The following is a 144179-nucleotide window of genomic DNA, read 5'->3' as shown; positions in this document are numbered from 1 at the left end:
TTAATTACATTCTGTGTTTTCTGGTTGTAATGATTTTACCACAAGGGAATTTTTGTTTTACTGAGCCAGGGTAACCAAATAGATGACATCGGCAGTTTCTGGGTTCCAAAAAATACTGCAACATGAAAGAATTCCACATTAGGCAGGAAATGGTTTTGGGTAGACTGATGGGACTGAAGGCTGATAAATCCCCAGGGCCTGATGGTCTGCATCCCAGGGTACTTAAGGAGGTGGCTCTAGAAATAGTGGAAGCATTGGAGATCATTTTTCAATGTTCTATAGATTCAGGATCAGTTCCTGTGGATTGGAGGATAGCAAATGTTATCCCACTTTTTAAGAAAGGAGGGAGAGAGAAAACGGGTAATTATAGACCAGTTAGTCTGACATCAGTGGTGGGAAAGATGCTGGAGTCAATTATAAAAGACGAAATTGCTGAGCATTTGGATAGCAGTAACAGGATCATTCCGAGTCAGCATGGATTTACGAAGGGGAAATCATGCTTGACAAATCTACTGGAATTTTTTGAGGATGTAACTAGGAAAATTGACAGGGGAGAGTCAGTGGATGTGGTGTACCTCGACTTTCAGAAAGCCTTCGACAAGGTCCCACATAGGAGATTAGTGGGCAAAATTAGAGCACATGGTATTGGGGGTAGGGTACTGACATGGATAGAAAATTGGTTGACAGACAGAAAGAAAAGAGTGGGGATAAATGGGTCCCTTTCGGAATGGCAGGCAGTGACCAGTGGGGTACCGCATGGTTCGGTGCTGGGACCCCAGCTATTTACGATATACATTAATGACTTAGATGAAGAGATTAAAAGTACCATTAGCAAATTTGCAGATGATACTAAGCTGGGGGGTAGTGTGAATTGTGAGGAAGATGCAATAAGGCGGCAGGGTGACTTGGACAGGTTGTGTGAATGGGCGGATACATGGCAGATGCAGTTTAATGTAGATAAGTGTGAGGTTATTCACTTTGGAAGTAAGAATAGAAAGGCAGATTATTATCTGAATGGTGTCAAGTTAGGAAGAGGGGATGTTCAACGAGATCTGGGTGTCCTAGTGCATCAGTCACTGAAAGGAAGCATGCAAGTACAGCAGGCAGTGAAGAAAGCCAATGGAATGTTGGCCTTCATAACAAGAGGAGTTGAGTATAGGAGCAAAGAGGTCCTTCTACAGTTGTACCAGGCCCTGGTGAGACCGCACCTGGAGTACTGTGTGCAGTTTTGGTCTCCAAATTTGAGGAAGGATATTCTTGCTATTGAGGGCGTGCAGCGTAGGTTCACTAGGTTAATTCCCGGAATGGCGGGACTGTCGTATGTTGAAAGGCTGGAGCAATTAGTCTTGTATACACTGGAATTTAGAAGGATGAGGGGGGATCTTATTGAAACATATAAGATAATTAGGGGATTGGACACATTAGAGGCAGGAAACATGTTCCCAATGTTGGGGGAGTCCAGAACAAGGGGCCACAGTTTAAGAATAAGGGGTAGGCCATTTAGAACGGAGATGAGGAAGAACTATTTCAGTCAGAGAGTGGTGAAGGTGTGGAATTCTCTGCCTCAGAAGGCAGTGGAGGCCAGTTCGTTGGATGCTTTCAAGAGAGAGCTGGATAGAGCTCTTAAGGATAGCGGAGTGAGGGGGTATGGGGAGAAGGCAGGAACGGGGTACTGATTGAGAGGGATCAGCCATGATCGCATTGAATGGCGGTGCTGGCTCGAAGGGCTGAATGGCCTACTCCTGCACCTATTGTCTATTGTCTATTGTCTATTGTCTAATTACAATGTTCTTACACCCAGCTGTTATTTCATTTTCAGGAGACAGAGGAAGTTGCATGCTTGCCTTGGTGAACGAGGCATCGATTGCCTGACTGAGATATATTTATGCATTGTATGCATGTCCTGGTAATATGCTGGAAGAAATTGGAATATGGATTGGAGCTGCAACCTACATGTAACCGTCAGTGCAGTGTTTAACATAGATTGCAGATAAGTAAATCATCATTTACATCAGGGTGCAATGAAATTCCTTGTTCACATGAATCTCAGAGTAAACAGTATACATAAAGATAAATACATCAATAAATACAATGACAATGGCTAAACAGCAGATTGGTGTATATTGCTGTGCAAAATCTGAGTAAGACTGAAAGAAAGATACAGCATGGAAACAAACCCTTTGGCCCACCAAATCCATGCCGACCGTTGATCACCCAGTGAAAAATGCAAAAGAATATTAAAGTACAATAATGAAATATCCAAAAAAAGTAGGATTAAGAGTAAGCCTATGTGGCAGCACCTCCGGGCAAGAGAGGTAGTTGGTTCAGGAGTCAAATGGCTGTGGGAAAGATGTTCTTAAGTCTAGATGTCCGAACTTTCAAGTTCCCGTATCTTCTCCCAGAAGGTAGAAGAGAGAAAAGGGGAAGGCCAGGGTGGTGGGCATCCTTGATGATATTTCCAGATGTGCCGATGCAACGCAAGGCACTGAGAAGATGGCAGAACGCACCATGGGAACTACACTCGCCCCCCTGCAGGACCTATGCATCAGGAGGTGTAGATCGAGAGCAAGCAAGATTATGAGGGACCCCTGCCACCCCAGCAACGGACTGTTCCAGATGCCACGGTCAGGCACACGCCTCCGCTGTCACGCTGTGAAAACGGAGAGGATGAGACGGTTCTTCCCACAGGCCATCAGGACTTAACTTTTATAACTCCAGGAACTAAATTTTGTCTTCTCTGTATTAATTTTAATTTATATACTGTAATTCTTTTTTTTTTGTTGCACAATCCGCAGGCATTGCCACTTTTATTTCACTGCACATCGTGTATGTGTATGTGACAAATAAACTTGACTTGGCTTGACTTGACTTGACTTGCCTGTGATGGACTGGCCTGTGATGGACTGGCCTGTGATGGACTGGGCTGTGATGGACTGGCCTATGATGGATTGGCCTGTGATGGACTGGGCTGTGATGGACTGGCCTGTGATGGACTGGGCTGTGATGGACTGGCCTGTGATGGACTGGGCTGCGATGGGCTGGCCTGTGATGGACTGGGCTGTGATGGACTGGGCTGTGATGGACTGGGCTGTGATGGCATTGCCTGTGATGGACTGGGCTGTGATGGACTTGCCTGTGATGGACTGGGCTGTGATGGACTGGGCTGTGATGGACTGGGCTGTGTTCACCACTCTCTGCAGCTTCAGGTGACCAAGAGCAGAGCAGTTGTCGCACCAGGCTGCGATGCATCCCGCCAGAATTCTGTCTGTAGGACAACTAGAAATTTAATAGAACTCTCATGGACCTGCCAAATCTTCTCCGACTCTGAAGAAAGCTGATGCGTTTTCTTGATCAAAACTTCAGTGTGAAGGGACCAGGTTGGGCTGCTGGTGACACGGATACCCAAACTTACAGTTGTTAACCATCCCTACAGCAGCTCAGTTAATGAGGTTAGGGTTGGGTTCATCCTTTCACTTTCTCAGATCAACAACAAACTCTTTTGTTTTGCTGACAACAGGACTGGGCTATTGTCCAGACACCATGTCACTAGGTTCTTGATCTCTTTCTCTACGTCATTATTGCAGATGCAGCCAACAAAAGTGGTATTATCAGCGAACTTAAAAATCGTGTTAGCGTCTACTTTGCCACACAGTCATGTGTGTGCAGAGAGTCGAGTAAGGAACTAAACACACAAACCTGAGGGGCACCAGTGTTGGGGATTAGTGAAGGAAATGTTACGACCAATTTAACCAATTCTAACTGATTGAGGTCGGCTGGTCAAGATGTCCAGAAGCTAATTGCAGAAGGGAATCCCCAAGGCCGAAGTTTAAGGATGAGCTTTTCCAGAATGATGGCGTTAAAGACATAGCTATAGTCAATAAATAACATCCTGACTTAGGTGTTCTTATTGTCAAGGTGATCCAGGACTGAATGTAGTGCAAGACAGATGGTGTCCTCCATAGAACCTATTTTTCCTGTATGCATATTACAGGAGGTCTCATTTTTCCAGAAGATAGGTGCAAAGCTGGGCCTTTACCAGTTTTTCAAAGCACTTAATTCTGGTCAATGTTGAAACTACTGGAACAGTCATTGATACAGTACATTTTATTTTTTCTTAGGAACTGAAATGATGCAGATCTCCTTGAAGCAGATGGAAGTCAACTGTTGAAGTGAGAGGTTGAAGATGTCGGTGAAGACTGTGGCCAGAGCCCATTCAGGACTCTAACCGAGTTGGTTGCTTTCCCACAGTTTACCCTCATGAAAGCAGGTCTGACCTCTGCCACATATGGTAGATGCATGGGATAGAATCAGCAGGAAATGGGGGGAATGTACCTACGTGGAAATATGTTTGCCTGTATGGGCGTAAAAGACATTGAGCTCATCAGGTAGAGATGTGCCATTGCCAGAGATTCTCCCCAACTTCAGCATTGATGGTATTTAGGCCCTGCCATCATTGTCTGACATTCACTTGATTATATTGAGCCTCAGCTTGGAGTAACTCAGTGGGTCAGGGGGACATGGAGAGGAAATGTTTTGGGTTGGGACCCAATCCATGTCCTCTGGAAATGTTGCCTGACCCACTGAGTTACTCCAGCATTTTGTATTCTGTGCAAGAATCCAGCATCTGCAGTTCCTGAGTCTCTGAACATCAAACTAGTTTTGGAATTCTGCCTTGGTATTCCTGAAAGCCGTGCGGAGGTCATTCTCAGCCTTTGTCTGCAGTGTCGGATCATCCTTCTTGAAAGTCTTAGATCTAGGCCTTAGCAGAGAGTAGGCAATGGAGAAGGGACACGAAACGTCGCCCATTCCTTTTCTCCAGAGATGCTGCCTGTCCCGCTGAGTTACTCCAGTTTCCAGGGTCTATCTTTAGCAGAAAGTAGATTTCCACCTTCATCAAAGATTTCTTGATAGTGTGGTGTAATCCCCGTTGTCTTGATGAAATCGATGTAATCGGTGTACTCATTCAGGCCGGTTGGTGATCTCAAACATGTTCCAGTCCACCGACTCAGGCAGTCTTGGCATAGGCACTCAGCCACTGCAAAACACTACTGTGTTACTCTTCTTGTGGTGCATTGCTTTTCAGTCTCCGTCTGTAAGCTGGAAGGAGGATGATCAGATTGGCCAAAATAAGGTCAAGGAATGGATCGATAGGCGCATTTGATGGGTGTGTAGCAGTGGCCAAGAGTGTTAACGGTCTGCTAAGGCAGGATACATGTTGACGTAGATGGAGAATATGTTCCTGAAGTTAGCTTGATTGAAGCTCATCAATCAGGTATCAGGTTCCGCTGTCTTGAGACAGAGAGAGTTGACAACAAGTTTAGCTTGTCCAGTGACACTTTGGTGTAGGCTTGGGGTGATATGTAGACCCCGGAAAAATGGAAGAGGCGAATTATCTTGGTAAATCAAAGAAATAGCATTTTATAAATAGGTACTCTCGGTCAGAGGAGGAGAATTGAGCTAAAAACAACACATCAGTGCACTACAAAGCTTTGAGTAAAATACAGATACCACTGCCTTTTCCCTTGCCTGAGGATTCTGCACGTCCGTACAATAAATGGAGAAACTCTCAGCTTGTACAGCAGGATCAGGTGTGTCAGAGGTGAACCATACTACAGTAAAACAAAGACCACAGCAGCTTCTGATATTCCCATGAAACAGCATCCTTGCCCTAAGCTACCCATGCTTGTTCGAATGATTGAACGTTAGTTAGATGTATGCGGGGGGAGATAGGAGATCGGGGAGGATCCAACATTCCCTCCATTGCCCTTATCCGAATTATAGTCTCAGCAGTCAAAAATGGATCCAGTTCTTCTTTAAGGAAAGGCCATAACAGAACTGAGTAAATTTTCAGTATATATATCAGGCCAAGAGCTGCATAGTGACTCTGCATATAATAGGATGTTGCTCGGGGATCTATTAACATGCCAGATAATATAATTACAGTAAATAGAGTGTTATAGATGTGGAGAACCTTCTAAAAGGTAATACATGGACCAAACTCTTCCCTGCAAATTAAGAGATGCTGGTCTTTAATGAGGATGATAATGAAGTCAGTTTCAAAGCTTCCACTCAGTACGCGTTTGATTTCCTAGTACTAAGAGAATACTAGTTTATTGGAGGTGCGTGCTGGTGAGTAATTTGATGCTAATCTATTTTTTTGATGAAGGAAGCAGTATTTTAGATTTACCTTTTTGCCTTTTGACACAAGTTGCCCAAATTTCACTCTTAACAATCATCCATATGTGTTTACCGAACACAAACCTCTCAGTTATCCGCATTTAAACTGCTCAAAAGGAAAAGTATTTAAATTGGTCTCAGTTTGATAAGGAAGATTTTTATTATGCTAAACATGTTTTTTTCTATGTATTGCAAATTCATTGCCCTTTCCTTCCTGGTTTCTCATTTAAAGTTACCAATCTAAATACATTTTAAATTCTAACTGTACAAGATTCAACGATGAAATTAGAAAATATTTCAAATTAAGTATCTCTTGGTAACATAATTCACAAGTGGCACAGAAAAAAAACAGCACAAATTCCATTTCCTCTTTTGCTAGTAATCACATATATCCAATTATTGCATTGGAAACAACTGCATTAGTGTGAACACCAAGCGCCATTAGAACACATTCCATTGTTGTGTAAAAACAGAAAATCATTGAAATGTTCATCAAATCCCTCATGACAAATAGAGGAAGCTGTATTTTGTACAAAGAATCAGGTGGGCTGGGATGGGATTAGTAATAAATTTCTGAAACCCAATTCTGATTTATGGTGAAAAAGATGCAAAGTGCTGGAGTAACTCAGCGGGTCAGGCAGCATCTCTGGAGAACATAGATAGCTTGAGGAAGGGTCCCAACCTGGAACGTCACCTATCCTTGTTCTCCAGAGATGTTGCCTGACCTGCTGAATTACTTTAGCATTTTGTGTCTTTTTTTTGGTAAACCAACATCTGCAGTTCTTTGTTTCTACATTTTCTTATACTGTATAACCAAACTGATCTCCCGGTGGCTGAGCACTTCAACTCCCCCTCCCATTCCCAGTCTGACCTTTCTGTCATGGGCCTCCTCCAGTGCCATAGTGAGGCCCACCGGAAATTGGAGGAACAGCACCTCATATTTCGCCTGGGCAGTTTGCAGCCCAGTGGTATGAACATCGACTTCTCCAACTTTAGATAGTTCCTCTGTCCCTCCCTTCCCCTCCTCCTTCCCAGATCTCCCTCAATCTTCCTGTCTCCACCTATATCCTTCCTTTGTCCCGTCCCCCTGACATCAGTCTGAAGAAGGGTCTCGACCCAAAACGTCACCCATTCCTTCTCTCCTGAGATGCTGCCTGACCTGCTGAGTTACTCCAGCATTTTGTGAATAAATCGATTTGTACCAGCATCTGCAGTTATTTTCTTATATATATTCTTACACTGTATTGTGCACTTGACAACCTTTTATTTGCTTCTCCACCCTATAGTATGTTATAGTATACATAGGCCACCATGAGTTTTTTAAACAAATAGATCTAGTTTATTACAAAATTGATTCATAACCGAATTGCGACATACAAGATGGAATCCATTAACTGAGGAATGTTAGCTCCATGTAGTAGGTGTGTTCTACATACTATACATATAATTTATCATTATAACGTACTGCATCCGTTACAGTCAGTCATAGCCCTCGATATATTGCACAATCAGGGAGGTATACAGAGCTACACCAAACCACTCCTCTCCAACTGCCCGTGCTTGGATTTATGGAGGCAGGACAAGCTACAGGAAGCCATATAATTTCCAGAAAATGCTTTATAGAACAGTGCAACCCAGGGAAAGGCCTTTCCATTCATGATGTCTGTACTGAACATGATGCCAAATTAAACCAATCCCTTCTGCCTGCAGGTGATCCATACCCCATCCATTCCCTGCATACTCGTGTGCCTATCTAAAAGCCTCTTTAATGCCACTATCAAATCTGTTTCCACCTCCACCCTGCCAACAGATTTTCAGCACACAACACTCTCTATAAAAAATCACATCTCCTTTAAAGTTTCCCCTTTTTCCAAGTCCATAGCTCCTTGACAGTGGCAACATAAGGGGGATGGTTAAAAAATAAAAGGCATATGATAGACTTGCTTTCATCAGTCGTGCCATTTAATACTCTGAGTCAGGAAGTCATGTTGAAGTTTGATAAGACTTTTGTTAGGATGCATGTGGAGTACAGTGTGCAGTTCTGGTCGCCCCATTACAGAAAAGTTGTCAAGGGTTTGCAGAGGTTGCAGAGGAGGCTTACCAGGATGCTGCTTGGAATGGAGAGTATTAGCTCAAAGGAGATGTTGGACAAACTTGCATTGTTTCTCCGGAGTGTCAGAGCTTGAGGGGAAACCTGACAACATTTTATTAAATTGTGAGAGACATAGATAGGGTAGGCACTCAAAACCCTTTTCCCAGGGGTGGAAATGTCAAAGGCTAGAGGGCAAAGTTTAAGGGGTAAAGTTTAAAGGAGATGTGCGGGGCAAGTTTTTACACAGAGGGTGGTGGGTGCCTGGAATGCGCTGCCAAGGGTGGTGATCAAAACAAATATGACAGTGGCATAAGAGGCTTCAGATAGGCACATGGGTATTCTGGGGTGGGGATCCTGAGCAGGCAGAAATTAGTTTAACTCGGTATCACGTTTGGCACAGACACTGTGAGCAGAAAGGCATGTTCCTATGCTGTACTAATCTCTAATCTGTGAAAACGCCATGAAAAATTAGAAAAGTAAAGTGAAAACTACAGGAATTAAATATCCACCATTTGCATAGGAAATGCAATGCAAATCTGGGAATACATTGGGTGTAAATGAAGAAGGACCACAGTGTTTTGGACAAACGGTTCATGTTTGTCAATCATCAGTGTTTTTATATTTGCATTTTGATATTTAGAACTGATGTCCTGCCTCGTGACCATATATCTTCTGAGATGCAATCTTAAAGACTTTTCTTTGGAAGTGGACCAGGCAAGTGAAATAGCTTGGGATTTGTTCTACAACTTTCAGAGTATAAATGGCTGCTGAGAAAGCGGGACCTGCTATTGCAGGATCCTTCAGGTTTATCCATGCTTGAAATACTGATTTTAGAAGATCTGATATTATTCCATTTGCAACACCTAAGCAATGCATTATAAGATAAACACAGCGCTTTTTCAAATCTGCACTTCACTCAGAATGTATTCGAGAGGCTGGCCTAGCCCGCTGTACTTTTTGAGAAGGCTCCGCTCCTTCAATGTCTGGAGTAAGATGCTGCAGATGGTCTATCAGTCGGTGGTAGCCAGTGCCATCTTCTTCGCTGCTGTGTGCTGGGGCAGCAAGGCAAAGACCGTGGACGCCAACAGGATTAACAAACTCATCAGGAAAAATTGCTCCGGCCTTGGGAGTGGAGTTGGATTCATGGAAGGAGGTCTTGGAGTGGAGGATGCTCCTCAAACTGCAGGGTATCTTGGACAATTCAGCTCGCCCCCTCCATGACACACTGGTCAACCTGAGGAGTACCTTCAGCAACAGACTGGTTTCACCAAGATGCAGTACAGACGCCGCAGGAGATCCTTCTTCCCTGTGGCTATCAAACCATACAACTCTTCCCCCTCTGTTGTGGGGTAGACTGACTTCCCTCTCCCCTCCCTCCCCATCTTTACACATCCTCAATCCTTTCCACTCATCACTTTAATTTCATGTTTCATGTGTCTTGTGTTTTATGACTGTTGGCAGATCAATTTCCCTCCCGGCATTTTCTATCACATCATATACTGAGGACTGAATTTATTTATCTATAAATTGCAATGCCTCTGAAATCTGCTCGTGACATTTTCCACTTTGAAGTTGTTGGTTGTATATATTATGGGGAGCAGGTGATCTCACACACTGCATCTACAGAATGGGATGGGATCTACAGAAATATCTGCACTTGTCATGCTCATTTGTTTTCAGTGTAGTTGTGAGACATTTAAAGATAGATTTTCTTTTCAAACGTACACTCATTTCACTGATTACTGTCCCTATATGGCCTCGTGACCATATATCTTCTGAGATGCAATCTTAAAGACTTTTCTTTGGAAGTGGACCAGGCAAGTGAAATAGCTTGGGATTTGTTCTACAACTTTCAGAGTATAAATGGCTGCTGAGAAAGCGGGACCTGCTATTGCAGGATCCTTCAGGTTTATCCATGCTTGAAATACTGATTTTAGAAGATCTGATATTATTCCATTTGCAACACCTAAGCAATGCATTATAAGATAAACACAGCGCTTTTTCAAATCTGCACTTCACTCAGAATGTATTCGAGAGGCTGGCCTAGCCCGCTGTACTTTTTGAGAAGGCTCCGCTCCTTCAATGTCTGGAGTAAGATGCTGCAGATGGTCTATCAGTCGGTGGTAGCCAGTGCCATCTTCTTCGCTGCTGTGTGCTGGGGCAGCAAGGCAAAGACCGTGGACGCCAACAGGATTAACAAACTCATCAGGAAAAATTGCTCCGGCCTTGGGAGTGGAGTTGGATTCATGGAAGGAGGTCTTGGAGTGGAGGATGCTCCTCAAACTGCAGGGTATCTTGGACAATTCAGCTCGCCCCCTCCATGACACACTGGTCAACCTGAGGAGTACCTTCAGCAACAGACTGGTTTCACCAAGATGCAGTACAGACGCCGCAGGAGATCCTTCTTCCCTGTGGCTATCAAACCATACAACTCTTCCCCCTCTGTTGTGGGGTAGACTGACTTCCCTCTCCCCTCCCTCCCCATCTTTACACATCCTCAATCCTTTCCACTCATCACTTTAATTTCATGTTTCATGTGTCTTGTGTTTTATGACTGTTGGCAGATCAATTTCCCTCCCGGCATTTTCTATCACATCATATACTGAGGACTGAATTTATTTATCTATAAATTGCAATGCCTCTGAAATCTGCTCGTGACATTTTCCACTTTGAAGTTGTTGGTTGTATATATTATGGGGAGCAGGTGATCTCACACACTGCATCTACAGAATGGGATGGGATCTACAGAAATATCTGCACTTGTCATGCTCATTTGTTTTCAGTGTAGTTGTGAGACATTTAAAGATAGATTTTCTTTTCAAACGTACACTCATTTCACTGATTACTGTCCCCATAATGAAAATGACATTTGTGGAATTATAAAAGAGAGCATGAAGCAAGAACATTGATTAGACGCAAGCAGATGCTGGAATCTTGAGCAAAATCACAAAGTGCTGGAGGAACTCAGCGGTTCAGGCAGCATCTGCGGAGGGAGGAGACGGGTTATGTTTTGGGTTGGGACCCTCCTTCTGGCATTCAATCATTGTTTAGGCTCTCTTGTCAGCTTGTTTTCTTTCAGAAAGTTATTGCATTCAAATTTGGCATCAGTTTATGGGTAACGATAAGTAAATATAATACAATAAACAGATGCTTCCCCAAATGTTGCCTGACCCATTGAGTTCCTCTAACACCTCGAACACTTTGTGTTGTGCTCAAAATTCCACATCTGCAGTTGCTTGTGTCTCGGTTCTAAAGATCAAAAATGGGCACTCTTTGTGGTGGAAATAATAAAAAATAAATATTGTACTGATAAAAAAAGTCAGCGATACCATTTCATTTTTTTAATTAAAAAGTTCTTAAGAATTTGTATCTTTATCAGTACATAAGGATCCTCCAGCTTTTCATCTCTTCAGACGGTGACTAAGTTAAAAAAAATTAAAACTTCTTGCTGGCTGTGAGGAATTATAGTATTTAGTGGTTGATGGAGGCAAAGAAATGCTCGAAGGTCCCATGTTAACCGATTTCAGCCACAGTGACAAACACAGCTTCTATTTGACCTTGTCACTCCCGAATTACAGAGGGATAAAGACTAGGTTCCCAATTCTGAATGCTGCCTGGATTAGAGGATATTAGCTAGGAAGGGTTGGACTAGGTCGGATTGGTTTCTCTGGGTCGCCGGAGGTTGAGGGGAGGCACGATAGAAATATATAAAATTATGACAGGCACAGATAGTCAGAACCTTTTCCCAGGGTGCAAATGTCAAAGACTTGATGGCATAAGTTTAAGGTGAGGGGCCAAAGCTTAAATAGATGTAAGGGGGAAGTTTTTTTATTACACAGAAGATGGTGAGTGCCTGGAACGCGCTGGTCAAGGATAGTGGTGGAGGCAGATACAATAGTGGCTTTTAAGAGACTTTCAGATAGGCACATGGATATGCAGGGAATGGAGGGATATGGATCAGACTCATAGGATAGAGTCAGCATCTGCACCCTTTCCAATCTTGGTAGAAATGAATTACACAAGCGTCAGAACTCCCTGACTGAGCAGGGTTCCACAATATCAATTGTAATGAAGTGATAAATAAAAGGAACAGAGAAATCCTTACTTAAACTATATCTTATTAAAAGAGTTGGAGACGTTTTGTGGCCTGGTAATCATCAGTTTATGTTTTTTAAAGGAAATTCTACATTTGAAATATTACCTCTGCATACTTGTAATTATGTACAAACATACAAATTATGAGCAGGAATAAGACATTTCACCCCTCATGCCTGCTCTGCCATTTAATAAGATCATAATTCTTTGGACTGCAGCTTCAACTCCTCAATCGTGCCTACCCGCAGTAACCTGTCATGTGTTTGTTTATCCAGAATCTGTCTACCACTGCCTTAAAAATATTAGACTTTGACAACCCTCTGAGGGTTAAATGGGCAACTCTTTATTTTTAAACAGTAGCCCCCAATTCTAGATACCTACATGAGGAGACATTCTTGGGACAAGTAAGTCAATCGGAAAGGTTTAGAGGAATTATGGGCCAAACCCAGGCAAATGGAAAGATTTGCAAAGATGCCATCCCCTGCTGTCAATTTCTCTGTCTCCCCCACATTTGCTCACAAGATGAGTCTTTCCATTCTAGGACATCCAATATGTCCTCTTTCTTTAGTAAAAGTGATTACCCCCCCTGCTGTCATAGATGGATCCCCCACCCTCATCTCCACTGTGTCCTATAGTTCTGTCTTTGTTGCCCCTTACACCAGACAGAACAAGGATCGAGCATTGGCTGCAAGCATAATTTTCCACTCATAGTGGTTATTATCTGTTTCTAAGTTTGATCCTGTTTAAATGTCACTGCCACATTGTAACCCTGGTCATTATTCCTTATGTGGTGAATTATTTAGTAAAGCTAATCGCACATTTTTCAGACAAAACTTTATGTGACAGTGTCCAAAAATAATGTTTCATGGTCCCATCATAGAGCACTTCCAAATGCCCCTTGAGACTAGTCCCTGAATCTAGGTCATGAACAATAAGCAACTAAATGACCTTTAGTACCAAAGGCTTCATACACTCAAGACATTTTTATTTGGAAATTCATCTTTATTTGCAACAAAAACCCTCTTGGATGATGTTGATGCATCCTAAACAGTTTTATAATGATCATGGTGAGAGAGATGAGCTGCAGGTGGCACTGTGAATCAGTGAAGATGTACAGCATATTAATAGATCAGCAGTTTCCTATCCCATTATCACAACACATCAATAACAGACTGTTAGAAACTACTATAATCCCCAGCAAAAATGCACTTTTGTTATCTCTTCACAGTCTTCATTTTATTTCAATTTTCATGCCTGCATGTTTTTTCATAGGACTCCTAACCATGTTGCCATAATACCTAAAGCACGTTAAAAACCGATTCTAAAGCAAAGGGACAAATGTCTGTCAGATTAATCCTCGAAAAATTGAGAAATTAAAAAAAGCAATGTGGTTCTCTGTCCATCACATTCACATGTCCTTATACTTCCTCTTCAATTGTCACTGAGCCCAAGACGTGGAGAGAGCATGAACTGATCATATGCTTTGTGTCTATGCCAGAAAGATTAGTGCCAGTGAGAAATGAGGTTGAAATCTGAGCTGAGTTTGAACTCATTCCTTTCAGACATCATCAAACATCAGTCATCACAGAATGTGCAGAGGGATCTTGGTGTCCAAGTCCACAGCTCCCTAAAATGGGCAATATACTGTATGTAGAGTGAGTGGTAAAGAAGGCATATGATTTGCTTGCCTTTATCCATCGGGGTATTGTGTATAAGATTCAGGAAGATCATAAGTTCCAGGAGCTGAATTAGGCCATCAAGTCTACTCTGTCATACAAGCATGGCTGATCTATCATATCATGATGCAGCTCTCCAGGACTTTGGAATATTTTGTTCAGTTCTGGTCACTCCTTCATAGGATGGATGTGAAGGCTTTGAAGAGGGTGCAGATAGGTTTTACCAGAATGCTGAGCGAAATAAAAACATAAAATGCTGGAGTAACTCAGCATGTCATGCAGCATCTCTGAACAACATAGATAGGTGATGTTTCAGATTGGGACTCTTCTTCAAACACCTCCCAACCCAAAACTTCACCTATTCATGTTCTCCAGTGATGATACCTAACCCACTGAGTTACTCCAGCCTTTTGTGTTTTTTGCTCCACGTTCCAACATCTGCAGTTGCTTATGTGTAATTTACCAATGTTGCCTGGATTTAAAGGTATCAGCTTTAAGGACAGGTTGGACAAACTTGAATTCTTTTCTCTGGAGCGTTTGAAGCTGAGGGGAAATCTGATAAAAGTATATGGGCAACACAGATAAGATAGACAATCAGAACATTTCGCCAGGGTGTAAATATCAAAGACTAGAGGACATAGCTTTAGGGTGAGAGGGGCAAAGTTTGAAGGAGATGTGCAAGGCAGGTTTTTTAACAGAAAGGGTAGTGGGTGCCTGGAACACACTGTCATGGGTGGTGGTGGAGGGAGATACGAAAGAGATATTTAAGAGGCATGGATATAGAGGGAATGAATGGATCATGTGTAGGCAGAGGAGAATTAGGAGATCCAAAATGGCGGCGCTGCCATAGCAGCTGCGGCTTACCTGCGGTCCATTTGTCTTTGTGTTTTTGTTGTTTTATTGTCTTAATTGTAGTTGTGATGTCGTGTTTTTGTGTTTGTGTACTATGTGTGTATGTGGGGGGAGGGGGGAACTGTAAAATTGTAAATAGGTGTCCCTTCCGAACGGAGACCCGACCTTTGTTTTCTGGGCCGTGTCTCCGTTCCTGCTGCGGCCTACCATCGGCCCAACTCCTGGAGCTGTCGGCCTCCAGGGCTTTGGTTCGCAGAGCCCGCGGATCGGACTTACCATCAGCGGAGCCGGCCGTCTTCGGAGGCTGCGGGAGCGGCTGCGACTCGCCTTAGGCTCGGGCCGCATGGATACCGACATCGGGAGCTCCGGCAGCGGCAGCGTGTTCGCCCGCCCCGGATCGCGGGGCTTGGGTCGCGGACATTTCACCGTCCGGCGCGGCCTAAAATATGCCGCGGGATGTTTCTCTGCTGGGCGGGGGCTTCAATGTCGGGAGCCACGACCGCCCCGACGTGCAGCAACAGCGGCAGCGTGTTCGCCCGCCCCGGATCGGACTTATCATCGGCGGAGCCGGCCGTCTTCGGAGGCTGCGGGAGCGGCTGGGACTCGCCTTAGGCTCGGGCCGCTGCGGACCGTCCGGCGCGGCCTCCAACCACAACAACCTGGCCGCGGGAGAAGACGGCAGGAGTAGGGAAAGACATTGTGGCCTTCCATCACAGTGAGGAGAGGACTGGAGGAGACTGACTGTGATGGATGTTTTTTTGATGGATGTTTCTTTTTTTGTGTGTTTTGGGGTTGTGTAATTTTAATGCCTATTTAATGCTTTTATGGTTGGACTGTGATTGACTGAATTTCGTCCAATATTGGATGACAAATAAAGCTATCTTGAATCTTGAATCTTGAATCTTGAATCTAACCTGGCATAATATTCAACACGGACAGTGTGGGGCAAACGGCGTGTTCGGTGTGTTTTAATGTTCTATGTTCTATTGGATTCAGATCAGAAGCAGAAATCTTGTTCAGTTTGTTTTCCTGTGCACGTTTCCCCCCACCCCTCAATATTACCCTCACCCCCACCCTCTGCCTTCATATACTGAGACTCACTGAGACTTACTTCTACATGAGCCATCAGAGCAGGACCAAATCCAGATCATTGATTCAGCACGACACAATCAAGTTAAACCATCAGCAGGCCACAATCTATAATCTGGAAAACACTTGTAAACCAACACTTGAATAATGCAAATGAAAGTAAATGACAGAACTACAGACCAGAGCTACAGAGCAATTAAACAAAAAAAACAAAATTGGCCCATTCAGCACAAAGTGCTCCTGGGGTGTTAATGACCAGTATTTTCTATTTCGATGCTCCCGGATTCTCTGCTAATTGAAAGACAGGGCGGGGAAATTGTTCTGTGGAGATCACAGAAGCAGCGGTGACTGGCAAAGTGGCAAAGATACATTAAAGCCCAGAAGGAGATAATAGGAGCTGCTTATGGAGAAGGTGATTAAACATGTACGTCCTGCATACAAGCTTAGGTGGCAAGATCAAAAATTACTCGGGGAACAATCCAGGCCTTCAGAAGAAGTAAAATGTAACCAAGGCAAACCTTCAACTAAAGTGAAAGACACAATTGGTTAAAGGCAAAGCAAAATTTAGAAAAATGATTGAAGTATAATATATTTGACATTATATATTGAAAGTCAACATCAGTAGGCACAAATCCACAATAACAATCCGATCAGACAAATGTTTAATGACAATATGAATTAGAATTATATTATAATAGGATAGGAACAATTCTCTTTAAAATACGTGTTCAGAATACTGAGTTTCAGCAATTCCTAATCTATACATCAGTCAATTCTGAATCTTAATGAAAGTAAAGTGTATTTGGAAATCAACCATTTTCTGCATCTTTCATAAGTAGCTGCTATAAATGTATTTTCAAAGATCATTGCTTGGGATGTGCATGACTGGGTTAAAATTGGGTCATGATTCAACAAGGGATAAATATGGAATTATAATGGATGCATAAAGTGTCAATGAAATCTATTAAGTGTACACCTGAAAGGTAGATGTTATATTCATCAACAAACATGTGCAGCTTAATTTCCAGTAATTACACAGGTTCAAGTTCACCTTTTGCACAGATGCATTTCTCAATTTTTTTAATAGCTGAAATTTCTCCTGATTTAGATCTGACATTAGCTTGAATCACATCCAAGGTCTTTGCTTGATACGAGCATTCTTCCATGTGACAATCTCTTCACTGAAGCAGTTTTTGGTAGGGAGTAAAGATACAATTGAACTCTCACAAGTAGTCCTCAGCCTTTGGAAAAGACATACAAATATAAGTATAATTATTGATTTGCTGCAAGAGTTGTTTGTGCCCTGTGGTAATCCATTTTGTCCAATGTAACATCTTATTATCTATCCATGTGATCTCCCTGGCCCCCTACTCCGATAAGTCTGAAGAAGGGTCCCGACCAGAAACATTGTTTGTCCATTCCCTTCACTAATGCTGCCTGCACTGCTCAATTTCTCCAGCACTTAGCATTGTATTCAAAATTCCAGTGCCTGTAGTTTCTTTTGTTTCCAAGGTATACCAACTTGCCACTGAGTCATTTAAAAAGGGGCAAATTTAGTTACCCCTTAGATGTTGTACTTGCTACCAAAACATACAACTTTCATGAAAAGATCCAAATAATCCAGCTCCTGTCTACAAATGGCACGGGTCCAATCCGCAATCTACTGCAACAGACTATGAACTACATGGGGATTGCTGATTCAAAACCTATCTCATCTCCTCTTCAGGGAAGTGTAGTTTATTTAATTTATGCTCCATCTGCATTAAACTAGTTAGTATTGTTTACAGGGTCGTCCTCAAAAGTTAATTACGGTTTAATTTGTGTTGAATGACAATTGTAAATCAGCCCATAAATAAGCTGCAACAACAGATTTTCCAGGAGTTTACCTTTCATAGCTGAATGGAGAATCAGTCACATTAGTACCAGAAGTCTGAGCATTCATTACAGCTCCAAGAGCTTAATCTCACAGTATGTGGCTTTAATTTACAACCCATGCTCATTTTATTTTTTAAATTGATTATTGCAATTTGTGGAGTTTCCTGGCATTGATACTTCTAATTGCTCTGATGAAAATAAACTAATATGAATCTGCTGCATCAAGCTAAATGAATGCAAATATTTTGGATGATGTACATCAATTTAAAAATAAAACAAGCATTAGTTGTAAATTAAAGCCATCATAATGTGAGATGAAGCTACCTCTATGTATTTTTTTAAATTACCTAATTTAGTGAGTTTCACTGGAACAAGGTAATTAAAGCACCTCCCTCTGGAAGGCGACTCCGGACTGTCAAAACATAAAAACAGCTTTTTTTCCACGAGCAGTAGCTCTACTCAACAACCAAAAGTCTGTAGCCTCCTTTTGCTCTGATATTTTATTTCATTCTTCACATGTTTAAATTATAATGTTTTATTCTTAATGTTTTAATGTTTTATGTTGTATTCTTAATTGTTTACTGTATGTCGTGTTGTTACTTGCGAGCAAAGCACCAAGGCAAATTCCTTGTACGTATACATACTTGGCTAATAAATTTATTCAATTCAATTCATTCTTCCGGATGGCGCCAATGATGGCTGCCATGGGGTACTGCTCCTTGCTGTTTTGTCTGTGTTTGTTCATTTGTGTCGTCTGTGAAAATCCCACAAAGATCTCTTTCATGAGAGAGGTACTCCTTAACATCAGATATACGGTACCTTCAAACATCGTTCTGGATTTCTCTCACTTGCTAGATTATTTGGACATACTCGTCGACAGGGCTGTGGTGGCTGTGTTCAAGGTCTTGAAATGGAGGAGGACCCGTGGGAAGTGCTCTGGAACACTCACCCGACTCCGGCGATGAGGATTACGCACACCGCTCCCGAGTATATTCCTTGCAAATCCACGTTCTATCAACAACAAAGTGGACGAACTGCAACTCCTGCGTCACACTAACAAGGACTTCTCTCGAGCCGCTGCCCTGTGCTTCACCAAGACCTGGCTGTGTGAGGCGACCCCCAAGCCTGCGTACGTGTGGCGCAAACGCAACTCGCTGACCAGGTATTGAGGGTAGAGAGTAACTTCCCGGACTCCAAGGTCATTCCTTTTGGGGGACTTTAACAAGGCTAACCTCAGTCGTGAGTCCCAAAGTACAGTCTTCATGTTACCTGCCCCACCAGAGGGGAGAGGACACTTGATCACTGCTACTCTTCAATCAAGAAAGCATATCGCTCTTTTCCCCGGGCGGCTCTGGGTCTCTCTGATCATTGTTTAGTTCACCTTATTCTGACCTACAGGCAGAAACTGAAATCTGCTACGTCTGTGGTCAGAACAACGAAAAGGTGGACAAGCGAGGGCATTGAAAAACTACCGTCCTGCTTTGACTGCACTGATTGGAATGTGTTCAGGGAAGCAACCACAAGCCTCGATGAGTATACAGACACGATGACATCCAAAGTCAGCTTTTGCGAGGACAGTTGCATTCCCACTAAGACCCCGATCAGGTTCAACAACAACAAGCCTTGGTTCACAGCAGAACTCAGACAGCTCCACTAGTCTAAAGATGAGGCCTACAGGAATGGGGATGCAGACATTTACAGGCAGGCCAAGTACAAGCTGAGAAGAGGAATCAGAGCTGCCAAGGAAAGGTACTCTGAGAAGTTGAGGAGCAAGTTCTCAGCTAATGACTCATCTTCAGTTTGGAAGGGCTTGCAAGAAATCATCAGCTACAAGAGGAAAACTCCTTGGACAATCGCTCTGCATTTAATACCATTGTGCTAGAGCTACTACACTCCAAACTCTCCCAGTTGACCGTGCCTGAACCCCTCTGTCAGTGGATCACCAACTTCCTGACAGACAGGAAGCAGCATGTGAGGCTGGGAAAGCACATCTCGGACCCGCAGACCCTCAGCGTAGGAGCACCGCAAGGCTGCGTACTCTCCCCTCTCCTTTACTCTCTCTACACCAACGACTGCACCTCCAGACTCCTCTATCAAGCTCCTCAAGTTAGCGGATGACACAACACTGATTGGACTGATCCAGGATGGGGAGGAATCTGGGGATGGGGAGAAAGACAGGAAGTGACACAGCTGGCTCCTGGTGCCATCGCAACAACCTGGTGCTCAATGCTCTTAAGTCAGTAGAACTGATTGTAGACTTTAGGAGAGCTCCCCCTCCCCTCCCCTCCACTCACCATCAACAACACCATAGTCACATCTCCAAGGACCTTAAATGGGGGGCCACCATCGACTCCGCAGTTAAAAAGGTCCAACAGAGGATGTACTTCCTGTGGCAGTTTAGGAAACACAATCTGCCACAGGCAATGATGGTCCAATTCTATATTGCTATCATTGAGTCCGTCATCACCTTCTCCATCATGGTCTGGTTTGGCTCAGCCACCAAGCACAACATCCGGGGGCTGCAACGGATTGTTCGCACAGCTGAGAAGGTTGTTGGCTACAACCTTCCCCCCATTGACGAACTGTACACTGCAATGGCCAGGGAGCGAGCGGGCAAGATCATCTCTGACCCCTCTCACCCTGGCCACAAACTCTTTGAAACACTTCCCTCTGGAAGGCGACTCCGGACTGCCAAAGCAGCCACAGCCAGACATAAAAACAGCTTTTTTCCGCGATTAGTATCTCTACTCAAAAACCAAAAGTCTGTAGTCTCTTTTTGCTCTGGTTTATTTCACTCACATGTTTAGACCGTATTGTTGTATTCTTAACGTTTTAATGTTTTGTGCTTTATTCTTAATTGGTTACTGTATGATCGTGTTGTTACTTATGAGCGGATCACCGAGGCACATTCCTTGTATGTGTACATACTTGGCCTTTAAACTTATCCATTCATTCATTCAATTCAATTCAATTCAATTAGGTGTGAATTGCAACAAATTTAACACCCTGATGATCCCACAAAGCTGTTGCAGGAAGGTGCTGCAAAAGCCCTACTCCATCTGACTGGAAGGTCCTCTTTCACACGGACATGCCGAGGTGTGTACAGATTCATTCTTGTACCGTGCACTGGTGTTTAATCAACCACAACTCCTTCAAAAATGAATGCCCTATTTATAGCTCGTATTATCAAAAGAGACCCCACTTCCAACCTATCCCAATAACAAGTAGCCATGACATTCCACCCGAGTCCCACTTGTTAAAAAGAAAAGATCTGGAACAAGCACTTGAATCACCATGAAGGCTACGGACGATGAGCTGGTAAATGAGATTAGTGTAAATGTGTACTTGTTTGCTGGCATGGATATGGTGGATGGAAGTGCTTATTTTTGTGCTGAATGACCATTAAAATGTCCTTTGGGCAGTAGAGAAACATTAAGTGTACCATTTACTTTCAATCCTGTTCTATCTGGAGTCAAGGATTGAGTTTGTTTTCCCTTCTTCAGTTTTTTTTATCAAGTCAACCATCCTCATCACCGATCGGCCACCCGCCCAAAATGCCCGGGCCTTCATCGGTCGGGGCATTAAGTATAAGAGTCAGGAAGTCATGTTGCAGCTTTTTAGGACTATGTTTAGGATGCATTTGTAGTATTGTACACAGCTCTAGTTGCCCCATTACAAGAATGATTTGGAGTCTTTTAAGAAGGGGCACAAGAGATTGACCAGGATGCTGCCTGGATTAGAGGGTATTAGCGAGAGGTTGCACAAACTTAGATTGTTTCTCTGGACTGTCAGAGCCTGAGCCTTTCATTATTAGAATAATGAAAGGCATTGATAGAGTGGATGTGGAAAGGATGTTTCCACTGGTGGGAGAGTCTAGGACCAGAGGTCATAGCTTCAGAATTAAAGGGCACTCTTTTAGAAAGGAGGTGAGGAGGAACTTCTTTAGTCAGAGAACTCATTGCTACAGAGGCCTGTGGAGGACAAGTCAGTGGATATTTTTAAAGCAGATATAGACAAATTCTTGATTAGAATGGGTGTCCAGGGTTATGGGGAGAAGGCAGAAAAATTAGATTAGGAGGCAGAGATCAGCCATGATTGAATGGCGGAGTGGACTCGATGGGCCGAATAGCCTAATTCTACTCCTATAACTTGTGGACTTGTGAACTTGGAAGACCTGCTAAATTTAAATAAAATTATGAGAGGCATTGATAGGGTACACAGTGAAAAACATTTTCCAAGGGTGAAAATATCAAAGACTAGAGGGCTAAGCCTTAAGGTAAGAGGGGCAAAGTTTAAAGGAAACGTGTGGAGCAAATTTCGACAGAGTGTGGTGAGTGCCTTGGACATGCTGTCAGGGGTGGTGTTGGAGGCAGATACAATAGTGGCATTTAAGAGGATTATAACTAGGCATATCGATATTCAGGGAATGGAGGGATATGGATCATGTACAGGCAGAGAAGATTCATTTAACTTGACATCTTATTCAGCAAGGACTGAGGAGTCTGATGCTGCGTTGTAGCATTTCACAGTGGAACTGCCGCAGTGCAAGAAGATGTCTTTCCACATATGCTGTAAATAGTTTAAAGGTAAGGGCTAGTAAAAAAGTTAGGATTTCACCGCATTGGGGTCGTTTCAAAATTATAATATAGTTTCTGATCCAAAATGCAATTCTGGCCTCATTTGAACAAGGTGGTAGCTGGTGTCAGAGTAATGATTAAGAACCTATCCATCTTAATAATGCATCCACTATCAAGCACTGATCATCAATTCTGTTTTGAAAATTTGAGATGCACAGCTCAACCACACACACACACACCAAGACATGTTTTTTCTATGAAATACCTCATCAATCAGCTCTGCGGCACAAATCACAGCCACAATAAACCGAAGATGGTCAAAATGTTCAGCCTCAAAGCTTGTCCAGCACAATTACTATCAATCAAACAAGAGGCCAAGCTGCTTCAAAGAATATATTAATAATCCATATATCACAGATATACCATTCATATTTTTATGCACATCGTATATTTTTTCTTCACTCTCCTTTATTGACCAGAGAAAATATTACATTTATATTGCAATGAAAATAGGACTATTAATCATTTAAAAATCTCGTGAAAATAGGACTAATGAAAATAGGACTAATAATCTTAGCAAAATAATGAACTAGAGCTATCACCACCAAACCTTTTAGTCTTTCTGATGAGAACTATGTTCTAAAAAAAAGAACACATGTCATTCTGTGGAATAGTCCTTTTTTTTCAATGCTGGTCTCGAGTGTCTTTGACGAAATAAGGGTGAACCCCATTAGGTAAGTGGTAGCACGAGAAAAAATGCTGTGTGCATTTAAAGTGGTCAATAGTGCTAAGGTGAATCCATTGTCTAGAGTATGTGTTGCAGGTGAAGCTATTCAAGTAATACTTCCACGGTAGAAATAAACATGCAAAAGACATGCTATCAATCATTTTACACCATGACATGGTCATCATCTGACCCCCTAGACCTTATGTCTGGTCTTGAATATGCTGTGGTTCATTTGTAATTCAGCATGAATCTGAGGAGATATGTGGAACCTTTCGAGAGGGTGCGGAAGAGGTTTACCAAAAACGCTGTCTGAATTAAAGGGTATTAGCCAGAAGGAGAGGTTTGTCAAACTTCAAACAACACTCTGGATTGTTTTCTCCAGAGTATCAGATGCTGAGGGGAGACCTGATAGAAATATATAAAATTATGACAGGCATAGATAGGGTGGGCAGTTGGGACCTTTTTCTTAGGATGGAAAAGTCAAAAATTAGATGGCGTAGCTTTAAGGTGGGAAGGATATAGTTTAATAGAGATGAGCAGGGCAAGTTTTTTCGCAGTGAGTGGAAACATGCTGCCACAGATAGTGGTGGAGGCAGATATGATTACAGGATAGGCACATGGACATGCAGGGAATTGCAGGATATGGATTGGATCAAGTGCAGGCAGAGGAGATTAGTTTAACCTGGCATCATGTACAGTGAGTACATTGTGGGCTGAAGGGTGTGTTCCTGCACTGCACTGTTCTGTCTTGCATGCAAGGTGCAATAATGCTCCATTTTGCAGCACTGGAATTCTTTACTTCATGAACACAAAATAAAACATGGATCTCTCTGACTGCATTCAGTCGAACAAAATTAGAAACTAGTGTGTGAGCACACCGATCCAATTAGTACTCAAAGGTGAAGGAAGTACAATTTTTCAAATCAACAAAAAAAATCATGCACTTATGTTTGCTCTGAACACAACACTAGAGAAACTCTTAAAGCAATATATTGGAGCTATCATTGCATCTCCCAGTTATCATGAAAATGTCACAAGTCAAATATTATCTTGCAGCTCAGATGATTAGCAATATCATTACAACCCAGCGGTGTGAAAATCGACTTCTCTAACTTCAAGTAACCCTTACATTCCCTCTCTCTCCATCCTTCCCACATCCTAGTTCTCCAACTAGTTTGTTTGTCCTTCTGATTAAATTTGTCCTTCCCTGAGCTAACAATGATCTATTCTACATTTTCCTTCCCTTTTATGTCTCATTTTCGCACCTTACCCTTCCATATCTCTCGTTTTCCTCTCCCCTGACTCTCAGTCTAAGGAAGGTCTCGACCCGAAACATCACCCATTCCTTCTATGCAGAGATGCTGCCTGTCCCGTTGAGTTACTCCAGCATTTTGTGTCCCTCTTCTGCAGTTCCTTCCTGCTCATTCAATCGACTCTTACAATTAACCATTTTCTACTTCCATCATGCCATTAGTTTAACTATTAACTTCAATATATATAGACTTTAACTATTATTCAGGTCAATTGGCCAGCATTAGTTTCAATTTATGTACAATATGAGTCTCCCCTAAACTACTTTGATTTCACCCTCTGAGCATGGTGTCCTGTTCCGTTCTCTATCATTTGCTGCTTCAGCTGGAGCTTAAATGGATCTACGTCCCATCTACTCCTCACAATGGTCCACTTCACATTTGGGCTGCGGTGGCCCAATTGGGGACAGTGATGTCGAGCAGAGCCTACGAGGACCGCAGCCTTGCCTCAAGTTGGCATCTTTATCAAGCACCACCTGCCTCAATGTCTGGACTTGGTGTCCTTGAGGCCAATGAGCCATGAGCAGCATTATGAGACCAGCTTGACAAATCAAATGGAAAATCTAAATCATTTTAATCATTTCACAGTAAATTTGAGTTAAGTAGCTTTTTAGACAATGGAACAGCCTGAAACTGACTTCAAAAAGTAATAATATGCTGACTGAGCAATTTGCCTTGGGAGAGACATGATCTGCATTGGAACGGACAAAGAAGGCACCCTTACATTAACCTGATAATATCAGAAAAACATATAGCTCAGACTGCAAAGCAAGTGAAAATTTACCCACTCCATTTCTCCAAGACAGTAGACATGAGGAACAGAAGGTTCTGGAAGTCTTGAGCAAAATATAGAAAGTGCTGGAGGCACTCAGCAGTTCAGGCAGCATATGTGGAGGACACGGATAGGCAACACTTCGGGTCGGGACCCTTCTTCAGTCATTTCATCTGGAAAGGATTTGTATTGATCTTAATATACCTGTTAGTTTAGTTTAAAGACCAAGCATTGAAACAGGCCCTTCGGCCCACCAAGTCCATGCCAACACTTCTCCGACCTTATCTCCAAAAACAATCTCCTTATCTCCAGAGCACAATACTTCTCCGACCTTATCTCCAAAAACTCTCATAACTCCAAGGTCCTATTTAGCACTATTACCTCTGCCATATGTCCCGCCCCCAGTACCAGCTTAGTTGGGTCCCCTGCTAAGTGCGAAGAATTCGCTAAATTTTTCACCAGCAAAGTTGAAAACATTAACTCCCACCCGTGACCTAGCTGTCTCACTAGTCTGTTCATCTAAATTGGACTGTTTCCAACCCGTCACTCTATCCTCCCTTGCAAAGCTTGTATCCGCTATGAAACCTGCAACCTGCCCCCTTGATCCTGCCCCCACTGCCCTTCTGAAGGATGTCATTGCAATCGCCGGTCCCAGCATCCTCTCTATTATCAACAGTTCTCTGGCCACTGGCACTGTTCCAACCTGTTTCAAGCACGCGGTGGTCCAGCCCCTACTGAAAAAACCTAACCTAAACCCCACCTTGCCTAGCAACTACAGACCCATTTCAAAACTGCCATTACTGTCAAAAGTCCTTGAAAAGGCAATTCTAAACCAATTAGTCCCCTACCTACACCAAAACACCATCCTGGAAAGTTTCCAGTCAGGTTTCAGAGCCCACCACAGCACAGAGTCTGCCTTGTTGAAGGACACAACGACTTGCTTCTCGCCATCGACACCGGCGACTGTGCAATCCTGCTCCTTCTCGACCTCAGCGCAGCGTTCGATACAGTGGACCACACCATCCTTATTGACCGTCTCCGGTACGCGGTTGGCATTGATGGCACTGCCCTGAGCTGGTTCGTTTCCTACCTCAAAGATAGGAGTTTCGCCATCAACATAGGCAGTTATTCCTCTTCTCCAGCTAGCCTCTCCTGCGGAGTTCCACAAGGCTCCATCCTAGGCCCCATTCTCTTCTCTCTATACATGCTCCAACTTGGCCAAATCATTCAAAGGCACGGCATTTCTTTCCACTGCTATGCCGATGACACTCAGCTTTACCTCCCCCTGAAACCCAACAACCAGTCAAATTTAAACAGCCTCTTACACTGCCTTGAGGACATAAAATGTTGGATGGCACAGAACTTCCTCCAATTAAACGAGAGCAAGTCTGAGGTCATCCTATTCGGCCCCCCCGACTCCATCAAATCGATAACAGGCAGTCTTGGAAGCCTATCCTCACTAGTCAAACCGCATGTCAAAAACCTTGGCGTGATATTTGACTCTGCATTAAAATTTGACAAGCAAGTCAACGCTGTGATAAAAGCCAGCTTCTTCCAACTTCGTACCATAGCTAAAATCAAACCTTTCCTCCAATTTGGCGACACTGAAAAAATCATTCACGCTTTCATTTCCTCCCGCCTAGACTACTGCAACTCCCTATACACTGGGATCAGCCAATCTTCCCTGTCCCGCCTGCAACTGGTCCAAAACGCCGCAGCGAGATTCCTGACGGGTACGCATAAAAGGGACCACATCACGCCGATTCTGGCCTCTCTCCACTGGCTCCCTGTACGGTACAGAATCAACTTCAAGCTACTCATTTTCACATATAAAGCCCTAAATGGACATTCCCCCCCTATATCAAAAATCTTCTAACCCACCTCTCTAACTCCAGGTCCCTCAGGTCGGCCGACTTGGGGCTACTCACTATCCCGCGGTCTAGGCTTAAGCTCAGGGGTGACCGCGCTTTTGGGGTTGCAGCTCCTAGACTGTGGAACAGCATCCCTCTCCCCATCAGAACTGCCCCCTCCATCGACTCCTTTAAGTCCAGGCTCAAAACCTATTTCTACTCCCTAGCGTTTGAGGCCCATTGAGGAGGCGCTGTGAACTGTTTTTTATATGCTGTTATGTTTGTGTGCTACTGTATGTTTCATTTTTTTTTCCTTAGTACCTAATCAGATGTACAGCACTTTGGTCAACGTGGGTTGTTTTTAAATGTGCTATACAAATAAAATTGATTTGATTTGATTTGAACTGTTGATCACTCGCTCAAATTAGTTCTATGCTTTCTCATCCACTAACTCCACACCAGGGGCAACTTTTCACAGGCCAATTAACCCACCGACCGGCACATCTTTGTGATGTCACAATTGAACCCGGGATTCTGGCACTGTGAGGCAGCAGCTCTACCAGCTGCGCCATTGTGCCATCTTTTAAATCATAGTGATCATTATGATACAAGGATTAAGCTTAAGGTTTTTCAAAAAACTTCAAAGACATTGTTAGCAGTAACAGACATTGCGGCCGGAGCTTTTGGAAACATAAATAGAGAAAATTCTTAATATTGGCCCATACCGTCTTCACACACGGCAACAGAATACTTTAAACACAGAAAAGACAGATGACCAAGACATACTATCCTCTCTCTGCTCATGTACTTGTCATTTGGTTCAGTGCGTGGCTCGATTGGATCAAATTTGGAACTACTTGAGCAGCAAGCTCTTCATTTTAATTTGCACCAATAAACGAATCTTCTTAATCTAGTTTTAAATTATTACTCGCAAAACCTATACAATGGATATGGCATTCTAAAATTAGCTCCAACCTTAGAATGAGATATGGACAATCAAACCAGGTAAGCAGGACAAATTTGACAATTGTTCCAGAATATTCTTATAGCATATGCTGATATATCAACATAGCTCAAAGCAAGTAATTAAATAGAATGAATTGTTTCATACATTTCCCAAATCTGTTGGGATCCACGTTTAAAGCAATTGTCATTTAAATACATTTCAATTTATGTCCAAACTTGAATGAAATCCAGGTAATCTCCTTTGCCTGCACATGATCCATCTCCCTTCATTCCCTGCATATCCATGTGCCTATCTAAAAGCCTCTTAAATGCTACTATTGTATCTGCCTCCCCCACAACCCCTGGCAGCACATTCCAGGCATTCACCACCCTGTGTGCAAAAATTTCCCCGTACATCTACTTTCAACTTTGTCCCTCTCACCTTAAAGCTACGACCTCTCGTCTGACATTTCCACCCTGGGAAGAATGTTGTGACTGTCTACCTATCTATGCTTCTTATAATTTTATATACATCTATCAAATCTTCCCTCAACCTCTGCTGTTCCATTCTTCTTTGTCCAATTTTCTCTGTTTCAGTCATCATTGTATTACTTTACTCTAAGGAGGAATTGGGGATGCAATATGAAGGAATTCTACTGACTGCAGCTCTCTTCAGCTCCATCTGACCCACAAAAACAACATTAAATGCATTTACCGGGCACAATAGTTGAGATAACTAATATTGGCGATCCATTTTCCCTTGCAGCCACAAAAACATAATTTTTGAATGTTTCCCCTTTTATTGTTTGCTTCTCAGATTTTTTTAATTGCCATTTGCAATGCAGTCTAAGGTGGATCTTGGATACTACTGAAGTTGTAATAACTTTCTGATACGTGTTAGCACCCAGGAGTAAATCATCCCTCGTGTGTGAACAGTGTGGATGAGAAAGTGGGATAACATAGAACTAGTGTGAATGGGTGATCAATGGTCGGCCTGGACTCGGTGGGCTGAAGGGCCTGTTTTCAGCTCTATCTCTAAAAGAATCTATCATTCTCATTCACAACATATGGTGCTTATATCATACATACATGTCTCTACAGCTTCTGACCAAATGACACTTGCATTAATATGTACAAAAGCTCACATAACTGCTGCTGTCGTTGACCCACCCATTCACAGCCATCCTCCTCTCACTTTGATGACTGTGCTCAAGGCCTCTCTCAGATCTGCCCTGACTGCTCACTCCCTGCCGACTTCCTATGCACAGCGAAGGGTTGGTTGGCAATGCAACGAGGTCTGGCTGATAAAAATTCTCTGAGTTCTCAAACCTTCTGCGTTTCTCAGCCTCAAGCTTTCCATTTCAGAAGAAGAACTGCTGCCTTACAGCACCAAAGCCAGAGTCATAGAGTCTTACAGTGTGGAAAAAGGCCCTTCAGCCCAACTTACCCACATCGGCCAACATGTCCTATCTAGACTAGTTTCACCTGCCTGCATTTGGCCCATAATTCTATAAAAATGTCCTATCCACGTACCTGTTTCTTAAATGTTGCGATAGTTCCATCCTGACCTTGGGTGCTGTCTGTGTGGAGATTGCATATAATGCAGAGAATTATATTTTCAACTCTGTATCTTCCCTATCGCTCTATCGAGTTTGATGATTGTATTTGTGTATAGTCTTAACTGATCTGATTGGATAGCATGCAAAGCAAAGCTTTTCGCTCTACCTCGGTGCAAGTGACAATAATAAACCTAAACCTAAAGCTAAATCCCTGCGACCATGGGGGTTTTCACCAGGTGCTCCGGGTTCTTCCCACATCGCAAAGATGTGCGGGTTTATAGGTTAATTGGCCTCTGTAAATTGGCCCTTGTGTGTAGGGAGTGGATGCGAAAGTGGGATAGCATAGAACTATCAGGAACGGGTGATCAATGATCACGTGGATTCAGTGGGTCGAATGGCCTGCTTCCATGCTGTATCTTTCAATCAATCAATCAATCAATCAATCAATCAATCAATCAATCAATCAATCAATGTACTGCCGAATTTGTGGCCCCACGTTCCACAATGTTTGTACAAGAGCAGCAAAAGAACGATTAAAGATGAGCAGGTAGTGTAAGCTATGGGCATGTGTGATCATGCGCCAGCAAATGCAAACTTCAATTCCTTAGCACCAAACTGACACGGTTTGTCTCGTACTGTACCCGCTCACATGGGCTGTTTATGTGTCAGTTGGAGCTTCTGCATTTACAATAATAAAACTGCAGGAGACACTAGGAACTGCAAAGGCTGGAATCCTGCGTCAAACTCCAATCTGAATAAGGGCCTGACACAAAACGTTGCCTGGCCATTCCCTGATCCGCTGAGTTCCTCCGACGCTTTAAGTTTTGTATAACAAAGCTACAGATCGGAGAACAAAGCTGAGAAAGTGGGATAAAATAGAACTGGTGTGAGGGTATGAATGGTCGGCATGGACTCGCTGGGTTGAAGGGGCAGTTTCCATGCTGTGCACTATCTCTAAACTAAACTCTAAACTGATCTACAATAGGCAGCAAACTCCTTCCATCTAGCCAGCAATTGGGGCCCAAGGTATGATTCAAGCTAGAGACCTGGTAAACTTATTTAACTTATCTATAATATACGTGAACATGCTGTATTTTCTTCTGCTCTGGAGAGATTTATAAGTCACAGTTGCCTGCGAGGCAAAATAGATAAACTAAAATATGTTGCATGCGTAAAATATTGGACTGTACATTTCCCTATTACAAATACTTATATAGTAAAAGTAATTTCTGGCTAACATTGAGTATTAAAATTTTATAACATAACAGTCCTGTCAGTACCAATATATCATTACATTACTTTGAAACAGTATTTTCAACAGTGCGCGTGCAAATGTATCTTTAATATCATTGTTATGTATTATAATACAATCCAAATGATGTGCATCATGAACATGTATGTGTCTCGTGTTCATGTTAGGCTGTTAAGATGAAAGGGAGCACAATTTGTGAGGGTGTGCAGCTCTCCTGTGATGGATACATCTGTGATACGGATCCTCTGTGCCAAACCTCTGTCTGGATCCATTCATGCTCGACCCTGATTCAGTCCAAAATACCTGCGCCTCATCAGTCACCAAGTCCTCCGCAGCCTATAACAGCTGGAAATGCTGATCATTATCACTGCTAATGGACTCTGCCATTGTAGATAGGAGGAGCCTCACTTTAATATTAAAACATTGAAAATAGAGTAACGCAGCACAGGAACAGACCCTCCAGCCCATGATGTCCGTGGCGAACATGATATCAGGTCAAACCAATTCCACAGCCTGCATGTGATCCACTTCCCTCCATTGCCTGCATATCCATGTGCCTATCTAAAAACCTCTTTATTTCTTGATTCGTAAGGGTGTTAAGGGTTATGGGGAGAACGCAGGAGAATGGGGTTGAGAGGGAAAGATAGATCAGCCATGATTGAATGGCAGAGCAGATTCGATGGGCTGAATGGCCTAATTCCTATAACACATGCTTTCACCACCACCCCTGGCAGTGTGTTGCAGGTGTCTATCACTCTCTGGGTAAAATACTTGCTCTGCACATCTCCTGCAAATGTTGCTCCTCTCTCCTTAAACCTATACCCTCTAGTCTTTGATATTTTCACCCTGGGAATAAAAGTTCTGACCTTCGTATTGAAATATATACATAGACATAGAAACATAGAAAATAGGTTCAGGAGTAGGCCATTCGGCCCTTCGAGCCTGCACCGCCATTCAATATGATCATGGCTGATCATTCAGCTCAGTAGCCTGTACCTGCCTTCTCTCCATACCCCCTGATCCCTTTAGCAAAAAGGGCCACATCTAACTCCCTCTTAAATATAGCCAATGAACTGGCCTCAACTACCTTCTGTGTACCTTGATTTACAATGAATTTCTAATGAATTTACAATAGTAGATCTCCCACTGATTCACATGAGGTTTGCACTTTTCACTGAGCTAACCTATAAAAATCAGGTGGTGGGTTTGAGCACAGATGGACCTATTGGGAGCTGAGGCAGGTGGGCAAGGGGAGACAGGAACTAGGATACAAAGATTGAGGGGTGATTGTCTGGGATTGATCAATGGATCAGTTTGTTTGTTGGATTGTGACTTAGATTGGTCATTCTTTTGATGAGAACAACAATCAGTACATTGAGGAATCGACACTGGGAGTGATAGGTGGAGGAATGAGGTTGGGATTAGTAATTAGTGGAATCTGGATCAGGATGGGTACATTGAAGGATTGGATCTCAGATTGGAGGACATAAAATCTCAAAGCGCTGGAGGAAATCAGTTGGTCAGGCAGCATCTGTGCAGGAAATGGACAGACAATGTTTCGAGTCAGAACACCTACTCACTCTGAAGAAGAGCTCTGACCAGAAATTGCATCTGTCCATGCCCTCTTCAGAAGTTGCCTGGCCCACTGAGTTCTGTCAGATGGCCTTGACGTCACAGGTCAAACAAATATCTTACTTTTAAGCGTATGTGCAGGGTTTGACGGCACTGGGCCTGTACTCGCTGGAGTGCTGAAGGATGATGCTCACCTAATAGTGAAAGGCCTGGATAGAGTGGATGTGGAGAGGATATTTCCACTAGTTAGAGTCTAGAACCAGAGGGTGCCACTTCAGAATAAAAGCATGCACCTTTAGAAAGGAGATGTGAGAAATTTCTTTACTGACAATGGTGAATCTGTGGAATTCATTGGCACAGACAGCTGTGGAGGCCAAGTTATTGGGTATTTTAAAGGTTGAGATTGTAAGATACTTGATTAGGTTTCAAGGGTTATGGGTAGGAGAATGGGGTTGAGAGGGAAAGATAGATCAGCCATGATTGAATGGTGGAGTAGACTCAAAATGCTGGAGTAACTCAACGGGACAGGCAAATTCTCTGGAGAGAAGGAATGGGTGACGTTTCGGGTCAGGACCCTTCTACAGACTGATGTCAGGGGAGTGGGTGGTATAGAGATAGAATGTAGTCGGAGACAGCAAGACTAGTGGAAGAACTGGGAAGGGGGAGGGGATGGAGAGAGCAGGAAAGCAAGGGCTACTTGAAGTTAGAGAAGTCAATGTTCATGCCGTTGGGGTGAAAGCTACCCAAGCGAGAGGTGCTGTTCCACCAATTTGCGCAGGAAGCTCAGATTGGGAATGGGAAGGGGAATTAAAGTGCTGAGCAACCGGGAGATCAGGTAGGTTAAAGTGCTGAGCAACTGGATGATCAGGTAGGTTAAGGTGGACTGAGCGGAGGCGTTCAGCGAAACGATCGAGCCTGCGCTTGGTCTCACCGATTTACAGGAGTTGACACCTGGAACAGTGGATACAGTAGATGAGGTTGGAGGAGGTGCAAGTGAACCTCTGCCACACCTGAAAAGACAGTCGGGGTCCTTGGATGGAGTCGAGGGACAGGTGTTGCTTCTCCTGCGGTTGCAGGGGAAAGTACCTGGGGAGGGGTTGTTTGGGTGGAAAGGGACGAGTTGACCAGGGAGTTGCGGAGGGAACGGTCTCTGTGGAAAGCAGAAAGGGGTGGAGATGAGAAGATGTGGCCAGCAGTGGGATCCCGTTGGAGGTGGAAAAAATGTTGGAGGATTATGTGCTGTATGCGACGGCTGGTGGGGTGGAAGGTGAGGACAAGGGGGACTCTGACCCAGTAACGAATGGGTAGAGGAGGAACAAGAGCGGAGCTGCAGGATATTGAGGAGACCCAAGTGAGATTCTCAGCTATAATGGAAGAGGGGAACCCTGTAGTGATGGAGTAGACTCGATGGGCTGAATGGCCTACCTCTGCTGCTATGTCTGTTGAACCTATGAGTTCCATTGTCACTCAAGAAGCTCAACATCTTTCAGGACAGAGAATGCTACTTGTTTGGCACCTCATCCATCACCCTAAATATTCAATCCCATTACCACTGTTGCACTCTGGTTGCAGTGTGAGCCAATTTCAAAATACATCTCAGTTGATTGATTGAAAGATACAGCACGGAAACAGGCCCTTTGACCCACCAAATCCATGCTGCCCATTGATCACCCATTCACACTAGTTCTACATGATCCCACTTTCACATCCACTCCCTACACACTTGGAGCGATTTACAGAGGTCAAGAGGTGGAACTCTCTGCCTCAGAAGGCGGTGGAGGCCAATTCTCTTGATGCTAGATAGAGCTCTTAAGGATAGCGGAGTCAGGGGGTATGGGGAGAAGGCAGGAACGGGGTACTGATTGAGAATGATCAGCCATGATCACATTGAATGGCGGTGCTGGCTCGAAGGGCCGAATGGCCTACTCCTGCACTTATTGTCTATTGTCTATTGTCTATTGTCTATAAATCCACACGTCATTGGGATGTGGGAGGAAACCGGAGCACCCGGAGGAAACCCATGCGGTCAATGGGAGAACGTGCAAACTCCAGGTTCAGACAGCATCTGAGGTCAGGATGAAACCTGGGTCAGTGGCGTTGTGAGGCAGCAGCTCTACCAGCTACACCACTGTGCCACACTAAATGTTAGCAAAACCTTAATATTCTTGTTTTGTAAAATTGCCGTAATCACGCTTCTGATTTTGACTTTGAATTATTCATTGTTTTTACCAATTCACCATTTTATGCAGATCACATACACTGACCTGGTTGTTTCATCTCCAAGGAGCAGATGTGCTCCGTGTACTGCACAATTCCTTTCAACACTTTCATGACAAGTGAAAACAATTTATCATCTTCGAGAAACAACTCAAATTTGCTAAAACAAAAAAATTGGGGTTACAAACGGCTATTATTTTATGTCATCTGCGTGAATTGGTGACTAAGATGGAAACGGAACATATTTAACAAATTCACATTTGGTTTAAGAAATAAAACTCAGTTCTTAAATTGATTTCTTAAGTGAATTGCTTTGGCCTGATAATAATTTTTTTAAGTATAACAAGATCATTGAAAGCCTTTCCATCTTCCTGTCATTAATCTGACCACATAGCAACACATTTCTCAAAGCAAGTAAATAAAGGTATATAGACACAAAAAGTTGGAGTAACTAAGCGGGACAGGTAGCATCTCTGGAAAGAAGGAATGGGTGATGTTTCGGGTTGAGACCCTTCTTCAGACCCGAAACGTCCCGACCCGACCTGAAACGTCACCATTCCTTCTCTCCAGAGATGCTGCCTGTCCTGCTGAGCTACCCCAGCTTTTTGTGACTATATTTGGTTTAAACCAGCATCTGCAGTTCCTTCTTACACAAGTAAATAAAGGTGGCATGTTGGAAACTGGGACAAGTTTACCAGGTAATTCCCATTGTTCTTAACTCTGCCAATTTCCAGCTACAAATCCATGAGCAACTCGTACAACTTTGAATATCCCCATAGGCTGATCTGCCACTCCCCTCTGAATGATACCTGCATCACATTGGAGTGCTTCTGGTTGTATTGTCCATTGAGGTGACACAGCGGTAGAGCTGCTGCTTTACTATGCCAGAAACCCGGGCTCGATCCCGACTAGGGGTGCTGTCATTACAGAGTTTGCACTCTCTCCCTGAGACATACAGGTTTGTAGGTTAATTGGCTTTGTAAATTGTCCCGTGTGTAGGATCGTGCTAGGATATGAAAATCGCTGGTCGAAGCGGACTCAGTGGGCTGAAGGGCCTGTTACTGCACTGTATCGCTAAACTAAACTAAACTAAACACTGGGAGTAGTTCTGGTTGTCGTTTCCAATGATTTTCTGGTGCCGGTTCTGTGGATGAATTTGCCAGTCCAATCTTCCACTCCTCTTGTTCCGTGCATTCCCGGGTCAGTCAGCAGGGCAGGTGGCAAATTGGAAGATACTGCTATTGGCTTAAGCCTGATCCCGCACTGGATTCAGTAATGCCACCAAGAAATGCTGTCAAGCCAGGGCAGAAGACAGGCATCATTGAGAAAGCTGCAGGCAGCACACACACTCACAGTGATGGGCAGTCCCTTCTGTAATGGCAGATAGGGTATTGCAGGTCATTGACTAAGAGTCAGCTAACAATACAGGGGTGGCACAGTGCTGCAGCTGGTAGAGCTGCTGCCTCACAACACCCAAGACCCAGGTTCAATCTTGACATCAGGTGCTGTTTGTGTGCTACTTGCACGTTCTCCCTGTGATCAGGTGGATTTCCTCCAGATGCTCCAGTTTCCTTTGGCTCAAAGGGCCGAATGGCCTACTCCTGCACCTATTGACTATTGTCTTTCACATCCCAAACACTTGAGGGCCGGTAGGTTAATTGGCCGCTGTAAATTGCCCCTTACGTGTAGGTGAGTGGTAGAATCCAAGAAGAATTGATGAAAAAAAAGAGAATAAAGTTGGATTAGATTAGTGTAGGTTTAGTGTAAAATGGGTGGTTGAGGGTCAACAAGTTGGGCCAAGCACAACTTAGCTGAGGCTCTATAAGGTGATGGGGGTCTATTAGGCGCTGGTAAGGTCACAATTGGAATATTGTGAGCACTTTTGGGCACCATATCTGAGGAAGGATGTGCTGGCTCTGGAGAGGGTCCAGAGGAGATTTACAAGAATGATCCCAGGAATGAGTAGGTTAACCTACAATGAGCGTTTGTTGGCACCGGGCCTGTAATCGCTGGAGTTTAGAAGAATGAGGGGGGACCTCCTTGAAACATACAGAATAGTGAAAGGCTTGGATAGAGTGGATGTGGAGAGGGTGTTTCCACTAGTGGGAGAGTCTAGGACTAGAGATCAGAATTAAAGGATGTTCTTTTAGGAAGTAGATGAGGAGAAATTTATTTAATCAGAGGGTGGTGAATCTGTGGAATTCTTTGCCACAGAAGGCTGAAGAGGCCAAGTCAGTGGATATTTTTAAGGCAAAGAGAGAAAGATTTTTAATTAGTGCAGGTGTCAGAGATTATGTGGAGAAGGCAGGAGAATGGGGTTAGGAGGGAGAGATAGATCAGCGATGATTGATTGGCCAAGTAGACTTGATGGGCTGAATGGCCTAATTCTACTCTTATCACTTATGACCAAGTAACTGTTTCACTGTATATCTCCATTTCTATTTCTAATTCAATGCATGATAGTTATTTCAGAAATTCCAGGTAAAGGTGCTCTGAACAATTGCTGCTATCATATCATATCATATATATACAGCCGGAAACAGGCCTTTTCGGCCCTCCAAGTCCGTGCCGCCCAGCGATCCCCGTACATTAACATTATCCTACACCCACTAGGGACAATTTTTTACATTTACCCAGCCAATTAACCTACATACCTGTACGTCTTTGGAGTGTGGGAGGAAACCGAAGATCTCGGAGAAAACCCACGCAGGTCACGGGGAGAACGTACAAACTCCTTACAGTGCAGCACCCGTAGTCAGGATCGAACCTGAGTCTCCGGCGCTGCATTCGCTGTAAAGCAGCAACTCTACCGCTGCGCTACCGTGCTGCTGATACCTTCTTCGATGACAGTGATGGGGAACAGACAATCTGCAAGGTAGGGCCTGTTTCCATACTTCATAGCTCAATGACTCAACGATTCACACCTTGACTATTCTTTTACAGACTTTGTTTCCAAAAGAAGAATGTGGTTTTTTTTAAGATAGAGTAAAGAAGTATCTCTCAATTAATTCCTGAAATGAAGGAAGGCATGTGGAATGGGGAAGCACTTTTCAGTGCAGAAGAATGAGAGATTATCTTACTGCGAGATATCAGAATCTGAGGTGGATAAATCAGATGGACACTGAGAAGCTAATTCCCTCAGTTGGGGATATTTCAAACCTGTGGACAAAGCCTCAGAATAATTCTCGCGTCAGAGCTGTGGTGGAGTCTTTGAATATATTCAAGTTGGAGATTAGCTGGTGTTTAAATAGCAAGAGGGTCAGGCAGCAGAGAGCAGGAAAGTGATGCTAAGGCAAGGTTTGATTCAACCATCATCTTACTGAATGGTAGAACAGGCTCGGCGGGCTGAATAGCCTTCTCCTACTCCTTATGAATGCAGGACAAATAAGAGCAAATCTCTTCAGCTTTTACAACAAATCTCTTCAACTTTTACAACAAGTCTCTGGTTAACATTTCAACCTCAACAGTACTGCTCTTCCTCTGTGCTGTGAAGTCCACTTTGATATTGTTCCCCGTTCAACAGCCATCTACTTACCATCTGACGTGGAGATGATAATGACACCACTGACTGGGTCAAGCTGGACAAATGTGTAAATTCACCACTTTGATCTCATAAATGCAAATGTTAGTTGTTGATTGCTTCAGTCGATAATAAAATGTTGTCCATTTCTTAAATATATCGAAATAGCCACTCCATTTAGCTATTACTCAGACTTTAAACGAATGAGGCACCATAATGCACTGTTATTCACTTATGTGCAAAGCTAGGCTGCAATTCTCTGGCCTGTATCGAGATCCACTCAGTAATCAGCGAGATTGTGCAGCCAGCACATGGTCAAATGTTTTGTTGCTTAGCAACATGATGATACCCTCTCAGCATCCACAGGTTTAAAACGGTTGTTCTAATTTTAAAGAAATATCTCACATTTTTGGCAGCGTAGAACCAGCTCATTCTGTAGTTGCTGGATTTTGGAAGAGGAAATTACACATTTCAAAAGGCCTGTCAACAATACATTTTTAAAGTCTCGTTTCGACTATCCTTTGCATTAATTTTATTACTAATGTAAGGGGTGTATACTAAAGTGTGACTCTCTCGGTGCACAGTGTTGCTGCTTTCATTGAGTGCATTTTGTATACTTTTTGAGGAAGTCCCTTAATGCAGAAACTATTTATTTTTAATTAAATTGAAAGATACAGCATGGAAACAGGCATTTGGCCCATCGAGTCCACGCTGACCATCTATGTTATCCCACTTTCTTGTCCACTCCCTGCACATTAGAGGCAATTTGCAGAGGCTGATTAACCTACAAATCCGCACATCCTTGGGATGTTGGAGGAAACCGGAGCACCCAGAGGAAACCCATGTGGTCACAGGGAAAACATGAAAACTCTGCACAAACAGCACCCAAAGTTAGGAACAAAACTATGTCTCTGTTGCTGAGAAGCCACATCTCCACCAGCTGCACCACTATGTTGCCCCACATAGTTATCATAGTTATGGGAGTAGAGTCATCGAGTCACACAATTGGGAAACAGGCCCTTATGTCCAATCTGTCTATGCCGACTAAGATGCCCAGCTATCCTCATCCTATTTGTCAGCATTTGACCCATATCCCTCTAATCTTTCCTACTCATATTAAGCAAGAAAGTACATGGTCAGTGGCAGCCATGTTTTGGTGTGCAACCCTTTAGTACAATGACCTCGTGACAGGTTATATCTGAGCACATGGATTCAGCGAAGATCTCTGGATATTATTGACAATAGAGCTCAGTAATTAGGCATAAAAATAAAGAGTACGAGAAAGGAAGAGATGCATAATGGAATAAAAAGAGTTAAATGACAGCAACATTGGGTTTTTTAAGTAAAAATCTTTCCTTTGGATTTTCTAAACTTTAAAATGGGCATCACTATGAAAACATCCTACAACCTCAGGATGTTATTTGATGTCTGAACTCCAATCTGCGTGAGGTAAATTGATCAAATCGTTGTGCTGACATTGAACAGAATTCCCTGGAGTTGTTGGCTATACGAAGATTAATATTTAAATCAGATTGGGAATTGCAAAAGCATTTGACAATCAAACAGATAAGATTTTAATACCACACTTTTTCTCACATTAATCAACAACTAGGCAAACCAGATTAGATTACTTGAAATGAATACACAAGAGCTTTTACTATTATTTCATAAAAATTGTAGCAGTAATTTTGTGCCTTGGAATAATTTTACTTCAAATAATTTCAAACATGTAGCCAACCATGTAATTCAACATGCAGCTATTACGAAAATAAATACTTCATCACTGTCACTACAAATAAATGGCAGGGAGGTATAATAAAGAGGTGACAGTCATATATTCCTTACAATTCCTTTCTTAATTAGTACGGGTGTCAGGGACTTTGGGGAGAAGGCAGGAGAATGGGGTTTGGAGGGAGAGGTTGATCAGCCATGATTGAATGGCAGGCTGAATGGTCTAATTCTGCTCCTATCACTTACGACTTTATGACATATTCAACTCCTTTGTACTTGTTTCAAAACATAAGATTATTGTATATATGTAGGAAGGAACTGCAGATGCTGGTTTAAACTGAAGATAGACACAAAAAGCTGGAGTAACTCAGCGGGTCAGGCAGCATCTCTGGAAAGAAGGAATGGGCGACATTTCAGGTCGAGACCCTTCTTCAGACTGATTGGTGTAAATATTTAGGTACACATCATGCTCATTTGCATATGTATTTAATTTTGCTGTATTATTGTTTTATAATTTGCTTCAAGGTTTCAATTCAACATGCATAAAATAATTATTCGGCAAACATTGCATTCCATCCCATTAGCTCCTGGGTAATGCATTCATATATGAACTAACTTCGTTAACCTACCTCCAAGCTTTAAGGTTTGATCTTGAGTTTAAGAAGAACGGAACCTTACAATTCCTTTCTTGAGAGTAATTTATGTTTCTATCTTACAGCAAACCTGTAGGATGCTCACAGTCATATAAATTTCAGGTTCATTAATTAAGTCAAGGGCTTAATCAACCAAGTTGCTATAAATAGTGGCGAAAGTGTGGCACAGGTTGTTGGGTTGCACTAGAAACGGGAGAGTCTGCTCAATCATCTCTATTTGTAGTTAAAGATATTTCTTAACAGAGCTAGGACTTGGTCTGTCGAATTATATACATTCTCTGGTACTCAAAGGGACTGACTGGAAGAAACTTTGCACTGACAAGCAATGGGGAAGTCTTTCCTGACTATTTTTTAATTCCACAGGGATAACTAGAATGAGTCAGGTGTTGAGTTACACATTTGATTAAATCTTTCCTGAGTCAGCATCTTTCATTTTCAGATCCATCTAATTATCCAAAATCCCTGTGTAACCTGCATATGCAATGTAATTAATCATAATTATGAATAACTTGGTATGCTCTTTTTAACCACATTATGTTTAATGTTACTGAAGTAGATTAGTAAAAAGTAGATTATTGGTCAACTTATTCATTAAAAATTGAGGTTAGCTTGGCTAAAAACCTACTGCGAGTCTCTGTGTAGTCACTGCTAAACCCCATGTTGTCCCACCACAAACCCTAATTACTCCTCCCTCATGTCCCCTTTAACACACATCCCCCACTCCGTTCCTGATCTGAATATCGTCTGTGCATTCCCGCCATGGATGCTGCCTGAACTGTTGTGTTCTTCCAGCAGTTTGTGTTTGACATAAATGTAAACTGCTCTTGAACAAGGGGATTAAAATGTACAATTGGAAGAAGTGTGTGCAAAATTTCACAAATTGTTGCTGTATTCTTGACTCTTTCCTCTTGAGAAAATAACTCATGTATTCCATCTGAAGTTTCTATTTGTTGATAAATTATCAATCCACACATGCACATTAAGTGCACTCTAAGTTTAAGGATGTCCTGACTCGCACACCCAAATGTGCCGCATGCAAATTCTGCAGGTTTAACCCCCAAAATCTTCAATCAGTCACAATTTCCCTTTTGTAAACTGACATTGATGCTGCCCAAAGTGTTTCACATGACAATAAGAAACCAATTCCAATTTTATGTTTTTTAACTGCCCTGTTACCACTTCTTTAATAAAGCACACTTGCGTTTTCCTACTGCTGATGGCAAGCTAAGCCATCTTTATTTCCTCATTTTCTCTCCCTTTTTAAAATTAATTGAGAGGTTTATGTATAGTATTAGCTTACCTGTCTGGATATCATGCAAAGCAAAGCTTGGTACCTCGGTACACATGACAATAATAAACGTAAACTTCACAATCAACAAGTTGATAGAATTGACAACAAACTGCAATCAAACAGTCCTCAACCTCAGCAGGCGTCTGTCTGCATGCTCCAAGATTACTCACCTACCGTGACATTTGTAATTGCTTCATTCTGCGGTGATAATGAAATGCAGACCTAATGGATGTATTGTCATTTTTAGATCATTTCTCACTTGTATTATTTCATTTTCCCTGCACTTGATTCCATATTTTTCCCAACAGTTTACATTATTATTAATGTTCATCACATTCTTATTAATGGACTTCATTGCACAATAGTTGTTTACAGCTGCAGCCGTTTTGAATAAGTAATAAGCCATATACTTGTTATTAGTGGTGTAGGAAAACAGCGTTTATTTCAACAATCACATTTACTATTTTATTAGATTATAAGTAATGCAGTGATACATCAGAAAGCTTGGTGAATAATGACTGTTCCAATATTTGAATCATATCATCTGAAATATTTGAAATATTAAAATAGCTATTCATCCATTTGTCTGATTACCTATATCATGGGGTTACCAACGATAAGTAAAGGTGATGATGCAGCAATTTTTATTCTCAAAAATTAAAAGGCTTTAGTGAGGAAAAATCACCTCACTCTTTCATCCTTTATTTATGCAAGTAAGGACTTTCCCAACTCGAGAAGGAATGAATTAACACAGGAGAATGAGTAATCCAGATAGCAAGATACAACAGAGAACTCAACAGGCCATGCAATCTCTGTGGAGGGAAATTTTTACACAGAGAGTGGTGGATGCCTGGGACATGCCACCAGGTGTGGTGGTGGAGGTTGGTACAATAGTGCCATTTATGAAGCTTTCGGATAAGCACATGTATATGTAGGCAATGAAGGTGATAAGAATCGCCTGCAGGCAGAGGAAATTAGTTCAACTTGGCTTCATGTTCGATGCAGACATTGTAGGCCAAAGGGCCTGTTCCTGTGCTGTACAGTGCTGCACTGTTCTATGTTTTGACAATGAACTTAGACTCCAAGATCCCTCTACACCTCAGTGCTGTTAATGGTCTTGCCATTAATTGCATACTTTTCCCTTACATTCAACCTCCCTAAGTACATCACCGCACACTTGTTCGGGTTAAACTCCATCTGCCATTTCTCCGCCCATTTCTGTAGCTGCTTTTTTTTCCTGCTGTATCTTCTCAACCTTCTTCACTGTCTACAACTCCTCCAATTTTGATGTCATCAGCAAAGTTACTCAACAACCCATGTACATTTACATCCAGGTCATTTACATGACAGTTGCAGTCTCTTCTATCTTCCTTCATCATCAGTTTAGTTTATATTTGTTTAGTGATACGACTTGGAAGCAGGTCCCATAGGGGACCGAATCCATGCCGCCCGACAATCACCCGGTACACTAGCACTATCCTACACACTAGGGACAATTTACAATTTTTACCAAGGCCAATTAACCTACCAACCTCTATGTCTTTGGAGTGTGGGAGGAAACCAGAGCACCCGGAGAAAACCCACGCGGTCATGGGGAGAATGTACAAACTCTGGATCTAAATCCTCAAACTCTCTAATCAACAGCATTGTGGATCTACTTTGACTGGGGTTGCAACCGGGGCAATTAGAAATGAGCAATAAATACAAACAAGCCTTGCCAGCTGACATATGGACTCATTGTCCTCCAATTCTGCAATTTGACATAATTGACGTCAGCCAAGCTGAATTCAGAATCCGAAAAGAACCCATGCGCTATACTGTATAACATCTTTAACGCTACCAACCTGGGATACTCATATAAAATAACTAACCAGAAATGGAATACATAATTAAATATGTCAATATCGATTTCTAAAGGAAACATATTTAATTAACTTTATCAGATTCTTTGAAGAAATAACAAATATTTGTATGATGCACTTCGAGTATTGTATTCAGTTTCAGTTATCCAGCTACAGGAAAGGTGCCATTAAGCTGGAAAGCGTGCAGAGAAGAATTTAGAGGAAGTGGCCAGGACTCGAGGGTCTGATCAAAAGAGAAAGGTTGGGCAGGCTCGGACTCTATTCCTTAGAGTGCAGGAGGCTGAGGGGCAATCTAATAAAGATGTAAAAAACCATGAGGGGAATAGATAGAGTGAATTCCCAGTCTTTTTCCCACAGTAGAGGAATCCAGAACTAGACGATTTAAGTTAAGAGGAGAAAGATTTAATAAAATAATTCAGGGTAATTTTATCACACAGAAGGTGCTGGGAATGTGGAACGAGCTGCCAGAGAAAGTAATTGAGGCAGAACATTAACAACATTTAAAAGATATTTGTACAACTAAATGGATATGAATGGTTGAGAAGAATATGAGTCAAATGCAGGCAAATGGGAGTAGCTTTTGCAGCATTTTGGTCTGCATGGACGAGTTGGGCTATAAAACTATGACTCTATGGTAAACCCAATATATTTTTTAGATGGACTTATTGCAAAGGTCAGGATATCGGGAATGGGAGAACAAAAAAACAGAATGATTAGTAAATAGCAATCATGCAGAAAGCAGAAGCTTGTAGTTGAGACAAATAATCAAATTACTAATGTGAGATAAATAGCAAACTAAATTTTGAAAGCCCAAAGAAGAAATACAAAGGTGGTTTGAAATCCAATTTTTTTTTAAAGGTAGAAACAGCCAGAGAGCTAGTTGTAGCATTGAGTGTGAATGCTGGAGTCTAGCTAGTTTTCAGCAAGTTACAACTGCCAGAGTAAAAGTTGAGACAGAGATAGAAAGTAGTGTGTCCACCCAATGTCCACCCAATGCCTTAATGAAACGTATAAGATTATTAAATCTTATCGAACATATAAGATTATTAAGGGGTTGGACACGTTAGAGGCAGGAAACATGTTTCCAATGTTGGGGAGTCCAGAACAAGGGGCCACAGTTTAAGAATAAGGGGTAGGCCATTTAGAACTAAGATGAGGAAAAACTTTTTCAGTCAGAGAGTTGTGAATCTGTGGAATTCTCTGCATCAGAAGGCAGTGGAGGCCAATTCTCTGAATGCATTCAAGAGAGAGCTAGATAGAGCTCTTAAGGATAGTGGAGTCAGGGGGTATGGGGAGAAGGCAGGAACGGGGTACTGATTGAGAATGATCAGCCATGATCACATTGAATGGCGGTGCTGGCTCGAAGGGCCGAATGGCCTCCTCCTGAACCGATTGTCTATTGTCTAACTGGTTTGTTTTCAATCATCCACTCCATGGTAGAAAATACCTCAGTGGACTGCTTTACAAAGTCAGTGGAATGATCACCAAAAGACAGATCGAATCTTATTGAATCGCTGTTTTTTGTGAATGATGAGTATACAGATATTGCAAAGTAAATTATTTTATATATAACTTCTGAAGTGATGTCTTAGACGGTAGAAACATAGAAACAGAGAAAATAGGTGCAGGAGTAGGCAATTCGGCCCTTTGAGCCAGCACCGCTATTCAATATGATCATGGCTGATCATCCAAATCAGTACCCCGTTCCTGCTTTCTCCCCATATCCCTTGGTTCCGTGGGTGGAGGCAGATATGATCATGGCATTTAAGAGGCTTTTAGATAGGCACATGGGTATGCAATGAATGGAGGGGTATGAATCACATGCAGGCAGATATTAGTTTACCTTGGCATTATGTTTGCAACAGACATTGTGGGCCAAATGGGAGTAGCTATTGATGCAGTCCGTACTGTATTATATACAGTCTGTACTGTATTATGCTATGTTCTAAAATAACACTGATATTTTACAGACAAAAGATATGTTGACTTTATTCCATTAAATGAATAGTTAAGCTAATGCCTGAATCAGCCAGGTAATATTGGTAGTGCAAAATCTCATATGCTGGCTTCAAATAACTGAATGGGTAACTAATTTATTTCCTAATTGTTTTCTTTGGCAACTATTCCTTAAAAACAAGCACGTTATATGACATCTTAAAAAAGCTGTTCATGAGTTTCATCGTACTTCATTGATATTATTACAAAGTTTGCTGTTATGGTGTCCAGTATATTTGAGAATCAGTCTAAGATATAGTTGTGGAGCTTGTATGGTCTTTCAATTCTAGATACGACAGCCCTTTCAAGTCACCATTACATGCCTAACAAGCTTTCATAATAAGCCAGAATCTTGGAATAGGCATGGGGCCTTAGATAATCATTCTTCAAATGTAAAAGAGATTAAGGGCAGGGCCATTTGTGACCGATGTGAGAGGGGAGGTAAATACAGAAGTTAAAGTGTTGTACTTAAATGCGCGTAGTATAAAAAATAAAGTGGATGAGCTTGAGGCTCAGTTAGTCATGGGCAAGTATGATGTTGTAGGGATCACTGAGACATGGCTACAAGAGGACCAGGGCTGGGATCTGAATATTCAGGGGTACACAACGTATAGAAAAGACAGACAGGTGGGCAGAGGGGGTGGGGTTGCTCTGCTGGTAAGGAATGATATTCATTCCCTTGCAAGGGGTGACATAGAATCAGGAGATGTTGAATCAGTATGGATAGAAATGAGGAATTGTAAAGGTAAAAAGACCCTAATGGGAGTTATCTATAGGCCCCCAAACAGTAGCCTCGACATAGAGTGCAAGTTGAATCAGGAGATAAAATCGGCGTGTCACAAATGTAATGCTACGGTGGTTATGGGAGATTTCAACATGCAGGTAGACTGGGAAAATCAGGTTGGAAATGGACCCCATGAAAGAGAGTTTGTAGAGTGCCTTCGAGATGGATTCATAGAACAGCTTGTACTGGAGCCTACCAGGGAGAAGGCAATTCTGGATTTAGTGTTGTGTAATGATCCTGATCTGATAAGGGAACTAGAGGTAAAAGAGCCATTAGGAGGCAGTGATCACAACATGATAAGTTTTACTATGCAAATGGAAAGGCAGAAGGGAAAATCGGAAGTGTCAGTATTACAGTATAGCAAAGGGGATTACAGAGGCATGAGGCGGGAGCTGGCCAAAATTGACTGGAAGGAGGCCCTAGCAGGGAAGACGGTAGAACAGCAATGGCAGGTATTCCTGGGAATAATGCAGAGGTTGCAGGATCAATTTATCCCAAAGAGGCGGAAAGACTCTAAGGGGAGTAAGAGACACCTGTGGCTGACAAGGGAAGTCAAGGACAGCATAAAAATTAAGGAGAGGAAGTATAACATAGCAAAGAAGAGTGGGAAGACAGAGGATTGGGACTCTTTTAAAGAGCAACAAAAGTTAACTAAAAAGGCAATACGGGGAGAAAAGATGAGGTACGAGGGTAAACTAGCCAATAATATAAAGGAGGATAGCAAAAGTTTTTTTAGGTACGTGAAGAGGAAAAAAATAGTCAAGGCAAATATGGGTCCCTTGAAGACAGAAGCAGGGGAATTTATTATGGGGAACGAAGAAATGGCAGACGAGTTAAACCGTTACTTTGGATCTGTCTTCACTGAGGAAGATACACACAATCTCCCAAATGTTCTAGGGGCCGGAGAACCCAGGGTGATGGAGGAACTGAAGGAAATCCACATTAGGCAGGAAATGGTTTTGGGTAGACTGATGGGACTGAAGGCTAATAAATCCCCAGGGCCTGATGGTCTGCATCCCAGGGTACTTAAGGAGGTGGCTCTAGAAATAGTGGAAGCATTGGAGATCATTTTTCAATGTTCTATAGATTCAGGATCAGTTCCTGTGGATTGGAGGATAGCAAATGTTATCCCACTTTTTAAGAAAGGAGGGAGAGAGAAAACGGGTAATTATAGACCAGTTAATCTGACATCAGTGGTGGGGAAGATGCTGGAGTCAATTATAAAAGACGAAATTGCTGAGCATTTGGATAGCAGTAACAGGATCATTCCGAGTCAGCATGGATTTACGAAGGGGAAATCATGCTTGACAAATCTACTGGAATTTTTTGAGGATGTAACTAGGAAAATTGACAGGGGAGAGTCGGTGGATGTGGTGTACCTCGACTTTCAGAAAGCCTTCGACAAGGTCCCACATAGGAGATTAGTGGGCAAAATTAGGGCACATGGTATTGGGGGTAGGGTACTGACATGGATAGAAAATTGGTTGACAGACAGAAAGCAAAGAGTGGGGATAAATGGGTCCCTTTCGGAATGGGTACCGCAAGGTTCGGTGCTGGGACCCCAGCTATTTACGATATACATTAATGACTTAGATGAAGGGATTAAAAGTACCATTAGCAAATTTGCAGATGATACTAAGCTGGGGGGTAGTGTGAATTGTGAGGAAGATGCAATAAGGCTGCAGGGTGACTTGGACAGGTTGTGTGAGTGGGCGGATACATGGCAGATGCAGTTTAATGTAGATAAGTGTGAGGTTATTCACTTTGGAAGTAAGAATAGAAAGGCAGATTATTATCTGAATGGTGTCAAGTTAGGAAGAGGGGATGTTCAACGAGATCTGGGTGTCCTAGTGCATCAGTCACTGAAAGGAAGCATGCAGGTACAGCAGGCAGTGAAGAAAGTCAATGGAATGTTGGCCTTCATAACAAGAGGAGTTGAGTATAGGAGCAAAGAGGTCCTTCTACAGTTATACCGGGCCCTGGTGAGACCGCACCTGGAGTACTGTGTGCAGTTTTGGTCTCCAAATATGAGGAAGGATATTCTTGCTATTGAGGGCGTGCAGCGTAGGTTCACTAGGTTAATTCCCGGAATGGCGGGACTGTCGTATGTTGAAAGGCTGGAGCAATTAGGCTTGTATACACTGGAATTTAGAAGGATGAGGGGGGATCTTATTGAAACATATAAGATAATTAGGGGATTGGACACATTAGAGGCAGGAAACATGTTCCCAATGTTGGGGGAGTCCAGAACAAGGGGCCACAGTTTAAGAATAAGGGGTAGGCCATTTAGAACGGAGATGAGGAAGAACTTTTTCAGTCAGAGAGTGGTGAAGGTGTGGAATTCTCTGCCTCAGAAGGCAGTGGAGGCCAGTTCGTTGGATGCTTTCAAGAGAGAGCTGGATAGAGCTCTTAAGGATAGCGGAGTGAGGGGGTATGGGGAGAAGGCAGGAACGGGGTACTGATTGAGAGTGATCAGCCATGATCGCATTGAATGGCGGTGCTGGCTCGAAGGGCTGAATGGCCTACTCCTGCACCTATTGTCTAATAAAGCTGAATAAACTGAGATCATCCACACGCTGCAACTGAGTTTTAATGTGGTCATGTTTCACACGAAAACAACAAGGAAAGTTGTTGTTTAAATAATCATCCATTATTGTTTCCATCGAGGAGGAAAAAATTCTACCTCCTCTTAATTTTGACTGCCCCTCTGCCCAGTTATAGCCAAATAGCAGGAGCTAAAATTGTGTCAGAGGAGTCCAGTTCACAATTGTTCTTATATTTAACATCAAGCGAGCATTCCAAGTCCATGCAATATAGGATGTGTTAAAATATTATTATTATTACAATGCATCTTCTTTGGCTGATTCTCCTCAAATAATGCTGCAAAATTGTTTGCAGAGAATTGTCTTTTTAACAATGATAGGCACCCATCACTTTGCTTACAGATGGTGTTTTTTATTGACTTGATCTTTTTTAAATAGGGACGTTCCTGGTAATGTCATTTGTGTTTAGTTTGCCTACATCAAAGCTTTGGATAGTGCACAAAATATCCAAATGAGTCTCTTCTATCCTTTTGTTTTATTTTTTACATCTAAGAGTACAGTATGAGAACCGGCCCTTCAGCCCACAATGTCTGTGCCAAGCATAATGCCAAGTTAAACGAATCCCATCTGCAGTTTATTTTTACTTTCCATATTCTAAATTATATTCTAAATTCTAAATCTACCATGGAGAGAGTGGTGAGGATTGGAATACGCTGCAGGGGGTGATAGTGGAAGCGTGCACGATAGTGACATTGAGAATTTTGGATAGATTTTTAGATTTAGAGATACAGCGCAGAAACAGGCCCTTCGGCCCACCGGGTCCGCGCCGCCCAGCGATCCCCGCACATTAACACTATCCTACACCCACTAGGGACAATTTTTTACATTTGCCCAGCCAATTAACCTACAAACCTGTACGCCTTTGGAGTGTGGGAGGAAACCGAAGATCTCCGAGAAAACCCACGTAGGTCACGGGGAGAAAGTACAAACTCCGTACAGATGGCGCCCATAGTCAGGATCGAACCTGAGTCTCCGGCGCTGCATTCGCTGTAAGGCAGCAACTCTACCGCTGCGCCACCGTGCCGCCCATAGGGGGCACGGTGGATATGCATGGAATGGAGGGATGTGGATAAGATACAGGCAGATGCTGTTAGCATCATGTTTGGCACCAGACATTGTGGGCCAAAGGAACTGTTACTGTGCTGTACTGTTCCATATTCTATATTCTATTATATTCTAAATGTATAATATTCTTATGGATATAGAATATAAAGCTATGATTTGTTTTCTTCTACACCAACGCATTTCACCATTATATGCACTCCTCGGCCCTCTTTTGCAGCCATCAGAAAGTAGTTTACAGAAAATTATATTGTAGGATGATTCAAATGCAGCCAGCAGAGATGACTCCAGCAGAGTTGCTTTGCCATACAATACACTATAAACTTTTCAGAGAATAAAATTCAATTTGGGTAGGTTTTCAAACCGTATATCATTGGAGAAATTCAAGCATAGAGGAGAAATGTATCGTTTATTTACACATTTGTTGTACTGCATATTACTTACTCATGGTATTGGTTTTATTATTGTCAGGTGTAGCATGATACAGTGAAAAACTTGATTTAACATATTTTCGAGGCAGACAGGTAGTGAAAAAGGGAAATTAAACAGAGTGTAGAATATATTGTTAAGGCCACTGAGAAAGTGCGGATTAAAAAAATTGTAAGGACCACAATGAAGTAGATGGAAAATTGGGAGCATATCCTTAGCATTTGAGAGGTCCATTCAAGAGTCTGATAACAGTAGGGTCGAGACTGTTCGTGAATCTGGTGGCATCTGTTTTCAATTTTCTGTCCAGCAGGAGAGGGGGAAAAGATAGAGGGGGATAGAGGGGGAGAAGTTGGTGTGAGTGATCCTTGATTATGTCGGCAGTGTGAAATGCAGATCAGCTGTGTAGGAAGGAAATGCAGTTGCTGGTTTACACCGAAGATAGACACAAAATGCTGGAGTAACTCAGCAGATCAGGCAGCATCTCTGAATATGCAACGTATCAGGTCGAGACCCTTCTTCAGACATTCTGAAGAAGGGTCTTGACCCGAAATGTCACTTATTTATTTTCTCCAGATATGCTGCTTGACCCATTGAATTAATCCAGCTTTTTGAGTCTATCTGAAGTGCAGATAAAGTTGATGGGGGGGGGGGGGGAATGCTGGCTTGGGTGATGGGCCAGGTTGTGTTCATGACACTCTGCATCTTCTTATGATCTAGGGTAGAGCATTTGACATGCTGTGCAAGCTGTGATGCATCTGGATAGGTTGTTTTCTATGGTGCATAGGAGCAAAGAGGTCCTTCTGCAGTTGTAGAGGGTCCTAGTGAGACCGCACCTGGAGTACTGTGTGCAGTTTTGGACTCCAAATTTGAGGAAGGATATTCTTGCTATTGAGGGCACGCAGTGTAGGTTTACTAGATTAATTCACGGAATGGCAGGACTGTCATATGTTGAAAGACTGGAGTGACTAGGCTTGTTTACACTGGAATTTAGAAGGATGAGAGGGGATCTTATCGAAACATATAAGATTGTTAAGGGGTTGGACACGTTAGAGGCAGGAAACATATTCCCAATGTTGGGGGGGTCCAGAACCAGGGGCCACAGTTTAAGAATAAGGGGTAGGCCATTTAAAACGGAGATGAGGAAAAACCTTTTCAGTCAGAGAGTTGCAAATCTGTGGAATTTTCTGCCTCAGAAGGCAGTAGAGGCCAGTTCTCTGAATGCTTTCAAGAGAGAGCTAGATAGAGCTCTTAAGGATAGCGGAGTCAGGGGGTATGGGAAGAAGGCAGGAACGGGGTACTGATTGAGAATGATCAGCCATGTTCACATTGAATGGTGGTGGTGGCTCGAAGGGCCGAATGGCCTACTCCTGCACCTATTGTCTATTGTCTATTGCATCTGTAGAAATTGGTAAGGGTCATTGAGGACATGTGGATTTCCGTTAACAATACTTCATAAACGTGGATGGGGAGATTTTGTTTAGTTTAGATACAGCGCGGGAACAGGCCTTTCGGCCCCCCGTCCGCACCGACCAGCGATACCCGCACATTAACACTATCCTACACACACTAGGGACAATTTACACTTATACCAAGCCAATTAACCTACAAACCTGTACGTCTTTGGAGTGTGGGAGGAAACCGAAGATCTCAGAGAAAGCCCACGTGGTCATGGGGAGAAGGTACAAGACTCAGTTCCAACATCATCTTTAGCTTTGCTGACCGCACCACTATTATTAAACAAATAACAGGCAATGATGAGGCTGATTACAGGATTGATAATCTGACTGAATAGTGCCAGCATAATAATCTTGCTTTCAATTTGTGCAAGACCAAGGATCTGATTGTTGCTTCAGGATGGGAAAGCTGAGGATCCATGAACCTGTCTTCATCAACAGAGCGGCAGTGGAGAGAGTCAACCTCTTCAAGTTCTGGGCTTGCATATCTCTGAAGACACATTGATGCAATCACAAAAAAATCTCATCTACTTCCTCAGAAAACCAAGGAGATATAGCATGTCACCAAAAACGCTATTCAATTTCTACTGGTGTACGTTAGAGAAAACATTGACGAGTTTGGCCTGGTTCAGCAACTTGAACACATAAAACTGAAGGAGGCTACAGATAGTGGTGGACATTGGCAGGTCCATCACAGGTATTGGCCTCGCAAGCATTGAAGGGATCTTCAGGAAGCGCTGCCCTAAAAAGGCAGCTAATATCATCAAAGACCCACACCACCCTGACCACCATCTGATCTCACTGCAACCATGGGAAAGAAGGCACAGGAGCCTGAGAACCATTATCTCCAGGTTCAAGAACAGCTTCTTCCCATCAATTATCAAGTTCTTGAACTACACTGCACAACCCTAATCATAATACTACCTCAGCAACGATCTACATTAGACTTTGTTTAGGTTGCACTACATATTTAGGTTTGCACTATTGTGCCTGGTTATCTAATTTAATTTATTATATTATTGATTATTGTAGGTTTACGTGTTGTGTTGTTACATAAATGTGCCTGTACAGCTGCAGCAAGTAAGAGTTTCCTTGTTCCATTCCCATTACACATGACAATTCAACACTCTTGACTGTTTCTTGATTCTTGAGTATACTGACAAACATTTTCAAAACACCAATTACTTTAAAAATTGACAGTTGTAGATAGAAGAGAAAAATAAAAATAAGTTGAAACAAAAAGTACAAGAAAAAACAATTCATGTATGAACTGAGAAATTGCTTTGTCATGCTATACTTGATGAAGCAGGTTGAATTTGCAAGGACTGAGAGTGGTAAAATGTCATTGATCACCTAACACCTACCTATAAGAATCAACAGATTCTGCCTAATATGCTCCCCATATAAGACAAGGATAATATACAATATGGCCTTGGACAATCTTTGTTAAAGCAGCAGACAGGTCGTTTTGTCAATATACATTTCTTATTTATTGGCTCACTGCCACTCATCAGTCTTTTATTCATAAAATTATAATTTCAAGAAGCGAGAGCCATTAGGAATGTAAGTAATGAGAGATGAAATGGCAATGATGCAAGGAGGGAGGTCTGGAGGAGAGCTTCCATTCAATCACACATCCCTCTTCATGCTGCCAGGCTGAAGTTCATGGTTGCTGAGCAAAGTCGTTTGATGTTTAGGATTTGGAGCGAGACAGAATAGAGTGGGGCCTCGAACAGCACGCTCCATTAGGATATAGTGGGCAAAATATTCCTCAAATTAGTCTGTGCAGCACGGATTGACAGATTTATTATTAATCGTTATTTTGTTCCCTCTACATTTTGACAGAAAAACTAACAAAAATATTAAGCTCAAGACTTGGCAACTGGCAACAAATATATCAGGTTTGGTGAGCAATTATATCTATCTATCTCACACTAAATGATAAATGTCTGCTCCAGCAAACATAGAGCAAATAATAACCTCAATATTACAAGAAGCATAAAGCCTTTCATTACCTTTTCCGAGATGCACATAATGAACAAAATGCATTGCTGCGAACAATGTCTGATTCCCTCTGGATGGTTTACCAGGATGCTGCCTGGACTAGATGGTTTTAGCTACAAGGAGAGATAGGACAAATTTGAGTTGTTTTCTCTGGAACGCCAGAGGTTGAGGGGAAATCGGATGGAAGTACATAAACTTATGAGAGGCATAAATAAGGTAAACAGCACCTTTATCCCAGGATGGAAATGTCAAAGGCTAGAGGGCATAGCTTTAAGGTGAGAGGGGCAAAGTTTAAAGGAGATGTATGGGGCAATTTTTTTTCCACAGAAGCTGCTGCCAGGGGTGGTGATGGTGCCAGATATGATAGTGGCATTGAAGCGATTTTTAGATAGGCACAGGGATAAGCAGGGAATTAAGGAATATTGATCATGCACAGGCAGTTGAGATTAGACAATAGACAATAGACAATAGACAATAGGTGCAGGAGTAGGCCATTCAGCCCTTTGAGCCAGCACCGCCATTCAATGTGATCATGGCTGATCATTCTCAATCAGTACCCCGTTCCTGCCTTCTCCCCAAACCACCTGACACCGCCATCCTTAAGAGCTCTATCTAGCTCTCTCTTGAATGTATTCAGAGAATTGGCCTCCACTGCCCTCTGAGGCAGAGAATTCCACAGATTCACAACTCTCTGACTAAAAAAGTTTTTCCTCATCTCTGTTGGCCTACCCCTTATTCTTAAACTGTGGCCCCTGGTTCTGGACTCCCCCAACATTGGGAACATGTTTCCTGCCTCTAACATGTCCAACCCCTTAATAATCTTATACGTTTCGATAAGATCCCCTCTCATCCTTCTAAATTCCAGTGTATACAAACCTAGTCGCTCCAGTCTTTCAACTGGAGTTCCTCCAGCACTTTGTGAATAAATACCGCTTATCTTGTATGTTTGTTCCGTATGTTCTGTATGTTTGTTCCTGTTATTTTTGTGTCCCGTGTTCCTGAATGCCCTTCTTATCCACAAAAAAACGGTACACGACCTGCACAATTTTAGGCCCACTTCACTCACCATTGTCCTGGGCACACATTCGTCCAAGTTTCATTGCAATTGCTCTTATATTTTTCAAGTTAGAGAGATTTTAAAGTTTTTTAAAGTTTTAAAATTACCTTAAAAAAAACGATTGCTTGTGAAAGTTCAGCGTGTGACATCACAACGGGACCCGCCCGAGTGACCACCAATGAGGGAGGGGGGGGCCCTGAGCGGCGGGACCTGCCAGAGTGACGGCAATACCCGAAAAGGTGTCGCTGAATGCGCTCCCCCGCCCCTGCCCGAGTGTTGGCCAATGAGGGGGGAGGGGGGGGTGGCCATGAATGAGCGGCGGAACCTGCCAGAGTGACAGGAATACCCGAAGAGGCCCCCATTCCGGCGTGCGTTTGACATCACAATGGGAACCCACAGGCTCCACGCCCGCGCAGTTGGGTCCCGTTCATTTAATACGTCTCGTCCCATTGGTCCAGGTACCACGTGGGGGGACTTCAAATTAAAGTACTTACGTGTTGCCCGATTGGTCCGGGTACCACATGGGAGGGGTTCTATTTAAAGAAGAAACGCTTTACATTAAAGCCGTTTAATTTAAACCGGCAACGCTTTATTTTAAAGAAAGATTGTTCCTTTTTTTTCAACTGAGCCTGCCACTGCTACTGAGCCATTACAGATAAGATTTATTTCTTTTTTTTAAACGCCACTTTCATTTAACTATTAACTACATGAACTATTAATTGTTTGCCATACACAAAATTATTCAGTCTGTTGATTATTTGCAATAATATATTGTAAATTTAACACTGAATTACTTTTGTCTCAGCATTTTCAATCACAGACGTCTTCACTGGAAGATGCATTTACTATCTTTGAACTTCACCTTACAAGCTCTGATAATTCCACAGGATCCCTTCTCCAGATAGGTATAAATGTCTGGTCATACAATCTGTTTTCCAATTGTCACTTCAACATAACTTTGTATACTCTATGGCGAGTCTGGAGGCTTGTTCTTTGTTAAAGAAGTTTATTGCGGCAGCAATATTCGATTACAAAGTATAACAAACGAAATTACAGACAACCATTAAATCAAACTGTTCGCTTTGAAGTTCTCTTCACTCTGCCTGGTTTTGGGCGCCAAACCCACCACCTGACCTAGCTGGCCAATCCGAGGGTTCGACTCTCAGGACCAATCCCTATGGTCGCTACATGACCCCCCCCAGAACCCGAGGTACGGAACCTAGCAGGGAGCCGGACTTCGCGACCAGAACGAGTAAGGAGAGGGGCTGCAGGAACCACAGGAGCAGGGGGTCCCGGATCAGGTGGAATTGCAAGAGGACGGCCCCGCCAAGGCGGTTGGCCAACCAGGACAGGGCGGTCCTGATCCAAGTGTGCAGGTTTGAGCCTGGACACAGAGACGAGCTCACTCCTGCCCCCAACATCCAAGGTGAAGGTGACCGTCCCTTTACGTAACACGCGGAACGGTCCTTCATAGACCCTCTGCAACGGGGAACGATGGGCATCTCTACGCAGAAACACAAATTCACAGTCCTTCAAGGCAGGCGGTTTGTGCACCATGGAACACCCGTGACGTGAAGTAGGAACCGGAGCCAGGGAATCCACTCGCGCCTGGAGGGATGCTAAAACTGACGGAACCGAGGGCTGCTGACCAGAGGACTCCGGAAGGAAATCCCCGGGCACTCTGAGTGGCGAGCCATATACCAGTTCCGCGGACGAAGTTCCGAGATCCTGCTTAGGAGCAGTCCGGATGCCCAAAAGGACCCAGGGGAGCTGGTCTACCCAGTCAGGGCCGTCCAGCCGCGCACTGAGGGCCGCCTTCAGTTGCCTGTGAAACCTCTCCACGAGCCCATTAGCCTGTGGGTGGTACGCCGTGGTCTGCTGCAACCGGGAACCGTACAGCTCCACAAGCGTAGCCCAAAGGGCAGAGGTGAACTGGGACCCCCGGTCGGTGGTAATGATGGACGGAACACCGAAGCGGGCCACCCAATGGAGGGCCAGGGCCCGGGCACAAGAGGCGGCGGAGGTGTCGGACAACGGGAAGGCCTCCGGCCAATGGGTAAATCGGTCAACCACCGTGAGTAGGTGAGTGTAGCCCCTGGAGGAAGGTAAAGGCCCAACTAAATCAACGTGAATATGAAAAAAACGGACCGCAGGGACCGCAAACTCCTGCACCGGAGGTTGGACATGCCGGTGAACTTTAGCGGTCTGGCAGGGAACACAGGATCGGGCCCAAGCGGCTACTTGCTTCCGCAGGCCATGCCACACAAACCTAGCGGCCACTAAGGCAGAGGTGGAGCGAATGGACGGGTGCGCCAGCCCATGAATGGCATCAAACACCCGGCGCTGAAGGGCGGCCGGCACCACCGGCCTAGGGCGGGGAAGGGAAACATCACACCAGACTTTTGTACCCTCAGGCCCGCAAGCCACTTGGGCCAACTTCAACCCCGAAGTGGTGGACTGGTATGCTGAGGCAGTGTCTGCCAGGCGCTGTGCCTCCGCAAGCTCCTGGAAATCCACCTCGCATTCCACCGCCGAAATTGGGGAAATGGCTGGCCGGGACAGGGCATCAGCAACGGCATTAAGCTTACCCGCGACATGTCGGACATCGGTAGTAAACTCTGAGATGGCAGTCAGGTGCCGCTGCTGGCGGGCCGACCATGGGTCGGACACTTTCGAAAAAGCAAAAGTCAATGATTTATGGTCCGTAAAGGCCACAAATGGGCGGCCTTCTAGAAAATACCTAAAGTGGCGGACAGCTAAATAGAAAGCCAGAAGCTCCCGGTCAAAGGCGCTATACTTCAGCTCAGCCGGATTAAGCTGTCGGCTGAAAAACGCCAAGAGCTGCCAACTGCCACCTACCTGCTGTTCCAAAACCCCTCCCACCGCCACGTCCGACGCATCGACCGTCAGGGCCGTGGTGGCGGAGGCGCATGGGTGGACGAGCATGGTGGCGTCTACCAGAGCCACTTTAGCTGCCTCAAACGCCGTCTCAGCGGCCGCGGACCACTCCAACTCGACAGGTTTGCCTGCAAGACACTGGAAGAGCAGACGCATGACCTGCGCCGCTGCCGGTACGAACCTATGGTAGAAATTCACCATGCCCACGAACTCCTGCAACCCCTTTATTGTGGTGGGTCGCGGGAAGGCACGGACAGCCTCCACTTTTTCGGGCAAAGGAGTGGCGCCGGCAGAGGTGATCCAGTGTCCTAAGAAATCAATAGAGTGGAGGCCAAGTTGACACTTGGAGGGGTGGATGATGAGCCCGTGGTCTTGAAGCCACCGGAACACGGTCTGCAAATGGACCAGGTGTTCCTGCTCCGAGCGACTGCTGACCAGGATATCATCCAAATAAATGAAAACAAAAGACAAATCCCGACCAACATGGTCCATAAGCCACTGGAAAGCCTGTGCCGCGTTCTTCAAACCGAAAGGCCGGCGGTGGAGCAGCGGGCTCATCGCTGCTAGCGGAGGGTCGAAGGCCTTTACCTCGGACGTCGGGAACCAGTGAAAAGGCCCAGAGGAAATCTGCGCCCAGGATCGCCTGACCGACTTCCGCGACAATAAACGACCACTCGTACGTGCGGGTGCCGAAAGCCAGAGACATTGCCCGCGTACCATACGTGCGGATAGGGCTGCCGTTAACCGCGATGAGGGTAGGCCCTCTCTTACCCGATCGGGCTTCGAGGTCGGTCGGCGGCACGATTCTGACTATGGCTCCCGTGTCAACCAAGAATTCTGGGTCTGTGAATCGGTCTCGGACGTAGAGGCGTCGGTTCTGGCCAATCGCAACCGCCTCTATGTACGATCGGCCTAGGCATTTCCCGAGAAGGTGCAAGGTGAGCGGCAGTTGCGGGCTTCTCCACCCCACCGCAGATGATAATAGCACCAGCCGCGCTTGTGCAGATCTTTTTGGCGGTGTTTTGGAGAAATGGCGGGAGTCGCGGCGCCATCTTGGCGTCGCGGCGGGCTGCCCGATGGTGCCGAGACCCTGTTGATCGAACTGAGTTTTTTCGATTTAGACGCCATGAACTTTCACATCTCCGGTAGTTGTTTTCAGTCTGTCGTTCCTCTGGCTAAGCTGTAGCAGTCTAATACCAGTACCTGTTAGGATCTTCAGAACTTTGGAACTGCCTGCACATTACCAGGCAGCTCTCCCTGAAAGCATCCAAATCAAGCTATGCTTTTGTACAATTCTGTAAAGAACAGCAAGTGTTTTTTTTAAAGATACTAAACTCTTCCTAGAACTGGCCTGCACTATGATGCAGCTGGTAGAGCTGCTGCCGCACAGCACCAGAGTCCCGGGTTCAATCCTGACCTCAGGCGCCGCCTGTGTGGAATTTACACATTCTCCCTGTAACTGCGTGGGTTTCCTCCAGGTGCTTCGGTTTCCTCACACATCACAAAGACTTGCGGATTTTTTTAGGTTAATTGGCCTCTGTAAATCACCCCTCGTGTGTAGGGAATGTACAAGAAAGTGGGATAACAGAACTGGCATGAATGGGTGATCAATTAGTGGACTCAGTGGCCGAAGAACTCTTTCCACTCTGTATCTTTCAATGAACCTAACTGATGTAGTCTTACCTTCTGAATGGAACATCTTTCCAAGAACAAAATAATTGCACCTCACTGCGATTCCTCACCTTGGGGCATTTGCTTCTCACTTTTTTGTGAACTTTCATAGTAACATACTTTAGTGAACTAACTTTGTCCTGCTGTTCGAATAGATTACAAACTCTTCCTCTGAACTGCATGTTACCGAGCCCTGAGAATTGTATCATTTTACTGTTGAACTGCTGTGTTTAACTTGGGGAAATCATATTAGGTTGTTTTTCATTTGTCCTGGAGACACAATGTCATTCCCTCTGCGAAACGTCACGCTGGTCTGATTTTCTGGCAAACTTGTCACATTGGTTTATGGGCCTATTTTTAACCTCACGGATACCTTTGAAAGATCTTCTGTGGTCATTCTGTCCTAGTATTTCACTGCCATCATGATGCATTTCCTGCTTCACCTCTCGGCTGGTGATAACTAGTCATGCTCTTTACTGTCCGCTGTCCAGGCAACCATCCTTATGAATCACTGTGACTTTCAAACAAAGTTTTCTCTGGAAAGCCAGAGGGTGACGGGGAGATCTGATAGAAGTATATAAAATGATGGGAGGTATAGATTGGATAGACAGTCAGAACCTTTGTCCCAGGATAGAAATGCCCGAGGCTAGAGGGACTTGTTTTAACGTGCGGGGGGACAAAGTTTAAAGGGGATGCGCGAGGTAGGTTTTTTCTACACAGGGGGTGGTGGGTGCCTGTAACTTGTTGGCAGTGTTGGTGATGGATGCAGATGTGACTTTTAAACAGGCACATGGAATGCAGGGAATGGAGCGATATGGATCATGCGCAGGCAGATGAGATTAGTTTATCACAGCATCATGTTCAGCAGAGACAGTATGGGCCGAAGGGCCTGTTCCTGTGCTGTACCTTACTATGTCCTATGTTATAATGCCCTCAAGTATTCTCGGTGCCTCTGAAGCTATACCCCAATAATATTTCCTGCAATGATTCTAAGCTCATTTGTGGAGATCCATTCCCAGAAGGCTCGCCATATGCCTTGAATCTCTGCCACATGACCTTTCTTCATTCTTTTACACCTGTAAATCTGCAAGCTTTTGTCAAAATGTAGTCTTCTCTCCTCCCTGGAAGGTCACATGTTTAACAGCTTGGCTCGCTTTACAACTCAAGCCTTGTATTCCCTGTTTGAAAGCCGCCAATTTTCATCGGCAATGATGCTGGTATTTGTTGCCTCCAACCCGATCTTTACACTTGCACTGACGGACGGAGCTGCCTGTTTGCACTGCACTCTCACCATAAGTCATCCTTTCTCTCGCACTTCCAAGTAGTTGTACAGTGGCCATTGAACTACTGCTTCTGTCCTGACTCAAAACGTCCCCTATCAATGTCCTCCAGAGATGCCACCTGATCCGGTGAGTTTAGTTTAGTTTAGTTTAGGTTAGAGATACAGCTCGGAAACTGGCCCACCGAATCCACACCGACCGGCGATCCCCGCACATTAACACTATCCTACACACACTAGGGACAATTTTACACTTATACCAAGCCAATTAACCTCCAAATCTGTACGTCTTTTGAGTATGGGAGGAAACCAAAGATCTTGGAGAAAACCCACGCAGGTCATGGGGAGAACATACTAACACCATACAGACAGCGCCCGTAGTCAGAATCGGACACAGGTCTCTGGCACTGTAAGGCAGCAACTCTACCGCTGCGCCACCATGCCATCCAAACTTACACCAGCGTTGGTGTTCTACACATTGGCAGCTGACTTGCTGGAACAGCAGCATGAAATTCAGTGCCTGCCATATGAATACCTCTTGGCACATTCCAACCCCACCTCAACAATGATCTGTTTGTGCAGAACACAAAGTGTTGGAGAAACTCAGCAGGTCCAGCAGCCTCTGTGGAGGCCATTGACTTCCTTAGATGTCTAACTATTACCTGAGAAATAAAATGAAATGGCTTTCAACTGGCTGTTATTTTTCATATAGTTATGATATTTCAAAGACAAATACTCTGCATGTGAAAGAAAATATCAAATATAATATTTGGTGGTAGAACTGCTGCTTCACATCGCAAGAGACGGGTTCAATCTTAACCTTGGGTGCTGTCTGTGTGGAGTTTGCACGTAATGCTGAGAATTATATTCTGTACTCCGTATCTTCCCGATCACACTACACAACTTGTGATGCTGCTTCATTGTTTGCTTGCCCCCCTGTTGGTAGATGATCATTTTTCCCTTGTTGACCAAGTTCTCAGGAAACTCATCACTATTTCTATGTACACCTTCACAGTTAAATTCAATCTTTTCTTTTCTGCAGCAAAGATTGACTGCAATCACTATCCCTTTCGGAAGTGTAGAATGATTGTAATTATAGATGGCTGGTTTGAATTGGTTCTAACCACTCATGAAAGTGAAACCTGTGGTCATGTTCCATTGTCAGCAATATCATCATTTGTGCTGACTCATCACTGAAATCCTGTTACCGAGCTCCCAGGACGTTCCATATTATACATGCATCAGGTCAATGGGCACAGTTTAACAACACACCATGAACCCACTATCCTTTTCCCACTGCTATCCAACTTAGCCTTTAAAAAAAGCTCATCAATCTGTAAAGTTAGCTTCCATTTTTTCTTTCCAGAGATGTTGCCTGACCTGTTAGATATTTCCAGCATTCTCTGGTTATTTCAAATTTCCATCCATTACAGCGTTTTCATCCCACAGTTCATTCCGCGTTCTCATTAATCTCCTTCTCAAACACCTTCTCCAGACAGATTAGACAGAATGTGGGTCAGGCAGCTTCTGTGGAGGGAATAGTTAGACCGGGAGATCCTGCATGCGTTGACAGACCAAGCAAAATGGTAGTCTACACTTGGCCTTGCTGATCCCACATCGAGCCTGCTGGATGGTTTGGTTGCTGACCATTTTAACTCCCCTTCCCATTCCCATGCCAACCTTTCTGTCCTGGCACTCCTCCATTGTCAGCTTAACGCCACTTGCAAACTGGAAGAACAGCAGCTTATATTCAGCTTGGGTAGCTTACAACCCAATGGTACAAAAGTTGAATTCTCAGATTTCAAGTAGTACCCCTTTACCCTTTCTCTCTTTCCCCTGCTCCTCCCACCCCATTGCGCACACATTTCTCCCACCATATCTCACCCTCCCCCCCAGTCACCCTGCTCATTCCCCTTCTTCGAATGCTCCTCTCTCATTCCTGAGTAATTATTTCATTTTCATCCCCTCACCTTTTCCTCTTATCCCTCCCATCCATATCGTTCCCTCTGGCTTTACATTTCACTCCTTCTCTTCTCTCCTTATGTAACACCCTTTTGCCTCCTTTTCATCTCTAGTTTTTGTCACTTACTCCAGCATCTGCTAATCACCTCCCCACCTCCCCCTCTCACCTGTATCCACCTATCACTTCCCAGGGTTTGTCCCACCTCCTCCTCTCTTTACCAGTTTTCTGCTCCCCTACTACAATCAATTTGAAGAGGAGTCCCAAACTGAAATGTCACCTGTCCATTCTCTGTGCAGATGCTGCCTGACCCGTGGAGTTCCTTGAGTATTTTATATTTTACTTGCCCCTTACATTTGACCTCCCAATCTGCATCACCTCAGTTGCACAGATTAATCTCCATCTGTCATTTCTCTATGTGTTTTACAAACAATCACATTCTTTCTCAGACAGCACCACTCTCATTTGCATCATTTAATCTCTCAAGGTCTCTGGCATATTACAGGCATTTCCTGCTTTCTTTTCACCCTTCCCCTCCCTTCACCTTAAGGCAAGTTTGAGTTTTAACTTTTCCTCGTTCTGAAGAAAGGTCACTGACCTTTCGCTCTCCACAGATGCTGCCTGACCTGCTGAGTATTGTCTGTTTATATTCCTGCATCTCTAGAATAGTCCAAGATGCGATGATACAAAGTACAAGAGAAAAAAACTCAGGCAATTTTCAGATTATTGCCCCCTTCAAGAGAAAAATTAAGAATTAGGAAGCGATAATTTAGAAAGGGAACATTGCCATGATGGAGAAAATAATGTTATTGTCTTTTTATTTCCTTTGTAGAATATCAAATGATATTCTGGAGAAGAGTGTAATTTTGTCTGTGTAATGTGTGTAATAAATTCATAAATAAATTGAAACACTGAACATGGACAAATTTTCCCAAGCTTATTAATAAATAAGTAGCACACTGATGAAAAATAACACAATGCCATTCTTCTATATGTATTATAATAACTACGTGGTGATGTGTCATAAGTCCAATAGAATAGACAATAACAACTAAAACAGGGGTAACAGAGTTACAGTGGAGTCATAGGGTGTAAGGGGTATACAGCAGGGAAACAGGGGCTTCAGCCCACCACATCGATGCCAACCATCATGCTCATTCCCAGTAATCCCACCTGCCTGCATTAATTACATATCCCTCTATGCCCTGCTCAATCATGTATCTGTCCAGATGCCTCTTCAATGTTGTCACTGTTCCTGCCTCCACCAACTCCCCTAGCAGCTCATTCCAGATTTAGTTTAGTTTAGTTTAGTTTTGTTTATTGTCACATTGAATTGGATTGAATTGAATTGAATACAACCCCCCCCCCCCCCGCGCAGGCTCCCCCTTTATTCCTCCCCCCGCCCCCCACTCACGGTGGTTCCCCACACCGGGTCCCCATTGTTCTTCCCCCTCCCTCACGGCGGCCCCCCCACATTCCTTCCCTCGGCAGCACGTCCTCACTTTCACGTGTCCGTTCTTGTCTGTAGGTCGGCGCCTCATCGACCGAGTACTGAAAACCTTCCAACTATTCTTTATGTGAAATGTTTACCCCTCTAATCTTTCTTCCTCTGACCTTACACTTATGCCCTATAGTTTTAGACAACCCTCCCTGGGTAAACAGACACTGGCTGTCTACCATAGAGAGGCCTCTCTTAATAAGTACAATAGATAGTGTGAAGGGGAAATACAGCGTGTAGAATATATTTTCTCAACATTACGTGCAAACTCCACACAGATAGCACCTGAGGTTAGCATTGAAACCAGGTCTCTTGCATTGTGAGATAACAGTTCTACCAGCAAATATTATTTTCTTTTACATGCAAAGTATTTGTTCTGGAAATATTATGACTATATGAAAAATAACAGCCAGTCAAAAGCTATTTCACTTTATTTCTCAGGCACCAGTTAGACATCTAAGCAGGTGTTATTTCTCTCCCAATCTAGTCATTTGGACCCAAGTTAACTGCGTGTAAATTTAATGGTTCATAAAACTATTAAAATATTGAGCAAATGAGTGTTTGCCTCTGTTGCTATTCTACAATCATTATTAACAACGACATGCATCAGATTTATTGGTAACAAAATGCACTCATGTGTAAAAAAAGATTTTCTCCAGACTTCAATCAATATTTTTAAAGATTTCATCAAAAAATCCCCAAAGATCCTGTAAAATGTCAATGCAGAGTTTTACAAGTTTCGATTGTGACTTAATTAGATCTTGAAATGGAGTAGGAGTTTGGGACATCGAACATGGACTAATAAAGCAAAGAACAGGCCCTTTGGCCTACATCCCTGTGACAAACATGATGCAAATTAAACTAATCCCTTCTACCTGCACGTGATCCATATCCCTCAATTCTCTGCATAGCCAGGTGCCTATCTAAAAGTCCTTAAATGCCACAATCATATCCACCTCCACCGCCACTCCTACAGTGTATCACAGGCACCCAGCACTCTCTGTGTAAAAAGACTTACTCGCACACCACCTTTCAACTTTCCTTCTCCCACCATAAAGCTACAAACTCTAGTATTTGACATTTCCACTCCATGAAATAGGTTCTGACTGCCTATCTTATCTATGCCTCTCTAAATGTATATGCTTTAATCAAGTCACCCCTCCACTTCCCATCCTCCACTGCAAAAACAACCCAAGTTTGTCTTCTAATCCAGGTAGGATCCAGGATATACCATCTGCATCCACTCAGAAACCTCAGCATTCTTCCTGTAATATGGCAACTAGAATGGCAAACATTATTCCAAAGGGTTGCACTAAGGGATTTGGGCTTTTGTGCACTCGTATTGGGGCTATTAATTTAATTATTTATTTGTGTTTATTATGTGCTATTTATGAGTATTGTGTTTATAAGCCTGCTATGCTGCTGCAAGAAAGAGTTTCATTGTTACATTGTCAGCACAGATGGCAATTAAACACTCTTGACTCTTGAAATGTGGCCCAACCAAATTTTTATAATGCTGCAATATGATTTCCTGAATCTTATACTCAATGATGAATGGAGGGTTCATTTTTCCAAATATATCTGACTTCATAGCTTTTAGTGGTGGAATGAGTCTGAAGAAGGGTCCCGACCTGAAATATCACCCATCCTTTTTCTCCCGAGATACTGCGTGACCCGCTGAATTACTCCAGCACGTTGTGTCTATCTTTGGTATAAACTAGCATCTGCTGTTCTATTTGTTTCTACATTCTGGGTAAAAATCATTGCCTCAAGGTTAGGCATGAATGCCTTTTCTGAAAAGTACCTTCTGCATTGGCTCAGCACCGACGTGTACGTAAGACTATGCTGTAGAACTTGAATCTCTGTCTCTCTGCTTGAGTCAGAGGTTACACCTCCACCCACATTTAGTAGCACCAGAAGTTGAATGAACAAAAGACCCATTTGATGCTAGTTTTCATATTAAAAAGATTTGCGTTAACCAACACTTCCTGGGTGCTTTGAGACACGCCATAGTCATAATGTGTCCATATTGCCACTTTGTATGAACATGTTCTATGAGCGACCACAGTCTTTGCTTGTCATTAATAAACTCCTTTTATTCACAAAATGCTGGAGTAACTCAGCAGGTCAGGCAGCATCTCGGGAGAGAAGGAATGGGTGACGTTTCGGGTCGAGACCCTTCTTCAGACTGATGTCGGGGGTGGGACAAAGGAAGGATATAGGTGGAGACAGGAAGATAGAGGGAGATCTGGGAAGGAGGAGGGGAAGGGAGGGACAGAGGAGCTATCTGAAGTTGGAGAAGTCGACGTTCATACCACCGGGCCGCAAACTGCCCAGGCGAAATATGAGGTGCTGCTCCTCCAATTTCCGGCGGGCCTCACTATGGCACTGGAGGAGGCCCATGACAGAGAGGTCAGACTGGGAATGGGAGGGGGAGTTAAAGTGCTGGGCCACCGGGAGATCAGTTGCGTTAATGCGGACCGAGCGCAGGTGTTCAGCGAAGCGATCGCCGAGCCTGCGCTTGGTTTCGCCGATATAAATAAGTTGACATCTAGAGCAGCGGATGCAATAGATGAGGTTGGAGGAGGTGCAGGTAAACCTCTGTCTCACCTGGAAAGACTGTTTGGGTCCTTTGATGGAGTTGAGGGGGGAGGTAAAGGGACAGGTGTTGCATCTCGTGCGGTTGGTTGCAAGGGAAAGTGCCCGGGGTTAGGGTGGTTTGGGTAGGAAGGGACGAGTGGACCAGGGAGTTGTGGAGGGAACGGTCTCTGCGGAACGCAGAGAGGGGAGGGGATGGGAAGATATGGCCAGTGGTGGGGTCCTAATAAACTCCTATTTGCCATATGTCCACAGAATTAAAACAAACCAAAGTAACAGGCCTCATTCATTGCCTTTCACAAACTTCCAACATAGAAAAAGAGTAAATGGAAATAGGAAATGAATCCTTTAATTTGCAGATCTATGATATAAGGCGTGTATTTCAAAGTAGCATTACAGCTCAGATTTCAAGTGACACTGGCAAAAACTGAGTTACACATGAGAGTCTCTGAAGGTTTTCCCAGGGTCTGACAGGAGGTACATGGTTTAGGTTTAGGTTTTCTTATTGTTATGTTTACTGAGGTACAGTGAAAAATTATGTTTTTCATGCTATGCAATTAAATCAGATAATACAATGTGTAAATACAATTAAGCCAAACTCAAGTACAATAGGTAAAGCAAGGGGGAAGAATCAGAGTGCAGGATATAGTTTTCAGCCTTGCAGTGCACCAGCTCCATAGACAGAGTCCAATGTCCACAATGGGGTAGAGGTAAATCAGACAGTGCTCTAGCTTATGGAAGGACTGTTGAAAGACGACATGGTGTTCTTTTGATTGTTTGTGTTTACTGATTACTCCATTAAACCAATGCAGTGAATTATTGCTTCACACTTGTGACAGTTCATGGGAAGCCACAAAATAGTTTTGATAATGATCATAAGAGCAGAGATCACGGCAAAATAAAATATATAGGAGAGGCTTCTGCACATGTTTTCATATCTTGTTCTACGCAGAGCCTTAAATGGAAAAAGTCAAAATGTTGGCATTGTTCCTTAACAGCCAGGTTTATTAAATTAAAATCTTCGTTTAGTTTGGTTTAGAGATACAGCACGGAAACAGGCCCTTTGGCCCACCGGGTTCGCATCGACCAGCGATCCCCACACATTAACACTATCCTACACACACTAGGGACAATTTTTACATTTACCAAGCCAATTTACCTACAGATCCGTATGTCAGTAGTGTGGGAGGAAACCGAAGATCTCGGAGAAAACCCACGCAGGGCACGGGGAGAATGTACAAACTCCATACAGACAGCACCCATAGTCGGGATCGAACCCGGGTCTCCGGCGCTGCAAGTGCTGTCAGGCAGCAACTCTACCACTGCGCCACCGTGCTGCCCGCTCTTAAAATATAGATTAGAAAAACAGAATAAGAGAAATAAAATGGACAGCCATTGGCTGAGCAATTATTCTGAGTCTGTATTCAAGCACAACCTGATGCAAGAGTTGAGGGGCAGTCTGGGAGATGGTGGCTTGGTGTTCATAAGTCTGAAGAAGGATCCTGATGCAAAACATTGCCTACCCAATCCCTCCCCAAATGCTGCCTGACCTACTGAGTTCCTCTAGCACTTAGTGTTTTTGCTCAAAATCTGATGCAACTCTTAAAGGTCTGAGAGGCCTGACAGGAGCAGGAACTAAATCGTGGAATGAGTTTGATTCCCAATGGTTTGCAACTCAATGTAAAAATCCAAAGCATCCATATCTTGCTAAAAGAACCACAGATCAGGTAGGGAGGACCTGTCCGTAGAATGTCTGGTGACAGAATAACCATAGCAGCCACTTCATGAAGAGTTATGAAACATCATCCAGTTTAAAAACAAATATAAACACATGATTTTTTCTAGGTACAGTGAGGAGGGGGATTAACAGTCACCAGGGGTCTACATATAATAACACATCATTATTTAAATAAGTATATCTATATGAACATATAAGGGTGTATGAGTATTTTTGTATTAATATCTGATACTTGATAAATATTGATTAGGGAATGGGGGTAGGATTAAATAAGTTCACACTTCTTCCTACTCCTTTTCGCACATGTTAAGTAATGGATGAAATTCCTTGTATTTCTTCTGTTTTTTTGTTTATTATGTTTTTTAATTGATGTCTTTTAACATGTTCGAAATAAAATAAAATGAAATGAAAAAAGTTAACTTCGGGCAAACCACCATGGGGTGGACAGAAAAAGAGATTCAAAAACTCTCTTTGAACATCAATGAAAAGTTTCAAATGCTCGAATGCAGGAAGTAAAATAAGAAATTAAATCTCGAAAATCAGGAACCACTGATGGCACAGCATCCCTATGTCTCCTTCATCTGTGGGGATGGATCTTTCAAGCCCAAATCGGTCCAGTCAACCATCCTTATGCACACCGCAACACTATAGACTACTTGACATAGCCTCACTGTGAATGAGTGATGAGTGATGATGCTATGAGGTTGCAGGGTGACTTGGACAGGTTGTGTGAGTGGGCGGATGCATGGCAGATGCAGTTTAATGTGGATAAGTGTGAGGTTATCCACTTTGGTGATAAGAATAGGAAAGCAGATTATTATCTGAATGGTGTCAAGTTAGGAAAAGAGGACGTACAACGAGATCTGGATGTCCTAGTGCATCAGTCACTGAAAGGAAGCATGCAGGTACAGCAGGCAGTGAAGAAAGCCAATGGAATGTTGGCCTTCATAACAAGAGGAGTTGAGTATAGGAGCAAAGAGGTCCTTCTGCAGTTGTACAGGGCCCTAGTGAGACCGCACCTGGAGTACTGTGTGCACTTTTGGTCTCCAAATTTGAGGAAGGATATTCTTGCTATTGAGGGCGTGCAGCGTAGGTTTACTAGGTTAATTCCAGGAATGGCGGGACTGTCATATGTTGAAAGACTGGAGCGACTAGGCTTGTATACACTGGAATTTAGAAGGATGAGAGGAGATCTTATCGAAACGTATAAGATTATTAAGGGGTTGGACACATTAGAGGCAGGAAACATGTTCCCAATGTTGGGGGAGTCCAGAACAAGGGGCCACAGTTTAAGAATAAGGGGTAGGCCATTTAGAACTGAGATGAGGAAAAACCTTTTCAGTCAGAGAGTTGTGAATCTGTGGAATTCTCTGCCTCAGAATCTGTGGAATTCTCTGAATGCATTCAAGAGAGAGCTAGATAGAGCTCTTAAGGATAGCGGAGTCAGTGGGTATGGGGAGAAGGCAGGAACGGGGTACTGATTGAGAATGATCAGCCATGATCACATTGAATGGCGGTGCTGGCTCGAAGGGCCGAATGGCCTCCTCCAGCACCTATTGTCTATTGTCTATTGTCTATTGTATTTAGGTTATGAGCCAGGGAGGAGCCAGGGAGGAGCCAACGCTGCCGTCGCAGCTGCGGCTTGCCTGCAGTCCGTCTATCTTTTGTGTTTTTTGTTGTTTTTGTCTCAATTGTAGTGTTAATATGATGTAGTGTTGTATGTTATGTTTTGGGGGGGGGGGGGGTTGGGAGGGAACGGGAACTGTAACTGTAACATTCTCTCTCCAGAACGGAGACGCGACCTTTGTTCTGTATCGTGTCTCCGTTCCCGTTGCGGCCTACCACCGGCCATGCACCTGGGACCACCTGGGTCTCTGGTTCGCAGAGCCCGCGGTCCGGACTCACCACCTGCGGCGCTGGCTGCCTGCGAATGCTGCGGGAACGGCTGCGACTCGTCTCCGGAGGCTCCGGCGCGGGCCGCGTGGACGTCGGAAGCCCGCAGGCCCCTGGATGGGGGCCGACATCGGGAGCTCCGGCAGCGGCAGAGGCAACGTGTCCGCCCGTCCCGAATCGCGGGGCTTGGGTCGGCCCGCCACGGACCTTTCACCATCCGGCGCGGCCTGAAATAGGCCGCGGGATTTTTTTTCACCGCCCAGCGGGGGCTTCAATATCGGGAGCCCCGACCGCCCCGACGTGGCAACTCCAACAGCCTGACCGCGGGACAAGACGGCAGGGAAGAGAAAAAGACATTCTGGCCTTCCATCACAGTGAGGAGGGACTGGAGGAGACTCACTGTGATGGATGTTTCTTTTTGTTTGGTGTTAGTTGTGATTGTATGTGTTATTGCATTTTTATTGATTAATCTTATTGGTCTTATTGTTCAACTGCGGGTAATGTTTCATTTTACTACACATTTATGTGTATGTGACAAATAAACGACTATTGACTATTGACTATTGACAAGACAGGTGTTGTGGGTTAGCAGCAACTAAACATATTTCAAGACTGATTTCAGTCAACAGGTCAGTGGGCATGAAGCAGATGAGCTCTCCAGACCATTCCTTCTGCAAAAGACCATTTGGAAGACCAGAACGCACTAACAAACCTTTGCGTGGCACAGTGATGCAACTGGTAGAGCTGCTGCCTGTGAGTTGATGTGAGCTGTGACCTGCCTCACAGCACCAGATACCCGGTTTTGATCCTGACCTCGGGTGCTGTCTGTGTGGAGTTTGCACATTCTCCCTGTAACCACGTGGGCTTCCTTCATGTGCTCAGGTTTCCTCCCACATCCCAAAAATGTGCCGGTTTGTCGGTTAATTGCCCTCTGTAAATTGTTCCTTGTGTGTAGGGAGTAGACACGAAAGTGGGATAACATAGAAGTAGTGTGAACGGGTGATCGATGGTCATCATGGACTTGGTGAGCTGAAGGGCCTGCTTCATTGCAATTACATTTAACAAACATCAAATCTCTTCCACAGACAGCTGATCACAGTTCATTAGCAATTCAGGAAGTCAAGCCTCATTTTTAAAGTTCAATCTTTCTGGCAAAAGGATGAAGATTGAAGGGAGGAAATGCTGCTAACATATGAAGCATCTGAATGCTATAACGCATACTTTGCTACCATCCCCATCCGTCACCCTGGCTTCTTTTAGCAGTCATGCTGCTATTTTGAAAACAATTGATGCTTAATGAGAACAATAGTACAAGAATAAATTTACCTCAAGTGCAAGAATAATTTCACCAATCAAAGTTGCATACCTGCTTTGCAAATGTTTTGCCAGTGCTTTCTTGTATACCGGCATCTGCAGACCCTTGTTTTCCCAATAAAATGGAACTGGGCTATTAGGTTTAGAAACATAGAAACATAGAAAATAGGTGCAGGAGTAGGCCATTCGGCCCTTCGAGCCTGCACCGCCATTCAATATGATCATGGCTGATCATCCAGCTCAGTAGCCTGTACCTGCCTTCTCTCCATACCCCCTGATCCCTTTAGCAAAAAGGGCCACATCTAACTCCCTCTTAAATATAGCCAATGAACTGGCCTCAACTACCTTCTGTGGCAGAGAATTCCACAGACTCACCACTCTCTGTGTGAAGAAATGTTTTCTCATCTCGGTCCTAAAAGACTTCCCCCTTATCCTTAAGCTGTGACCCCTGGTTCTGGACTTCCCCAACATCGGGAACAATCTTCCCGCATCTAGCCTCTCCAACCCCTTAATAATTTTATATGTTTCTATAAGATCCCCCCTCAGTCTTCTAAATTCCAGCGAGTACAAGCCCAGTCTATCCAGTCTTTCCTCATATGAAAGTCCCAGGGATCAATCTGGTGAACCTTCTCTATACTCCCTCTAAGGCAAGAACGTCTTGATATTTTTTCAGGCATCCTTGATGGAAGATTTTAGTCTCTGCCAGGAGCATGGATAAATTAAATGCTCACAGTCTTTTTTTTCCAGGGCAGAGGATTCTAAAACTAGTGGGGATATGGTTAAGGTGAGAAGGAAGAGATTTAAGAGGGACCTCCAGGGCAACTTTTTCACTCAGGGAATAGTCTGAATCTTGAATGAGATGCTGGTGAAAGCTATAATAGCAGAAACAACTTAGACTTTTAAAATACATTTTAGACATATGGATAGGAAGAGTTTAGAGGGATATGGGACAAATGCAGGCACGTGGGACTAGCCCAGTAGGTCAACTTGGACTAGGTGGGCTGAAGGGCCTGTTTCCATGCTGTACAGCTCGATGACTCCACAAATGCCCTTCATTCTATGTTTCACTTTCTAAGCTCCAGTCTTAACTAATCTCCATAGGTAAGCTAACCATAGATTTTTTTAATTTGATGTATAAAATTTTGGACTCTGGCATCTGGAAATGTATTCTTGATCATCAACACTTAATGCACATTGAGAATTCTACCTGGTTTCCAAAATTAATTGCCAGATTTTGGATGTAAAGCCCAACAATAATCCATTTCCAAATTACATGTTGAATTCTGGAAACTAAGGATAAATTCTCCCGGAAAGATCACTTGTTGATTAATCGTGGCATGTGCACAGCATTTGCTTCTGCCTTGCAGATCAGACAAATAGCTGCAACCACAAAATGTCAACTTCCAGCTGACTGCATTTGACTCAATTGGCTGTTCTTTAATAAAGTGATAACACATCTTGAGGCACTAAATATTTCTCCAGATCCAAACCACTGGAACACAAACATTTCACTTCTACAGTCATACCCTAATTATTTCAACAATATAATGCCAATAAACGCAACGTAAACTTCACTCAGATCTATTGAGTTTCAATTTGAAAACCAATTCAATTATCAGAGCGGAAATGCCAAAGACAAAAAGGAGATTATCTGACTCTCTAAAATATTTATGAAAATGTCACTGAACTGGGTTTTGTTTTATTGTTCTTGAGCGATAGATTATACTGTTAACATTCCAAATCCATGGATATCAGCATAATTCAGAGGGGCATTCACCAAAAAGCTGCTAATGTCGCTATAGTCACATATCAAAGTTGATTAAACATGATGTTGGAGCAGGCTGGTGCATTATTAGTTGTTACAATAAGCATGAGAGCGTCACAGTGGTGCAGCTGGTGGAGCTGCTATCCAGAGCAAGTCCAGAGATCCGGGTTAGATCCTGACCTTGGCTGCTTTCTGTGTGGAGTTTACATTTTTTCCATTTGATTGCATGTGTTTCCTCTGGGTAGCACTCGTTTACTCCAACGTCACAAAGATGTATGGGTTTGTAGGTTAATTGGCCTCTATAAATTGCCACATGTGTAGGGAGCGGATGGAAAAAGTGGGATAACATAGAACTAGCATGAATGGGTGATTAATAATCGGCATGGACTTGATGGCCGAAGGGTCCATTCAATCAAAAAAATCAATTTGCATCTTTCAATCAAACAAACAAATGGGTGATGATTGTTCGGCATGGACAGGTGGGCAGCTGTTGTTGGAGGTCAATCATCCCGGCACCAGCCCATGTTGCAAGAGTTCCTCGGCAGGATGCTAACCATCCTCAGTTGCTTCATCAATGACCTTCCATCATAACAGTTGTAATCTTCTCAGATGAAGATACAATGTTCAATTCCATTCACTAATCTTTAACAAATGAAACAGTCCATGCAGGGAAAATCTAGGAAACATTCCTGCATCAGCTGCGCAGTAGCCAGTAACATTCATGCTCTAAATGTGGCAGGTAAGGACCACCTCCAACAAAATAGTAAAAACAATTTGCCCGTAATCCTTCAATTATTTGATCATCCTCAAATACCCCACTACCACCAAATTGGTGGTTACTGTTGAACTTCCCCTGCACCTGTCACAGATTAGGCTTCTATCCTGCAGAGAGTGACTCATCTTCTAACTTTGGCATGGCTGATGGCTGCTGGTTCTGGTGCAACCCAGCGACATGTTGCAAATGTTTTCAGTGAGAGCTAGGTGGCCATGCAAAGTATGATGGAGCTGACCATTGAGGTGGTGATATCGCACTGCTAATGTCTGAGCATTCCCAAGAACCCATTCAGTAAACGGAAAACCGCACTATCAAGGTTCATACAAGACATGGCAAGGAAACAAAGAAACATAGAAACATAGAAAATAGGTGCAGGAGTATGCCATTCGGCCCTTCAATATGATCATGGCTGATCATCCAAAATCAGTACCCCGTTCCTGCTTTTTCCCCACATCCCTCGATACTGTCAGTGCTAAGAGCTAAATCTAACTCGCTCCTGAAAACATCCAGTGAATTGGCCTCCACTGCCTTCTGTGGCAGAGAATTCCACAGATTCACAACTCTCTGGGTGAAAAAAAATTCCTCATCTCAGTCCTAAATGGCCTACCCATTATTCTTAAACTGAGGTAAACCGACTTAAAGGAGAGTGATGGAACTGTCCAAATGGCTAGATGGGCGCAGAACCATGAAACCCTGAAATGAGAAAGGTAAGGGTAGTGATGTGAGGAAGAGGCTTTACTTACACTATCTTCAGTTTGTAAAACAGAATGAAAAAATAGGATGAGAGAATGTTTAGGCAGGAGGATACCTTCTCTCAAGAGCTGTAGAAGGGCTTTGTCTTAATCCATACTACCACGTTAAAGAAACATTAGGGAATTTTATTCATTAGAACAATCCTTAGAATAACCCAATGACGCCTGCTTCATTTGCATTGGTATTTGTTTATTATTGTCACATGCACCAAGATACATTGAAAAAAATTGTTTTGTGCGCTATCCGGGTAAATCATATTGTACAGAAGTGCAATCAGTCCATATATCAGTTCAATAGGAAGTGCAAAAGGAAACAGAGTGCAGAATATAACATTGCAGCTGCAGAGAAAATGCAGATAATGAAAAGAAATTGCAAGGGCTGCAACGAGGTAGATTGGGAGATCAATAATACATCCTTAACTTACCAAAAACTTGTCCAAAAACGATAGGAAAATGAAGATGTTCTTGAATCCAATGTTTTGTGTTTTAAAACATTTCTTCCTTCTGCTCATCAAGAGGGATAAGAAAAAAGACTAACTGTGGAGTGAATGGGCCTTAATTTTGTTGGCTGCTTTCCTAAGACAGCATGAAGTATAGATAGCGTGGATGCAGGGGAGACAAGGATCCAGTGGATTGCGTGGAGAAGGGAGCTGATGGACGAGAGAAGCAAGGCCGGTGGGACTGTGAACCGGGTTCTGGCCTCAAGGTCGGCAGAGGGAGGCACCCCCGGGGCACAAAGGCGGAAGGGTGAGGAAAGGGACCTTGGTTCGTTGGCAACGGCTGGAGGCCCTGCAGCAGCCTGGAGCTCGCCTGGATCGGGCACTGCTCATAAGACCTAGAACGCAGACTGGACGTTGAAAATGGCACATAAACTTTGCGCCTCTTGCATGTGGTCTCAGTGGAGTATCTATCCACTTTGCTAATCAGGGCTTGTGCTTGGGTATGGCAATACTCTACTGAGCTGAATGCAAAAAAAGAATTTCACTGTGCGTTTGCACATGTGGCAATAAAGCACCATCGACCATTGACCATTGACTTGCTTATGTGATGGACTGGACTGTGTCCGCATCTCTCCGCAATTTCTTGAAGTGTTAGCTGGAGCAGTTGCCATATCAATCCGTGATGCATCCCAATTGAATGCTTTCTATGGTGCATCTGTAGAAATTGGTAAGAGTCGTTTGAGACATATCGAATTTCCTTGGTCTTCTGTGCTGGGTCACGGTACAGTCACATCATCAATGTGGTTGGACCAGGAAGAATATTTAGTGATAATAATGCCTAGGACTTGAAACTCTCTTCAGTACCATTGATGCAGACTGGGGCATGGACCCCTCCTGCTTCCTGAAGTCCATGACAAGCTCTATTAAATTGCTGACATCGACGGAGGCATTGTCTTCTTGACACTGTGTTAATAATCCCTCTACCTGCTTCCTGAACTCCGTCTACTCGTTGTTCGAGATCCGTTCCCACTATGATGGTGTCATCTACAAATTTGTAAATGGAGGTAGAGCAGAATTTGATCACACGATCGTGAGTGTACAGGGAGTATAGCAGGGAGTTGATAATGCATTCTTGTAGGGCTCTGGTTCCAACATACAATTCTGAAATATAAATAATTCTTTGAAGAATGCAAGCCACCAGCATCTTCTCAAGAACAATTAGAGGTAGGTAATGGCTCTCTCAGTTAAAAAAAATATATATAACAACTGCCAATATAATGATAATGCTTACATATTTTAATTTCAAGTAGTCCTGACTTAACACTTTTACAAATAACTGGATTTCAGAATAGTTTTCTATCCACAAGTATCTTTCATTGTCGTTTTTAGAACAAAACGAATTCCATGTCAAATCAATTTCTTTTAAACATGAGAGCAAACCTTAAGTTTAATCAGCTCTGACCCTTTGTCCAAAGGAATATGCTGAAACCTACATCAGGCACATGGTCAATGTGACAGGGGTCCAGGACACAAGGGTTCCCAGTGGAGCTGTGTAATTTGCTTCAGTTGTGATTTGTTTCTGTGTCACAGGAAATGTTGTGTTGAAGTCATTGGAGGTGGAGATCAAGAGCAGTCTTAATTCGCTATCACTTGTGTTTGAATAAATACTGTAACCATACAGTCAAAATGGCACAGTGGCACAGGTGGTAGTGCTGCTACGGTACTGTGCCAGGTCCCTGGGTTCGAAACTGACCTCCTGCCCTGTCTGTGTGGAGTTTGCCTGTTCTCCCTGTGACCACGTGGGTTTCATTTGGTTTCCTTCCATATTGCAAAGACGTGCAGGTTTTGTAGGTTAATTGGCCTCTGTAAATTGCCCCTAGTGTGCAGGGTGTGGATGAGAAAATGGGATAACAAAGTACTAATGTGAATGGTGGTTGCCATGGACTCAGTGGGTCGAAGAGCCTGTTTCCATGTTGTATTTTTCCACCAATTCAATCAATCAATTCTCAGATATTTGAATGAACAGCAACACTTCCAGTCAAACCTTTAAAAATTAATGTAACCTTGATGTATCAGCAGGCATTGATTTTTTCTCCTTTTTAGTACTTCTGATATTCTGCACTTTCTGGACTTTCAGACTAAGCATTGTGTGCTCAAGTGCACAGTTACGTGATGGTCAAGATACTGCATTTTCAGTCTGAGTTTATAGATAAGATTTCAAATCTCACCATAGAGCTAGAGGATTTAAAATAATGTCAATGAATTAAAAATAAAATCACGTGAACAGAAAGCACAAAACCAATGGATTGTGCAAATTCCCAGCTGTTGTATAGATGGCCTTCAGTGAAGGAAAATTATGGTCTTTATTCAGTCTGACCTAAAGATGGATCACGACCTATCAATGTGGTTGACTCCTACGGTCTCCTCAGACAATGACCGATGATGAATTAACACTAGCATTGCGAGTGATGTCCACTTCCTATGCACGAATAAATGTCCATTATCTGCCTCACCTTCCCTCCTCCCATCGGGCAAAAGGTATAGAAGTGTGAAAACGCACATCTCCAGATTCAGGGACAGTTTCTTCCCCACTGTTATAAGGCAACTGAACCATCCTGCCACAACTGGAGAGCAGTCCGGAACTACAAGTTACTTCATTGGTGACCCTCGAATTATCTTTGATCAGACTTTACTGGTTTTACCTTGCACTAAACGTTATTCTCTTATCATATCATATCATATATATACAGCCGGAAACAGGCCTTTTCGGCCCTCCAAGTCCGTGCCGCCCAGCGATCCCCGTACATTAACACTATCCTACACCCACTAGGGACAATTTTTACATTTACCCAGCCAATTAACCTACATACCTGTACGTCTTTGGAGTGTGGGAGGAAACCGAAGATCTCGGAGAAAACCCACGCAGGTCACGGGGAGAACGTACAAACTCCTTACAGTGCAGCACCCGTAGTCAGGATCGAACCTGAGTCTCCGGCGCTGCATTCGCTGTAAAGCAGCAACTCTACCGCTGCGCTACCGTGTAGATCATGTATCTGTGCACCGTCAGTGGCTCGATTGTAATCATGTATTGTCTTTCCACTTACTGGTTAGCATTCAACAAAAGCTTTTCACTGTACCTTGGTACACGTGACCATAAACTAAAACTAAAACTGAAACTGAAGCCCAGATCCAGATAACAATTGAACAGACTGAAATTAAAAGGAAATGTTGAAGGGCTGTGTGGACACTCAAATATCAATGCTATGGTGTTAACCACCATCCTCTGAGTTACTCATTGTCATGCATCTCCTATTGAGGATTATGACCAAACCATCACGACGTATCTATTTCCAACATTGCAGCTTCCAAGTTGACTACCTTGCTGCAGCAGGAAGCTGATGCCAGGCAAGTTCATCCAGGTGCCAGCATGGACCTGGCTCATCAAGTGCGTAACCTGCCTACCTCTCCTCCAGCTGCAATTTCTGAGCTGCTGCAGTAGCTCCATGTGCCAGTAGCTCCATGTGGCACTCAATGGACAACACCGTGGTGCAACTTGTGGAGCTGCTGCCTCAGAATAAAAGGACGTTCCTTTAGGAAGGAGATGAGGAGGGATTTCCTTCATCAGAGAGTGTGAATCTGTGGAATTCTTTGCCACAGAAGGCTGTGGAGGTCGTGAATGGATAATTTTAAGGCAGAGATAGATAGATTCTTAATTAGTGTCAGAGTTATGAGGAAAAGGCAGGAGAATGGGGTTAAGAGGGAAAGATAGATCAGCCATGATTGAATGGTGGAGCAGACTTGATGGGCTGAATGGTTTAATTCTGTTCCGATCACTTACGAACATGAATAGCACCAGGGAGCTGGTTTTGATCATCAGGTTCTTTCTGTGTGGAGTTGAACGAATGATAGTGGGATTACATGGAACTCGTGCGACTCATACGGGTGATCAATGGTCAGAATGGACTAGATGGATGGGCCAAAAGGGCCGTTTCCATGCTGTGACTGTAAACTAAACTAAATAGACAATAGACAATAGACAATAGGTGCAGGAGTAGGCCATTCAGCCCTTCGAGCCAGCACCGCCATTCAATGCGATCATGGCTGATCACTCTCAATCAGTACCCCGTTCCTGCCTTCTCCCCATACCTCCTCACTCCGCTATCCTTAAGAGCTCTATCCAGCTCTCTCTTGAAAGCATCCAACAAACTGGCCTCCACTGCCTTCTGAGGCAGAGAATTCCACACCTTCACCACTCTCTGACTGAAAAAGTTCTTCCTCATCTCCGTTCTAAATGGCCTACCCCTTATTCTTAAACTGTGGCCCTTTGTTCTGGACTCCCCCAACATTGGGAACACTTTTCCTGCCTCTAATGTGTCCAATCCCCTAATTATCTTATATGTTTCAATAAGATCCCCCCTCATCCTTCTAAATTCCAGTGTACTACTGGAATACTAAATACTAGGAAGTGGGATGTGAGGAAGTTTAGACAAGAGCCTATCTTCATCTTCAATGACTTCAGCTTTGTTTTGTGTTACAGAAATGAACACGCCATGGCAGGAAACCTTCCTTATAACAAAACACAAACTCCTGGAAGAACTCAGAAGGTCAAGCAGCATCTGTGGAGGGAGATGGACAACGTTTTGGGTCAGGATCTGGCCCACTGATGATGTTTCCAGTTAGTGCTGGTTGGACACTGGAATGATGAAAATTTTCTGCATTCTGATTCACAGGCTATTTACACATCACTAACCCGATGTAATTTTGAAATTTAGCCCCCTAAATCCTTTGGAGAAAATGGAAGCTAATTGTATCTCAGATATCGAAAGAAATGTAGTATATTAGTCATTGTGCATTGAACAAAACATCCCAAAGAGACAAAAGTGCTAAAAACATCTTTCAATTGCTGCTGAGAGTGGCTGCTGTTCATTGCATTCCTCTTTACTGTCTATGCACTCATCAGTCACAGAAAAAGATAAAACTTTAATTACTGCCTGATTTCCCCACTCATTCAGAACTAACTAGAAGGATGAGAGAAGATCTTATCGAAACGTATAAGATTATTAAGGGGTTGGACACGTTAGAGGCAGGAAACATGTTCCCAATTTTGGGGGAGTCCAGAACAAGGGGCCACAGTTTAAGAATAAGGGGTAGGCCATTTAGAACTGAGATGAGGAAAAACTTTTTCAGTCAGAGAGTTGTGAATCTGTGGAATTCTCTGCCTCAGAAGGCAATGGAGACCAATTCTCTGAATGCATTCAAGAGAGAGCTAGATAGAGCTCTTAAGGATAGCGGAGTCAGGGGGTATGGGGAGAAGGCAGGAACGGGGTACTGATTGAGAATGATCAGCCATGATCACATTGAATGGCGGTGCTGGCTCGAAGGGCCGAATGGCCTCCTCCTGCTCCTATTGTCTATTGTCTATTGTCTATAATTCACTAAGCAGATTGGGCTGGATATTGATTTCCAGCGCTGCCGGCGCAGCTGCGGCTTGCCTGCAGTCCGTCTGTCTTTTGTGTTTTTTGTTGTTTTTGTATGAATTGTAGTTTTAATATGGTGTAGGGTTTGTATGTTATGTGTGTGGGGGGGGGGGGTGGGGGGGGAACGGTAAAATTCTCTCTCCCGAACGGAGACGCGACCTTTGTTTCTGTGTCGTGTCTCCGTTCCCGTTGCGGCCTACCACCGGCCATGCACCTGGGACCACCTGGGGCTCTGGTTCGCAGAGCCCGCGGCCCGGACTCACCACCTGCGGCGCTGGCTGCCTGCGGATGCTGCGGGAGCGGCTGCGACTCGTCTCCGTAGGCTCCGGCGCGGGCCGCGTGGACGTCGGAAGCCCACAGGCCCCTGGATGGGGGCCGACATCGGGAGCACCGGCAGCGGCAGAGGCAGCGTCTTCGCCCGCCCCGAATCGCGGGGCTTGGGTCGGCCCGCCGCGGACCTTTCACCGTCCAGCGCGGCCTGGAATAGGCCGCGGGATTTTCACCGCCCAGCGGGGGCTTCAATGTCGGGAGCCCCGACCGCCCCAACGTGGCAACTTCAACAGCCTGACCGCGGGTCAAGACGGCAGGGGAGGAGAGAAAGACATTCTGGCCTTCCATCACAGTGAGGAGGGACTGGAGGAGACTCACTGTGATGGATGTTTCTTTTTGTTTGGTGTTAGTTTGTGATTGTATGTGTTATTGCATTTTTATTGATTATTCTTATTGGTCTTATTGTTCAACTGCGGGTAATGTTTCATTTCACTACACATTTATGTGTATGTGACAAATAAACAACTATTGACTATTGACTATTGACTATCTGCAACATGACATTCATTCTGAAAAGAAAACAACATTAATTTCAAAGAAATAATGAAATTGCTCAGATTTAACAGAACAGAGTATTTTACATAAAAGGGTTAAAATCGATGATTGTTTTATTTTAAATACACACTGGACATAAATGCCATATTACTCCTCAAGTTTTCAGGTTGTATCCCAGATCTAGCCCTCTGATCAAATACATACCTCCGGCTCTTCTCACTTTGCTGAACATGTAAGATTGCAGCGTTTTTCCGGATCCCACTGAGCTCAGAGGAATGAGAATTGTCATTGCATCACAGCCTGACATAGGCAACCATGGAAGATGATGATTCTGTATAATGGAGACCCCAGTTTGTCCAATTGTATATTGGTTCCAGAATGCATGTCCAGGGACACCTGAGCATCTCATTTACAATAACATTGGTCATCCAAGGTTCCCTTACCTTATCATCCTTATCCTTCCTCTTTACTGGAACATGCAGGTCCTGAACTCTGATCAGCTGGCCGTTAAATAACTCCTACATGTCAGAGGTGGGCTTACCCGATAACGGCTGCTCCTAATTTACTCCCCTAGCACCAGAAATTGCTGAGCACCTTCTTGAAATTAAAAATGAAGCTTGGTATAAGGCTTATGTCAATATTCAGTCATCATGGGAATTCAGGCAAAATTCAAAATATGTTTTTGAATTGCCAATCAACACCCTCGATGCTATTAGTTTATTCACCCATTCCTTCTTTTGTAAGATGTTCCATTTTTGTGAATCCAAATCTAAAGCAGAATTCTGTTTGGTTTCCGTGTTTCAATATTCCCGGTCTTAATGCTAATTTCAGCATTTAATAACCCAATTCATGTTGTGCTAACATTAGGTATAACCTACAAGCACATGTGCTAAACAGAGGGAGAAATTGTACAAGGAGATCTTTGTCTTCCACCGTTACGATTCCCATGGACATATAGACTCTACGCTACGTGCAAGGAGTATAATTCAGTGTTCACTTGTCTGATGGATCATTACGAGGTGGATTGGCCAATGACCTAATATTACATTTACTAAATTGGTCTCAAATTGACAGGTTGGAAAAGTGAAACTGGAATGCGCATTTGCAATAGATTGACGAGCCTCCATAATTAAACACTTGACAAGGATCCAAACTGCAACGAGGTAATTAAATCTACATTTAACTCTTCTAGTATTTGAATACTAACAGTAGCCATGTCGTTCCTACGCAAGCATTTTCCTTATTTACCGTCAGTAGAGTCACAGAGTCATGCAGCCGGGAAAGAAGCATCAATGATGGAGAAGTGGGGACAACTGCTGTGGTTACAACAGAGGCTGAAAGCAAGCGGAGGAGGTGAACTCAACTGCTCGGCTTTGATTTTAAATAGTGACATGTGCAGCGCAAGGCTGAGGGGGAATTGTTGACACTGGGACTAAAATTTGGTTCACAAGGATTTGAAGTGTGCAAGCGGGATTTGATAAGGAGTCTCACCTCGGAAAGATCATGACAATTCTTTCCACCCTTTAGCTAAGTCCAAGAATTCTGCAACGGAATCAAGGGATATGGGAGAAGGCAGGAATTTTGGATGATCAGATTGAATGGTGGTGCTGGCTCGAAGGGCCGAATGGCCTACTCCTGCACCAATTTTCTATGTTCCAACTGACATGTTCATGAGTTTAGCCCTGGTCAATCTGCCAGTGGGATTAATTGGTTGAATGATGCAGCACTGAAACAGGCCCTTCGGCCCACCGAGTCCACACCAACCACCTGTTCACAATAGTTTCTATTTCATCCCCACTTTCCCATTCAAGTCCTACACACTTGGGGGTAATTTACAGATACCAATTGACCTACAAAAACCTGCAGGTCTTGGAATATGGGGGAAAACCAGAGAAAACGCACACGATCTCAGGAAGAACGTGCAAACTCCATACAGACAGTACCCGAAGTCAGGATCGAACCAGGGTCTCTGGCACTGCAAGGAGGCAGCTTTGCCAGCTGCTCCACTCTGTAAGATTGATAGAAAGAGAATTTCCTTCCCAGTCTCTGGATTCATGATAATATCCAAAGCAATAACTGAATCCGGAAGCATTGTGACCGCTGCTCTGTTGCTGGGGGTAAAATCCAGGAGCTGCAAATTGGCTTAAAAACAGGACGTGCTCACCCTCCAAGAACAAAGAGATGCTTATAAACCACATGATTGGGACAGTCAACCCATTTTGCTTTGCATTGTACTCAAGTTTCCATGGTAGTTGTGGCCAGGTGAAATGAGCACGCATCCACTGCCTGTTGATCAGCACATTCAAAAAATATCACAATAATTTTCCCCATTTTCCCACACAGTCATATTCATTAACTGATAGTATAAAAATGTATAGACTCTGCTCAACTGCCTGTGTTTCTTGCAGTAAACAAAACATTTGTATTTTTTTAATATTTCAGACAGGCAAAGGCAGGGAAAATGACAGGGAAATCAATAATGAGGTCAAGAAGGAAGTGAGTGCAAAGAAATAGAACTTAATAATGTTCTTTTTAATAATGTCTAATAAACTATAGTTAGAAATTCAACAGACCTGGCAGTTTATTAATAAGACAGAAGTTGCAGAAGCTGAATGGTAATACATATCAAATGGATTTTATTTACACAGTACAGTACAGTAGTGATGATATACCACTAAAAACTAGGGCATGACTGTTAGAAATGCATAGAACATAGAGCACTATAGCACAGGAACTAACCCTTCAGTTCACAATGTCTGTCAAACATGATGTCAAGTTAAACTAACCTTGTCTGCCTGCACGTGATCCATATATTTCCATTCCTGTCTGCCTGCCCATGTGCCTATCTAAAAGCCCCTTAAATGCCACTGTTGTGTCTGCCTTCTCCTCCACCCATGGCATTGTATTCCAGGCACTCACCACCCTCTGGGTTAAAAAGCCCACACATCTATATACTAAAACTCTCGTTTGTTCGTTTGTTCCTGAACTACAGCCAAAACGGTACACGATAGCACGACAACATTGGGCCCACCTTACTCACCATCACCCTTTTGGTTCTATTGGAAGAGGTTTCATTGAAATCGGTGTTATATATTTAAAGTTATTCACATTTTAAAGTTTAAATCTATCTCCTAGGGAAGGAGGGGGGAGGGAGGGAGGGGGGTGGAGGGAGGGGGGAGGGAGGGAGGGGGGAGGAGGGATAAGGGGGGTTGAGGGGAGTGGAATGGGGGAGGGGGAGGGGGGCAAGGGAAGGGGAGGAGGGGAGGGGGAAGGGGGAGGGGGAAGGGGGAGGAGAGAAGGGAGGGAGCGGGGGGAGGGAGTGAGGAGGGGGAGAGGAGAGGGTGCTGTACCAATGCAGGAGAGGTTTGGGCTAACGGGTCCACTTGGTCTAGTCTCCTTTAAATATTGTCCCTTTCACCCTTTAGGCTGACATTTCCACTCTGGGAGAAAGGTTTTGACTGTCCTCTCCACCAATGTCTCCTATAATTTTATATACTTCTATCAGGTCTCCCTTCAACCTCTGGCATTCCAGGTGAGAGGGGCAAGAGAACGACTGAGGCCGGGCGAGAGGCGAGGGCAGACAGGCGAGGGAACGACAGGCCAGGCGAGAGGCGAGGGGCTGACGCCGGGCGGGAAGCGAGGTGAGAGGGGCGAGGGAACGACTGAGGCCGGGCGGGAGGCGAGGGGAGAGGGGCAAGGGAACGACTGAGGCCGGGAGAGGGGCGAGGGAAGGGCTGAGGGCGGGCGGCAGCGCTGCCGGCGGCCATCTTGTGAGTGAGGAGCAAATGAAGTCGAACGTGGAACATTGTGACGTCATACGCTGAGGAGTTTCAGGAAATGGGTTAGAAAGTGAATTTTAAAATTTGAAAATGTCTGTAGCTTTAAAAGTGTAGCTTCCATGTGAATGAGAGTTGTTAGAGATGATGCCCAGGATAATGATGAGTAAGGTGGTGCAAAGATTGTGGCGCTATGGTGTACCGTTTTGGCTGTGCGAGGCACCAAAGCTATGCTGCGCACATACACACATAAACACGGACGGAGAGGAGAGGAGAGGAGAGGAGAGGAGAGGAGAGGAGAGGAGAGGAGAGGAGAGGAGAGGAGAGGAGAGGAGAGGAGAGGAGAGGAGAGGAGAGGAGAGGAGAGGAGAGGAGAGGAGAGGAGAGGAGAGGAGAGGAGAGGAGAGGAGAGGAGAGGAGAGGAGAGGAGAGGAGAGATGGAGAGGAGAGATGGAGAGGAGAGGAGAGATGGAGAGATGGAGAGATGGAGAGATGGAGAGATGGAGAGATGGAGAGATGGAGAGATGGAGAGATGGAGAGATGGAGAGATGGAGAGATGGAGAGATGGAGAGATGGAGAGATGGAGAGATGGAGGGATGGAGGGATGGAGGGATGGAGGGATGGAGGGATGGAGGGATGGAGGGATGGAGGGATGGATGGATGGATGGATGGATGGATGGATGGATGGATGGATAGATAGATAGATAGATAGATAGTATGCACTAAATAGTTCAATACTTTATTGTCACAGGGACCTCGATACAGTGAAATGCTTTGTTTCACATAAAACCCAGTAACATAATACTATACATAAGCACAATCATACATAAGTTAGAGTAAGCAACAAATGTGGAGTATAAAAATAGTATGAGGCAGTACGCAAAGATTCGCCAAGTTCCAGTGCTATCTAATAGCTTTCAAGTATCAGCTCCCTACAAATATTGAGTCTAAACATGGCTTTAAAGGCCTTTAGTCCTGGCAGTGACACTGGGCCAGTGGGTCAGTCAGGGTCCAGCCTGGCCTGGCAATGCTGTCGGTACTGTTCGCCGCCACACCGCACTGTTATGGTCAGCGTTCGATCTGGACGTTAGTGAAACTTCTGTGGGACCTCCAGCAGCCTTTCATCCGTGGATTCCTCCGGCTGCTGTAAGGCCTCTAACGTTTTACTCCACCATCACCTCTACCTGCGCACATCACAAACGCACCATGTATAGCCTCCTTCAGCCACTGCTCAGCTTCCAGCGCTCCTTACCCGTAGCTGCCCGCAAAACTCTTAGAGTGCTTCCGCGGGTGTGGGAGGTGAACTCATGGCTCCGTTCACGGGCACTGATCTTATTAAATGTCCACTGCTGCCGTCAAGAAGCAATCTGGAGAGAAACAAATGATGTGGCAATGTTTGCACTTTGAACTGACATCAGTAGAACCAAATTTCAGAGGGAATTTTGAGAGCACTCATCATATATCATGTATTCAGTGCAGGCAAGAGAGGACAGATTTCCATCCCTCAGAGACCAGGTCAGGAAGCACAAAGCATGAAAATATAAACTGGATTTCACTGATATAGATGAAGTGGAAAAAGAATTGAGAAATATAGAAGGGGTTATAGAAAGGATAACAAGAGTAGGGCAGAAAAGTTTTAATTGAAAACTCCAACACTAAATTTTACATTGAGAAAATGAAACTCCAACACTTGAAACATTATAGACTCAAAGAGTTGGAGTAACTCAGCGGGAAAGGCAGCATCTCTGGAGAGAAGGAATGGGTGACGTTTTAGGTTGAAGCACTTCAGCCGCCGAGTTACTCCAACTTTTTGTGTCTATCTTCGGTTTATTTAAACCAGCATCTGATGTTTCTTCCTCCACTTGAGAAATTATTCTCTTTTCAAGGTCAGAATTGTTGTTAAGCTACCAGCACTGATTTTTTAGGGTGATGCAGAGGTATAGCTGGTAGAGCTGCTGCCTCACAGCCCTAGACACTCGGATTAAATCCTGTCCTCGAGTGTTGTCCGTGTGGAGTTCTCCCTCAGACCTTGTAGGTTTCCTCCTGGTGCTCCAAATTCCTTCCATAACCACCAAAGAAGTGGGGGTTTGTAGGTTAATTGGCCTCTGCAAATTGCCTCAAGTGCATCGGGAGTGGATGAGAGATTAGAATAACGTGGACCTAGTGTAAATGGTGGTTCGATGGTTGGCATGGAGTCAGTGGGCCAAAGGGTCTGTTTCCATGTTGTATCTCAAAACTCAAAACTAATTTAAATTACCATGGAGATGAAATGCCCGGTTAAAGTCCCATCCCGTCCCCACGTACCTCGGAGTGAAGCTCGACAGAACGCTGTCATTTAAACAACATCTGGAAGGTGCCAAGGTAAAGATAAGCGCTCGTGCCGCACTGATCCGCTGCCTAGCCGGCACCACATGGGGAGCCACGACGAAGACACTGCCCATGTCCACAGTGACCCTGGTGTTCTCAGTTGCCGAGTACTGCGTCCCGGTCTGGTGCCATAGCCCTCACGCTAAGAAGCTGGATGCTGCCCTCAACAGCGCCCTACGGACTGTCTCCGGATGCCTACGAGCTACCCCAGTAAACCAACTGCCCGTCCTTGCCGGCATCACCCCGGCCAACATCAGACGAGAAGCAGCCACACTGGCCCTTTCTCGAAAGGCACAGAGTAGTGATTTCCACCTTCTCCATCAGATCGTCACAGAGACACCACGACATGTGCGCCTCAAGTCACGGCGCCCCTTTGCCATGCAAGCCCACGAGCTGCTCTGTATAACACCGGTTGACACTTCCAAGGCCACCTGGGTCAAGACGAGATGGAGAGACCAGTGGAAGTCAGCGGAAACATCTAGGCTACACCGCTACATCGGTGAACCCATGGACGTCGCTGGCCAGGACCTGCCCCGAAAGCAGTGGATAACCCTCAATCACTTGAGGACAGGCTTCGGACGCTTATGGAGTAGCGATGAAGAGGTGGGGTCTCGTGGACAGTGCCTTCTGGGAGTGTGGGGACCCAACACAGACAGTGGAGCACATAGTCACCAGTTGCCCCGAATGGTGAACGGGGTCCTCTAGTATTTGATATTTCTATACTGGGAAAAGGTTCTGACTGTCTACCCAATCTATGCCTCAACTGGTGAAGATACTCCCGGAATACCAGCATTTAGACCCAGAGATGGTGAAGAATCAGCAATGTCCTATCGCAATAGGATGTAAAGCAGTATAGCAGGGAAACTGTACGTGGTGAACTTCTCATGTGTCTGCAGTCCTTGTCTTTTTGGTGGTGGAGGTTGTTGGTTTGCATAGTGCTGTCAAATTAACTTGCTTAGGTTTAGGTTTATTATCATTGTCACTTGTACTGAGGTACAGTGAAAAGTTTTGTTATGCATGCTATCCATACAGATCTGATAGTACCATACATAAATGCAATCAAGTGAAACTCAAGTATATAGGTAGAGCAAAGGGGAAGATACAAAATACAGAATACAGCATTGTAGCACATCATTACCAACGGCAAAGTTTAATGTCCACTATGGGTTAGAGGTGAATCGAACTGCACGCAATACTCCAAATAGTTCATTAGTTCAATAGCACTTTATTTAATAATGCAGCCAACCAAAGTCCTAAAGCACCACATCATGACTTCCTATTCATTGCCCCTAGCAATAAAGGCCAGCATACCACCACGTGCCTTCTTTACCACCTTTTCTACTTGTGCTGCTGCCTTCAGTGAGCTGTGAACTTGGACTCCAAGATCCCTCTGCACATCAATGCTGTTAAGGATCTTGCCATTAACCAGGCACTCTCCCCTTACATTCAACCTCCAAAAGTGCAACACCTCAGGCTTGCTCAAATTAAACTCCATCTGCCATTTTTCTTCCCAAATGTTGTATATGTCTTGCTTCATGAAAGCTTGGAAAGATTCATCTGCTGAAGAGATGCAAAGGGAATTGAACATTACACCATCAACACGATGAACTTCCCCATTTTTTTTTCAAGTGTTCAAGCTAAGAATTTTGCAACTCACTCAGAGAAAAGAAAACAATTCTCCTCATCTCAGTACAAATGGCTAACTCCTTGTTACAATACTGTGACGCTAGATATTAGGTTTCACAGTGAGAAATGGCCTCTGAACAACTTCACTGTCAAACCACCTGAAAATAAAACCACTTTCATTTTCAGAACTTTTGAGAATATTATCCTTTCCTACTCAACCATTCGAACTCAGACCTCTTCTCAGCTTTACAGTCCACCAAGGCAAAGTCACCAAGTTAAGACTCTACATTTTTAACAACTTTGAACTTGAAGGGTCCAAGATGGTGCTGGGAATGTGGCAACTCTTATGTATTGCCTCAGTGTAATCAACTATTTTTACACTCTTGTACTTACTTATGATTGCGTCCATGTCTAGTAAGATTTTTACTAAACCGTATGCAAGAAAGGAATTTCTCTTATACCTTGGTACATGTGACAATAAAGTATCTGAATCATTGAACCATTGACCTTCACATTACTTGCAAAATAGTGCATCTTCTCCAATAACAATTTTTCACGACGTTACACTGCAGCAGCAGCAAACTTGGTTTTATTGCTATTAAACCTCTCTACCTTCTTGACATGTCTTGTAAATAAATGAGAGTCAAGCAATGAACCTTATGACACTCCACTAGCTTCAATTTACCAACCTGAAAATGATTAATTTCTTTAAGACATCAAACCTTGTAGCAAAAATGTGCATTTCCTCGGATTGCCCTTGCAGTAACCAGAAGACAAATTAGCTGTGACGACTGCAGTCTTAAACAAACAGAAGCGACTGTAAATCTACAATCATTCTGTCTACACTTTTAAAACCACCCTCCTTAAAACACTTTATTGATCCATCACTAAAGGAAGGGCCCCCATTAACAACATGAAGAATCCAATACTGCAAGCAGGCAGATCAATTTGTACTAGCGCAAAAGTAAACAAGGGAAACAGCTACTTTTTGCCTGAGAGCCCTTGACTGGATTAAAAGGTGCTACATGACTTCATGCTGCTGAAAAATGTGAACTTTACACTGCATGAAAGATTACAGCTGAATATAACTAAAGCAAACTGAAATCTTTGACAGATTTGTTGCTTGTCAAGGCTACTAGAGGAAACAGGCATTTCTTAGAAACATAGAAAATAGGTGCAGGAGGAGGCCATTCGGCCCTTCGGCCCTTCGAGCCAGCACTGCCATTCATTATGATCATGGCTGATCATCCCCAATCAATAACCCGTGCCGGCCTTCTCCCCATATCCCTTGATTCCACTAGCCCCTAGAGCTCTATCTAACTCTCTCTTAAATCCATCCAGTGATCTGGCTTCCACTTCCCTCTGTGGCAGAGAATTCCACAAATTCACTACTCTGGGTGAAAAAGATTTTTCTCACCTCAGTTTTAAATGGCCTCCCCCTTATTCTAAGACTGTGGCCCCTGGTTCTGGACTCGCCCAACATTGGGAACATTTTTCCTGCATCGAGCTTGTCCAGTCCTTTTATAATTTTATGTTTCTATAAGATTCCCTCTCATCCTTCTAAACTCCAGTGAATACAAGCCTAGTCTTTTCAATCTTTCCTCATATGACAGTCCCGCCATCCCAGGGATCAATCTCGTGAACTTACGCTGCACTGCCTCAATTACAAGGATGTCCTTCCTCAAATTAGACCAAAACTGTACACAATACTCCAGATGTGGTCTTACCAGGGCCCTATACAACTGCAGAAGAACCTATTTACTCCTATACTGAAATCCTCTTGTTATGAAGGCCAACATGCCATTAGCTTTCTTCACTGCCTGCTGTACCTGCACGCCAACTTTCAGTGACTGGTGTACAAGGACACCCAGGTCTCACTGCACCTCCCCCTTACCTAACCTAACACCATTGAGATAATAATCTGCCTCCTGGTTTTTGCCGCCAAAGTGGATAACCTCACATTTATCTATATTATACTGCATCTGCCATGTATCTGCCCACGACTGACGAAATGTCTCGACCCGAAAAGTCACAAATTTCTTCTCTCCAGATATGTTACCTGTCCCGCTGAGTTACTCCAGCATTTTGTGTCTATCTTCGGTGTAAACCAGCATCTGCAGTACCTTCCTACGTGCTTTCCATCACCCCTCAGCCTCCTGTGTTCCAGGAGCTCGACCCCTGGTAAGTTTCTTGTAAATCTTTATACTCTTTCTAGCTTAATGTCATCTTACCTAGAGAAAAGTAAGCAAAACTTTGAACAACACATCAACTTCACATGACATCCTAATTCCTTTACTTAGTGCCCCAATTGATGAAGGCCAGCATGCCAAACATTTTCTTCACCACTCTGTGTAACTGTGATGCCATTTTCAGGGTAGTATGTACTTGTGTTGCTGGGTCCCACTTTTCTGCAACACTCTACAGGGATCTTCCATTCACTGTGCAAGTCCAACCCCAGTTTATCTTCTCAAAATGCAATACCTCACTTTTATCTGAATCGAACGACATTTGCCCTTCCTCGGCATACTTCCCCAGTTGCTCAATAACCTACTGTAACTTTAAACAAACTTCTTCATTGTCTATGATGCCCCCTATTTTAGTATCATTTTTATAAGTTACTAATCATGTCTTGTACATAATAAATATAACCCCTGATGTTCACTTGTCCTTACATCTTAGTTCCAACACAACCCCCTCTCCCCCACACTATGTCAACCTAGATCAGTGAAGCAAGATTGTGTTGTGATATTGCTGGGACTACTTTGTGTATCCAAGAACTACTTTGTATGGCTGTGTATATAAGTGATGGGTGTGATTAGGCGGTCACTCTGGATGCAGGTGGCCACGGAATAAACAGCCTGGAGTTGAGCTCCAGCAATGTAACCTTTTTATACACGTGTACTTGTGGTCCGTCCAGAGTCACTAAAGGTACAACAGGTACCGGACCACGAAGTACAACATGGTGGCAGCAGTGGGAGCCCAGCAGTGCCAACCCAGCAGTGGGAGCCCAGCGATGCCAACCCAGCAGTGGGAGCCCAGCAGTGCCAACCCAGCAGTGGGAGCCCAGCAGTGCCAGCCCAGCAGTGCCAACCCAGTAGTGGGAGCCCAGCAGTGCCAGCCCAGCAGTGGGAGCCCAGCAGTGCCAGCCCAGCAGTGGGAGCCCAGCAGTGCCAACCCAGCCGTGGGAGCCCAGCAGTGCCAACCCAGCAGTGGGTGCCCAGCAGTGCCAGCCCAGCAGTGGGAGGCCAGCAGTGGCAGGCAAATCATGGTGGTGGAGCATCTAGAGCCTACACTACGTTTGATCTACACAGCACGTCTTCTTGAGGGGAAGATATGGAACAAAATGAATATTTTGTGTTTAATGACCTGTGTAGTGATCTGTGTAATGAAAGCTTAATGTATTATATTTGATGTTTTTGTATAAATGTATATATCTGTGGAGTGACCACACGGAGTGAGTGACCACCCGGAGTGAGTGACCACCCGGAGATGAGTGACCACCCGGAGATGAGTGAAATTCCGCAGAGGAGTGACCACCATGATGGCGAAAAAAGCAATTGTGTTTAGTTGTGTTATTGGTTTTGTTTGCAAAAAGCAATGGTGTTTTGGTTTTGTTTGTTAAATATATTTTAGCCCTCGAATGGTAAAGAAAACAATTTTATATAAGACAAGGGGGATGTTGTAATATATAAGACAAGGGGGATGTTGTGATATTGCTGGGACTACTTTGTGTATCCAAGAACTACTTTGTATGGCTGTGTATATAAGTGATGGGTGTGATTAGGCGGTCACTCTGGATGCAGGTGGCCACGGAATAAACAGCCTGGAGTTGAGCTCCAGCAATGTAACCTTTTTATACACCTGTACTTGTGGTCCGTCCAGAGTCACTAAAGGTACAACAGGTACCGGACCACGAAGTACAACAGATTGGTCTGCAGTGTGGATTTTCAACCTAACAGTTGCAAAGACCAACAGTTCTTATCGACTCACAAAAACAACTAGGTTTTACAAACTCTGTTCTCCTGAAACTGCGCTATTTAAAAGTGTTAGCACTGAACTGCATTTTTTTTACTTCACAGGGAACTGATATCTTTCTTAACCTCACATGCACTTCTAATGCAGCCTGGAGCTCCTTGCATATTGAACTCAAGAACTTCTTCTTCTTGCGTTTGAGGCAGCAGAAATTATGTAACGCTCTCCAGGCGCTGTAGCCAGTGCAATGTGCTGTTGTCAAGGGCCGTGAGGTCTACCCCTCCACCAGGGGGGCGGAGGACAGTGGAGTCGAAAATGACGTGCTGCGCTGTTTGCTGGTCTGCTCCACGAAGGCTGCTGATGGACGCAACCCCCACCAATGCATGTTGGCGTTGAAGCGGCCGACCCCTGTGCGGAGCTGGTTCAGGGTGACCCACTCTTTGCGGGGCGTGTCCGAGCCGGGTGGGGCTGTGGTGTTCGGTGCGACAGTGAGTTGAGCAGCAGCTCCTTTACCACCTTAGACAGCTGAGGAAGTTCAGAGTGTCTCTGAGGATCCTTCAATGCTTCTACTCTGGGGCTGTAGAGAGCATCCTGTCCGGCAACATCACAGTCTGGTTTGGGAACAGCTCTGCCCAGGACAGGATGGATGGATGGATGGATGGATGGATGGATGGATAGATAGATAGTATGCACTAAATAGTTCAATACTTTATTGTCACAGGGACCTCGATACAGTGAAATGCTTTGTTTCACATAAAACCCAGTAACATCATACTATACATAAGCACAATCATACATAAGTTAGAGTAAGCAACAAATGTGGAGTATAAAAATAGTATGAGGCAGTACGCAAAGAATCGCCAAGTTCCAGTGCTATCTAATAGCTTTCAAGTATCAGCTCCCTACAAATATTGAGTCTAAACATGGCTTTAAAGGCCTTTAGTCCTGGCAGTGACACTGGGCCAGTGGGTCAGTCAGGGTCCAGCCTGGCCTGGCAATGCTGTCGGTACTGTTCGCCGCCACACCGCACTGTTATGGTCAGCGTCCGATCTGGACGTTAGTGAAACTTCTGTGGGACCTCCAGCAGCCTTTCATCCGTGTATTCCTCCGGCTGCTGTAAGGCCTCTAACGTTTTACTCCACCATCACCTCTACCTGCGCACATCACAAACGCACCGTGTATAGCCTCCTTCAGCCACTGCTCAGCTTCCAGCGCTCCTTACCCGTAGCTGCCCGCAAAACTCTTAGAGTGCTTCCGCGGGTGTGGGAGGTGAACTCAAGGCTCCGTTCACGGGCACTGATCTTATTAAATGTCCACTGCTGCCGTCAAGAAGCAATCTGGAGAGAAACGAATGATGTGGCAATGTTTTTGCTTTTTGCAATTTCCTGGCATTTCAGCCTGGAAATGAATAACTCATTTAGCCAAAGTTATTTGCGCCTGAGAGGCTAATTGCTAATTTTATTTTATTGCCAATTCAAACAAAATAAATGGAGTGGGTCGCTGGAGGCCCTGCAGCAGCCTGGGGCTTGATTGGATTGGGCGCTGTTCCAAGATGCCGAGTGGGCAGATCAGATACGGCCTACAGTGGCACTGAGCGGCAGTGCAGCTGTGGTGGACACTGGTAACATCGCTTGGTGAGGCCAACCACTGAAACCACGGACTTTACAGCCAAGTTAAGACTCTACATTTTTGATAACTTTGAACCTGAAGAGTACAAGTAGGATCTGGAAATGGCGACTCTTGTGTACTGCCTCAGTGTAATCTACTGGTCTTACACTCTTGTACTTAAGTATGATTATGCTTATCCATAGAAAGATTTTTACTGAATTGTGTACTAAAAAGGAATTTCTCTATACAGTACATAGGTACATGTGTCAGTAAAGTATCATTAAACCATTGATACATGTGACAGTAAAGTACCATTAAACCAAAGAGCCTTGCCAGCAGCGTCATATTTCTTTCCCATTTAGGCGTTGAAGTTCCCTTGTGGCAAAATTGGCGCATCACAACAACAACACATTGGGAATCGCCTTTTCTTGTTGTTTTAGAGAGGTTGGGCTGGGACAATGCAATTTGTTACTTGCTGCAGCTTTACAGGGACATTAATGCAGAATGAAATAAATAAACATACCATAGTCAATCATAAGAAAACTTACCCGTTATCCTAGATAACCAGATCTTAATAGTGCAAAGTGAAGTATATATTGCAACCTCCCACTAGTCCCATTTGGCCCATACCCCTCTAAACCTATCCTATCCATGTACCTGTCTGAATGCTCCTTAAACATTGCAATAGTACCTGCCTCAACGACCTCCTCTGGAAGCTCGTTCCATACACCCACCACCCTTTGTTTAAAAAAGCTACCCCTCAGGCACCTATTAAATCATTCCCATCTCATCTTAAACCAATGGCCTCTGGTTCTCGATTCACCTACTCTGGGTGAAAGACTTTACCCAATCTATTCCTTTCACGATTTTGTACACTTCAATAAGTTCATCCCTTATACTCCTGCGCTCCAAGGAATAAAATCCTAGCATGCTCAATCTCTCCTGTTGCTCAGGCCCTCAAGTCCTGGCAACATCATAAATCTTCTCTGCACCCTTTCCGGCTTGACAACATCTTTCCTATAACATGGTGCCCAAAACTGAACACAATACTTTAAATGTGCCCTCATTAATGTCATATATAACTGTAACATGACCTCCCAACTTTCAAAACTCAATACTCTGACTGATGAAAGCCAAGGTGATGAAAGCCTTTTGAACAACCCTATCTATCTGTGACGCCACTTTCAAGGAACTATGTACCTGCATTCCTAGATCTCTTCTATACAATGCTCTAGAACACAGTGTTCTACTGTGTAGCTCCTGCCCTTGTTAATAATAATATGCCTTTATTGTCATTGTACACAAGGTACAACAAAATTAGAAATGCTACAACTGATAACAGTGCGACAGTGCAGAGACAATTGCACAGACATACGAACCAACACAACAAATGCCAGTATCATATAAAAACCGATTTAAAATCCTAATAAATAATGAGTGGGTTAAACACTTAAAAATTCTTAAAAGAAAGTTTCTTTTTTGAAAATGATAGTAGCCGAATCATGTGCTTCCGTTCACTGTTCTTATTGCCCAGGGAAAGAAACCGTTCTTGAGTCGATTTGTCATGGTCCTTAGGCTCCTATAGCGCCTCCCAGAGGGCAGGAGAACAAACAATTCGTGTCCCGGGTGAGTGCTGTCTTTGATTATGACTCTGGCCCTGTTCAGACAGCGCGAGCTGGTGATGTTCTTCAGAGAGGGTAGTGGACAGCCAATGATTTTCTCTGCTGTCCTGATGACCTTTTGGAGGGCCTTCTGGTCTGCAGCTGAGCAGCCAGCATACCACACAGTGGTGCAGTATGCCAGTACGCTCTCGATGGTGGAACGGTAGAAGGTCACCAGCAGATTCTCCTTCAGTCTGTTTTTCAGAAGTAATCTTAGGAAATGCAGTCTCTGCTGTGACTTTTTCACTACCGCCTTGGTATTTGCAGTCCAGGTGAGGTCCTGGGAGATGGTGGTCCCTAGGAACTTGAAGGTGGAGACCCTCTCCACTTCCTCCCCATTTATATGAAGTGGGGTGGAAGCCGCTCTTTGTTTCCTGAAGTCCAGCACTATTTCTTTTGTCTTGCTTGTGTTTAGTGCTAGATTATTTGCCTCGCACCATCCGGACAGAGCACGGACCTCGTCTCTGTACGGAGACTCATCCCCTCCAGTGATCAGACCGACCACAGTTGTGTCGTCTGCAAATTTGATGATAGAATTGGAGGGGTGGATAGGAGTGCAGTCGTGTGTGTACAGAGCATAGAGGAGGGGGCTCAACACACAGCCCTGCGGGGAGCCAATGCTAAGCGTAATGGTGGAGGAGCTCTGGGGGCCGATCTTAACAGATTGTGGGCGGTTTGTGAGGAAGTCTCTTATCCAGGCGCAGATGGATGGGGAGAAACCCAGGTTATGGTACAGCTTGTCCACTAGTATGCCTGGGATGATCGTATTGAATGCCGAGCTGTAGTCTATGAAAAGCATTGTTACATAGGTCCCCGGGCGCTCCAGGTGGCTCAGTGCAGTGTAGAGGGCTGTATTGATGGCGTCTTCTGTAGATCTGTTTGCTCGATAGGCAAACTGATGAGGGTCAAAGCTGGGAGGAAGGATGGCGTTGATGTGTTGTGCCACAAGCTTTTCAAAAAATTTCATCACAACAGATGTGAGGGCTATTGGTCTGTAGTCATTTAGACTACTGACAGCAGGCTTTTTGGGGACAGGGATAATAGTAGCCGATTTTAAGCAGGATGGGACGGTGGCTTGTGTCAGGGAGATGTTGAAGATCTTTGTGAGGACCTCTGACAGCTGGTCAGCACAAGCTTTCAGCACTTTGCCAAGTACTCCATCAGGTCCTGCTGCTTTATTTGGATCCACCATCTTTAGTACACGTCTCACTTGGTGTTCCTGTAAGGTGAGCGTGTTAGGTGTGATAGATGGTGGGGGCAGGATGGCTGTGTGTGGCACTGCAGTCTCAAAACGGGCAAATAAATGATTTAGCTCCTCTGCCAGTGAGGTATGCCCGCTGGAGGTCACAGATGTTTTGCCCTTGTAGTTGGTTATCTGCTGTAAACCCTGCCACACCTGTCGTGGGTTGTTCTGAGTTAGATGGTCCTCTATTTTCCTCTTGTAGTCCTCCTTGGCTGCTTTGATGCCCCTCCTCAGCTCAGCCCTTGCCGCGCTGTATTGTGCTCTGTCTCCAGACTTGAGGGCAGAGTAGCGCGCTTCCAAAAGACATTGTACCACTCTAGTCATCCAGGGTTTGCGGTTGGGATATACCCGGACGTGTTTGTTAACAGTCACATTATCAGTGCAGCTTTTTATATAGGACAGAACAGTTTTCGTATATTCCTCTAGGTCCTGGTGTTCAAATATAGTCCATTCTGTGCGTGCAAAGCAGTCCTGGAGCTCTGAGAGTGCTCCTGATGGCCAGGTTCTTATAACCTTTGTGTCTGTCTTAGTTTGCCTCCTGAGTAGACTGCCAAAAATGCCACACCTCACATTCCTCTGTATTAAATTCCATTAACCATTCCTCAGCCCACCTGCCCAACCGATCGAGATCCTGCTGTGTTGTGGCAACCATCGTCACCCGATCTAAAACCACACACTTTAGTGTCATCTGCAAACTTACTAATCATGCCTTGTACTTTCTCATCCAACTCGTTGATATAGATGACAAACAGCAATGGACCCAGCACCAATTCCTACTTGCAGGGATCGAACCCAGGTCTCTGGCGCTGTAAGGCAGCAACTCTACAGCTGTACCACCGTGCCGCCCTAAATGATTTCAAGCTGCTAAGATATCATTGTTAAAAAAAAGATACAAAGTGCAAGAATAACTCAGCAGGTCGGGCAATATCTTTGAAGGAAATGTGAGCAAACAATCATGTTTTAAATGGCAGAGTGTGGAAGAGGTGGAGAGAACAAAGTGTCTTTGACAGGATGGAGACCAAAGTTGGTCAGGTGACAATTACTGTAAATATCAACAGTTAGAGTCAGAAATGAAACCAAAGAAGAAGCTGAAGCTGAAATTTCCAGAAAATCCATCGAGAGAGGAGGAAGATAAAGCTGGATTCTACGACGTTACACTCAGTGTTTGATTCCACATTTGAATGCTCTGCAGAAGAAATTCTAATATTGGTGTGGACCTTTGAGATATTTCTTGTGTTTTATATCCATGTTACATTAATTTTTGCATTAATTTCCATGTTAAACTAAATACAGAGGTCCAGAACTTATATTTAGCTTGTATCTTTAACATTCATGCCAAAAAGACTTTGAGTTTGTTTCAAAGATGTTTTGGTCTTTTATTTCTCCAATCCTGATTTATTTATTATTTATACAATAATTAGGTCTGGATGTGTAATTTGCACTGTGGTTCATGTTTTCAAAAATATATGCAATTATATATTTATATTAAATGTAACAAAATATATTATATTCAAATATAAATATAAAAATATATTCAATTCAAATGATTTATAGTTGCAAAACACTGCACTAAGCGATGGACTAACATTTGTGGGGACCTCCCTCACTGTATTGCTGTGTGTTCATTGCAATTGTAGAACCGAAGGTATCGTGTACCTCAGCATTTTGCCAATCCTTAATACCACTTAGGAATTTTAGTCAATGCATAGGTTTAGGTTTATTATTATTATTTTATCATAGGTACTGAGATACAGAGAAAAACATTGTTTTGGTGTTCCACCCAGGCAGATCATTCCATATATAAGTACATACATACAGCAAGGTAGTGCAAAATAGATGAAAATAGAACACAATATATATATATATATATATATATTAGCTTAGAGACACAGCATGGAAACAGACCCTTTGGCCCACTGAGACCAGGCCGACCATCGATCATCAGTTAATACTAGTTCAAAGTTATCTCACTTTCTCATCCATTCAATTAACCTGCAAATCCACGTGTCTTTGGGTTGTGGGAGGAAACCAGAGCACCCGGAGGAAACCCAAGAGGAAAAAAATACAAACTGACCACAGATCTATGGAGCTGTGAGGCAGCAGCTCTACCATCTGTGTCACTGTACTCATAGTGTTACAGCTGCAGAGAAAGTGCAGGTAAAAAAAATGTGCAAGGGTCACAACAAGGTAGGTTTAGAGATCAAGAATTTCACCTTAGCGTGTAAGAGGACCATTCAAGAATCTGATAACTGTGGGAAATAAGCTGCCTTGCTTCGGGTGTTATGTGCTTTCAAATTTCTGTATCTTCTGCCTGACAGAAACAGGGGAACAAGAGAATGGCTGGGATGGGAAGGGTCTTTGATATGTTGGCCGCTTTCCCAAGGTAGCGGGATTTGTAGACAAAATCAATGAAGGGGAAGCTCGTCTGTGTAGTGGGATAGGCAGTGTTTTCAATTCTCTGCAATGTCTTGTGGTCTTGAGCAGAGCAGTTGCCAGAGCAAACTGTGGTGCATCCCAATACGATGCCTTCTATGGTGCAATTATAAACGGTATTAGGTATCATTGGGGATATTTTCTCAGCTGAGGAAGCGGAGGTGTGGTGTACTTTCGAGACAGTCAGGTGGCTGGAACAAGACATATTGGTGGTGATGGAACTTGTAGCAATGATGCACTCCACCTCAGCATCATTGATACACAGAGGAGCATCAACCTAAATACCAAAAACTGCCTTGTACATCTCAAAGCAGGTAATCAACTCCGTCTCATCTAAAATCAGCTCCCTAGTGTGACACCAAATCATCCGTTGAGGTTAAACTTTACTTATTAAGAGCTCATTCACTGGTGGATGTGGTACCTTCCCTCTTAGTTTTACGGATGCCTGTGACCTTTAATCTTCACATGCCAAGCAATTTGAACTTTACAAAATCTCACCATAATAATTTAATTTTTGACTTCAGGTCATTTTTTATTACCGTAAAATTTCCTTGTCTATTTATGAAAAGTTCAATATTTTGATTTACACTCTGAGACTGGCGTCGGAAGCAAGAGTATTTTCCTGATCTGAAAAGTTCATGAAATGATCTTTTTGGCAATAAAATGAAATGAAACTGTCAACAGCTTAGCCGTTCACCAGATGCTGAATCCTTCCCACGCTTTGCAAGTGAAAAGGTCAAAACATTTTGCAGTGGATTAGAGACCTCAGGGCTCCGTACCCAGTCAACAGTAGAGAGGAGCACAAGCACAGATTGAAAGGCATGCACCACTGGCTGAAGATGCGGCTTCATCTCTTGCTGAAATCAGGAGCTTTACTCCATAAATATTGGAAGGTGTCGTTAGAAAGAAAATTTCCAGCTGAAATTGGAATACCAAGGTTAATGCTTAAAACAAGGTATGACATTTCTATCGCTATCGATTTGGTTTTCTTCGTTTCTGTAAATGTTTCTTGCTATTACTACCTAGATAAGAATAGAAATAAAACAGCAGAGGAACAGACCATTCAGCCCACAATGTCTGTCCTAGACAAACTAATCTCATCTGCCTGTGCATGATCCATAAGCCTCCATTCCCTGCATGTCATTGTGCCTGCCTATCTTGACCTTTCTGTCCTGGGCCTCTTCCATTGTGAGAGTCGGGTCACATACAAACAGCTGGAACAGTGCCTCATACTCTGGTATTAACATTGAATTATTCAATTTTAGGTAACGAACAAACAACACTCCCTCAGCCTTTTATTTCTCCTTCTTTTCCCTGTGCCCCCCTCGGATGGGCACGCATTTGTCCCGCTATCTTAACCCCCTTTCCCCTTCCACCTATACCTCTTTCTCTGTCTTCACATTTCATGTCTCTTCTCCACTTATCTCACAGCCTTTGAACTTCTTCCCACCTCTGGCCTTTCTCCACCCATCTATCTATCAAAAGCCCCTTAACCTGCATTCACCTATCACTTGCCTTGCTTTATCCCACCCCTACCTCTCTTCCACCTTCCTCCTTCCTACTACAATCAGTTTGAAGGGTCCCAAGGGTCATCTACAGTATTCAAGTCCTCCAGAGATGTTGCCTAGCCCGCTGAGCTACTCCATCACTTGGTGTCTTTTCTTGTCAACAAGCATCTGCAGTTCCTTGTGTCTGCCTATCAAAAACCCCCTTAAACAGCATGATCATGTCAGGCTCCACAACCACCCCTTGCAGCACAGTCCAGGCACTAACTTGCCCTGCACATCTCCTTTAAACTTTCCCCCTCCTACCTTAAAACTCTGGACTCTAACTTTTGATATTTAAACCCTGGGAAAAAGGGTTCTGACTGTCTACCCCATCCGTGCCTCATAATGTCATATGTGTGGCTTAGACATAATAAAATAATTGAACCTGGTATGCCCATGGCAGGTTGGTAGTTTCAGTAACAAAGGGGCTGACTGTTGGAAGCAGGCAGAGTGGGAAGTGGTTCAGATAAGTGAGCAGCTTATCCTCCCCAGGATGGGTGGTTTCACCATTACCGAGGACCACCTTTTTCAACCCAAATGACCTGAGGATGACAGACTTTATGGCAAAGACTGAGGTGACCCGTTGGGTCCAAATCTCTCCTGCGGGCCTCTCCTGGGGCAACCCTCCCCCAACTGATGATCCTGCGGGCCCGGCAACCCTCTCCAGCTGACAAAGCCCGTTGCCGGGCGGGAAGTGTCCCCCGGGGCCATGGGCGGGCGAGGGGGGACAGGGAAGGGGAGAGGGAGCCCCACTCACCTAGACCCCGTGCTCCCAGCGCTGCAGCCAGAGCGAGATATGGACCCGAAGCCTCTCCTGCAGCACGGCGGCGATCATCGGCAAATGGCGGCAAACGGCAGCGGCGCTCATCTTGTTGGACCCTCTGCCGTCGCACTGCACCATGGGAGGAAGGTCAGGCATGGGGCACACTGGGACGGGTGCCAGTCTTCCCGGCAGGAGGGGAGCACATCTATTATAGTTAGAGGCAGCTTGTGGGTTCAGCAGCCCCCTCCACCTCTGGCCCCAAACCTCTCCTGCATTGGTCCAGCATCCTCTCCACCCCCACTCCCTCCCTCCCTCTCCCCCCCACCCCCCTCCTCCTCCCCATTCCCACCACTCACCCACTCAATCCCCCCTCAGCCCCCCTAAACCCCCCTCCTCCCCTCCCCCCACTCACCCAGTCAATCCCCCTGAACACCCTGTAGTATAAGAAAATAACTGCAGATGCTGGTACCCCACTTCCCCACTTCCCCTTCCCCCCACACCAACTCCACCCTCCCCTTCCCCCCCACTTCCTCCTCTCCCTCCACTCCCCCTCCCTCTCCACTGCCCCTGCTCCCCATCCCCCCATCCCCTCTCAACATAAACGGTCCCTAACTGCGGAGGCGCGGAACAACAACCATGCACACAGCAACCCTAACGATCCGTGGACCCATTGGCAGCGAAAGCCACTTACCTGTGCCCCGTACATGCAGTGCTGATCAGCGGTGAGTGGCGGGGAATGGCGGCGACGGCGAACGGGAAGCGCCGCCCATTTTTTCCATCCAACTTGATGCCCATTTTCTCATTGGGTTCCCATCCTGACATCGCAAAATTGCATTCGTTCTTTCAAATAAATGGCGTTTGTTTCTTAAAACGAAAATAAATCCGACCTGGAATGTTTTTGCTATTTATGGGTAAAATCCTCTCTTGGAGATCCTCGAGACTGTGCCCTCATCAGCAGCAGCGTCAGCTCGACTGCGATGGCAGTTGCTTTGAGCGGGAAGAAACCGCTCCCCCACGTGGGACCTGGACCAATTGGGCGTCGACCGGGCGATTGGAGCCAATCATTCAACCCGACGTGGGGACCTGGGCCAATCGGACGTCGAGTGGGAGGTCAAACGAATGAGAGCCAAACCAGTCAAGAAAGGCTGAAGAATACAATTAAAACAAAAAGTTAACCAATTTTCTCTCTTGCCTTTATCTATATCTACCTAATAGTTTTAGCCAACATTTAAACTTGCCTTTTTATTCAAAGCATTCATTTGATGGTAATTTTAAACAATGACTATGATATAGGTTATGGGCAGCAAATCATTCATAATTATTAATTCAGTGTTGGACTAGGGCTTTCTTATTAGTCTGGATTATTAGAAATAATATCCACTCTCCTTCAAAATGCTGCTGCAAGCCTTTGAAATGCAGTCACACTGCACATTCCCTTTCTTCTAATCAGAGGTCTGTCTATGGGGAGCACTTCCATTCAAGCCAATTGCTTCAAGTTCATTTAATGAGCGATAACCCAGAAATTCTGATAAATCCAAGTCGACTGCTGCACACTGCCTTCACTCTCCCAGATGTTCTGGAGGCCAGAGATCCTAGGGTGACGGAGGAACTGAAGGAGATTCACATTAGGCAGGAAATGGTGTTGGGTAGACTGATGGGACTGAAGGCCGATAAATCCCTAGGGCCTGATTGTCTGCATCCCAGGGTACTTAAGGAGGTGGCTCTAGAAATTGTGGACACATTGGTGATCATTTTCCACTGTTCTATAGATTCAGGATCAGTTCCTGTGGATTAGAGGGTAGCTAATGTTATCCCACTTTTTAAGAAAGGAGGGAGAGATCAAATACACAATTACAGTGAGGTATGGGTAAAATGAAACATCCTGCTTACAGCAGCATTGCTGACACATAGACACAGCCAGACACCCAGTAACAAATTAAACATAAATTATACATAGATCATGCATAACATTTGTGATATCATGAGAGGTAGAGCCATAGAGGGGAGATACATTTCCTCCCAGTGGATGCAACAAGGACTACAAACCATCATGGCTGCCAGCAAAAGACTACAAAACGCATAGTCAGCAGGGCTGCCTGCCCTGCTGACACTGATTGCTGCTGATACTGATTGCTGCTGATTGCTGCTGATTGCTGCTGACACTGATTGCTGCCCAGTTGAACCAGATGAGCTGATTACCTCAGTGAGAGAGCTAAAAGGGAAGAGAGGCAGTATATTTAAAGAGAGAGACAATGACTGGAGTAGAGAAGCAATGTTTGAGTTATATTTGGTAAGAAGGCAGCAAGCTACAGTTTTGATTTAACTACCTGTTTTTCGTTTTGTGTACCTGTCTGCAAACAATTAAGTTTACCTGTTTTTGGAAAAGACTTAATATATGGAATTTAACTTTGAAAACAAGAACGTTTGTGTCTTCATTTCCGGCACCCGCACCTCCCAACCTTCAAGAGAAAAGCTCCCGACCTCTCAAGATATCACAATGGTGGAAAATGCCAGATAAGGAGGGGTGGGTGAGTACGAATGTCCATCAGTGATTTGACTATCCGCTTGGCACAATTGAGAACCAGTGAGAACAACATGGAGGAAATGTTGAAGATGCTGGCTCAGAGTAACCAGCTCCAAATAGAGACGAGCCGGGCTCTTTTGGAGGAACAAAGAAAAGCCAATATGTTGAAAGAAGAGAAACTCAGGTTACAGAGGATCCAGTCATCAACCACCAACCCGAAGGTCCATGCCAGTGATTTTATTCCTAAAATGGGACCCACCGATGATCCAGAGGCCTATCTCCATGCATTCGAGACTACTGCAACCAGAGAAAAGTGGCCTAAAGACCAGTGGGTTGGTATCCTAGCCCCGTTCCTAGCCGGGGAATCACAGAAAGCTTTTCAAGACTTGGACAGTACAATAGCGAATAACTATGACATCTTGAAGCAGGAAATATTGAGCAGAATAGGACTTACAAAGTTTTGAATGGCTCAGCGTTTCCATAATTGGGGTTTTAGGAATGACCAACCCCCCCCCCCCCCCCCGGACTCAGATGCATGAACTTATTCGTATTACAAAGAAGTGGCTTGATCCTGATAAAAACTCTGCAGTAGCCATTGTGGAAGCCATTGTTGTGGATCGATATTTACGTGCTCTGCCCTATGAGGCAAAAAGGGTTATCGGCCACAGTGCTCCTGTTGCAGCTAGTGCCTTAGTGGATACAGTGGAACAGTTTCAGGCTACTAATGAAATGCTCCGCATGGGGGGAAAAAGAGTAACCTATCGTTCAAGGACGTCAAGCAAATCCTCGGCCACAGCCCCAAAAACCCATACAGGGCAACCCAACCAGACAGGTTAATGTACAGGGATTATATCAGGCTGAACAAAGGAGAAAAATCCTGGACAGGGACACCAGAAGATGCTACAGATGTGAGGAAATGGGTCATATTTCATGGCAATGTGACAAAGTGGATGAATTGATGCCCACTGCAGACTCCTCTGGCAGCCAACCCACAAACCTTTATGCTGCCTTGATGGAGGGTGCTGAACACCCAGCTTTTATGTGCCCTGTGAAGCTAAATAACCAAGATGTGGAAGCTTTGCTGGACTCGGGGAGTAATTTCACACTAGTTCACAAATCTTTAATAGATGAAACAGACTTGCTGCAGGAAAAGACCCGACCCGTCTCCTGCGTCCATGGTGACACTCGTGAGTATCCTACTAGTAGTTTGAAGTTAGTCACAACCCAAGGCATATGTGAAGTCAACGCAGGGGTTTTGGATGCCCTGCCAGTCCCACTCTTAATAGGACGAGATTGCCCCCTGTTCCACAGACTCTGGGGGGAAATACAAGAGAGACGATCTAGGGAGACATCACTGCCCAGAGGTAAGAACAAGCATAAGAGAAGCAGTCCTAAGAATAGGTCCAGTGCTAGTTTAACGCCTACTTCTCCTCCAGTGAATGCTCTCCTGGGCGCGGTAGCATCATCCAGTGATACGGGGCCGGCTTCTGAAGGGGAGGGGCCGCAAGGAAACAATTGGCCATCATCAAGTAAGGATTCCAACCAGGTAGCAGACAGACCACCCCCGCTTTCAGGCCAGTATGGTACTGCTCAGCTCAAAGATCCTACATTGATAAATGCTTTAAAAAATGTTAGAGTACTAGAGGGTGTGAACCAGGGGCTGGGAAGTGGTTTAACTTGCCCTCATTTTGCTATAAAGAATGGGCTTCTGTACCAGATGAAAAAAGGGCAAGATGAGGTAACAGAGCAGTTGTTAGTGCCAAAAGCTTTTGGTCTCACAGTGTTACAACTGGCCCATACACACTTGCTCGGGGCACATCTAGGAGTGGAAAAAACAAAAGACAGAATTCTGCAGAGGTTCTTTTGGCCAGGCATCCACAAAGAAGTTGAAAATTATTGCCGTAGTTGTCCAGAATGCCAGCTCACTGCCCCCCCCCCCCCCCCCCCCCCCCGGCCCTCAATTAGGAATCCCCTTATCCCACTACCAATCATTGAAGTCCCCTTTGAAAGGATTGGGTTAGATATTGTGGGACCCCTACCCAAAAGTGCTCGGGGGCATCAGTATATTCTGGTCCTGGTAGACTATGCTACCCATTATCCCGAGGCTGTACCCCTCAGAAAGGCTACAGCCCAGCATATCTCAAAGGAACTGTTCCTCTTGTGCAGTAGAGTAGGGAATCCAAAAGAAATATTAACAGACCAGGGGACCCCTTTCATGTCTCGTGTCACCAAGGGCCTGTGGTCCCTCCTAAGGATCAAGCACCTCAGAACATCAGTATACCACCCTCAAACTGACGGTCTGGTAGAGAGGTTCAACAAGACCCTTAAGGCCTTGCTCAGGAAGTCAATTGAAAGAGATGGGCGCAACTGGGACCAGCTCCTTCCGTACCTGATGTTTGCAGTTAGGGAGGTGCCCCAAGCTTCTACAGGCTTCTCACCCTTTGAGCTCCTATACTGTCACAAACCCAGGGGGCTTCTTGACCTAGCTAAAGAAGCATGGGAGAAACAGCCTTGTCCTCACCGCACTGTTATTGAGCATGTGGAGGCCATGAAAGACAGGGTGGCTACTATCTATCCTATTGTCAGAGAACATATGGAAAAAGCTCAAAGGGAACAGCAAACTTCCTACAACCGCCCTGCACAGCCCCGAGAGTTCCAGCCAGGCGACCGGGTTCTGGTTCTGGTGCCCACTGTTGAGTGTAAATTTTTAGCCACTTGGTAGGGGCCATACGAAATCATCGAAAAGGTGGGAGAGGTAAACTACAAGGCAAAGCAACCGGGAAGGAGAAAACCAGAACAGACTTACCACGTGAACCTGTTGAAAAAATGGCACCCGGCAGAGGTTCTATTAAGTTGTTTACCCCCAAAAGAGTCAGGAGCACCACCAAGAGATGACATAAAGGTGGGCCCAGAGCTGTCACCCCAGCAATGTCAAGAGTGCATGGAGCTGGTAACCAAGATGTGTTCTCGGCCAAGCCGGGCACTACACATCTCGCGGTACATGAAATTCGCACTAAACCTAGAAAGGTAGTCCATCAGCGGCCCTATAGAGTTCCAGAAGCCCATAAGGAAACAATTAGAGAGGAAGTTAAAAAGATGCTTGAACTAGGAGTTATTGAAGAATCCCATAGTGCCTGGGCAAGCCCAATTGTACTGGTCCCCAAACCTGATACGTCGACTCGATTCTGCAATGACTTTAGAAAACTAAATGAAGTGTCCCAGTTCGACGCTTACCCCATGCCCCTGGTAGATGAACTAATAGACCGTCTGGGAATGGCTCGCTTCATCACAACCCTTGACCTCACAAAGGGGTACTGGCAAGTTCCGCTTTCCCTAGAATCCCGAGAGAAAACAGCCTTTGCAACAAGTGAAGGGCTTTTCCAGTACACCAAGTTACCATTTGGTCTACACGGAGCGCCTGCCACCTTCCAGCGGCTGATGGACCGGGTCCTGCGGCCCCACAAAGAATATGCTGCAGCCTATTTAGATGACATAGTGATACATAGCACAGATTGGGAAAGTCATTTGCCCCGAGTACAGAAGGTACTGGATGCTCTTCGTGTAGCAGGTCTCACAGCCAATCCCCGCAAGTGCAGGCTAGCCTATAGTGAAACAGAGTACCTTGGTTACACAATAGGGCGTGGCCTTGTTAAACCTCAAGATGCTAAACTAAGGGCCATCCAAGATTGGCCACGACCTGTATCAAAGAGACAAGTAAAATCCTTTATAGGCCTTGCAAATTACTATAGACGCTTTGTTCCCAACTTCTCTGATCTAATTGCCCCCCTAACAGATCTGACAACTAAAAGATAGTCCCGAATGGTGAAATGGTCACAGGAAGCAGAGGAGGCTTTCACCAGCCTGAAGAAGGCCTTGTGTTCCCACCCAGTTCTGGCCGTCCCAGACTTCAACAAGGAGTTTGTTGTGCAGGTAGATGCCTCAGAGGTGGGTCTTGGGGCGGTACTCTCTCAGATACAGAAGGGTGAGGAGCACCCAATCCTCTACAATAGCAGAAAGCTTTTGGCCCATGAGAAAAGATACTCTACACCGGAGAAAGAATGTCTGGCAATTAAGTGGGCCCTTGAAACCCTTCGCTATTACCTTATTGGGCGCAAATTCACTCTACTCACAGACTATGCTCCTTTGCAGTGGATGTCAAGAAATAGGGAAACGAACAGTCGAGTAACAAGATGGTTTCTCAGCCTCCAGGCTTTTAACTTCTCGGTTGTCCACAGGACAGGTCGGAAACATGGGAATGCAGATGCCCTTTCCCGAAGAGACGTCCTGTGGGCCTCCTTCCCCAGTCCGGAGGCCTCAAGTCAGGGGAGGGGGAAATGTGATATCATGAGAGGTAGAGTCATAGAGGGGAGATACATTTCCTCCCGGTGGATGCAGCAAGGACTACAAACCATCATGGCTGCCAGCAAAAGACTACAAAACCCATAGTCAGCAGGGCTGCCTGCCCTGCTGACACTGATTGCTGCTGATACTGATTGCTGCTGATTGCTGCTGACACTGATTGCTGCCCAGATGAGCTGATTGCCTCAGTGAGAGAGCTAAAAGGGAAGGGAGGCAGTATATTTAAAGAGAGAGACAACGACTGGAGCAGAGAGGGAGAGAAGCAGTGTTTGAGTTATATTTGGTAAGAAGGCAGCAAGCTACAGTTTTGATTTAACTACCTGTTTTGGTTTTGTGTACCTGTCTGCAAACAATTAAGTTTACCTGTTTTTGGAAAAGACTAAATATATGGAATTTAAGTTTGAAAACAAGAACGCTTGTGTCTTCATTTTCGGCACCCACACCTCCCAACCTTCAAGAAAAAAGCTCCCGACCTCTCAAGACATCACACATTAAAGAAAGAAAACTGCAAACCACTAGTGCAAAAAGGTCATTAGAAAAGAAAACAATTCCATTGTAGAGCAAGAGGTGGGGTGAAGCATGACATTATTTAGTTGAATCTTTTGCATAAATTGCCAGTTTCCACAATCCAGAGAAGTCCAACAATTTTTTTTTTTTTTTACAAAGTCTGTGTTTAATATTTGGAAGGGACTCTCTCTCCCTGATACCTGAGTCTAAGTGACTTTCACAGCCAACAACTCATTACTCTTTGACACCACCTTCCCGTGCAAGCACGGGACTGCTAAATCTGTCATTTTATCAACCCCCTTCCATTCCCTCCAGGCAGGGCCGTTTTTACAGCATTATGGGCCCCCGGGCAAAGCAGTGTACTGGGGCCCCTACCGTTACTCTCCCCCACCCCCCTTTCCCTACCAGCCCCCCCCCCCCCCCCGCTGTCGTGCCGGCGAAAAGCACTTACCGAAAAGCACTTAGCGATGGACTTAGGGTGCTACATTGTTGCGAAAAGCACTTACAGATCGCTGTGAGAAGCACTTAGTGACCGAAAATGTTGCGAAAAAAGCACTTATTGAACCTACATTTTTAAAGTAGTATTTATTTATTGCAAGTCACTTAACATACACAGATCAGCATGGGGCCCCTATGCTCGTGAGCCCCCGGGCAAGTGCCCATCAGGCCCATGCGTTAAGACGGCCCTGCCTCCAGGTAATACAGGACTTCAGTCATACATTTCCCAGCTCTGTGTATCTGTCTTTCCGCCATGGCGGAAAGCTCTAGGTTCTCACAAACTGGCCTTCTATGCACTGGGGAGACCAAACATGAATTCCAGTGACTGGTTCACCTCTAAACCACCTCTGAAGTCACCTCTAAAGTATCTGATCTGTTGTTCGGTTAATTCTCTCACCTTCTTCCACTATGACATTGGTACTTTTTAAACGCTGATAAGGTGACTTTAGTTAAATTTAATGTTATCATTCAGAAAAAATAATGTTTTTAACTGAGGTAATATTTATATTAATATAAATATTAATATTTTCTGAATAAATGAACGTCAAGCACATTTAAAGACTATCAAAGGTACAAAAAATGTTGAAAATGTTCAGCAAGTTAGTCATAAAATGTTGAATGAGAAACAAAGTTAACATTTCAGGTTGCAGAAACTTCCGCAAATTTAGTTTTATAGATACAACATGGAAACAGCCTCTTCGGCCCACTGAATCCATGCTGACCATTAATCACCTATTCGCACTATTTTTACATTATCCAACTTTCGCATCTACTCTCTACGCAGTCAGAATAACTTACGGAGGCCAATCCAAACCCACATATCTTTGGGATTTGGGAGGAAACTAGACTACCCGGAGGAAACCCATGCAGTCACAGGGAGAACAAGCAACATCACACAGACAGCACCCGAGATCAGGTTTGAACCTGGGTCTCTAGTTTCCTCCAAAATCCCAAAGATATGTGGGTTTGGATTGGCCTCCGTAAGTTATTCTGACTGTGTAGGGAGTAGATGCAGAGACCTGGGTCCCTGGCGCTGTAATGCAACAGTTCTATCAGCTGCACCACTGTGCCGCCATGGTGGAAAGACAGAAAAATCGAGTTAATTTTAAGCTTCAGAGAAGAGTGGGGTGGAGGTGTGCGAAGAGGAGATGAAGGGATGGGGAGAGTGGGGGTGAAAGGGTGGGAAAAGGGTGGTGATGGATTGGACTAAGCAATTATCTTTGATAAAATAAGTTAGGAAGACAGAGTAGACAGGCAGAATATTTTTCCTTGGATGGAAAAGTCAAAGACTCAAGGGCAGAGCTTTAATGTGAAAGGGGAAACATTTAAAGGAGATCTGAGGGGCAGGTTTTCTACACAGAGGGTAATGGGTGCCTGGAACGTTCTTCCTATGGGTGATGATGGTGGAGGCAGATATGATAGTAGCATTTAAGAGGCTTTTGGTTAGGCACATTGATATGCAGGGAATGGAGGGATATGGATCACTTGCAGGCTGAGAAGATTAGTTTGTGATGTTCTGCACAGACAATGCTAAGCGGCCTGTTGTTGCACTGTACTTTTCTATGTAAGACCAAGCCTGCTGTGATGTTATGCTCTAGACAGTCATCTAGTAATACATCAATGATGGGAGTTAGAGAGAGAAAGAAAGAGATTAATAAAGATATATAATAATTTTTATGTAGGGATTCCCTGAGACATGAAAATTATTTCAAGGGTTTCGCAAGGGTAAAAAGGTTGAGAAACGCTGATTTAGAGCAATCAAAGTCTTGCCTTCTGTCATGGGATTGAAGAGATGTTCCAAGGCATGTGTCCTTCAGTGACATTTTGGAGGGCCTATTATTGGAAGGGTCATACTGGTGGAATAGAGTCATAAGACTATAAGTTCGTAAGTCATGGAAGCAGAATTAGGCCATTTGGCCCATCGAGTCTACTCCACCATTCAATCACAGCTGATACCCCATTCTCCTGCCTACTCCCCATAACCTTTGATACCCTTACTCATCAAGAATCTGCCATCTCCACCTTAAAAATACCCAAAGACTTGGCCTCCACAGCCATCTGTAATCTTTTCCCCAACATAGGTCCTATACAACTAGCCTGGCCAACACGAAGATTCAGCCCAATATTTGTTTTTCTCAACACAAATGTGCCTTCTGACAGTGCAATTCCAGTAATAACTTTTTTTTTGGCTGACGGCAATATTTTCCATTTTGAAGTCTTTTCTAACTGTCCGAAACACTTAACAGACATCCTGCTAAGATTATTTTAATATCTTTCGACAGGGCGGCACGGTAGCGCAGCGGTAGAGTTGCTGCTTTACAGCGAATGCAGCGCCGGAGACTCAGGTTCGATCCTGACTACGGGTGCTGCACTGTAAGGAGTTTGTACGTTCTCCCCGTGACCTGCGTGGGTTTTCTCCGAGATCTTCAGTTTCCTCCCACACTCCAAAGACGTACAGGTATGTAGGTTAATTGGCTGGGTAAATGTAAAAATTGTCCCTAGTGGGTGTAGGATAGTGTTAATGTACGGGGATCACTGGGCGGCACGGACTTGGAGGGCCGAAAAGGCCTGTTTCCGGCTGTATATATATGATATATGATGATGATATGATATCAGAGAGTACATCATAGATGCAATTCTGCTATTTCTGAATTTCTTCCCATCTACCAAATAAATGAAATCCTGTGGGAACTTTAAAAATCCTTCCTTTGAATCTTAAACCTTAATGAACCAATTCACACTGCTCCTGTGGCAACATAACACAACCTGCAAGAACAGGGTTGATTTGATGTATGAAAACATAACAATGAAAATTGTTAAAGTTATTGCTATTGTTAGGAGTAGAATGATAATGGATGCTTGAGTTTCTGATGCTGGATCTTGACCCGAAACATTGATTATCACTTTGCCTCCACTGATGCTGTTCAACCTGCTCAGTTGTACTAACGGTTTGGATTTTACCTGTGTTGGCTGAGATCATTTTGAATAATGTTGTTCAAATAATGCGTTATAAGTATTTCTGTTTGCCAATAAATAATGGACAAACTTCCATGACAATACAGCACTTATTGTCAGCCTGACTGACAGATGACAGTCACAACCGAGTTCAATGATAGTGCTTAAATACTCATAAGTTGCAGAGGAAATCTAAAATAATTCATGCTCTGCTCGAAAGTACCTACATATAATATGTCCCAACCCAAAATGTCACCTATTCATGTTCTTCACAAATGCAGCCTGACTCGCTGGCGTTTGTTTAGTTTTGAGATTTAGCATGGGAACAGCCCCCTTATCCCACTGAGTCCACAACGATTTCCGATCACCCGCGTGCACACTAGTTCTATGCTATCCCACTATCTCATCCACTCCCTACACATTAGAGGCAATTTCCAGAGGCAAATTATCCTACAAACCCACACATCTTTGGGTTGGACCAGCGGAAACCCACATGGTCACAGGGAGAATGTGAAAACTCCACACAGGCTGCACCCGAGATCAGGATTGAACCTGGGTCTCTGGCATTGGGTGGTGGTTGCTCTACCTGTGCCACCGTCCAGCAATTTTCATTTTTTTGCATGAGCTTCCAGCATCTGCAGTTCCTTGTCTGCATATAATATCTGGTGAGCCACTTAAGGTGTGACTTGCAAGCAGCTTGCTCTATTATCCATCTGTTTTAATTATGTGCTCATAAGCCAAGTCCATAGGAAAGGTGAATGATGCACAGTCGTCTTTTGTTATTTCCCTGCAAGTGCAAATTATTCTTGGAGTTTTCCAGCATCAGGAATAACTTGGGAGGAGTTGGCTGCGCCTAACGGCTGCGGCTCTCTGGCAGTCTGTTTGTCTTTTTTTCTTTTTTTTTTGTTTGTGTCGGTGTTGGGATGGTTTTTGTTTCTGTTTTTGGCTGTGTATGTGTGGGGGGGGCGGGGGAAACCTTTCTTTTATTAGGTCTCTTCCCCGGGGCGCAGCTCGCCCGCGGGGCCTTCCATCGCCCAGCGCGGCTCGGCCGCTGGACTTAACATCGCCGGCGCGGCTCGGCTGCGGGACGTTTCAGTGCCCGGTGCGGCTCGGCTGCGGGACGTTTCAGTGCCCGGCGCGGCTCGGCTGCGGGACTTAACATCGCCGGAGCGGCTCGGCTGCGGGACGTTTCGGTGCCCGGTGCAGCTCGGCTGCGGGACGTTTCAGTGCCCAGTGCAGCTTGGCCGCGGGACGTTTCAGTGCCCGGTGCGGCTCGGCTGCGGGACGTTTCAGTGCCCGGCGCGGCGCGGCTGCGGGACTTAACATCGCCGGAGCGGCTCGGCTGCGGGACGTTTCAGTGCCCGGCGCGGCTCGGCCGCGGGACGTTTCAGTGCCCGTTGCGGCTCGGCTGCGGGACGTTTCAGTGCCCGGTGCGGCTCGGCCGCGGGACGTTTCAGTGCCCGGTGCGGCTCGGCTGCGGGACGTTTCAGTGCCCGGTGCGGCTCGGCTGCGGGACGTTTCAGTGCCCGGTGCGGCTCGGCTGCGGGACGTTTCAGTGCCCGGTGCGGCTCGGCTGCGGGACGTTTCGGTGCCCGGTGCGGCTCGGCTGCGGGACGTTTCAGTGCCCGGTGCGGCTCGGCTGCGGGACGTTTCGGTGCCCGGTGCGGCTCGGCTGCGGGACGTTTCGGTGCCCGGTGCGGCTCGGCTGCGGGACGTTTCGGTGCCCGGTGCGGCTCGGGCCCCGGGACGTTTCAGTGCCCGGCTCGGCTGCGGGACTTAACATCGCCGGCGCGGCTTGGCTGCGGGACGTTTCAGTGCCCGGTGCGGCTAGGCCGCGGGACGTTTCGGTGCCCGGTGCGGCTCGGCCGCTGGACTTAACATCGCCCGGTGCGGCCGCGCGACGTTTCGGTGCCCGGGGCGGCTCGGCCGGGGGGCCTTCCATCCCCTTGCGGGGGCTGTGCGTGTCGGTTGCCTCGGTAGGGGTCGAGCTGTCTGTCCGTGGGTGCGGGGGGAGGAGAGGGGAAGTTTTGTTGCCTCCATCACAGTGAGGGGGTGTTTGGAGTCACTGTGATGGATGTTTGTGTTGGGGTCGTGTGTCCTGTGTTCTTTTCTGTGACTGCTGAAATTTCGTTCGGTGTTGTGCCGAATGACAATAAAGTTTGGTTATGTTATGTTATGTTATGTTATGTTACTTCACAAAGTGTTAATTATCAAAATAAAATGAGCCCATTAATTCTGCTGACAAAGACGCCTCATCTAATTATTCCACTTTGTCTACGTTTGGTCCATATCCTTCTAAGAGTCTGAAGAAGGGACTGGCCTGAAACGTTGCCTGTCCATTTCCTCCACAGATGCTGCCTGACCTGTTGAGTTGTTTTCTTTTGTAAATCATCATCTGCAAATCCTTGTCTCCCGCTAAACCTTTCCTACCCATATACCTGTGCAAATGTAATCATAGAGTGTAGATTTCAATAATAACATTTAATTTATTTTGATTTTCAGTGTTTTTGAATGTTTCTCAATGTCTGGGACATTCAGGAATGCCACTATTAGCTACACCTCTTGATAATACATTAAAGCGTTAATGAAAAGCAAACTTGACTACATCCACCATGGACAGACAACCCATAATGCTTGCCACAGTTGATCCAGTCATTAGCATAGCAGTTCATGGGACTATCAGTAGATAGAGAGAAGGTAGCACCATTAAAATGTGCACAGATAGTTGTGGCTAATTTGCATGATTTGACTTACAAATCTGGATTGTAATATGCATTTGAGCTGACTGCTATTTTTGAATTGAGGCCAAGAGGACATTGTGGCAGATAGTGATTGAGGAAGTATGTGCAGATAGTAAATGAGGAATGGGGAATTGCGGGCTCTATTACAGCTCAATGGACCTTAGTGAGGTTACGTTTGAATACTGCATGCAGTTCTGGTCGCTCCATTACTGAAAGGATGTGCAGGCTTTGGAGAGGATGCCAAAGAGGTTTACCAGAATGCTGCCTGGATTCAAAATTATTAGCTATAAGGAGAGTTTGGATGGATTGTTTTCTCTGGAGCGCCAGAGGTTATGAGGAGACCTGGTAGAAGTATCTTAAATTATGAGAGGCATCAACAAGGTAGGCAATCAGATCGTTTATGCTTACTGTTATATTCCAGATGGCAGAACGAAGAACTAGACTCACACCTTAGTTGCCGGTATCACGCGCGTTTTAATACCCAGCATTCCCTACTTACGGATCCTATCTGATCGTCTAACAATAACAGGTGTAACAGGTTTAGGCGTTGACTCAACATGTAGGCTTGTTTGCCTCTGTTTTAGTACACTGACTTTGACCAGAGGAATCTGTTTCTTTGTCTGTACTAACTGAATTTTGTGTTTCAACCATAGTGGTCTTTTCCAACTCACTTTCAGATAAATACTCGGGGATTAGGAATTCATGCTCAGTTTTTGGTTCATCTTTGGATGGAATCATTTGATCAACATGAACACTTTTGATCTTATCTCCAACTTCAACTGATATCTTTTTGTTCCACACACTTCCACTATTTTCCCAACATCCCATTTGTCTCGACTGGACTTGTTGGGAGGACTGAGAACACGAACTTGCTCATGTGGCTTGAAGCTCCTCTCCTTTTTGTGGGAGTCAAAGTGGCGTTTTTGACGTAACTGTTTTTGCTCAACTCTCAAGGCCAAATTGGGTTGAACTAGACTTAGGTGTATTCTTAGCTTTCTCTTCATCAACAGTTCTGCAGGTGAGTAACCCATTGTTGTGTGTTGTGTGGTTCTGTACTTCAGCAAGAAACTAGCCAAACATTGTTTCATTCTGAACTTTGAACTACCCTGCAAAACCAGTTTCTTGAGAGCATCTTTGATAACTCTAACAGACCTTTCTGCCGCCTCAATGGAGGCTGGATGGTATGGGGGAACAAGTGTGTGTTTTACACCATTCTGCTGCATGAACTCTTTGAACCGTTCTGAACTCAACTGAGGCCCATTATCAGAAACTAGTTTTTCCGGTAAACCATGGCATGCAATAATTGATCTCAGCTCATCTATGGTACACTCAGTAGAAGTGCTTGACCCCATATGCTTAACCTTCCATTTGGAATGACTATCTACTAGTACCAGAAAGTGATCATTACCCTTTTCACAAAATTCTACATGAACTCTCTGAAAAGGTCTACTTGGCCATGACCCGGGTTGCAGTGGTATTTTTGGTGGTTTACTGCGGCAATTTTGGCACACGCTACATTTGCTCACCAGTGACTCGATGTCACTGTCAATACCAGGCCAATTTAAGAAACTTCTGGCAATTGACTTCATGCTTACTCTGCCAGGATGTTCGACATGAAGTTCATCCATAATCTTGTTTCTCAAAGACTCTGGTATAACCACACTGAAACCCCACTTAATGCACTCCTGCTCACATTGATAATTCATGGCGTCGATTATGGAAAGGCTTCAGTTCTGAGTTCAGAACTGAGTTTAATCCACTATCGATTTCAGTCCAACCGTTCAATGTCTGATCATGGACACTCTTCAGCACAGTGTCTTTCTCTGTTTCTGCTGCAATTTCTGTTGCAGTCACTGGAAAGTCTTCATCTACAACTTGCAGTGATTAGATTGAGTTCTCACTTCTCACGTCAGAGTTCTCATGGGGCAACGGGGACAATGCATCTGCAACTGCGTTGCACTTGGAGCCGCCATGGAAGGTATAGCTGACTTGGGTCCAAGTATTACTAGTAGTGGTTTGTGATCAGTCACTAGGGTGAATGGTCTGCCGAAAAGAAACTGGTGGAATTTCTTGATTCCGAACACAATGCTGAGTGCTTCCTTTTCTATCTGTGCATAGTTGCGCTCACTCGGTGATGGGGTGCGGGAGGCAAAAGCAATAGGCTTTTCCTGTCCGTCATCCATTACGTGGCAGATCACTGCACCTACACCATAACTTGAAGCATCACAAGCAAGTTTCATCTCGCGTGTCGAGTCATAGTGAACAAGGAGCTTGTCACTTGTCAGGTTTTTCTTGCAGATGTCGTATGCACGTTGTTGTTCCTTTCCCCACATCCATTTCCCATCTTTTTGTAGCAGATGATGTAGTGGCTTTAGCACGGTTGCTAAATCTGGAAGGAATCGTGCATAGAACTGCACTATTCCAAGGAATGATCGTAGCTCTGACACATTGTTGGGCTTTGGAGCATTCACTATTGCTTCAACTTTCACCTTCACAGGGCGCAGTCTGTTGGCGTCTATTTTGAGTCCAAGGTAAACCACCTCTGACTGCGCAAATGCACATTTACTTTGTCGCAGTTTGACGTTGTGGCAGTTCAGTCGTGTGAGAACTTGCTGGAGGATTTCCAAATGTTCTTCCATGCCCTCTGTGAATATCAGTAGGTCATCCTGGTTGCACACACAGTGCGGAATGCCTTGCAACATTTTGTCCATGACACACTGGAAGATTTTTGGGGAGGATTTCACGCCATCGGGCAGCTTTGTATATCAATACAAGTCCTTATGTGTGTTGATAGTCAAGTACTGCTGACTTTCCTTGTCGACATTGAGTTGGGCGTAAGCATGAGACAAATCCAGTTTAGTGAAGACTCTTGCTCCGCTAAGTTCTGCGTGCAGATCTTGCAAGGTTGGCAAAGGATACTGTTCATCGTCAACGGCTTGGTTAATTGTGACTTTGTAGTCACCTCATAGTGGAACAGTTTTGTCGACCTTGGGTACGGCCACAATTGGCATTGCCCAGTTGCTCTGGTCTGTCTTCACGAGTACTCCATTCCACTCCAACCTGTCGAGTTCCTCCTCCACTTGTTGCTTTAGCGCATATGGTACAGGTCATGGTCGACAATACACAGGTTTCACATCTTGCTTAGGTCGAATGTGTGCAGAGTACTCTATTATTCCCGTGTAACTGTCGGCAAATATTTCTGCTTGTTTCCTTGTGACATTTTCAAGACGTGATTTGGACAAATCGATGCTGAAAATGTTCTTCCAGTCTAACTTTATTCTACTCAGCCAATCCTTTCCAAGGAGGGTTGGTTCATTTCTGTAGCTGGCTACTGTGATGGGCAGTGTTACTGACTGACCATTATGCTGAACCTTACAGTTCATTTGTCCGCATGTCTCCAAAACTTCACCCGAGTAGGTTCTCTGCTTGACCTTACCCTCAGACAATGGTGTCTGTGGGAACTTTGTTTCGTACAGGTCTTTGCTCATGACCAAATAATCTGCTGCCGTGTCAATACACATATCGACTAACTGTTCAATAATCAATAGTTTAGTTCAAAAGTCCTTGCCTTGGCTGGTTGTAGGCTTATCGATGTCGGTTGCATAAATGTGTAAGAAAATAACTGCAGATGCTGGTTTAAATCAAAGGTAGACACAAAATACTGGAGTAATTCAACGGGTCAGGCAGCATCTCAGGAGAGAAGGAATGGGTGACGTTTCGGGTCGAGACCCTTCTTCAGTCTGATGTCGGGTGGGGGTGGGACAAAGATAGGATGTAGTAGGAGACAGGAAGACAGTGGGAGAACTGGGAAGGGGGGGGGAGAGGGACAGAGGAACTATCTGAAGTTAACTCCCTACACATCAGGAGCAATTTGGAGAGGCCAATTAACCTACAAACCCACATTTAAAGGATGCTCTTTTAGAAAGGAGGTGAAGAGAAACTTCTTTAGTCAGAGGGTAGTTAATCTGTGGAACTGCCACAGAGGGCTGTGGAAGCTGTCAGTGGATATTTTTAAGGCAGAGTTAGACAAATTCTTGATTAGAACCGGTGTCAAGGGTTATGGGGAGAAGGCAGGAAAATGGGATGAGGAAGCAGAGATCAGCCATGTTTGAATGGCAGAGTAGACTAGATGGGCCGAATGGCCTAATTCTACTCCTATGACTTTTGAATTATGTGTTTGGGATGTGGAAGGAAACCAGAAAACTCAGAGGAAACCCATGCAGCCACAGGGAGAACATGCAAACTCCACACAGACAGCTCCTAAGGTCAGGATTGAACCGCTCTCTGGCACTCCGAGGCAGCAGCTCCACCTGCTGCGCCGCTGTGCCACCCCAAGAGTTGTGTGAATGAAGATTGTTTCACTTTATGGTGGAGATGGAGACTGTGGGTTAGGGTTATTATACACCTCATGGGATGTAGAATAAGGAATCAGTTCAACAGCCAGTTTAAATCCACCACTCACAACCTTGCTATAATTGATAATCCCTTTAGTATTGAATTTCCTGAGCAATTGATCAACCTTCCAAGGTTGACTTACAGGAATTTATAATTATAATTATAATTTTATAATAAAATAAAATATAATAATACAAAATAAGGAACTGCAGATGCTGGAATCTTGAAGAAAACACAAAGGGCTGGAGGAACTCAGCGGGTCAGGCATCATCTGTGGAGGGAATGGGCAGACGTGTTTCAGGTTAGGCCTTTCTTCATCTTCATTTTAGGCTTGCTGTTGCGCTAAGCTCCAATGCAGCTGCGCTGCCTTCAAACCAGCATTGCATGCTTTGTATACTACTGATGGAAATTCAATGCAAAATACATTAATCGCCTCATCACCAAGACCTACAATCCAACTTACTTCAAACTAGTGAATAGCATCAGTGCTTTGGAGCTCTTTGGACTTTGTAGCACCCAATAGCTCAAAAGCCATTGACTCCTATTTCTTTCCAAACACTCATGGAAGTAATTAGTTCTCATGGTGACACAAAAGGAGCCCAGTCAGCCCATTGAGTTCATGTCAGCCCCCCGGAGAAGCAATCCTTTTTCGTGAACCCCTACAACTTATCCTCGCTCACACAAAGCCGTCGCCTCCACTTTGATTAGTTTTGCTATGCGTCAATTGTCGGGGGTAATTTGCAGCAATCAATTAATGACCAATATATCTTAGTGATGTGGAAGGAAACCAGAGCAACTACAGTAAGGTCATACAATCATGGGGAGAACACACAAACTCCAGACAAACTGTAAGACAGCAACATTAAGTTCTGCACCACTGCAAATTGGATCTTATAGAAACATTTACATTTCTTAAGGGATTGGACAGGCTAGATGCAGAAAAAATGTTCCTGATGTTGGGGGAAACCAGAACCGGGGGTCTCAGTTTAAGAATAAGGGGTCGGCCATTTAGGACCGAAATGAGGAAAAACCTTTTCACCCAGAGAGTTGTGAATCTGTGGAATTCTCTGCCACAGAAGGCAGTGAAGGCCAATTCACTGGATGTTTTCAAGAGAGAGTTAAATATAGCTCTTGGGGCTAACGGGATCAAGGGATATGGGGAGAAAGCAGGAATGGGGTACTGATTAAGGATGATCAGCCATGTACATATTGAAAGTGGTGCTGGTTCCTACACCTATTTTCTATGTTTCTTTATTTTTATATCATCATCTCGACCTCAAACCTCCTCCCATCCCTTATAAAAATACATATCATGGTTTGCTTTAATTTATTTATATTATGGTCAATTTATTTATAGTTATTTATATTTATTTGAACATTTTGTTTCTGCTGAGTCACTATCAAGCATATAAATCTGCATTAAAGTGTATTTGATGTAAACAGTACACTTTGCCGCTGCTTAGCCAGTTTAATCCTGTGCTTTGTACACATTGGAATGAGTGATTAACTTCAAGCTTTAAATGGTGATTTGTCACTCCATTTAACAACGTTAGTTAGGCAGCTTGGGAACTTTAGATAAATTGCGCTCAACTTAAATAATAAAGAGAGCATTAAATGTTATGGTGCAATTTTGCAAATTAAGCAAACTTTTGAAATTGAATTTTGTTTTGAGAAGCTGTACCTGAGCACAAAGAAAATGTCCAATTATGTGCTAATGAGATTAGACCAGGTTCTTCAGGAAGGGAGGGAACTCATTTTCATGCAAAGGTTACTTAAGGTGCAGATCATTGTTCAAATAATATTATGAAATATTTTAAATATTTGCTGACCAAGAAAATTAATTTTGTGCGGCATGGTGGCCCAGCGGTAGAGTTGCTGCCTGACAAATCCAGTGACCTGACAATGGGTGCTTGTCTGTGCAGAGTTTGTACGTTATCCACGTGACCTGCGTGGGTTTTCTCCGAGATCTTCCGTTTCCTCCCACACTTCAAAGATGCACATGTTAGTAGGTTAATTAGCTTGGTATGAATGTAAAATTATCCCTAGTGTGTGGATAGCGTTATTGTGCGGAGGTCTGTGCGGACTCGGTGGGCCTGTTTCCGCGCTGTATCTCTCATCTCTAAACTAAACTAAATAAATGGATGCGGAGGATAGGTGGATTGTTTGAACAAGGATGCCGACCACCAAAGATACTACAGAATAACAATCAACGCTAACGGACAAATAGCCTCCACCTCATCCAGTTATCACGGAACATCGCATATATAACAATACAGCACAGGAACAGGCCCTTCAGCCCACAATGTCTGTGCTGAACACGATGCCACGATAAACTAATCTGCTCTGCCTGCATGTGATCCATATCGCTCCATTCCCTGCATATACACGTGCCTATCTAAAATCCTCTTAAACACTACTATCATATCCGCCATTACCACCATCCTTGGCAGCGTGTTCAGGACACATTTCACTGTGTAAAAAAACTGCCTCGAACATTTCTTTTAAACTTTGCCCCTCTCACCTTAAACCAATGCCCTATAATCTTTGATATTGCCACCCTGGAATAAAGGTTCCGGCTGTGTATCTATGCCTCATAATTTTTATACACTTCTTTCAGGTCTCCTCTTAACGTCCAACATTTTAGAGAAAACAATGCAAGTTTGTCCAACATCTTCTTATAGGGAATACACTCTAATCCAGGCATAATTCTGGTGAACCTCTGCTGCTCTATCTCTAATGCCTCCATAATGTATTGTAATGGGATGGGGTGATGAGAACTACATGCAATACTCCAAATACAGTCTAAAAAAATCCTACAAAGAGGCAACGAGTTCTTGACTCTGATTTTAGTCATACTTCAAAAATTCAAACATATATTTATGTTCACTCAAAATTACATAAAATGAATCACGTTACAATTGCTCAGTAGAAGTACCTGCACAAGAAACATTTCCCAAATTCTGGAGAAGCTTTAAGGAAAGGGTGCCCATCTTTATTGCTTACACTCACCTTCATGGTTTTTGTGGATTTTTGATTGAATTATTGAAAGACTGCGGGTGGTTCGGCCGCCCCGACCGCGGGAGAATAAAAAAGGAAGAAGGTTGGACTTTATTGCTTTCCATCACAGTGAAGAACGTGGGGAATCCACTGGAACGTGGGGAACGTGGTGAACGTGGTGGATGTTTATGTTAACTTTTATGTAGTTGTGTGACTCGTTGCTTTTTTTTAGTATGGCTGTATGGTAATTAGAATTTCACTGTACCTTAATTCGTACACATGACAATAAACTGACCTTGAAACCTTGACCTTGAAACCTTGAAGTCAGGAAATATATACCAAACATAATTTTATTTAGATTTTAAATGCCTTTTCGATCACCAATGATGTTTAAAATTTCAAGTAATGTGTGCTCACACTTCCCAATGTTTTTAGTTCATGCTGCTTGACAATTAAGTTAGTAGCACATTAAAGTTTACCATTGAATCATACAGCAGAGAGATAGGCCCTTCTGTCCAACTTGTCCATGCTGACCAAAATGCCCCATCTACACTAGTCCGACCAGCATCGTGTTAGGCCTATATCTCTCTAAACCTTTCCTTTCTGTGTACCTGTCCAAATGTCTTTCACATTTTGTTATAGTGCCTACCTCAACCAACTACTCCGGCAGCTCAATCAATATACCCACCACCCACTGTGTGAAAAGGTTGCCTCCCAGGTTCCTATTAAATCTTTCCCCCGGCATTAAATCATCACTGTCTAGATCGATATACAGTCAAAACCTTTCCAGGTGGTGAAATGCGAAAGACAAAATGACAAAGCTTTAAGGTCAGAGAAGCAAAGATTAAAGGTTTACACAGAGAATGGTGAATGCCAGGAATGTACTGCCATGGGTGATGGTGGAAGCAGACACCGTTGTGAATGAGGCTTTTAGGTATGCGCATGGATACGCAGGTATTGGAGAGACATGGATCTTGTGCAGGCAGAGGAAATAGGTTTAACTTGATTTCATGTTTGGCATGGACATTGTGGGCCGAATGGCCTGTTCCTGGCTACACTGTTCTATCTTCCATGTAACGGACAGACCTTGGTGAGTGGGTGAGTATGTCTGCTCTTTATTCTTCCATGTGTTTCAATGTGCAATTTCCCGCCATGGGTCCATGATAGCAAAACCCTGAGGAAAAGAAAAATAACAGCAATTTTTTAATTGCTGCATTGAACTGTTCAATGCTAATCATTAGAAGTTGTTGTCTAATTTACTCTTTGATGAGTGTGAGCACAGAATTTTTAATTACAAAATCTGGGCCAATGTCTTGATAATTTAAACAAAACTATTATAAAAAAGGAACAAATCCATAACGTTATGCACTATTATTAATACAAAAAGAGAAATTATTTGAGGTTATTAAGCAGTGTAATCCCGACTTAAACCCAAATCCTATGATGAAATTGTACTTAATATGCCACTAATATATATAAAGCACCATTTAATTCCAGATGGAAGGAATCATTTAAACATTTTGTGCTGATATGGAGTGAACCTTCCTCAGTGCAAATAAAATTCTTCTGCAAAAGTTTTTGAATTCGGTATGAAGGTTAATGGGTGAGTTAGCTAGTAAATGTCACAGTGGGAAATTACAATATCTTTTCATCTTGGGTTTATTGGATCTCTGGCAAAAACAAGTATCTTAATTATGAGCAGTTCCGAGTGGGCACAAGTCCACAGTAATAGAATGCTCACAATTAGACACTTGGTCGAGAATCAGGAGAGCATTAGCAAGCATCTGGTCTTCCTACAGAGTACATTAATGCTTCTTTCTTATAACTTTGTGTCGAGAGTGGAAAATCTTTCATGTCCCCTAAAGAGCAAAAGAATAATTATAGAAATTTAGAGCTAAAAAAAAAACAGTCTGACAATACTAAACGCACCAGAATGAAGATGCTGTAACAGATTGTGCTTCATCCGGCCTGCGGTTCACACGGGCCACACTATATCCTGTGGAGTCTTGTGGCTGCACTAAGCTTCAGAGGCCCTGCAGATCAAATTGAGCTGCAGACCTTTCATGGAGAAACCAACAATTAGTCCTCAGGCAACGGATCCCAAAACACCGCACGCTAACAGCCTGTTGAACCGTTTCTGTGTGTTTCTAGTAGTAATCTAAAAACAGTGCTGACCATCGATTACCCATTCACAATAGTTCTATGTTATCCCACTACCACTCCCTACACATTAGGGGCAATTTACAGGGGCCAATTAACCTACAAACTTGCACGACTTTGGGATGTGAGAAGAAACTGGAGCACCCGGAGGAAACCCACCCTGTCACAGGGAGAACGTGCAAACTCCATACAGACAGTACCAGAGGTCAGGGTCAAACTCGGGTCTTTGATTTTTCAGTTTCTCTATTTTTCTGCAATACAAGCTGACAAGTTGGAGAAAGCAAATTAAAGTGCTATGTCAGTGCCGCTACTGAAGGTTTCCAACTCCAGAGGTCCTTTACATTTTCTATATTCAGTTTCATTTTTCATGAAATTAGTTCTAGATTTGTTTTGCATCTTTAACTGTGTTATTTTAATTTTAGGTCATTGCATCATGCAAGAATGCTCTGATTTTGCTGCTTCCCTCCTGTGAGAACTTGCCTATCCTATCCCTTATCTTCGATTTGAATATTCCCTACAAGCAGTAATATTTTCTTTATTGAAGCTAGTTTTCCCATAATGACACTGAAATTTTCTCTGAAAAAGCTTTGGTCAACCTTCCTCCTGAACAACTTTTATATGAAACCTAATTATGGGATTGTCATCATATCGTAGATGTCCCCCTGTTCTTGCCTCAGCAACTGATGCCAGCTCATTGAGCAACACACAAAGTACTGGAGGAACTCGGTAAGTCAGGCAGCATCTGTGGAGGAAATGGACACTCTTCATTCAGCATTTTCACTCTATAAATGGACAGACGTTATTTCGGACCGGGACCTTCCCAAAATGGCGCTTATCCATTCCCTCTCCCCACAGATGTTGCCTGGCCCGTTGACATACCTATAACCCAATGATTGGTTATTTTATTCTGTTGTCCTCAGCTTTTATGTTTTGATCTTTTTTACACTCCTCATATACATTGCATCCCATGCTTTTTGTCTTCTTTCCTTTTCTTTTCTCCCAGTAGTATAATTTTAAATCTACTGTAACAGCTGCATTTCAGAAAGGACAGTGGTCCTGCCACATTCAAATAAAGTCCTACATTCTGTAAGCGCATTCCTGCCCAGAACATATCCTGGTATTGCAAGAATCCTCATTCTGTCTTCCTGAAGCATCCACTGGATCCATGAACCTGTCTTCATCGACGGGACGGTGGTGGAAGGACTCAAAACCTTCATGTTCCTGGGTGTGTATATCTCTGAAGACCTGTCCACTCTCTGAAGATCTGTTAAGCTGACGCAAATAAGAAATTCATTGTTTGTTATCGGTACATATCAGTATATTCATGACTCTCGACGCTCCAGTCACCCATTCATCTGCTTTATTCACTGTTTCTTCTTTAATTGCACGTGATCGAAATAATTGCAAAATCACTACGTTGAAAGTCCTGCTGTTCAATATATTTTTCAATTCATTAATCTCTTGTTGCATGACTCCAATTATGTTCCTTCCTATGTCATCAGTTCTTTACACGAAACAATTATTGGCATTGAAATGAGTGAAGGTATTCATGAAGTGGACATTGGTTTTTGTTATTACTGTGACAGAATTCAAAATAAATAAGGTAGAAACCTTCCAGTGTGAACCAGCTTTAGTCTTGCCGAGATTATAGTTGGCCATGCTCAAATGATACAAATGATTCAAGATATATTGTCATTTGTACATTTAAACAACACCTCTCATATATAACCCCAAGTTCAATATGGGACTTCTGCAAGAATAATTATCTCTATATGGATGAGAAATGAGAAATTGACAGTAAAAGTGGTGAATGTAACTTACTTGTTTAGCTATTGCGAACAATTTTAGTTCCCAAGCACATGATGGTGTCAAATCTTCTCAGCTTTCAAGTGTTAGTGAATTGTCAGGGGGTGAATCAAATGTCTAAAAGCACAGATCGTGGGACACACAGCTCACACTGAAAATGGAAAATATTTTCACACCAGAGATTATAAATTGACGTCCAGAGGAATTATTCCATTAAAAGAAATACTGAAGTGGTAATAATTACAAACTAAGAATTTAAGCTGTTACATTCAGAAGTCCATTCATTATTTAGAGGTTTTGGAGGTTGAAAGAATCATGAGTTCCATCAAAAGTTCCATAAAAATATTCTTCAACTACATTATTAATGGCATTGTGCAACGTTTTGTCACATACATCATGCACAGAGCAGAAATCGTATTAAATAAAATTACACAATTCCTGAAGAAAATTGCATTAGAGAAAAGGTAATGATTTATACAGGTTTAATGTGAGCATTTATTTTCTGTTTTCTTACTGAACGGCAATGTTCGTTCCAGTTATTTGAAGGATAATAGCAGAAAGCAGCTTGTTGTGACCTTTCTTTCCCAACGAGCTTATAATTCACCACTACGCTCATGGTTTACGGGCGGTTGCTAGGGGATCACAGTAAAGAAATTTTAGTAAAGCTTTGACTTAGTGTTATTTTTCTACAGGTCTGGGGTTGAATTAAACATGAGGCTGAGAGTTATGCTAACAGTATAACGACTGACAGCAACTTTGCCTGTGCAGAAATTATTAAAATATTGGTGTGACATTTTCCGTAAAGATTTATGGATGTCCTATGTAGCATCTCTTACCAATTTCACACTGATTCTTCTCATTCCGTTATTGCTGCCTTCCTCCTGAGGGCAATGTGACCCAACACCATACTAAGCAGATTTCTTTCAGCCTCAGTTTCTATTTAATGCATATCACCTGCAAAGTACAGCAAAATGGTCATTGAAGCATCTGGCACACTTAAAGGGGTTACAAAGATATTAATTTCACATTTAGACTTTGCTTAGAAATGTATTGATTGATTGATTGAAAGGTAGTGTGGAAACTGGTTCTTCAGCCCACCTAGTCCATGCCGACCATCAATCACCTGTTCACGCCAGTTATATGTTATCCCATTGTCTCATCGACTCCCTACATATTAGTGGCAATTTACAGAGGACATTTAACCTGCAAACTCGCACATCTTTGGGATGTTGGAGTAAACTGGACTCCCCGTGACCCGTGGTCACAGGGAGAACGTGCAAACTCCACACAGTTAGCACCTGAGGTCAGGATCAAACCCGGGTTTCTGGCACTGCAAGGCTGCAGCTCTACCAGCTGCACCACTGTGCCGCCCCTAATGCAAATGGAGCTGCCTATTGTTTCCACATTGGAAACACCAAACCTTGCGCACAGTTTCAAATCAGGAAACTGAAGCACCATGAGGAACTCACACAGTCACATGCAGAATGTGCAAATTCCACACAGACAGCACCCTAAGTCAGGATCAAAGCCGGGTCGCTGGCGTTGAGAGGCAGCAACTCTATCAGCTGAACCAAGTACCATCCATACCATCTGTGGTGTAGCAAAATGGTTATTGAAGCATATGACACACTTAAATGAGTTTCTTGGATATTAGCTTCACATTTAGGCTTTGGTTAGAAATGCATAATTGATCATTTTACACAAATATATCAAAAGTTCCAAAGCTAAACTGGCTGAGCAATATTTCAAGACAACTGTGCAATGTATAAAGCAGAGTACCGTGAGTACATTTTCAATTGCTTTATCTTAAAGTACAATTAGAGAGTAGGGTACTGACATGGATAGAAAATTGGTTGGCAGACAGAAAGCAAACAGTGGGGATAAATGGGTCCCTTTCAGAATGGCAGGCAGTGACTAGTGGGGTACCGCAAGGCTCGGTGCTGGGACCGCAGCTATTTACAATATACATTAATGACTTGCATGAAGGGATTAAAAGTAACATTAGCAAATTTGCAGATGACACAAAGCTGGGTGGCAGTGTGAACTTTGAGGAAGAGGCTATGAGGTTGCAGGGTGACTTGGACAGTCTGTGTGAGTGGGCGGATGCATGGCAGATGCAATTTAATGTAGATAAGTGTGAGGTTATCCACTTTGGTGGTAAGAATAGGAAGGCAGATTATTATCTGAATGGTGTCAAGTTAAGAAAAGTGGATGGACAATGAGATCTTGGTGTCCTAGTGCATCAGTCACTGAAAGGAAGCATGCAGGTACAGCAGGCAGTGAAGAAAGCCAATGGAATGTTGGCCTTCATAACAAGAGGAGTTGAGTATAGGAGCAAAGAGGTCCTTCTACAGTTCTACAGGGCCCTAGTGAGACCGCACCTGGAGTACTGTGTGGTGTCTCCAAAATTGAGGCGGGATAGTCTTGCTATTGAGGCCGTGCAGCGTAGGTTTACTAGGTTAATTCCCGGAATGGCGGGACTGTCGTATGTTAAAAGACTGGAGCGACTAGGCTTGTATACAATGGAATTTAGAAGGATGAGAGGGGATCTTATTGAAACGTATAAGATTATTAAGGGGTTGGACACGTTAGAGGCAGGAAACATGTTCCCAATGTTGGGGGAGTCCAAAACCAGGGGCCACAGTTTAAGAATAAGGGGTAGGCCATTTAGAACAGAGATGAGGAAAAACTTTTTCAGTCAGGGAGTTGTGAATCTGTGGAATTCTCTGCCTCCGAATGCAGTGGAGGCCAGTTCTCTGAATGCTTTCAAAAGAGAGCTAGATAGAACTCTTAAGGATAGCGGAGTCAGGGGGTATGGGGAGAAGGCAGGAAAGGGGTACTGATTGAGAATGATCAGCCATAATCACATCGAATGGTGCTGTTGGCTCGAAGGGCCGAAGGGCCGAATGGCCTACTCCTGCACCTATTGTCTATTGTCTATTGTCTATTGTCTATTGTCTAGAGTAATCCGACAATCTGGAGATTAACTGTGAGTCCAAGTGATCTCTAGATTCTAAAATCTACCAGACACCTGCACCTTATTCAAGGAATCCAAGCAGAAAGGCAATTGGAAGTTTAGGTTTAAGTTTACTTTTAGGTTTATTATTGTCACATGTACCAGCTGCAACGAAAAGCTTGGTTTTGCATGCTATCCAAAGAATCAGATATGCTGTCCATAAATACAATCAAATTAAACTCAATCACAATGGGTCGAGTGAAAGGAAGATACAGAGTGCAGAATAGAGCTCTCAGCATTGTCGTGCATCAGTCCCATAGACAATTTTCAATGTCCACGATGGGGTAGAGGTGAATTGGACAGTACCTTAGTGTATGGAAGGACTGTTTAGAAACCTGATAACGGAGGGGAAGAAGCTGTTCCTGAGTTTGGTGGTTCTCGCTTTCAAGCTTCTGTACTCTCTGCCGCACAGGAGCAGGGAGATGAAGGAATGCCTGGAGTGGGGACACATCGTTGATGATGTTAGCCTGTCTCGGAATGCAATCATTCTAGGTGCTTCCTCTTCAGCTTCCTGGAGGAGGCATCTGGGTCACCCTAGTTATCCCCTCGTAGAATACATTATCTACATCTCAATGACTTTAAGTCTGCTTGCAAAGGGGTTGTCACCTGTTATCAGCACTCTTTCTCCTTCTTCCCTGCTGTGCATTATTTGAACCAGCACTCAACGCAAAGTTAGACACAAAGTGCTGAAGTAACTCAGTATGTCAGGCAGCATCGTTGGAGAACATGGAGAGGTGACATTTGGTGTGCTTGTACCTTACACCCTTTTCTCAGATCAGTCTAAGAATAGTGCATGGGATTCTTGGTAAAAGCTTATGAGTGCGAGTGCCCTCTTTGATGAACAAGAAATCATTTGCAGCTCCATGATCCATTGGAAAATGTTTGGGAAAGCATTGGGAAAACAATAGGGAAAACGTATGAAGGCTGCAGGAGTTACGGGCGCAGTACCTGCAATATATTTTTCTCCATTCTGGGCAATGTATCCATGGCTTTCTCTGAAGCTTCCAGCGATGTGAAGCACTGTACGAGTCGTGCTGGGAATCATTCATAATTATGCCCAAAGCCAAGCAGTAGCTCCTGTGGTGCTGGGTTGCTGTACTCCCCCAATGATAAACACAAGAAGATGGGCAGAATAAGTTAGTTCATCACCCAGAGGGAGCACAATGATACAACATAAGGAAATGTACAGCAGAAAGTGCTTCTGGCCATTTTTTTCAGAGCTATTTGTACAAAGGCAACCTTCAAGGAAGAGAGTTCAGGCAGTTAGTTAAATGTTCCATCTACACCGGAATTCTGTACTTTTCCACCAGTGTACAATCTGCTTCAATGCTTCTCCGTTGTTCAGGCTTTAATTATTGATAAATCTTTCTGAATAAGCCCCTTTGTATTGCAGAGCTCTGAAGCAAGCTGCAGATAAAGAGACCGTAATAACACCGGTGGATAATACTGTAAACTATAAATGAACTGTTAAAATATCCAAAGCCTCACTTCAAAACACATACCACCAGGTTCCAGAAAAGCAACTTCCCCACTGCTTTCAGACTACTGAATGGTCCTCCCATAAGCTAGGGTGTCTCCCCGATCTTCCAACCAATATCATTGAGGACATTGGACCTTTTCTCTGGCACTGTAAAACAACATTGCTGTAAACTATATTCTGCACTCTGGTATTTTTCTCTCTGCTCTACCTGTGTGTGGCTTGATTGTACTCATGTATAGTATGACCTGATATAACTGGAAAGCACACAAATAAAAGCACTTTGCTGCACATTGGTACACGTGACAATAATAAACCAGTGCAGTGCTCTTATTTAGGATGGCATGATGGCGCAGTGGTAGAGTTGTTGCCTTGCAGCACCGGAAACTGGGTTTCGATCCTGACTACGGGTGCTGTCTGTACGGAGTTTGCACGTCCTTCCTGTGACCGCGTGCGTTTTCTCCGAGATCTTCATTTTACTCCCATTCGCCAAAGACATACAGGTATGTAGGTAAATTGGCTTGGTGTAAAGTGTAAAATTATCCCTGGTGTGTGTAGGAGAGTGTTAATGTGTGGGGATTGCTGGTCGGTGTGGACTCGGTCGGCCAAAGGGCCTGTTTCCGAGCTGTATCTCTCAACTAAACAAAACTAAACTAAATTAACCCTTTGTACACCCACTGGATTACTTTGAAAATGCAGTCACTGTTGTCATGAGGGAGCATGGTCGGCAAGTTTCACACAGCAACCTCACGCATCAGCAATGCAATTATGATTGGGTAATCCTGTTACTTGCAACAAACGAATGAGAGATAAATATTGGCAAGGAAGGGCACAAGCACTCCCTACTTTTCAAAGTAAAGTTTTGGCATGTACAGTACCCACCCGAGAAAGCAGATGGGACTCAGTTAAAAGATGGTTTAGAGCTTCCGTATTCTTGCACTGCTTTGTCAGCCTGGCCTTGTGCTCAAGGCTTGACCAGAACAAGTGCAAAAACAAGTGAACAAAAGGAACGGCAGATGCTGGTTTACAACAAAAGACTCAAAGTGCTGGAGTAACTCAGTAGGTTAGGCAACATTTCTAGAGAACATGGATGGTGACATTTTGGATCAGGACCCTTCTTCAGACTGATCCTGCTCTTTCTTCATCCTACAGAAATATATAAGACGAAGGCTTTTGCGAGTCGGGTGGAAACAACTATCCCTTTTGGTAGTGGAGTATAATTGCCGAGTCCCCTTCAAACAGAAGGTCTGAAGAAGGGTCTCAATCCGAAACATGGCTCTGTCTGAAGAAGGGTCTCGACCCGAAACGGCACCCATTCCTTCTATGCGGAGATGCTACCTGTCCCGCTGAGTTACTCCACCAGCATTTTGTGTCTATCTTCAGTGTAAACCAGCATCTGCAGTTCCTTCCTACACAGGTCAAATTCTTTATTCCGCTTCTTGTTGACAATTTACATCAAAGGTAGTTCCCTTCATTCACTGGGAGGCAGTGGGCCTGAGGAAGCGTTTGCATGCAGTGCATCACAAGTGCAGTTTGATGTCATCTCCCCTTCGTCAATTTCTATTTTAAAAAAAGCCATTGAAAGCAATCCCCACAAGGAAATAAAGAGCAGAGTGCAGCATCAGGATTGTGGTTGTCTCCATGTAAAACCAGGAAGACCTATAACACCCATTTAAAATTAATAAAGATTAATGCAATTTGCATGCAGGGTGTCCATCTGTGAACATTATTTATCAGGAGATTTGCAATGCTAATGGAAGTCACAAATGTGCTACACGCTGTAAATGTGATGGGTAAGGAACTGGGGCAGGAATTTCAGACATTACTGAGTGTGCACAAAGAAAATGAGCTAAGGGAATCATGACTTTCTGGCCTCTAACATGCATCAATGTGACAAAAAATATACCAGTTTATATATGGTATAAACTGGTGTTTATTATTTTTAATAAAGATACAGCATCAAAACAGGCCCTTCGGCCCACCGAGTAACACGTTATCATCCCACTGTTGTCCCACTTTGTCATCCATTCCCTACACACTAGAGGCAATCTACAGAGGTCAACTAAAGTGCATCCCCCATGTCTTTGGGATTTATATTACCATATTCATGTTAACAATTTGGATGTGAATGTAGGTGGCATGGTTGGTACATTTGTGAATGAACTAAAATTGGTGGTGGTACTAAACAGTGAAGGTCACCTTGCTGTGTTTATTAAAATATTCTTGTGCCTTTAAATGTGGGAGCTCGATGTCGATTTGAGCTTTTATAATTCAGCAACAGCATTTGCTGCAAATTGCAGATCTGTAACAGAGGAGATGGTATTGACGCAGTCCACCCACATTAACTACAGCGGTGCTGTTTGAGTGGGTGAAATAGTACTGTGAGTGCACAGCTCAAGTAAATTAAAAAATGCAGCATTTGGATATAAGTGCAAAACAATATCAGTGGGGCTCTGGCTCTTTCGTTAAGAGGTCAATGGTATTATGATATTTTGCCTTTTACCCAACTCCCTCCAAAGGAGCATAATGAACAAAGTTTCATATTCTACAACAGTTCCAAATTCATGTTTGTGTAAACTCTATAATCTTTACTAGTCTGCACATATTTAGATCAAGTTTACTGTTTTCATTTTAAGTTACATATTAAGTTACATAAGTCCATATTAAGTTTCATATTCAGGGGACACGGGGAATCGAGACTCAAGTGCCAAGAGTGTTTAATAATCATATATTTTGACAACAGAACAAGGAAATTCTTACTGGTAGCAGCTTAATAGGCTTGTTAATACAATACACACAGATAATATATAATAATTTTTAAAAATCCAACTAATTAATAACCGTAATACGTACAAAAACGGAAGTCCATCGTGCAACCAAAGATAGTCTGCAGAGGTTCATAGTTGAGGTTAGTGATATGTAATATTCAAGAGCCTGATGGTTGCTATGAAGAAGCCATTCTTGAAACTGGTGGCCACGTTTTTTAGACTCCCGTACGTTTTTCCCAATGGTAGGAGCACAATGAGAGCATGGACAGGGTGATGTGGGTCTTTAATGATATTAGCTGCCTTTTTGAGATAGTGCCTCCAATATGTCCCTTCGATGGTGGGGAGGTCAGTACCAATGATGGAGCAAGTTGTGTCTACCACTCTCTGCAATCTCCTTCATTCCTGTTCATTTGAGTTGTCGAACCAGGCTGAGGTGCAACCAGTCAGTGTGCTCTCTACCGTACAACTGCAAATGTTTGATCGTGTCTCCGTCAGCATGCTGAATTTCCGCAATCTTCGCAGGAAGTAGAGATCTTGATGAGATTTCTTTATAATTGGATTAATGTGCTGTACCCAGGATAGATCTTTAAAGGACTTGAAGCTGTTGAGGGAGGGCAGCAATTGAAAACAGGGAGGTATTTGTGTGAAGATGAGGAACCACAATTTTTCCTGGGTTTCCAGACACAGACAGTGAGATTGGTAGGGAAATTCAGAGATAGGAATCTGGAGTCCGGAATTCAGAGTCTGGAGAATCCAGAGATCATACGCAGGATGCAGGATCAGATTTCATATCTCCACGCAATACTGGCCAGTTCACAATCTCACTCCTACTAATTTCCTTATAACCTGATATCACAGTCCCATCACCTACTCTCCAGAATCTACACCTCACCCACACACTTGGAACAATTTACTGCAGACATTTAACTTAACAGCGTGCACATCTTTGAGAACTGGGAAAACTAACTCACGCACAAGAACATGCAAACTCCACACAGGCAACACCAGAGGTTGGGATTAAACCCAGGTTTCTGGCACCAAGGCGGTAGCCCTACCAGCTGCCTCCAGTGTGTCATACTATTGACTCCGTTGAAACTTCATGCCGCCTTGGAAAAGCAGTCAACATAATTAAAGTCTAGTCCCACCCCAGTCTTTTCTACTTCTCCTTTCTCCATCCGCAGAAGGTACATAAATTTGAAACCATACACCACCAGATTCCGGAACAGCTACTTCCCCTTTGTTAGCAGGCTTCTGAATGGTCCTTCCATGAGCTAGGGTACTGTTCGATTCACCTCTAACGCATCGTGGACATTAGACTTTGTCTGTGGAACTGATGCACTACAAAGCCGAGAACTATAATTTGCACCCTGTATTTTCCCCTTTGCTCTACCTTGAGTTTGACTTGAGTATATTTATGTTTAGTATTATCTGATCTGGTTGGATAGCATGCAACACAAAGCTTTTCACTGTACCTCAATACACCTGACAATAATAAACCTAAATCTAAATCAAAACCAATTTGCAATATGTTCGCACTACCTCGTGGACAATTCATTGGGGAGAAAATATTTACTGTTGTTACTCTGTGAGGAAAAGTAAAATCACCTGGTGATGAAGGATGAGTAATGTTCTTCTAAATAGAATGTGACTGAGAGGGAGCTTGTAGGTTTCCAAGAATCAGCTGCCTTTGATTTGGGTGATAGTCATAGAGTCATAGAGTCATACAGTGTGGAAACAGGCCCTTTGGCCCAACTTGCCCATGCCGGCCAAAATGTCCCAGCTACACCAGTCCCACCTGCCAGTATTTGGTCCACATCCCTCCAAACCTGTCCTATCCTTGTACCTGTCCAATTGTTTCTTAAAAAACAATTAAAAAACATGTGTCAAATGTTCCATGGTGCTGCTGAAGAAGAGCATGCAGGCTCAAGGTGAGAGGGTAAAGATTTAATAGGAACCTGAGTGGCAACCTTTTCACTGGTGGGTATATGGAACAAACTGCCAGTGGAGGCAGTTGAGGCAGATATTAAAACAACATTTAAAAAATGTATAAACAGTTACATGGATAGGAAAGGTTCAGAAGGATAAGGGCCAAAAATGGACAAATAGGAAATACTAAAGCTGGACATGGCAGAGGTCCAAACTGGACAGTGGAGAATCATAAATTAGCTGGAATAGTTGGGGGAATAGTTTATCTTGGCACAGACACCATGTTTGGCACAGACGTTGTCGGCAGAAGGGCCTGTCCCTGCACTGCATTGTACTATGTTCTGTGAATGTGAGTTTAGGTCGCATTTTCAATCTATTTCTATTTGCAACCTTGTCCTAAGTCTCATAGTGGATAGAGCTCTTAAGGATAGCGGAGTGAGGGGGTATGGGGAGAATGCAGGAACGGGGTACTGATTGAGAGTGATCAGCCATGATCGCATTGAATGGCGGTGCTGGCTCGAAGGGCTGAATGGCCTACTCCTGCACCTATTGTCTATTGTCTATTGTCTATTGTCAATCATCCCCATCTTTTTTGAGAAAAATGCTTCATATTTCAGGTAAAACAACAATGATTAGGTATGCACACAGTGCTGACAGCTCAGAGCTGTGTTCATGAAGTACTTATCATCTTAATCACCTCAGAACCAATCCGCTTTATTTGTAGTTTAAATTACACTCTGTTGTGAATCTGTAGACTGGGTATCTCAAGGAGTTTGCCATCTTTGTCAACGGGCGCAGTTATTAATGCTGTATAAAGCTGCAGCAAATAAGATTGATGGGGCAGCAGAACTTCACAAATGATACTGTCACTTTAGATAACTCAGATAATAACGAATGCAAATCCAAATACATAAATAAATGTAACTTGCAGCACAATGTGCAGAATACAAATGACAGGGCTAGGAGCTGTGTTTGTGTGATTGTTTGCAGACTCAGATTCACAATTACACAAGACATTGTCATTACATATTTATCAAATATTTATTATGATTCAAATATTTAACTGTCACAAATATATCTGATAATCTGGCCACTGTCCTTGAATGCAGAGAATTCCAGGGATGTCCTGCTCTCTGAGAGATGACAATTCCATGCACCTCAGTTTTAAATAACTAGGCCTTGGTTTGCGGCCCTGTCACCCTGTTCATGCCTCTCCTCGTGGTGGAATCGTCAATCTGCCTTGTCAAGCCCCCTTAGGTGACTGATATTTCTGAGCAAGGTCGCCCTTGGTAGAACAACCCTCACATTCCAGTCTGGTAAATCACCTTCAGACTGCCTCTTTTGCTATTCTATGCTTGTTTTGATTAACAGAACAGTGCCTGTACACAGTATTCCTGAAGAGGCCTCACCAACGCCCTGTACAACTGTTACCAAATCTCCCTGTCCTTGAACTCCAACCCTTCACAATAAGGGTCAACATAGAAACATAGACAATAGGTGCAGGAGTAGGCCATTCAGCCCTTCGAGCCAGCACCGCCATTCAATATGATCATAGCTGATCATCCAAAATCAATACCCCGTTCCTGCTTTTTCCCCATATCCCTTGATTCTGTAACCCCCAAGAGCTAAATCTAACTCTCTCTTGAAAATATCCAGTGAATTGGCCTCCACTTCCTTCTGTGGCAGAGAATTCCTCAGATTCACAACTCTCTGGATGAAAACGTTTTTCATCTTCTCAGTCCTAAATGGTCTACCCCTTATTCTTAAACTGTGACCCCTGGTTCTGGACTCCCCCAACATTGGGAACATTTTTCTTACATCTAGCCTGTCCAATCGCTTAAGAATTTTATAAGTTTCTGTAAGATCCCCTCTCATCCTTCTAAATTCCAATGAATACAAGCCCAGTCGACCCATTCTTTGACCCATATGTCAGTTCCATCATCCCAGGAATTAACCTGGTCAACCTAGTTGCATTCCCTCAATAGCAAGAATGTCCTTCCTCAATTTAAGAGACCAAAACTGCACACAATATTCCAGGTGTTGTCACCAGGGCCCTGTACAACTTCAGTAAGACCTCCTTGCTCCAATATTCAAATACTCTCACTATGAAGGCCAACATGCCATTTGCTTTCTTCACTGCCTGCTGTATCTACATGCTTACTTTCAGTGACTGATGCACAAGGACACCCAGGCCTCGTTGCACCTCCCCTTTTCCTAATCGGACACAATTCATATAATCGAAGGTAGACACAAAATGCTGGAGTAACTCAGCGGGTCAGGCAGCATTTCAGGAGAGAAGAAATGGGTCTTGTTTTGGGTCGAGATCCTTCTTCAGACAGACAAATCAGATAATAATCTGCCTTCTTGTTCTTGCCACCAAAGTGGATAACCTCATATTTATCCACATTATACTGCATCTGCTATGCATCTGCCCATTCACCCAACCTATCCAAGTCACCCTGCAGCCTCATAGCATCTTCCTCACGGCTCACACTGCCACCCAGCTTTGTATCATCCGCATGGCCTGTTCCTTCTTAAGGACTTGTTGGATCTGCCTTCTAACATCTTGTGAGCCATGCGGGAGAACATCTAGATTCCTCTGAACTTCACATTTGCAGTCTCCCTCCATTGAGATGATAATCCTCCTTCTGATTCTTTTTACCACACACTTCCCCAGAAAAAGCTCATTTTGCCACATTTTCATCCAATCACTCAATCTATCTACTTCTTGATGCAGAACACACAATGTGCTCATCACAACATGCCCTCCACCAATTTTTGGTATCATTGCCAAATTTGGAAATCTTACATTTTATTCCCACCTGCCACGTCATTCATGTGAATGATAAGTATTTGAGGGCCGAATTAATCTCTGAAATACTCCACTAGTTCAGTCAAGTGGTTTATGATTCTATTGCTTTTATTATTTAATATAATGTATAAGAAACCCTATTGCTTTGCTCAGGGTGTGTGTGTGTAGTAGAAGACAGTAGGAATTTATTCAAAAGGGTTAGAAGATCATAGGGTCATGAGATAGGAGCAGAATTAGGCCATTCGGCCCATTAAGTCTACTCCACCATTCAATCATGGCTGATCTATCTCTCCCTCCTAACCGCATTCTCCTGCCTTCTCCCCATAACCCTTGACGCCCGTATTAATCAAGAAAGGGATAAAGTGGCAATACAGGCATCGTGGCCTAGCTGATAGATCTGCTGCCTCACTGTGCCAGAGTTCCAGGTTCGATCCTGACGTCGGGTGCTATTTGTGTGGAGTTTGCACGTTCTCCCTGTGCCCGTGTGGGCTTCCTCAGGATGCTTTGGTTTCCTCTCACATCGCACATACGTGCGGGTTTGTGGGTGAATTTGCCTCTGTAAATTGCCCCTTGTGCAGGGAGTGAATGAGAAAGCAGGATAACATAGAACTAGTGTGAACAGACTTGATGGCCTGTGTGGACCCGATGGGCTGTTTCCGTGCTCTATCTCGAAAACTAAAACAAATAAAACTTACACGGAATCTCACATCGGAAGAGAAAATTCATCATTGGTCAAAAGTGCTAAACAGCAATAAAATCAGTGGAACAGTGTATAAGGAGTTGAGTGGAACATGCAGCTAATCTTTGGTCAACACACAAATATGATCTCACCTCCACTCACCCACTTCCCTGAAGCCCATCAATATATCTCACGTTCATTTTGTTGCCTCAGGTTTATCCAGCTTCCCCTCAAATGAACTAAACTCAAATGCTGATCAGTTCACCCGGCTTTGGTAGAAAGCTCTGCATTTTAACCACATGGTGTACCACTTGTAAGCTGAGGACTGAATCCAGCCATGAAATGACTATCTGTTCCATCTCAGTGAGCTGTGAGACACTCACTGCTCCCATGCCCCCACTCACCTACAGTCTATTATCGTGCTGGGAGAGTTTCCAGGTCAAGTCAGGTTTGCTGTCAGAGGCACAGGTATGGTAAGGTACAGGTACATTGAAAATCTCGCTTGCAGCAGCATCTCAGGCATATTGGCCCAGACAAACACAGAAAATCACAAATTATATATAAATTATCCAATGCAGTTAAAAGAATGTGTGAAAAAGAACACAACAATCGTACAGAAACACGATCAGAAAACATTCATCATAGTGCAAGAGATGATCCATAATTTTCAAATGAAGCTTGAATTAAGCTAGTATTAGGGTTGTGCAGGTCAATTCTAGAACCTGATGGTTGTAAGAAAGCAACTGTTCCTGACTCTGGTGAATAGAACTTCAGGCTTCTGTACCTCTTGCCCGACCTGAACAGCAAAAAGAGGGCCTTTACCTTACCTTGAGTGTGCTTCCACCTTAGACAATAGACAATAGACAATAGGTGCAGGAGTAGGCCATTCGGCCCTTCGAGCCAGCACCGCCATTCAATGTAATCATGGCTGATCATTCTCAATCAGTACCCCCTGACTCCGCTATCCTTAAGAGCTCTATCTAGCTCGCTCTTAAATGCATTCAGAGAATTGGCCTCCACTGCCTTCTGAGGCAGATAATTCCACAGATTTACAACTCTCTGACTGAAAAAGTTTTTCCTTATCTCAGTTCTAAATGGCCTACCCCTTATTCTTAAACTGTGGCCCCTTGTTCTGGACTCCCCCAACATTGGGAACATGTTTCCTGCCTCTAACGTGTTCAACCCCTTAATAATCTTATATGTTTCGATAAGATCTCCTCTCATCCTTCTAAATTCCAGTGTATACAAGCCTAGTCGCTCCAGTCTTTCAACATATGACAGTCCCGCCATTCTGGGAATTAACCTAGTAAACCTACGCTGCACGCCCTCAATAGCAAGAATATCCTTCCTTAAATTTGGAGACCAAAACTGCACACAGTACTCCAGGTGCGGTCTCACTAGGACCCTGCACAACTGCAGAAGGACCTCTTTGTTCCTATACCTTGCACCGTTGATACATCCCTAGAAGTGGCAAATTGGGTCACCAGTGCCTGGCGCTCACCATGTGACAAGCAAATTGGTCAAGGTATCAAAATGGTCCACTGCTCTTGTTACATAAGAGTTTTACCAGAATGCTGTCTGGATTAGAGGATATTAGCCATAAGGAGAGGCTCGACAAACTTAGATTGGTTTTTTTAGGAACATTTGAGGTTGGGGCGAGACCCGATAGATGTACATAAAATGATGAGGGGCATAGATGCGATAGACAGTCAGAATCTTGTTCCCAGCATAAAAGTGTCAAAGACTAGACAGCATAACTTTTATGGTGAGAAGGGCAGATTGGGTCCAAGTGGACCTGTTGGGTCCAAATCTCTCCTGCGGGCCTCTCCTGGGGCAACCCTCCCCCAACTGATGATCCTGCGGGCCCAGCAAACCTCTCCAACTGACAAAGCCCGTTGCCGTGCGGGGAGTGTCTCCCGGGGCTAGGGGGGGACAGAGAAGGGGAGAGGGTGCCACTCATCTCGGCCCCGTGCCGCCAGCGCTGCAGCCAGAGCAAGCCTTCGACCCAAAGCCTCTCCTGCAATGGTGTAGCACCCTCCCCTTCCCCAGTCACCACTCCCCTCCCCTTCCCACCCCCATTCCCCCCTCCCTTCCCCTACTCCCTCCCACTCCCTTCCCCTACTCCCTCCCACTCCCCCCCTACTCACCCCACTATCCCCTCCCCCAACCCCCCCTTCTCTCCCCCCACCCCCTTCACCCTACCCCCACTCCCCCCCACCCCCACTCATCCCCACCCCCACTCCCCCCCACCCCCACTCATCCCCACCCCCACCCTCTCCCAACTCTGCTCCCTCCCCTCCCCACTAACCCCTACTCCCCCCCTCCACCCTCACTCCCCCCTCTAAATGTCAAAGTTTTTTTAAAAAATGGGCGGTGCTCCCCCACGTGCGACATCACGCTGGTGGGTCCCACCCCCGGCCGTCATCGTGAGCAACCCCCCTCCCTCATTGGCCATCACATGGGCGGGTCCCATTGACACGCTGAACAAGGCAAGAAATAGTTTTATAAGGGAATTTTAAACCGTAAAATCTCTGTAACTTTAAAAATATAATACCAATTTGAATTAAACTTGGATGAAAGGGTCCCCAGGACAAAATTGAGTAAGGCGGTCCTAAAATTGTAGCGCTATCGTGTGACGGGGGCACAAAAACACGTCTGATAACAAACTTCCTAACATACACACTGAACATTATGACCTGATGAGCCAAAACATTATGACCACCTGCCTATTATGCTATTGGTCCTCTGTGTGCAGCCCCCTATGCAGCACTGTGTATTGTGACACAATCCTCCCGTGACCACCAATAACATTTTCTGTGACTTGTGCCAGTCCCGGCCCTCGTGCATCGATGAGCCTTGGGCGCCCAACACCCTGTCGCCAGTTTGTGGTTTGTCCGTCCTCGGACCACTGTCGGTAGGTACTCACCACTGCTGACCGGAAGCACCCCACAAGCGTTGCCATTTCAGAGATGCTCTGACCCAGTCATCTGGCCATAACAATTTGGCCCTTGTCAAAGTCGCTCAGGTCTTTACTCCTGCCCATTTCTCCTGCATCCAACACATCAACTTCAAGAACTGACTGTTCACTTGCTGCCTAATATATCCCACCCCTTGACAGGTGCCATTGTAACAAGATCATCAATGTTATTCACTTCGCCTGTCAGTGGTCATAATGTTTTGGCTCATCGGTGTATATACATCAACCCTCATAACAAATAACAAACAAATAACAAACAAACAGAGAGTTTTAGTAATATATAGATGAAAGGAGAACGTTTTTTTTAACACAAAGGTTGTTGGGTCTTTGAACGTGCTGCCAGAAGAAGTCAATATAGTCAATAGTGGTTTATTTGTCACATACACATAAATGTGTAGTGAAATGAAACATTACCCGCAGTTAAACAATAAGACCAATAAGAATAATCAATAAAAATGCAATAACACATACAATCACAACTAACACCAAACAAAAAGAAACATCCATCACAGTGAGTCTCCTCCAGTCCCTCCTCACTGTGATGGAAGGCCAAAAATGTCTTTTTCTCTTCCCTGCCGTCTTGTCCCACGGTCAGGCTGTTGGAGTTGCCACGTCGGGGCG

This window comes from Rhinoraja longicauda, chromosome 10 (genome assembly GCF_053455715.1).
Source record: "Rhinoraja longicauda isolate Sanriku21f chromosome 10, sRhiLon1.1, whole genome shotgun sequence".
NCBI classification, from domain to species: domain Eukaryota; kingdom Metazoa; phylum Chordata; class Chondrichthyes; order Rajiformes; family Arhynchobatidae; genus Rhinoraja; species Rhinoraja longicauda.
Note: the sequence above shows the minus strand (reverse complement) of the source record.